The sequence below is a fragment of the Diadema antillarum genome, unplaced genomic scaffold (assembly GCF_040938485.1).
Source record: "Diadema antillarum isolate AM-2024a unplaced genomic scaffold, OU_Dant_1.0 seq00001638_RagTag, whole genome shotgun sequence".
Classification (NCBI taxonomy): domain Eukaryota; kingdom Metazoa; phylum Echinodermata; class Echinoidea; order Diadematoida; family Diadematidae; genus Diadema; species Diadema antillarum.
The window spans coordinates 424,261-543,260 of NW_027272344.1; the positions used below are offsets into that span (position 1 = coordinate 424,261).

Sequence of the window (119,000 nt, forward strand, 5' to 3'; positions counted from 1 at the left end):
GGACTGATCTTGACTTGGTTATAAAGTCATTGCAGTCTCCCCTCCCCGAGGTCAGCTGTCGGTCATTTATAATCATGATCAAACATAATTGAGATGAGGCAAAATACTTCACGAGATGAGTGACGCACCGGCAAAAAACAGACTGCAAATTCCAATCGTAACGGTTGGTAACGTTAACGTTAGATCTTGATCTCTTGTGCCCAGCCACACCGCAGCCCCAGCACAGCAGCTTCTCTCACAGCATCATCCTAGCTAAACACACAGCTAGCATAGGCAGTGGGTTCTCTGTTTGGGCGTTACGTTTGCATAATTGGGCTTTTCAGAGAGGGACTGTCATCATAACGATTTCACATGCCGTACAGAGAGCGCAAATTTTGGGCGATTTGAACGTCATTCCTCACTTGATTATCTATGCGGTGCGTGGCGGTTCTTTTGTAAATTTGGGCTGCACGGGAAGACGATGATTTGGGGAGAACTCGCCACGAAAGAAACTCCACATAAAACACACCGCAGGAGAGGCGCTAGGCGTCGAGTGTTATTTTGGTGAGTTTATACACGATCATGTGAGTAGATTATTCTACTGTGTCGATGTCACGACTAGCACGGAAATGGGACCTTTCATTTTATATTCTAATAGTGATTGACAGTAAGGTAAGATCATGAGATGAGGGTAATCACGGAGCTAAATTTGCAGCCTACATAGTAGAACCCCTAGAGCAAAGAAAGAATTTTATGTTCTTTTTGGACTCTGCTAGCGCAGCAGATCCAGAGTCAAAGTAACGCTACGTGTAGGCCTAGAGAGTCATTCTCAAGTCCAAGGTTCTAAACAGTCCTCGAAGACCAGTTGCAGTGAACAGTGTAAAACCAAGGACATAGCTCCTTCCTTGGTAAAACCAAGGCAGACTCCTGGCCAGTACAGCTAGGTTCTAACATTAATTGCCTAACAGTTGTTATAGGGCCTGCAAGAAATCTTCAGTCTCACAGCCAATAACGTGCTTGCATTTCTAAAACGCAATCTTCGCATAAAATCTTCTGATGTTAAAGCCACAGCTTACAAAACATTGGTTCGACCAATTGTTGAGTATGCTTCCACAGTTTGGGACCCATCTACCAAGAACCTAATCCACCAAGTGGAAATGGTCCAGAGAAGAGCTGCGCGATTCACTTTAAATCGCTACCATAACACCTCGAGTGTCACCAAAATGCTACAAGAACTTAATTGGACCACTCTGGAACAGCGCAGAGAAAATGACAGGCTAATTATGATGTACAAAATACACAATAATCTCACTCCTCTTTCAGCACAGGACTATATCATCAAACAGGCTACTCAGTTAACGAGAGCCTCGCAACCACACTCCTATCAGGTACCATATTCGAGAACTGAATCGCATCGCCATTCATTCTTCCCAAGAACTGTAAGGAACTGGAATTCCCTGTCGTCAGAAATTGTTTCAGCGCCATCTGTGGGATCATTTCGAAACCGTCTAACGGTTGATCACAGTGGCTAGTATTTTCGTCAAATTTTCTATGTGCTTGTAAATATCTGTAAATAAATTGTATTATAATGTAAATAGCACCAGTCTGCAAGAATCTTCAGTCTATTGACGGAGGCAGACTTAATCAGAAGAAGAAGAAGAAGTCTATTGAAGGAGGCAGACTTAATCAGAAGAAGAAGGGCCTACTACTTGTATTTATGGTAGCCCTACTTGTAGATTTGTATGGCTGTTGAAGAGTTGAATGAGAGAGAGAGAGAGGGAAGATGGTGTTGTGTTGTATCTAGTAATACAGCAGGTCAGGTCAAAAAGTGTGTCAGTCGGATTTGTGTGCATATTCAAGCCTAATGTTTGACAGAAAGATCCGTCTGTCAGAGGAGTCTTTAATTTTTTTGACGTTATCGCTCTCCTCTGTATAAGGAGGGGATCCGTGAAGCCAGACATAGTCTCCGCGGAACATTTCCCTGGCCCCGACGACCAGATACAGACCGATCTTTCGGTCAAATTCAAGCCAAGGTACCAGTAACTAGCAATAACAGCATGCTGAGTCTGTGGAATATGAGGCTAAATTCCGTGACCATAGTTACCGCATGCATGCTAGCCCTTTCTAAAAAACATGTGCGTTATCGGTGTTATAGAATGGGTAATTTTCTTGCCAAAGATCCATTTTTCTTTCATGATACCCGATGGCAAACTTACTGGCTGCATTTCATTTTGGCTTGCCATAGACGAGAGCTCGAAAATCATGCATCCAGTATTTACTGGATGCATGGAAAAAAGTACTGGATGCATGATTTTTTTATAGCCAATGGGCATCTCGTACTGTGTGCGCGAACGCTTGCTTAGTGCACAAACCTTTGCTGCAAGTGCACATATACTCTTTCTACTAGTACAAAATGTGTAACTTACAAGTGTACGATAACATACTTACCACTGTGACTTAGCGTACGGCCAGTAAAAAAATCAACACATAGCTCTCGACCAATGAGATAGCAGGATTCTAGCTACCCATTCTATAAAATCTAGTGATCTGTATTTTTAGAGAATAAGCCGTCGGACAATTTACACGTACCCTGCAGACTGAGTGAAACTTCAGACTTTATAGCTAACTTAGATCTATACTTGTACATGTATGCCAAAGGTATACTCATTCTAAACTAAGCTAGAATTGTAAAATTAACAATTTATGAAGGCACGTCTTCTTTGTTTGTTTGGCAGTTTTCATTGGTGCCATTCTACAGAATACAGTTCACCCAGTGGAGACTGAACTTCCATTACATCAAATAAAAGATGGGGAACTGCTTGAAATCTTGTTTTGGGCAGGTGAACACAAAGTAAGTGTACACTCTCCTTGAGTCTTGTTGGTTGCCTTCTTACCCAGGCCCAGCTATTCCAGTTCCAGTTCCATGTCGTATTAGAGTGATCTATTTAAAGTTCTATCTTATCCTGATGTACTGATTGTGCGCATGTAAAGTAAATTGTCTAGAATAATTCCAAGAAAATGTAAAGAAAATTCAATATATTTTTACATTTCTACAATGCATTTTGTAGCATGTAATTCATAAATAGCACTTGACTTTCCTCTTTCAACATACGGGGGACGATTTGATTACCCTTTGATATGCCTGGAACGTGTTGAGGGAAAGTGTACTTTACATTTTTTTAAATACAATTTTTAATTCTTTGCATTTTCTTTGTATTGTCGGATTTACGTCAAATTACAAACTGTAGCAGTCTTCTCATCCAGTATGGCTGTACCAAAATTGTAAAAATACAAAGGTACATGTAATTTTTGAATGAAATTTCCTCAAACTTTCATTGATATGTTCTACTATTGCATGCTTTTACTCAACCCATATTTATCTTTGGATTTCATTCCCCATTGAAAGCTCACAAAACATGTAGAATATTACAAAGTAACAGTACATGTACATATCCGACTTCATACTAGTGTAAAGTATTAGCTCTTTAGATTGGTCAATGAAATTCTGCAACTGATGCTTGATTGTTAGATTACAAGTACAATTGTATTGATTTCACCTACTATCATAGGGATCATTACATAATTGAATTTATGGATTTATGTTGTAGTTTGTATTTTGTGACCCTCGGTAAAGGCATTAGCACAACAGAATTTATGTAAGCCATGGACTACCTGTCATTAATTCCATGCAAGGATTCTTGCTTGCAAAGCCCTTTTCCTTGATAGTGTCTTTCACATGATTGGGTTATAGAATGTACTTGACCTTCTGAAAAAAAAAATCCCACTCTACCATATAGGGCTACATTGTCCATTGTTCACTTGAAATTAATCTTTCAGGAGGAATAAATACTTCACGGGGAGATACAACAATTGCAACGTCGACATCGAGTTTGAGAATCTCATCGATGATGTGAGTATCGAAGATAAGCAGCTGCTGCTGTTATGTTGCTTCAAGAAGGAAATTTGTCATTGTGATGGCACAATGCACTCCCGTTATAACAAAGACAGATATAACAAAAGTCTGTTTCCAACAAAATAAAGATTCAGGCCGCAACATTATCGGCTCTGTGTTTTGTTATTCTTTATCAATTTGCTTATAATGAAATTTCTATATATAACGAAAGAAAACTGCCGGTCCCGAGGACTTTTTGTCACGGGAGCCCACTGTACATACAATTGTGTTAGACTCAGATTTCCAGTGCATTGTAAAGTGAACATCTTTTTTACTATTTTCCTCCACAAATTAACAATATACTGGTACATCAAATTCTCTACATGGTAAATTTACAGTATCTATAAATGTACTGGAGTAACTAAATTGCTGACATTATTGAGAACCCCATAATGAACAGCATAAATGCAAAATTTATTGATGCCAATATCTGTTGAAGAAGAAAACTCTGTTTTAGATTCTCTGATCATTCATCCATTGAGCTTTGAGTTGTTCATCTATTATTTTGGTTCTAAAGTTGTGAAATGTTATGATTCTGTAATGTTTCTTGGAACCCTCCAGGATGAAGTCGACAGGAGTCACCAAGTGCTGACTGAAGAGGAGAGGAATCATCTTCTAAACAGACGCTATGCCGACCTCGTGCAGGAGCAACAGAGAATAGATGCTAAATTGGACAGAGATGTAAGAAGAATTGCAACTCCCTCCCCCCCCCCCCCCCCCCCACACACACACACAGATGTCTTCCTTCATTCATGCAAGAATTCTCTTGCATTTTTTTTTTTGCTTGTATACATTGTGTAAAGCAAAATTTCATTTTCACAGTATGCTGAGTAATAATGCACGTAAACTCTGTCAGTGTTTCAGTTATAAGCTTTAAAGTTTAATCATTGACATCTACATTTGTAATAATATGTGGTCTCTTGACAAAATCACAACTCTGCTGACACAAATCAGGCTCTTCATTTTTTGATGTTTCATGGTTCTAAATAATTAGCTCCTTTGTGTACCTTGTTTTCAATTTATTTGAAGCTGTGTGAAAAATACTAAGTCTTTTTGTGTTTTCATCTCTGTTCCTTTACTTGAATACAGTACTGTTAACTATTTCATGTACCTTGCAGTGCTATTACAAGAGCAACTGTCCAGTGAATTGAATTCATTTCTGTCTGCATAATCTGCTGTAAGTGCTTGAGAGTTGCAAGCATGCCATTCAAGATAGGTCATGCTTCTAGTAGCAAACTCTCAATCCTATTTGTTTGAATGAGTAATGATGACTGCAGCATTTCTCTCAAAACTCATGCTATGTTGTTTGATGCAGTGTATCCAGGTTCTCTCTCTCTATGTCTCTTTAAAGCTGACAGTTTGACATGTTTTATGATTTTGCAGTTAGCGGTAGAGGAAGAAAATGCACGGCTGGAAGAAGAGGCATATAACGCAGCACGGCGGGAATCGGCACGGGCGGCCAAACAAGCGAGGGCGCTAGAGCGGCAAAAGCAGGCTGGCAAGCCACAGAGCAATGGGACAGCAAAGTCATGGCTGGGGTCAGATGCAGGCGACTGGGAGATGTAAATATGTTTTGTTTTGTTTGGCATGAGGATATAGGGATTTAAACTGCCTGTACTATCCAGGTATATGCAGCCTTGCTTTTGTAGTCTGGTGTACTGTAAGCTTGTGATAAGCAAAAATCTGAACATGCATGCACAGTAAGCTTGGCAGATCGAATCTGCTTGGGTCAGTTTTGACCAGTAGGTGTCCAATCATAGACTTTACCTGAGAGCTCAGCTGGTGAATGAAAAATGAACTGTTGGGAGCAGCCCCTCTTGAAATCACTTAAATACTTGTAGAAGCAATCTTTTGTGTGTTGGTGTGTCTGTCTTGAGTGTGGAGATGTGAAAGTATGTTGTTGTTTTTTTTTTTTAATGGACGATGACATCACAAGAAGCTCTCAGGTACTAAAGGTTCAAATTTCTCAACCAGGGCTTTGCAGTAACGTGTGACATTATCACACCCATTTTTCAATGGACATGCTCAGAAAGACTTGAATGCCCGATTTGAAAATATTTATATTTCATGGCAAACATCGCCATCGATCATTTGTTTGTTTGTCTTTTTTTTTTGTATGTTTGTTTTCTGTGGCTATTTTTCTGTCAGAGTTAGTTTGTCGAGACATATCACTTGACATGGCTGTCCCTCTTCCTTGTATTTATGCAGTGCCACTGAGGATGATTTTGAGACATTTCTTGAGAGCGTGAAGGCCAAATCAGAAACAGTCAGAGCCAGCGGTAAGTGTCTTAGCAATCTTGTGCCACACTGGAGTGGCACGTTGATGATAGCACAAGTGTTAGCTCTTTCAGGAGAGGCTACATGAAAAAAAAAGAAACAAAGTTGCAAATATTCTAAGGGAAAATTAGGAAATATTGTGCAACAGATGAATCAGAGTTTGAGCAAAATCAGATGTGTGTTTAATGAAGACATCAGTGAGTTATCTAGTATGGCATCCTGCTGCAATTATAACAGTTGTCACTTTGTCAAGTGATCTCACTCATATAAAACTAAAAGTGTGAACATCATCACTTTCACATGAAAGCTTTTTCCATGATTTTGTTGGCGTTGCTGTTAAAGGGGGATTTTACCTTGAAAATTAGTGAATAGATACAGAAAACTTAGAGGAACAAGATGATGAAAGTTTGAGCAAAGTGCAATCAAAACTGAGAAAGTTTGATGTGTCAAAGTTATGATCAGTAAAACAAAAAATTAGCAATTCTATGGTGTCATGCACAAGCTCAACTCCCATTTTTTTTTCTATTTCCACTTCATACTATGAGACACGAAATGTTCTTTTTTCCTGTCTCATAAAGTTCCAATTCTACGTGCACCCATAGTACAATCATTGTTAATGTTAATATTGTATTTTAATTTTCATATTACCCTCTGTCAACATATTTTTATTATTTTATTGCTGTTGATATAAAGGGTTTGATTCACTTATTGGCTTGGATCATGCATTTTGTTTGAAAGTTTACCCAACAGATTGCATGTATTGCAATGAAAGTAGGTTTACAAGGTAATTCATGGGTAAAGTACTAACTGGCAATCATTGTGATTTCCATCATGTGTATGCCCATTACTAACAATCCTCAAAAGATCAATATGCACGAGTGCACTATTCATTCCATATTATACTGCATTCATCCTACAAATGATATGTTTTGGATAGGTATATGAAAAATGTTGATAGTTTAGTAGGTCATGGCACTTGTTTGACATTCTGTAAGACATTTATCTTTTGTATGCTTGTAAATGCTAATTGTTAATAATGATTTTGAAGAAGCAATAGATTAATTCCTCTGTCGGGTATAGGAGGCTTTGCAAGATTGTGTGTACCAGTTTGTGTTTGTTGGTCTGTCTATGTTTGTGTCTGCATTTGTGTGTGTTTATGAACAATTACTCATTGTTACTGCGATGTAACAATAGAACTACTCGAGGTAAAGTGATAAAGTTTAGAATAGGAAGCCAAAAACATATTGGATCGCTGTCAAATGCAGAAATTTCAAATTTTCAGGCAATTTTCAGAATCAGTTTAGGCCAACTTGGCACAGGGATCAATATACTAAGGTGAAATGTTGGTATTAATGTTTAAAATTATCTTTAAAAAATCAATTTGACAAAAATTTATCACATTTTGTGAAATTGTTCACCTACAGCACCAAGTGAAATTCAATCACATAATATTTAGTTAGATCTTAGAAGATCAAGCATGAAGGGCCAATTCAAATATATGCAGTAATGTTAATACTTACGGTTATTAAGCACATAGTAACAGAACCATTCCTTATTGGCATTGTAAGCAATATGAAAATCAGGTATAACATTAAACAGGAAACATTTGTGACTCATCATTTGGTATAGAGGCACATAATCGACATTGCTATGTCAAATGTTGTTCTTCTCAGTTCGCAAATATGTTATGATGCACCACTTAAACTTAGGTACCCATCATGGTCAGAAAAAGATTGTACAGTGCACTCCCGTTATAACGAATACGGTTATAACGAAATTCCGGTTACAACGAAGTAAAAATTCAGGCCGCAACATCATCCACTCTATGTATTTTTATTGTTTATTTGTTCGGTTAGATAACGAAATTTGGATATAAAGAAAGAAAACTGCCGGTCCCGAGGACTTCGTTATAATGGGAGTCCACTGTAGTGGGGAATCAATCATTAGGAGACCACGTCTCTGCTAGTTTCAGACTTACTGATCATTGTATGGAGTATCCTATCCACATTGCTGAAAGAGAATATTTATAGACTGGTTATTTATAGATCAATCGTTTGCTAATGTTTGAGGAAAAAAGACATTAATATGTCCATAGAGCGAACAAATTACTTTTTACTACCAATAGAACACAAGGAAGTTATGTCTCGATTACAGTATGAGAGAGGTTGAGTGTAGTTTGCTATTGTGTTGATGTTATGATTGTTTATCAGTGTTGAAAGATTTTATTTGTTTCTGTTGCAGAAGACTGAGTTAAATCTTAGCTGAATATGTTTGAAAGAGCAGGTAAAGAGCATACCCTTTCCGTAGTAGACTACATCTGTGAAAAGAATCCTGTACTTCCGTAGTCAATAGTTAAAGGCATGCCTTTAGTGCTGTACCAGTAATCGTGTGTAGAGCTGTTTTCGTACACTTCAAAGCAAAGACTCTTGTATGTCAACACGCAGTACCCAAAGACAAGTGTGCACAGAAGTCAAGACCACTAAAGGGCTGTTCATGCATGGCTAACTTAAGTAATATACCAAACTGTATTAGTGTCTTTATTTCCAGATTTGAAACCAAGAGAAACACGGTTCAACACCTAGCGTACTCTTCCCAGTGTTGTAAAGTTTAAATCTGATCAGCTTGACTGCACATACTGTAAATCTAAAAGGCAGAACAAAAGCAAACTAGAAGCATGATACAGTTTCTGAGGTTACATAAGGCCAGTAGCTAAAGTATAAAGATGCACAGGTCAGTTCAAGCTGTGTATTGGAAACACAAGTGTGTAGTTTAGGGGAAAAGAAAGATACATGGATATTACGTTTGAATTCCTGGCTGGTTGAGAGAGAAATTTGTTAAGCCATGAATCAGCGTTAGATGACAGTTAACTTAAGAAATAAATGCTTTCAAAATGGTTAGATGATGCTCAACAGTTTTTGCTGAATGTTTTATGCGGAGGTGTTCAATGACACTATTCTCATATTGTTCCATCTATGTGTGGGCTGCACCTCTACAGAAGTGCAGAGAAAATATACCACACCTTCCTTCCGTTATCATGCGCCAACATTTGGGTTAGAGGAAGAAAAACTCCTCACAGTTAAGCATGATTGGTAATTTTGGACAAAGATGTTCCTTTTATCCTTTTATTGAGCAGTTTGTTTGACCAGTGAGGAATCTAGGTACCAGGAACTTACAGCCTTGTGCGTGTAATACTCGTATTGAATTGGTGTTCATGACACCTTCAACTTCTTTGCACAGCAGACACTGTACACAGTCACACACAACTTTCTGGTATGATGTACACTAAGTGTGAATTTATCTTCCCAGGAATTTGAGTAAATCTGCTGAGTTTACATTCTCTTATTTACGTATCTCACATCTATGTTTATACTTAAGTTATAGGGGTAAATTTACTTTATTCCAAGTGTTGCCGATCGTATGCACTATCCCCATTTATTTTGCACTATATTGTCTCATATATGTCACATCCACTTTCACCCATCCTCGTCATTACAACTTTATTTTTCAGTGTTTCATTACAGTATTAAGTATGATTTGCATTGTTTTTCCCTATGTAATGTTCAACTCCCTCGTGATTGCTGTGTTTTCTTTTGCTTTTTTGTTTTTACTCTGATTTTTGCATGCAGTGGCATCTATGTTAAACAACACCTCCACCTCTAACCCTGTTGTTACCAGCCAGCCAGCTGGTCATGAGCCCAAACACACTGGCCCTGTTTCCCCCAATGCACGACAAGCCCAAACCAGCAATACAACGACTTCCCCACAAGTCCACCAGTCCCAAGACACAACATCTCACGTAGTAAATACAAGCACAGTTGCCATGGCAACGAGTGCCTCGACCCTGTCTGCAGTCCAAACCACAGTGACAGCAGCTGGCCCAAGTGTCACACATGTTAGCCAATTACAGATGTCCACTCAAGTTAAGCACAACTCACAAGAGATACATGTAGGAAGAGGTGGAGGGACGCTACAGGAAGGAGAATTCCAAGGTGTGGGGCAGGTTGGAGAGGGGCGAGTTGACCCAGACGAAGTGTCCAGTAAACCTGATGTGTTGAGTGAAACCAGTAAAGTAACCTCTCCTGGCACGGGAGACATTGCAAACAACAAGAAAGACGAAGGTACCATTACCGGACGACGCTTTATGAAAATCAAACATGCAGACAAAAGCAAAATAAATGTAACAAAATATGATCAATTATCAAAATAATCCGGCCTTTTTTTTTCCTGATATGACTGAAAAAATATGCAGTCATTTTTAGAATGACAGTTGTTTTATATGTGGCGGAAATGACAACTACAAATATCATGACATTGTATAATGCAGAAGGGTTTGTTTTTATTTAAAGTGATAACAGCCCAAGAAGCTTTAATTCTAGCATGATATTGCAGTTAATTTGTTCATTAAAGTACATCAAAATATTGAACATTGCAGCTTAACTCTCTATGAGTGACATTACAGCTCATGTTCAGAAACAATTTTGACATACTTCATCTAATGGCAAACCCCAGTGATAGAATGAGTGGACCCACCAAGTTGAAGTAATAGTGACAAAGTTGTGATGTAATGGTAATATTTTTGTCTGTGTCTCTTTGTTTGTCTGTGAAATTTGCTCTTTGTATCGGGATTCAATTTCACTTTTTGTGCTGATTTTAATTGAGATGGCATCTGAAAAGTATCTGCAGCATTTTGTGCTTCTTGTATTTGTTTGAACTGTGCAGTTTGGTTTCTGTCACCAATTCCAAATTTCGTAATGAATGTTATTAGTTATCCTGCTAATAACAACACCAGCTGTGAGAGTATAAAGTGTTTTTGTGAGATCTCTGTTATAAGAGGAAATGAATGTCGACAGGTGCAGGGAGAGCCATTAAATCACAAAGAGTGTTTTGATAAGGTGAAGTGTTGATGTTGTACACATGTAGTGAAATCATATCAAAACACTGCCAGCAAGATGTAATGAAAGTAATATTGGGCAGTATTCCAACAAGATTGATTTCTTGTTTTGTATGACTTATACAGGCATGTCCTACTACATCCAGCCACACCAAAGGTCGACCAACGAGCATACCGGCAACGATGACTCCGACGTGGAGTGGGAGGCAGACTTTGTGTCGGCAGACTCAACCCCCGAACCCATCACAGTGCCAGCCTCTTCCTCGACCTCATCCTCATCCACGACATCCAAAGTCCGTAACACCCCCAGCTCTTCCAACTCAACGGGTGTGGCAGCGCGCCCGCGGCCAACGAGAACGGGCCCCCCAACCCTCTCCAGCTCAAACGGCCCTTCCCTGGCCAACGGTAGGATCCCTCACTCTCGGGAAGAGGAGGTTGTTACTAGTTCTTCCGCACAACCAGCCGCATCAACGTTGTCCAGTGCCACCAGCTCGTCAGGCCCAACCGTGAAGCCGAAAAAGAGCCTGGACATTGACATCGAAAAATTTCTGGAGGAGCTTGAGCTTGACACATGATGTATAGTAAGGTGTGGCCAAAGAATTAGACATTGAAAATGAATAGCCACCCAGAAATGTGTGCCTAGAAGGGTACAAGGCTTAGGCTTACAACATGATATCCAGATGTTCCAGAGGCGCTTCAGCCACCAGATACCGGTATTATAAATGCTACCCCGATTTTTATTAGAAATCTCACAAGTCAGGGCGAATTGGTAGTAGATAAACCAATCCAGCACAATTATTGTTCCTCAAGTCTTTTTTTTTTTATTTTTACTTTTTGCCAGGTGAGTAGCACTCACTCACCCTTTGCACAACTCGGCACCAATTGGACTCTTCAGTGAGCATTATTAAAGTGAAGACCATGCGTTAGCTGTCAACGGCTCACGGTTCTTTCATGATGTCCTCGTAGTGTGGGTGCTGGAAATTTAGCCTCCATGTATACATGCAGCTCTTCCCTCCCAAGCCAAACTGGACCTCAAGGATGTTGACGTGTCTCTCCTGAGGTTAAGATGAACGTGTTGATGTTGGGTGGCACTAGCGTGAAGCTTGCAGGGATGTGAACAGCGAACAATGTGCAATATCTACAGAAGTGGTGATGAGTCACAACTTGCAGCATTCTGCAATGGAAACAATAGCCAAGAGAATTCTTATTGTGCCATGGCACAAACCTTTATCTACTCTTGTATGTTGGAGTTTTAGGCCAGTGAAAGGTCATTCATTGGGGTCATAGACCTTTATTTTCTTCTTTCTGTTTCATGTGCAATGCATTATCAAGTCATTCATGTACTGATAATGCATTAAATACAGTCTATATTGGTTGAAACTCAAAAGAGTTTTACTCTGGAGCAATTTATATCATCATAGTGGTAAACCACAGTTTGGTTGATGAGGATTAAACTTTGCCAAAAAGTACACATTCCCTCGACTTGTTGCTGCTATGTGTTAAGGGTAATATTATTCTCCCAGCCTTCTGAAAGAGGCAATTCAGTGCTCTTTTATCATGCGTGAAAAGTGAAAAAATGTTTAATTCTCTGTATTTCTTTATATCATTCTATACATACAACATCGCAAGCCATGGTAGTCTTTTCATTCAGCAATGGCGGCACAGAAAGTTTAAAAATTCATAACTTTTGAACAGATTGTTCAATTTTCCTTAAACTTTCACTGACATGTTCTACTGAAATTACTGCATTCTCTCAATCACATGTACAGTATATTAAGGTAAATATGTCTTTTAATGTAAACAGTGGATTGCAAAATTATGTAGAGCAGGGACAAGAAGTTATAATGCATTAAAACAAAAACAATCTAGACACCAATACATTCGAGTACTGGTATCAATCCAGTCATGGGTTGTTGTTTGTTTGTTTGGCCATTTGTATTGCCTCAGAGTTAAAAATAGTCACAACTTTAAGCCTAATGTATTCCTTTGTTTTTATACCCTTGTCAGTACTACATGTATATTTTGGTCTTGCAAATTAATGTTTAATTAGGTTATGAACCTTTCAGCATTCCAAATTATGAAAACAATGTCATAGGCCTGAAATGGCGCATTTCTTTCATCTTGATTTGCCTACAACATTGTGTGTTTATCCAGGTCTACATCATTTCTTAACATTTCTGATATTACTGTCACAAAAAAAGAAGAAATACGTGCATTTTGTTTATTAAAACCATGTAAATAGGTTTGTCACATCAAAGCAAAGTGCATATATGTATGATTGTTCTAATGTGGTGTACATGTTTAACTTTTGTGCAGACTTTCATCCAAAAGCTGGCCATGCATTGAATAGTCCATTTTGGTAATGCATTGTATGGCTTGAGATATTTTCAGTGAATTGAAAGTTCTGTAGTAGCATATAATCAACTGTTCCATCAATGTACAAAGCCCACCTGATATTCTAGTTCCCTAACTACTCTCAAACAATTCAACTAGGAAAGTAAGGTTTTGTACTTGATGGTTGTTGTTGTTGGTTGTTGTTGTTTTGTTTTGTTTTGGTTTTTTGTTAAGTATGGGACTTTTCTGACAGTGGGCATCCATCATGACTTTACATTGGAAAGAAAAAAGCACTGTAATCACAAAACTGCATTCTAACTTTAACATTTTAGATTGAAGAGATAGGTATAATGTTGCTCTTCAGATGAATGTCATGCTGTCGTTAGCTGAAAAATCCAAGTGTGCTAACCATGTGGACAGATGTCTCATTTCTTCAGTTTCCTACTGCAGAATTGCTTCTTTTTAGAGCTCTAAAGCTTCATTGTGTTTGTTTTATGTTGTTTTTTTTATAATTTCTATTAAAAATAGATTTTTATGGTTGTTTGTGAGAAAGCAGAGCATGGTGTTTGGTAAATCAAGCAGCATTTTATAGTAAGATCGATCGTAAGTCTCCTGGAGCTATACAATCCACTCATTACAGTTCCGAGTATCATTATCTCTATAGACCAATCCAGCCTGGCAGCAAAATCTGCCATTAACTGCAGTGTCCCATGCGAGTATGTGTATAGCAAGTGCATGATATATGGCGACCAGCTCGCGCCCGCTGCAATATATATCATGCATTCAGCATATGCATGCCTAACTGGAACACTGCAGCTAATGGGGGTGTTATGCCAGTCAGACTAGTGTATATGATCATTATATAAATGCATGTACCGTAATTTATATAAATACATGTAATTACGTTTGAACTCAGGTAGGCTTCTTTCTCTCTCAAAAAAAGTCCAAACCTTACTGCAGCTTTATTGTTTCATTTGCAAAGTGCTTAAAGGTGTGTAGAGCTCTGTATACTACACATGGACCAATTTCACAAGTTGTCACAGTAGAATTTAGGTCACTTTTTTAGATGAATATACATGGTTATTCATAAACATGGCTATTTACAAAGCAAATGGGAGTAATGTATGATATGATAACACTGTAGTGGTATTCATGGATAAGATGACACTTGAACAAAAAGCTATATTTTTTAGGGGAGAGGGAGGGCAATTTATTTAAGGGTTATTAGTTTTATGAAGTGTATTGGATAAATTCTACAGATGTAGATGAACCTGCAAGCCCATGAGAATGGTTCTTTCTTTGAAATCTGTTATCACCCTAACCCTGGCTTCAGCTTCATGTCCTTTCAGCATTACAATGTAACTGTCTTTTGTAGTCCATTTCTCTGTTACAGGCTGTATACTTTTCTGTCAGTTGTGTTTACATGTACAGTATATTCAAAATTCAAAGAGCTGTCAGCCCTTTAGTATTGTATGTTTAACATATTTATACATTCTCTCCATTTTTCTTAAGATCTATTTAAATGGTTCATTTAGAAGGTGATATTGTTTATAGTGCAAATAATGATCACAATGTGACTGTAAATAATAAGATATCAAATTGACATTTGTAGATACAATGATTTATTCACAAGATTCTTACGCACTGGACAGAGTTTCCCTCTGCTGCAGTTTGGCAGCATAACATAATATATGAATATACAAAGTAGCAAGCAGCACATTTGTGTATTTGAAGGTATATAGCAATTATCTTGGGGATGAAAATGCCAAGAGCTGGAATGCATGAAGTCAATACTTATCATGAGTATACAGTATAAGGGAGTTTACAGTTGTGATTTGCTCATGTGCAAAATCAAGGTCAAAGGGCAATGTTTGGATATTAGCCATTGAGGTAAAAAAACAAAAATGAATCCTCAGGCAAATGCGGACCAGAAATGTGACGTTATGATGTGTTTCACACTTGTTAAAACATACAGGTGAATGTGATTCATCAGCAACGTTCAACGAAAGCTGTTCATGCATTTGATTTACATTGATTACAAAGATGGCATGCTTCAGTGCACAATGCTTCATCACAAAGACCTTTCCATGTCATTTGAAAGTCTGTGGTTTAGGGGTGAAATGAGACATGCACTAAACGTGAACTCCTTTAAGTTGATGGACAGCAAGTGTTACATGTGTACTGTACATTGCAATATTTGTAGAAATAATTTTCTACCCTCGATTCTGTGATCCTCATGGACTTTGGAATAAACTATTTTCTTTCCAGCTAATGTATGCCGACTCTGAAATTAAGCTTGTGCTGTTGCCACCGCCCAACACATGTATGATGTATGTTTTGGTTGAGACGTATACATGTAGTACTCTTGTAGTCACTGCATATCCTCAACATTCACCGTACACAACATGAATCAATCAGTTTACATAAAAGTACGGAGATCCAATTTTCCACTAGGGCATACAGAGATTACTGTCCAGTTCAATGTCCATGTGTTTGTTTTGTTTTTAGACACAATTTCCATTTCCTTAGCATTTACACAGCATATTATTGATGATGTGTGTTGGTTGCAAGTTAATGGATATAACTCATATTAAAAGATTTATCCTAGTTTCACCATATTATTAATTTGTGAGTCCCAGTCAATTCGCAATAACTTTTATCATATGTACTACCCAGACATACCTAAATTGATCTTAAATGATGTTCCAATAACACACCATTGACTAATTCAATAGATTGTTTTCATCTTCCCACCATAAACAAGAAGCTCTGCAGGCCAACATTAACTAAATAAAAAATATGGAAACCACACTGCATTTAAATAGCAAAATTTCAAAAATAATGAAATTCCTAATCAGCACACTACTATACCTGCAAACATATTAATTTAGCAAATACGGGAACATTCGTATTCATGATGAGGTAATTACCTGCTTGAAACTTACTGATGTGAACTACATAGCAATGACATACAGCACTGTTCCTGTTCTTTGGTGTTGGTGATGTGTTTTACGTTGAATCCATAGTTGGCCATCAAGACACGATACAAATATAGTGGTCCAGTGTATCTCTATAAAACAGGGGCTGTACTTCTGTCTGTTCTCATGCATTTAATAGGCAAGCTGAACACGAGACATACTCAATAATCACTGACCCACAGCCCATGACAAACCCACATTAGCATATAGCCTTCAATATACACAAAAAAAATAATTATTTGCTATTTACAATAATGTATTTCACCATGATCGCTCTATTTCTATGCAAGAAAGTGCAAATGGGATATTTATGTTGTCATGATTGCGAATGGAAGAAGCACAACCAACAAAAGGGGAGCATGCATAGGAATATGATAGCCCGTACAACAGGCAATTCACGCACAGGAAGTAGCATACATGTTCAGATACAATGTACTAGTAATGCAGTAAAAAATATACATGAATTGCTAACAGCATTATTACAGTGTTCAAAGAAGACACTTATTTCAAATGAATGCTTTTTCTATGGTGTCATTTGAACCCAACTGTTCAAGGTGCTAAACTATGTGCTATACATTGTATTTTCATGTGTACTCGTGAGGGCATCATAATTGCATATATAACATGAGCAATGAGAGAAGACAGAATTTTTTAAAAGAAAACTCATATCAATGAGCAGTCAACAATTCTCCATCAGAGAAGGAAGGGTTTCTGCAGATGCCATCAAATAGTTTTGAGCATGTTGTGCACACAAGCTGTTTCCACATGACGGTGTCCAAAGCAAGTGCATTATGAAGACAGCATTGATGGGGGTACTGCTGAATTTGTCCAACTCCTGGGAAGCTGATGTCTCATTTTTTTCTTTCTTCTTCTTTCTTTGATGATGACATTCTTCATGGTCGAATTTCCCATTTACCCTACAAGGAGTACAGTCTTTGTCTGTGTATCTGGATGTGGAGTGATCACGCTAATGTTCCTATCGTCCTGAAGTTTGTGCTGTTGATTGACCTGGAAAGAGAAAATGCATCACAAACATGAAACATGGTAGTTGTTGGCAGAACTTTGTTGAGAATTTTTTTTTTAATAAGCGGAGCTGCAAACAAGTATCACATTAAAGAAAATGAGAGGGAGAGTGACCAAATGATAAGATACCTATTGATTGCAAGTGTTGATAAAATCATCAAACATGAATTGTGTCCATTGACATCATACAGGCAGCTGTGCTAGTCGTATATCTGTGAAATCATTGTTCAGCAATCCTTGTCTGTTTTGTGCATCTTGACAATGTTACTTTATCAAGACAAATTATTTCATTGCACATTGTTTAACTCAGAATTTCCCTGTTACAGTGTCAAAAAATCCCCAACACATGACTTTGTCTTTTGATCATACCCAGAGATTCTTTGTAAAACAATACACTGGCATTGAAAATTGCCATTAATTTTATTATTTCTGTGTCATTTCAATCCAATTTCAATTGGTTTCTTGTTTTTCTTTGTTGATTCCATTTGAAATACAAACAAACTATAAAAGTTCATCCGTAATAATCTTTTTTAACTTTTTACTTTCACACACATACGCATGCACACACACACACACACACACACACACACATAAATAATGGCTCCTGTTACAAGATGTAATAGCGCCCCCTATTGTTGTGTTGTAATCTTGTAGGCATAAAAGAAGTTGCCAGAGACGACAGCTTTGTCCTGGAAGGAATTCAGAATGGCAGAACAAGAGTTTACAATCATCTATCGAAGATTCTACATACCGAACGTGGGTGAAAGTGAAAGCCAACAGCTCCTTCATAAATATATGCATAGCATCATATTTCTGTAAAAGCTGTTATTATCATGTACAGATATTTTCGCAAATGAGGATATCATGGACATTTTTGCAAGATGATGTTTTTGCTAATGGACACCAATGCTAACATAAGTGCACTATGGATTACCCTAGCGCATGGCGACATTTTCGCGTGTTGTTAAATTAGCGGGTCCAACAGTGATCCATGAAATTCCCAAAAATAACAGCTTAACAGTTCCATATGTATAAAAATGCTTTCGATTTATTTGGTACTTTTGTGACATTGTGTAAGATATCATTGGTGCTGTACTTTACCTGATAACGTTTTGATTGATGATGGAGGATGTTGGTGCTGACTTTGGTCCAGGGGACGGTGTGAAGATCTTGCCGCTGCTGTTGGTTGGGGGAGGACCCTTCTTTGCCTTGGGTCGGTAAGGGTCATTGGAGTGTGATGGGTAGGGGTCAAAGGTTCCAGCCTTCATTCCAGCGATCTACATGGACGAAAAAAATTGAACTAATTTCTCACAAACTATTTCCATTTTATCCCACAAACTTTACCAAATCTTCTAAATTACTGAAGAGTACACATTCTTGTCATGTATAACACAGATTGCAGTCCGCATTTGCAAGCTCACCTAACAATAACACAGTAGAACGATCTCTTTTAATGGCAACTTCAAAACAGTCAGGGGAATGTATCAGGGCAAATCTTCCTACAGTCAACCTTGCTTAAGTCAACCTCGCATGTTAAAGTCAAATACACTGTAATTGCCTAAGTCAAAGGTCTTTTTCAAGTCTATTGTTTCAATCCCTCATAAGTCGAATTTTCTCAACGTCAAAGCTATCTACAGGCCAAATAGATTCGACTGCGGCAAGGTTGACTGTAAATTCATTCTTTAAGAGCATGTGATCCTGAGTAATGACATTGAAGTTCAAGCACCATAGATCTGTTCCGATCAAATCATCGAAAATATCTATTTGCAGCAAAGTGTCACAAACTAGCCAATCATACTCAATATCCTGACTGTTTCCATGGCGACTTACTTCCTTGGCTGGATGGCTGGGCCTGAAGGGTTTCACATCCTTTTTGGTGCTGATCTTTGCCTTGAGTGGGGGCAGCGGTCTGTCGCTGGCGTAGGGGTTCTGGTCAAAGTACGACTTGGGATGCATATTGAGGCGAAAAGCACCACCTTTCAGTGCTGCCTTGTGCTGCTCGAGGTGTTTCTGAGGAACAGGCAGGACAAGGTTTTGATGATTTCGTTCTTGACCTCAAAAACGGATGTTACATATTCGTTTGGGGTGCCTCCAACATATTAACATGATACAGATAAAGAAAAAAAATTACAGAAGTCTTCTAGGAAGCTTCCAATACGACAAAATACTTTAATAAGTCGAACATTTTAAATGCTGCGAGTGTTTTGAGTTAATGTTCATCACACACACATATTGCAAATCAAAGTTGGCTTTTACAGGAACTTTTTCTTCTGTCACTCTGTCTTGCTGTTTACAGGAGTTTACAATAAATTGTTTACATGCATACATACACACATGCGGCAGTGTAACAATTTTAAAACTCTTCGCTGGTAATATGCAAGAAGAATATATTGCGAGTAGTCGATATGCGCATCCACAGGGTAAAAACAGAGTACCAAAATGCAACAATAAAGATGATTTTATGAATGATACTTACTCTTCTCAACTCCTTGCCCTTGTCATATGGGTTTGAAGAATACTGATAACCTTTTCCAATCGTCAATGCGGGATAGCTGAAATAGCAAAACAAATTATTGATTTGTGTGATGCAGGTTTCTATGTGTTCTTTTTTTTTATTAAACAAACATCACTGTGAAAACAAAAAAACAATCCTTGTTGTTTCCTCTTGTGAATATAAAATCCTACAGTTTGACAGCTTCATTCCTTGCTAGGCCTGTTTTAACTTCATCCTTATACAATAAGTGGTGATTGGTGAATCTCCATTGTAAATGGATCTACTTCTTCATAAAATACACGTTGCATAAATGGCTGGCACTCCAATATAAATACATATACCATGCACATAGTTACACCACAGCACAAATTCATTTCTTCGATCAAAATTTTGTTCTGATATTACAGGAAATGATCCCTTTTGAGAAAACTGACCGTATTAAACTGTAAAGAAGAACAAAACAAATTATATCGACCATTCCTCATGCACTTGTCCAATACGAACAAGTAATTATGTTGAAGTTCCGGGGTACTTAGAATTTTGATTTATAAAGAGAGAAGGAAATGAGGGAGGAAAATGGAAAAGGAGGATAGATCATTCATTATGTCAAGAACAAATTTAAGTAAACGACAGAAACGCACCCAAAACCTGTGCCCTTCTTTCCGGGATTGGTGATGACATTTCTTCCAGGTGCCTTATGGCTCTTGGCTCCTTTGCCCACGGGACTGAAGGCAGGAATGGCCCCCGAGAGTGTGCCATAGTGGTTGCCCAGTCCGCTCCTGTAAACAGCAATTTACATCAAATACAGTGAGTGCATGAAAGGAGCATGATGTTATGAGTAGATGAGACAAATGTTACCAATGTCTGAAAAACTGATGCTGTGAAGTACATGAACAACTTGTCAGTCTGATGCATGCAGAGGAGTCCGCAATCTCATGAAAATTGACCACCAAAAACGGCACTTTGAGTGTATCACCACAGTTTGAAGTTCATTCGCATGAGTTTTCCCCTACCTTAACTAGAACTATCACTCATTGTGATTAATATACTCCCACCCACAACTGAGGAAATTAGCTCAACCATGATTTTTTTTTTACTTTTTAATGAAAAAAAAAACTAATGCAATGCACTGTCCAACAGTAAATAAATGTATTGCTCACTGTTAGTCAAATGTCCCACATCTCAAGTCAAGTGCTCAAAAACTGAGTGAGCAAGATAAATAAACTGAAGATTTCTATGGTTTTTATTAAAAATTGTATAACCATGGCGCAACACAATGTTGGATATTAAGAAAAAAATGAAGTTTTGCACAACTATATATCATAGCCATCACATGTGCCAAATTTCAAGCCAAATGCTAACAGGATGAGGGGCTTAGTTGAATTCACAATATTAGTGTATCGTTTTCATTCAAAATATACTGTTACCGTGGCAACACATTTTCAACACTGACAAAAGAGTTTTTGCACATCTAGGTAATGTACAGGTAACATGTGCCAAATATGAAGCCAAAATGCTCTAAACATAGAGAGTTAGGATCTAATCGAAATGTTTGTATGATTTTCATTCAAAATGCACTGTTACCATGGCAACACATTGTTCAACAATGATGGAATACAAAGTTTGCATATCTCTGTACTACAATGGTTGCATGTGCCAAATTTCAAGCCAAATGCTCAAAGACTGAGGGAGTTACCTGAATCCAAAATATTTTATATTGATTTTCATTCAAACTATGCTGTTACCATGGCAACACAATGATCAACAATGACGAAAGGTTAAGTTTGCACATCTACATAACATAGTGGTCAGGTGTGCCAAATTTCAGGCTAAATGCTCAAAGACTGAGGGAGTTGGCGGAATCCACATGCTTTTTGGTGAAAAATGTTGTTACCATGGCAACGCATTGTTCAACAATAATGACAGATTAAGTTTGAACATCTATATGCTATAGTGGTCACCTGTGCCAAATTTTAAGCCAAATGCTTAAAGACTGAGGGAGTTAACTGAATCCAAAATATTTTTGCATGATTTTCATTCAAAATATACTGTTACCATGGCAACACATTGATCAACAATGACCAAAGACAATGTATGCTCATCTACGTACTCTAGTGGTCACATATGCCAAATTTCAAGCTTAATGCTCAAAGACTGAGGTAGTTACCTGAATTCACAATATTTTTGTATGCATTTTAGTGAAAAGCTGCTGTTACCATGGCAACCCATTGTTCACCACTGACAAAAGATTAAGTTTGCACATCTATATACTATAGTGGTTGCATGTGCCAAATTTCAAGCTAAATGCTCAAAGAGTGAGGGATTTATCTGAATCCACAATATTTTTTTTATGATTTTCATTCAAAATATGCCGTTACCATGGCAACGCATTGATCACCACTGACGAAAGATTACCTTTGCACATCTACGTACCGCAGTGGTAATGTGTGCCAAATTCTAGCTAAACGCTTAAAGACTAAAGAAAGTTAGCTGAATCCACAATATTTTTGTATGTTTTTTGGTTAAAAAAAAGCTGTTACCATGGCAACGCATTGTTCATCACTGACGAAAGATTAAGTTTGCACATCTTTATACTATAGTGGTCATGTGTGCCAAATTTCAAGTCAAATGCTCTAAGACTGAGGGAGTTAACTGAATCCACAATATTTTCGTATGACTTTCATTCAAACTATGCTGTTACCATGGCAACACATAGATAAAAAATGACGAAAGAGTAAGTATGCACATCTACATACAATAGTGGTCACATGTGCCAATTTTTAAGCCAAATGCTTGAAAACTGAAGGAGTTAGGCTAATCCACACATTTTTGTATGATTGGTAAAAAAATTCTGTTGCCATGGCAACAGATTCATCACCACACACATATGTGTTTTGCACAAATATACATTACATTGATCGTATATCCCAAATTCAAACTGAATTGCTACAAACCTAAGAGATTAGAGCAATCCACAACATTTTGTAAGATTTATATGAAAATCTTCCGTTGCCATGGCAACGCATTATGAAATACTCACGAAAAAGGTCTCTTGCACATCTGCCTGTGATAGCGGTCACACATGCCAAATTTGAAGTTGATTGCTCAAAAATTGAGAAAGTTGTTCGATCCACAAGTTTTTATGAAAATATGATGTTGCCATGGCAACGCATTGTGCGATACTAATGAAAAAGGTGTCTTGCACATCTACCTTTGATAGCAGTCACACATGCCAAATTTGGGGTCAATTGCTCAAAAAATGAGAGAGGAGTTCGATCCACAACATTTTGCTAGATTTTTAAAAAATTTGCCGTTGCCATGGCAACTCATTATGCAATACTAACGAAAAAGGTGTCTTGCACATCTCCCTTTGATAGCAGTCACACATGCTAAATTTGGGGATAATTGCTCAAAAAATGAGAGAGTAGTTCGATCCACAAGTTTTTACGAAAATATGCCGTTTCCATGGCAACGCATTATGCGATACTAACGAAAAAGGTGTCTTGCACATCTACCTTTGATAGCGGTCACACATGCCAAATTTGGGGTCAATTGCTCAAAAAATGAGAGAGGAGTTCGACCCACAAGATTTTGCAACGGACCGACCGCCCGACCGCCCGACCGCCCGCCCGACCGACCGACCGACCGACCGACCGACCGACCGACCGACCGACCGGCCACCCGACCTCAGGATGATTCCTATATACCCCCCCTACACACTATGTGTGGGTGGGGGTATAATAAATGCTGAAATAGGGTTTACCACGCCAGCACTTTCATTCAACTATCACAACACATGTTTTTGTCATAATGCATCAGTCATGTATCAATCAAATATCACCACACATGAAAGGAGATCAATAAATACTATGAAGGGAAAAATAAAAAATGCTACATTTGAAGTCCATACTAGCTTTTACATTCTTGCAGCAACTTGTATGATTGAGCAATGACATAACCATTAATAGGTGGGACTAAAGAAGCTTACGGTTTCTTATCGCCGCTGCTAGGGAGGAAGGCCTTTCCGATATTCTTGTTGCTCTCTTTCAGCCGGTCCTGCCTTCTCCTCTTCACAGCGTCACTGTAGGCTTCCGACTCAAAGACTCTGTTAAACTTCTCATCGAAATAGCCCGCCTGGAGTGCCGACCTGGTCTTGCTACCTCCTGGTAACATTTGCTTTGCTTTGTGTGCCGCTTCGTTGAAGGGCTCTGTTGGTAATGATTACAGGGATAAACAAAAGATCAATTCAATGATCAACCAAGTGCAATATAAACATAATCTAACTCTACCAAAATTACAAAATACAACTACACACGTAACTATAATACAACTCTGAACCAGAAATACAATACATGCACAGAAGTCATTGTGAAGTCAGCAAGAGTAAAAGATTGAGTCATACATTTATATGAATGGAAGGTTATCATATCAAAATAAAAGTTTTAATAAACAATTTTGCAGCAAATTATCATGATGTATGGTGAAATCGTGTTTTAACAATCATCCCAGATTTAAAGTTTGCAATGATGCACAACAGGGATGAAAATTAAAACAACAAATTGTCCATACATTCTTTAGTTGTTGTTTTTTAAGGGAAATAAAATACTTAATTACATGTACACCATTTACATGCACAGAGAACTGTAATTTGAAATTCATGAATATTAATATCCAAAGGCAAATCAGAAATCTAATAAAAAGCAAAAATCAACTCTGCCTTCATAATGTACTGAGATACTTTATACTTAAATTATAAATTATTCTTACTTGATCCAGGTGGGACGTATCTGTCGCCAATCGACACATATCCCATCTCTTGGAAGAGACCGATTCTCTCCATGTCTGTTTTTCCTCCGCCAGCCATGATGTCGTCTTGCTTAACCCTTTCCTGGCTACTTTGTCCTGGTGAAATTATTTACTATCAATGGTGAATTCTCGACTTGTGTGACCAGAACTGCTGCTGTGGATCTGTCTCGATATTGCTCCTCTTTAAAAAAAAAAAAGAAGGCCTCTATCTGTGGACAGAAAATCAGATCCTTTATCACATGAAACTTATACTGGTACTCTCTATACACAATGCACATGATCATTTATTGTACATGCAGGCCAATTGCATTTACAGGTGAAAACGTAGTTCTGGTTTGCCTGCACAACAGTCAAATTTCGCTACAAAATGTACACGTATGAGAAATGCACGAAATAACGCTGTAATAACACAAAGAAAAGTAAAATATGAACCAAAAAGGTTTGCACCTCAAAACTTTCCTGATCTGGGTCAGGCTAACTCGGACTCAGGGACAACTTGGCCTCACTTTGATGGCAGGGCCGAGTTGCCCCTCTGGATTTACAGTGTTGTACTATGAGAGTGCTTCACGTTCTGGCCGGTTGCAGTTACGGGCTGAGTTGATACAAAGCGTGCATAAAAGAACCTCTTTGACGTGCATACAAAATGAACGAAATTGTGCAAGACGGGTTTCTCAAACTCTTACCAGAACTACCTTTCACTTAATATCCCAACAAAAGTTGAAGTAAAGAAGATTCTTATAAGTATATGGCTCATGGCGTAGCTCCTATCAAAGGCTAAACATCAGATATTACATGTATCATCAATGATGTAGATCTTACGCATTAGGCCTAATTGGATTTTGTTAAGGTGAAGGTAGAAATAGCCAGAATGTTTACTAAACCCACACAGGGATCATGGCATTAAACTCACATAGACCTACTCAAACTGTATGTAGAAATCATGTTTACTTGTACAACATGTTGTACACCACTCGTAGTAGAAATTCTACTAAAAGTACTAGTAGTATAGTGAGGTGCCCGCACCTCGTCAGGGGCCCGAATACCGTCACCCCACTTAAAATAGTTTTGAGCGCACTAAACAAAAATGTATGCCCGGGACTGTGTTCTGTACGCTTGAAACTTGGCAGGGCTACCACAATCAAGCAAATTGTGGTGAAAACCGAACAGTTTTTCGCGAAAATCTGAAATTTTCATAGGGCTATAGGAATACGTGTTAAAGTCACCCGCACGCATCTTTTACGTGTATGTCTATGGGAACATCACTGTCACCCGCACACGTCTTTTACGTGCTAAGCCTATGGGAGAGCGAGTGACGAGTTGTGGACCCCTTCCTTAGCGCGCAACTTTTTCGCATCGTTCGCGTTCGACGACGATAGCTGCAAATTTTCAATATTGATCAGTGAACTTGTGATTCCATTGGAATTTTCAGCATTTTCCCTGTATGTGAGTTGGATTTCAAAAAATTTCAGTGACGAAATGTGATTCAAATATGGGCAAACATTAACTAGGACGAGGTGCGGGTCACCCAAGTATACTACAGTAGTATAAACACAACACACCGAGCCCAGCATGCTATAGACAATCTAGGGTTCTACAGAGTATAGTGATATATGCATCTTTACAGAATATGAAAGTAGAAACTATCTGCTCTGCCGCCTCTGCTATGCCTTGGTTGGTTAATACTGCTATGATTATAGCAGTACCGGTACCACTACTCATTTATTTCAGTAGACTCGTTTATCTACTCGTTTATTTCATTAGGTATCACATATTTTATTTTATAGCAGTACTCGTTCATTTCATGGGAATAACACTAACGGTTAAGTGTTTTAATAGGGGTAATGCCGACTTGGATACCAAATCCCACTGCCACCAGCCAGAGCTGCTACTATGTGCTAGCGCTAGCAGCAGCGCAGATGCAGAGCAGAGTGCCGTTACTTATTTTTTAGGCGTGTTGACTGTGTGTGAGGCCCACTACCACTTCCGAACACTTTTGGGAATTAAAGTTTTCTGCTTGGTAAATTTCACATGCACGAGCAGACACGAGACCAGAAAGATTACATATTTCGTAGGGGCTAATAGAAGTGTAGTACATATTACTGGAAACAGAAAAATCAGAACTTACCAAATCAGTCGTTTATTCTAAATTTCGTCTTCCGATATCACGTTTTTTGATGTTGGAAACGGAAACGCTCTTCCCACACTCCGTATCGCAGGCCATAGAGGTACGTTCACTGTTATCCGTTCGGCGCACACACACACACAAGTGTTGTGACGTGTAAATCACAAAGGAATCATACACACACGCTACACAGGTGCATAAACAGAGCAAAGGTGATTCCCGCAACTACACACAATAGCGAAGTTGCTAAGCTACGCGAAGCTGGTCGGTGGTACAAATGGCCAGTGTCTGTCAGAGAGGGCGTTTTATCACTCTCTACGAACCAGTCACCACTATACAGTTACTGTATCACAATAATATTGTAGGTATCAAGCATACTGACTCCAATGAACCCTTTGCTTGCAATCATCATGTAAAAAAGCACAATTTTCTGATGATTTATGTTTGCTCTAAGGTATCGGGAACTGAGTCAAGATATGGAATGTTGTATAACTATAGTTTCATGCTCGCTCATGCTTTCATTTCGTTCCGTTTGTTTGACAACGAAAGTGAATTCTTTCAGAAATATGACAAGCTGCTGCATTTGGTATTCAATAGGCCTATGAATATAAATAATTTTGATACCCTGGATTGACAGACAGTGGCATAAATGGGGTAAAGGGTGCATGATATCTGCAGTGGTGGATGGGGCCCGGGGGTAAACCGGGCGCGCGCTGCCCCCCTTTTTTTAAAAGTTTTTTTTTTTTTTTTTTTTTTTTTTTTTTTTTTTTTTTACAAATGAAATACAAAGAAAAAACGAGGGGGCGCGACCCCTTTAATTTTGTAAAGCCCCCACCCCTTTACGGAATTCCTGATATGCCCCTGTATCTGTGCTCTCTATAGGCAGGGCTCGACACTAACGGTGGCCCATGGCCCGGGGCCACCAAAAATGAAAGTTGGGCCACCAAATTTTAAAAAATGGCAAATTTGGTGGCCCGCCTATAGGGCCACCAAAATATTTTGAAAAGTATGTCAATAAATTCGTAACTTTTTGCGCCGGAAATTAGCAGTTAAATTTCTTTAAAGGATGGATGGAAAGGACTGAATGAGTACCTGAGAGTGAGTGTTGCGAGTTTGTTGAGGTTTATTTATGAGAAGATATGTCCAACTTCCCAAAAACTATGATAAAATTTAAGTATTTGACTCATTAAAAAAACAGGCCTTTTAATGTGTTTTATTGTTTGTTTGTTTCGGGCCACCAAAATTTGAAATTAATGATTTTGGTGGCAAAATTTGAAATTAATTATTTTGGTGGCCCCATCGGGCCACCAAACAAAAAAGTTAGTGTGGAGCCCTGCTATAGGCCTAGTTGAGCAGGCAAGATTTACCTGCATGAATAAGCCAGTTTGGTTTTTCACTTTGCACATGAGCGAAGAAAGGTCCTTGTTGGTTTTTAAATTCACTGGGATAAGCATTTGTGATGTTGATTATTCATGTAATCCGTATAGCCTGCCCTTAACGCTGCCTGCCAGCACACTGCCACCTGACAGCAAAGTGGGTATTTGGCAATAATAATCAGTAGTATACCCTGTATATGAAATGATGCTTTCCCTAGGTGTTGATTGGCGGATCATTTTGGTTATGTAGGGTCTACGGTATACGCAAGTTTATTCTTTCATTGAACAGGATTGATGACTCCCATAAACTATTGAAACTTATGCATCATGTGCCCCTAACCGACTGAGAAAAAGAAAGGTTATTCATACCAATGTTCCCATGAGCTAACTCCGAACTGACTTATTATTTCCTATCCAATACGTTTTGTGCTGCAGTTATCGACATAATTATAAAATATGAGTGATTTTATGTTCTGGCATCAACTTCCAATTACACACAGATATAGAATAAGGTAATTTGGCGCTCTGACCACCAGGCAGGATAATTTTGGAGCCGCTTTTCGTGCAAAAACGGTTTATAGTCACGTCGCTTAACACCACATTTTGAGATCACCGTTAAACGGCGAATTAAAAGCACCAAATTTGGGGAAATGATTCCTCAGGACCTGCTCACGTGATATTAGAAAGGAAAACTGAATGTAAGTAGGAAATTGTTCTTCTAAATGTTTTCCATTTCGTCCGCATTATAAGCTGCAATGGGTAATTTATTATTTTCTTTTTGCGCAAAAAGAAGACTTTGGGCGATAAAATCAAAGGAAAGGAAAAGTGGTGGGAAAAAATGCTCTTGACAAACGTATATGTTCGCGGTGTGTTGTTGGGTGGTTTTTTTTTGGGGGGGGGAGGGGGTGGGTGGGAAAAGATATTTTTACTTAATATGGGGAGGGCAATCGACTACCCCAATCTCCGCAAAATCTTAACAACTCAGGCCCGTAACCAGCATTTTTTTTTTTTTTAATGGGGGGTTGGGGTTCAGAATTAGAAACAGTGGACCACTTCCGGGTTTAATCAACCAACAACCAACAACATCAACAACAAACAACAACAAAAAACAACAACAACACAAACAAACAAACAAACAAACAAAAACAGCGCGCAATTAGCTGATTCTTAATGTGGACGGGATTTGCGCTTCATGTAATATCTGTATGGCTGCATGCGTTTGTTTCGATCACAAAAGATAGCGCCTGCCTTAATGCCGTTTTACAGACTAATGGATAACATCACAAAAGTTTTCCGATGGTAACTTAATACTTGTATATCGCGAGTACATGTATTTTGTCAAAAGAGCATGATACTTTATTTGGGGGTTTTGCTCTCGTCCCATATCTAGAGGGAGATGTATAGTTCCTCCAATTACTCTTAATTCTTAGAATTCAAAACCCCTCTGTTTATTGAATTACATGATGGACCAAAATTCGTCCTCTAGTTGTTGTTGTTTCAGCTATTTCAGCTATTTCAGAACGTTTGCCTTTTAGACATGCCATAGTACAATACTTGGTGAATGACGTCACTATTTATAACGGTATTTTCCAAATAGGCATATTAGTACATAAGTACACTATCATTTTTGTGAAAACGCGGCTAAAATCACGGGAAAAAAGAAATGACATCGCGCGCTAATTGTGACATCACAAAGCAATTTCACAACGCGTGCTACCGTAGGCCTAGCCTTTAAACAAGGCGACTCGCTCTGCGTGCCCCCGTATAGCGCGTTTACCCCACAAACCTGTTGGCCGGCGAGTGGAGCGAGCCGCCTTTATCCACTCGTTCGGGGATGCGTACTTTTGTCGTTGTTGTTGCTTTATTCTTTGACAAATTTGCGTACAAATTTGACGCAGAAAATACACACGGCACCAAGGCAAGCCTCGTTAATATTAAGTAGAATAAGTATAGTTACTTAATATTAACGAGGCTTTAATATTAACGAGGCTTGCCTTGGTGCCGTGTGTATTTTCTGCGTCAAATTTGTACGCAAATTTGTCAAAGAATATAAAGCAACAACAACGACAAAAATACACATCCCTGAACGAGTGGATAAAGGCGGCTCGCTCCACTCGCCGGCCAACAGGTTTGTGGGGTAAACGCGCTATACGGGGGCACGCAGAGCGAGTCGCCTTGTTTAAAGGCTACCGTAGGCCTCGCATGTGTGAAAATGTAACAATGCAGTTGTGACGTCACAACGCAATTTTGATATCGCGCGCTACTTCAAAGCAATATACCCCGTGATTTTAACCAGTATTTTTTCCCAGAATATTTTAGATATTTAGCCCTTCCTGGGTATGCTAGAAATACTAATATGGGGGGGGGGGGGGGGGAGACACTGAAAATTGCCCAGTGGCTTTGAATATAGAGGTTTGTGAAAATCAGAATTATATCCAGTGAAATTATGGCATTATGATCAAAAATGCATTGTCACGTGTTTGATCATTTGATTTTCAAAATACCATGGCACTTCATCATAATTATGATAATTTTCTCTCAAGACATTTCGCGGATTGTACAAATCCATTAATGGTTTCATGTGTGAGGTGGGAAATTTGCAGGCACTGTGTAAACGGTACAGTTTGCCTGAAGTATTTGACAGAGTGGATGATATTTTCTTTAACACGTCTAGGCAATTAACATTCATTCATATTGCTCTCCGTACACGTTATGTGCACAATGTAGGACCTACGCTTCTTCAATCATTACGTGAAAAATTGATCTAATGGTACACTACAAGCAAGTGATACCATAAAGAAAATATAACAATCCCAGAATTTTTTATTTTTCATGAAAAGTGCACATTCCATCGAGTTGTTACTGATGTATACTAAAGGTTATTTTATTCCCACTGTTTCTGAAAGAGATAAATCTTAGTGGGGTTTCTTTATGCTTGTCATCGAAATTGAAATATTCTGAAATATTTTTATGTCCTTTATACTGTTGTCCATAATAAAGTCATATTCAAGAGTGGAAAGTACCTCGTTTTCTCATACAGCGACGACAGCACGGAAAACAAAAAGAAAAAAATCATAACTTTTTTTATTTGATTGTCCAATTTTCCTCAAATTTCTTCAAACTCTCACTAATGTATTCTACAGTTTGCTTTCATTCGACCCATATTCATCTTAGGGTTTTGGTTTCATTTAAAAAAGAAAAGTAGGCCCTATCGAATTACTAGATTCATGTGAATTTCAAAATAGGCCTATGCATGCTTGATGCCACATTCAGAAGTGGCATTCTCCTGAAAATCACAATCAGTTCTAATTCAATAAAGTCTCAATGGTGACCACTTGATGTCCATTACACTAAGAGCACAACGAAGAGATTTCATCCTCTTTATACTAGTATCTTATAGCAGACCATGTCCTCTTCGACAAAATATTTTCAGATAAATCTCGAGCACTGATACTGTGGTAGGCCCTAAGTACGCCGGCGAAACGTTTTCAAAAGTTGGGGGAGGGGTGGGGGTGGGGGGGGGGGGTGAGGAGCCCCACTTCAGCTCCAAACATAACCTTACCGCGCTCACATTTCAAGGTTTCTATCTAGGCCTACTACTGGTATAATGTATTATTTTTCTAGTGTCACTAACGCACTTTCGGGTTAAAAAAAACACACACAAAAAAAAAGTGGGGTGCGGGCTAAGTGGCGACACCTTGTGTATTCCTGTATATGGTGCAAAAAAAAAAAAAAAAAATGGGTGGAGGGGGAGCCCATGTACTGTATTCACAACCAAGAATATCACCGACTATTAATTTTACTATAATCATAGACCCCTACAACACATTCCCCCCCCCCCAAAAAAAAAAAAAAAAATCATAAAAAATCACAAAAAAAAAATCACAAAAAAAAAATCACAAAAAGCACCCCTGTCAGTCAAAAAACCAAAGAGGTACAAAACCCGCCGCCGCGGCGCGCACACACACAAAACAACTTCGCGACAGAAGCTCCGCCCATCACTCAGCTGGTCCATTATTATGTCAACATGTCAATCACATGCTACGCAGCCAACTGAACGTGCTGCTCGAGTGTATGTAACCATTCGTTGTTATCCGCCTGCTCAGCTCTAGGCGCGAGATGGCCACTCATCCCCAATCGCCCCCGATCACGTATACGTACCATAGTATTACGACACTGTCCTCGTCTATTATCTTCCGTAATGAGATGTTCTTGTCTATCGATCTGAGCTGAAGGTAAATTATTGTAGTGTGTCGAAGGGACGTTAAACTTCAACTGGTGCGGCATGCATGCAGTGATGTAAAGCCCAATTCTCTGCTCGAGTCTCAAGATCACGTTCAATTTCAAGATCCTGCAGTCTGACCCGGCTCCTTCTGTTTTCTGTAGTGAGCGAGCTGCTCTCTGCTTCCACTCGCAGGCTGCTCTTTGCTTCCAGCCACTGACTTACCACGTCGTCTACGACTCACTCCGCTCCGTTTACAATTCACTGCAGTAGTAGGGGTGGTGAATATATTACTGGTAACTATTTTATCAGCTGTTATGTGTTTTTTTTTTTGTCTCCTATTGTGTGACGTTTTCGTCTCGTAGATCTAGATATTTACAATCTAACATTAACAAGATGTATTGGCTATTGGCAGTATTACTATTTCCAAGAGCAACAAGACTGTGGAACAGCTTGCCAGGCGCAGCTCAATGACAATGCTGTTCACCTCACCAACCCAACAGAATTCAGAGAGGCTGCACTCCAACATATCATCATAATGCAGCCTTTTTCTGGTTCCAGTGACCAGTGTCCTGTAAGGAGCCAACCTTATTTTTACTTGCACGGGTTCAACCACTTTTATTGTACATATGTGGGTTACGATTATGGCACCTCTGCACCCTTGTTTACACACAGCAAGGATTGTTCATCCCGGTATAGCTTCAACAGAGCTGCAGTTTTGGGATTATTTCAACAAGTAACAAGTAACAAGTAACAAGTAATTAGTTTTACTAGATCTATTGCTATTGTTTATAGGCCTAGGTCGAATAGCGTACAATATGTTGCGTTGGCATGCATCCTGACCTTTTCTAATCGTCTCATTCATTATGTCAATGATCACGAGTTTCTTGTCTAACAATGGTTAGATCTCATGTTAGGTAGTCTTTAACAGTTGGTCTAACTTTTTTTTTCAAGATCATGTGCATGTGTTTGCCTCTGTCTGTCTGTCTACACGCACAGACAGACTGAGTTTCAGAGGCAAACGTTTAATATGAGCACACACACACTCTAGAAATCTAAGGAGGGTAGTTAGGGTGTCTAACAGTAGTAACACTACAGTTAGTCTTAGACGTGGACTAACTCTTTCTATTGTATTAAGCAACTTCTTTAACTCAAGCTGCCATAGAATAGAGGTCTAGAATCTAATTTATCCAATGAACTAGGAGTGGTCTAATCATCTTGATTTTTACTGGATGTAGCTCTCACTATATATAGACCGAAAAATCCGTCTGTCCGCCGTAGGAGTCTTTTATCATTTTTTTTTCTTTTTACTTTTATGCTCTCCTTGGGATTCTGTGAAGCCAAATGCAGTCTCCGCAGAACATATCGCAGATAACAATTAAGATACAGACTGATCTTTCAGTCAAGCTCTCACTTAACATTTTTTATGATGGCGTTTCAGGGTCAGAAGTGTTTGTGCCTCGAAAGTTTCTAGTTTCTAGACTTCAGATTGATGATAACAAGGTGAATTAGAGATTTTTGCTGAATATAAAGTCATGAAAATCAGAAAATAAAAGAGAATGGTGCTACATAAGATTTTTGAACTACTGGCAAGGGTTGAGGAAGCAGATTTCATTTTGTTTCAAAATCATTTGTCTGTACATGAATTTAACTTTCCCGAAAAAAAACAAAGTCCAAAACTTCAAAGAAAATGATCGTTTGTAATTGTATTTAAGTCAAGGCCATTCAGTTAACACAATCATTTGAATAAACCGCACGTGTTCAATGAATCACAGGCTTATAGAATTCATTGGAATAATATTACACCAGACTGGGTTTCTTGATCAGGTGTTGGTGTTGCATTAGGGTTTCTTCACATGAGAGCACTATCAAAATAGAAAAATGTGATCATACTTGACCTCTGCATGTTGTGCATGGTTGTGTGAGATCATCTCATATATTTGTATGTTGTGTATGACAAGTCAGTGATCCAACCACGAGGGAAATGTTCATGATGGTGAGATATTAGGGAGTTTTAGATTTTTGCGACGGGGACGTTCAGAGGAAAACACATGTTCTGAGCATGCGCAAAAACGTGTGTCAACTCGATCTATTTATAGCTTGCGTCGTCCGAGTTTTTCACTACGCGTTCTGGGCTATTTTTACATCAACATACATTGTACATGTAGAGAGCTACTTCATGCACCCATCATATGGGGGCGCCATTTTATTTTTTATACCTTGCATCCCAGCGTAATCTAAAGCTACTTTTCAACATGACGCATGGAAAAGGAGAACGTCCAGCTCAAGCGTCGTCTCAAATGTCAGCGCAGCAAATCTAAAGCTCCCTAATAGATACTGCTGATGTCTACTGAGGAATACCAAACTAAACATATCATCAGTCCACCTTCAAGCATCCTGACATGGATACTGGTGCATGGGTGTACAATTTTACCAGCAAGTTGACAAGGATGATCTATTTCTACACCCTAGCCTTTACTGGGTTGTTTTATTTTAATGCTGTAATATAGCCAAACAGTTAAAGGTCCAAGAAACAATAAAAAACATGAGGAAGAAAGTGAATATAGGTCTACGACTGGTGTAAAGGTCTAATAGACAGAGATGACATTTAATTGTGTGTGTGTGTGTGTGTGTGTGTGTGTGTGTGTGTGTGTATTTGTGTGATCAGGAGTGACATAACTGAGATTGCTGTGAAATTATGAAAATCAAGAAAGGATTTTTTTTTTAAGTATCAGTTAATGAAAACAGCCAAAACATATTTTACCATCAAAGCTGTTTATGTTACTCCAGTAGTATTATAGTAATGCATTTCCCTGACTTTGTAGAGTTTGTGTCATTTTTGCCCTTTGATGTCAAAAATTTTGAAGCTAGCATATGTTCAGCCTGTCCACATCGATTTTGCTCATGGATTTAAGATTAAGATTTGTAATATGTAATCATAACTTTTTAAACAGCATTTCTCTAGAGATTCCCCCAAACTTCACTGTTGTGTATTGGTTCTTATTTTTCTGTGGCCACTGAAAAGGCACTTGTATGGTTATGTGTATTATAGCATACAGCAAATAAAACCACATGACCAACAGCTGTAGTGTCCTGAAAAACTAGACAATGAGATGATTGCCTTTGGGCACAAGTTGCTACTGTCAGTGGCTTTGAACCAGGGACCCCACATTTGAGAGTCATTGGTCCTGTCCACTCGGCCACAATGTTTCCTCATATACATTGTACTGTACTGCAATGTTGTACAAGACTTGTCTGCATAGAATGATATACCAGTTTAGATGCTAAATCACCCTTTAAATTCTGTAAGGCACGCATGTAATATACCAACCACATTATGTCCTTGTCAGCATGAGACTTTGGTTTATTGAAAAAAACAACAGCATAAGACTGAGTTATAAGATGCAGATTGAGATGTTTGCCTGATAAGTGCGTTCATGTATATCACATGTTGGTGCCTATATCTGCACCAGTCCGAATAATCCCTTGACGGCTTGAGTGCAAAGGTCAGATAATGTACACAGACACAGGAAACAGCAAACCCTATTGAGATGCGAAACGTAGTGCAAAGGAACTTGGTATGTCTGTCTATTAGTCTATGGCCACAGACACAATGTCATCATTGTGTCCCTTCCACAAATCATTGAGAAGATGACGATGTAGTGATGATAGTGATAATTATTTATTTTAGCAAATTTGTTGATGAAGTCTCTAAAGCAGAAAATACACAAACAAAATGAAATCTAAAGAGTACAGTAAATGAGAAGATCAGAGCACATGTTAAAAAGATCCATAAAATGATAGAAATGCAAAATAAGTAATATTCATTCTCATTGTTAGGTATGTCTGAGGTCAAAGGTTACACTTGAATTGATCAAAGAGAGGGGCATTGTTTCCAGCCAGGGGAGTTAATTTTAAATAATGAAAATATCGAGGAGTTATTATTATTGTGGAGCTGTCTTATTGGATGATACATGTTGTAAATAATAAGCTGCTTCAAATCTATAGCAGTAATACTAAGGGAACCTAATTGGTGTTGACATTTTGCGTGTGATTGCCCAAAGTTACACAAGCCTGTATCTGACAGGTAAGCAGTGTAGATAACATGACATTTGAGAAATGCATTACGTACCAGGGTAGTGCATATAAGTACAGTGTAGGCCTAATCATGTTCCAGCTGGAGCTTAACACCACAGAATGCATAAGAAATTATGAAGAACTTCATGATAATTATACTTCATCCATGTTGGTATTAAAGGTTAGCATAGCCGTGTGTGATAATTTTGTGGTATATGCATCCTATTTCCCATTCCTTGAGTGCGTGACTAGATCAAGGAAAGGAAAGAAAAAAAAATAAAAGTACCTATCCATGTCAGGGACATAGTACAAGGTCACATTTTCACTGATTGATTCTAGTTTCACTTTGGATATTTACTGAAAGTATTTTTTTCAGTCAGAAAGGTCTACATTGGTACAATGGTACAATTTTTTGTAAGTGGTGGAATTTCATATACCCTAGTTTGGGCTAGTATCCCTTAGTTGGAGATGACTGAGTCAGGGCTGTCACAGATGGCTGAGTGTGATAATTTACTTTGTGTTCTCTCACAGCTAAAAATACCTGCATGCTATGCTATTCTCCTTCACCTTGTAGATACGGTACACGTGCATTGTACCAGCAGCTCTATCCACTTCGACGGTGCACTATCCTAGTCTTGCATCAAGACTCTGTTTATGCCGGTTACATCATCCAGGCCCACTCTGTAGAAATCTGCAACCATGGAGACCTGTGACAAGAAAAGGACAATTGAGATGCGGAAGGAGTATATTGGGTAAGCATGCAAGACTACTGTATTTCCTTATGACTTGACACACTCATAATTAAAACCGAAATTCATTTTGGCAACTGCGATTTGTTGTATAGTTGAACACAGACATTCATATTTATGATTTGAAATACAAAGAGCAAACACACAGGAATTATATCGAAAATGTGGTTGAAATGGAGAATCAGTTCAGAGAAGTGTTGGGTTAAACATTTACAGGGTACATCAGAATGTTTTCTTGTTTATTCATGGGGAAAAACTCCATTATTGCTCCTGTGTGATGAGAGTAAAATGTATTGAAAGTCCGACTTTCTGCAAACTATAGATATGGAATATGAATAATGGATCATCATTTGCCTGTAGTACATGTATTATTTATTGCAACAAATCAGAACGTATGGACAGACAGATTGTATTAGCTTGCAATCATGCAATTTATGATGTGGAATATCATATCTGCTGTAATGGAATTGTGAGATTTTGACTACTGGTAGTAGCAAAAGTTCTGTCCCAGAGTCAAACTTGCATTCTTCCTCATTGTGTGTGTGTGTTTTGTTTTGTTTTTTTCCATTGCTGCAGATCGCCGTGCAAGCTGTGGTTCAAGGAGAACCCACTGAAAATTGTCAGGGCAAAGGGGCAATACATGTACGACGAAACAGGGCAGAGGTATCTTGATTGCATCAACAATGTTGCACATGGTAAGATTCGTTGATATCATTTTGTAATCTTTACTTCTGTATTGACCACATTCTGAGATGCCAGACACTCCTATCTATGGGGTGTACGGGATGAAAAATACTTATGGCTCAGAAGATCACACGTTCGCAGGTGGAATCATAAATGGCATGGCATGGCATGGCCATTGTGATTTTGTTTTTTAACAAACAAGATCCATCAAGTAGAAAGTAAATTAAACCCTCAAACGTTACAAAAAAACTCACCAGCAAAGAGTTGTTCAAGATTAGATGTGTATTAGAAAATAGTCCTTCAAGATGATGTTTTATCTCATCAGAATTTGATGTTCCCAACCAAGTGAAAGAAGAAGTAATGGAGAGATCGAACATTGGTGTACTAATGTTGCTTTTGTGAACTAGTGTGGCTGTGCAGGTATTAGTCCGTTGAAGTACCCACATCATATTGTAGCAAGTGATGTGAAGGGATCATATTATCCTACATACATTCTCTTAACGAGCCTTTCAAAATATCAGTGCTACTGTAAAAGTGGACATTTTCGCTCGCTGTGCACAACCAGAAACCAGCGCGAAAATAAAGACATGTAAATATTCTTCATTCCACAGAATTAAAAACTTGTGAGACTTATCTTACTTGTGCAATAATAATTGCTTTTACATTACTACTGACTGTTTAGTGATTTCTCACAATTGCTTGTTGAGTTGAAATGGACAAAAATAATGTCAGTTGGATAAAAAACATAGCCCTTCAAAAGAAAAAAGAAAAAAGAGGGAACAACTTTTGTATTAAGGTTTTAACTATAGTGTAATGTAGATTAGTCTTGTTACCAGTATTAAAGTTTTAACTACAGAGTGTAATGTAGATTAGTCTTGTTACCGGTACTCAAATTATTGAAATTAAATTCATAATTTTCATATCCTCCTGGAAAAAAAAAAGTGTTTGTACCTTGATGACCCTGTAAAGTATTGTCTATAATTCCTGTAAATAGGTTTTATCATCATTGTTTTTATTTTGCAAGTTGTTTACAAGTTTGTTTTTTTGTGAATTCTTTTGCTTTTGTGCTCTGTTCCATTGGCCTGGACTGTGTAGGAGTCTGCCATATTGTTCCAAACAGATTTTTCCCCTTTACTTTCAACTCAAAATATTATAGCATCACAACCAGCGGAGCTCAAATATTAGTGTTGTGTGTGCACAAAAAAAAAAATGGGCGTTTCAGTGTAAAAGGCCGGCCTAAGGTTGGTCAGTCCATTGTCACTTTTTAGCCATGACTTTTTATAGTACAGTTTGATGATGAATTACTGTGGGTGGTGTCTTTTCCTACAATTAGCCTATTTTGAATACTGTGTTTGGCATTGTTTTTCAGATGTTTTTGTTTGTTTTGTTTTGTTTTGTTGTTGTTGGTTTGTTGTTGTTTTTTGTGCGTATTCTTTGCCTAGCAGAAGTGACCTTGGTACACTGTCCGGTGTTCCTGTGCTGACTTAAGCCATTGGTTGGTCAGCAGTGGAGCCTGATAGCGTTAACTGTAAAAAACCAAGGGTACACAACTGTATTACTGGTGGTGTCAGTTAGTACCAGTCTCTCATATAATCCATACCAATCAGCTACCAGTGCAGAAGTTATCAGCAGTAATGCCCAAAATGGCTGATAAAAGAGTAGATATGATCATCTTCCATTGGAGGTTTAGGAAATTTCACACCAATTTGGGTTGGTTTTCAATGGTCACCTCTGTTTATGTATTAAACCAATTAGGCGGTGATCTACCCTTTCCTGGTGTTTTAGCACCATTCTTACAACCAATTAGAAAAAGAACCATTTACATCTGAGGAAATTCTCTTCCTTAATCACAATCACCTCCTGAATGATTATTGAGTTATCTTTAGTACAGGCTGCGTACGTTGGGAATGTTTAATTTTTTTGTTAATTTGCCAATGCCTTAGAATGTCTTTAGATCTACGCTAGGTCAGATAAGTTGGATTATCAACTTGGTGTTTGTTTCCATGAAGCCATGTTATAAACTCTGCAGTGCAGTGTATGTCAGCAGCCACCACAGCCATTGTAGCTAGCATACTGAGCAGTGGATGTTTTCGCTGGTTGCAATGCTGGTGTGGGCCTTGCAATCACATATTAAAGCAAATCTAGTGAGGAGCATCCACAGTCATTGTACTACAATGTAACCTCACACTCTATCCCTCTACATTGATTAAAAGTTCATCATGTTTTGTGAACTGGTCTACATAATGCAGAATGATGTACACTGTGTGCTGGAGAACCTTTGTTCATGGTTACTTTTGGTTAATGTTTGTGCTTGTTTCTTACATAAATGTACACTAAAAATTCTTGGTGGTGGGCATGCTTTAAAACACTTCAAACATTAGGACCCCGTTTACAGTGCGAGGCTCGGCGGCGGCTCGGCCCAGCCCTGCTTCAGTGTAAACGCGCAAAAGGCCAAATGCAGGGCCAAAATTGGCCTCGCATTTGGCCTCGCTCTGGAGGTGGTCGTCTTAGCCGCAGCCGAGCCGTGGCTGAGCTCGACCTTTTCTCAGTGTAAACGCAAACTGGGCCAAATGCGCGGCCAATTTTAGTCTGGCTTCCAAACCCTCTGCCCTTACTATTTCGCTATTCAGGATATTAACCCCCTCAACGTCGAAAGCTACTATAGTTTAAGGTGGTTTTGTCCTGCAAAGGATTTTTCCTTCGGCAAAGGCCTTTGCCCGAACGGCGACTTCGTCGCCACGGAAACCAGTTGGCAAAGGGTCTGAAAACCAGACTACACCAAATTGTTTTTGTTTACAAGCAGAGCGCCACTACAACAAAATATTGAAAGGTTTGAATTAAAAGCGCGGCCGAGCCCGGCAGTGTAAACGGACAAAATTGCGGGGCTCGGCCTCGCAATTGAGGCTGGGCTCAGCCGGGGCTCGGCCGCGGCTCGGCCCAGCCCCGCACTGTAAACGGGGTCATTGACACTCAAACAGTGGCGGATGGGGAGGGGGGGTGCACCAGGTGCACCCCCCCCTTTACTTTTGTTAAAACAAAAGAAAATAAATTAGGGGCTGCATACAACCCCCCCCTTTTTTTTTTACAGAATTCCTGGATCTGCCCCTGCTTGAATGTGTTGTTTATGTAAATATTTCATTCTGAAAGTTGTTGGTTTGCTTTATCATTTTATGGTATAGGTCTTGTGCTGGGTGATTCAAGTTTTCCATTTTTTCCCGACTAATCGCTGGCCTCTAATACTATGTGTGATTGTAATCAGGGGGCGTCCAACAATGACGCAGCCTCCCTTATTAACCTGTGTTGACCGCAAGGAAACATGGCATTGCCCTTTTGTTAGGAAATGTCAGAGTACCTTGATGCTTCCCATTATAGAATCACAGTCAATGGTTGTGCTGAGCATGGCAAAACATCATGTTCTCCGCAGCTCATTTGTCCACGTCTGACCGTATGCTACAGCAAACAATGTGGTAGCATACTAAAGTCCTTTCAGTTCTTAAAGACACTATTTACTATTGGGGACTGGACAGTGATTAAAAACACATTCAAGTTATCACATTTGATGCATGTGCAAATGTAGTTCAGAACTTTGTATAAATATCCTCTGGTATTGACATTTCTCAATAAAGCCACAAATTTAAGGAGATATCACTAATTTCCTCAATAAACTATAACTGTAGATGGTTTATTGTAGTTCTAAATGATTGTAATAAAACTATTTTTCTTATTTTGTGTTCAACAGTTAGCATTGATTATACTGATTAACATTTTTACATTGATTGTTTCTATCCCTAACTCATGTTTTAGGACTACATGTATTTTGAAGCACAAAAAGTGGGGTTTTGTTTTGTTGTTGTTGTTTTAATAAGAAAGAAAGAAGAGAGAGAAAGATGGGGGAAAATGGGGTTTTGTTTTATCTGCAAATGGTAGATAGTGGCTTTAAAGGAAAGCAGTTACATTGTACATTGTACCTACCTCTTTATCTTGAATCATATCATTATCAGGTTGTTATCAGGCTGGCTAATGTGTAGGAAAAACAACCCAATATGGGGAAGAGCTGTATGGTGTTCTTTATGTTATCAGAGACAATTTCAAAAACATTTTCCACTTCAAATTTCATAGTTGATTTTTTGTTTATATAAGAGTATATTTGCAAGAATTTAGTTCTTTCATTTGAAAAAAAAAAACCCACAAACAATTGCAAAAGTATACACCAATTGCATTGAATAGATTTAAGAAATACCCTGTCAGTTTGCTCAGTGAGTATGATTTTCTTTGTAGCATTTTGATATAATATGTCCTCTGTCCCAACTTATGTGATGGTTATACTATAATATGATTTTTTTTTTTTTTTTTTTGGGGGGTATAACTTAAAGTAAAAAAAAAGAAAGAAAAGAAATAATGATAATATACATATATATACATATATATATATACTCCAATTTCTCTGCCCAACCTGCTTTGGACAAGTTTCTTCAAACTACTGTGACTGTACTGTGTTCCATTGATAATTTTCTTTGAATTTGTTGGATTTTTTTTTTCTTTTAAATGTTCGCAGAGGATAAGTTTTGCATCAACTAAAATCCAAATAACATCTGACGCATTGACAATAAGAAGTAAAGAATGCATGACAAAATCAAATTTTCCGTAGTCGCAAACCTCTAGACCCCTTATCTGAATGGGTTTGTAATATTGACAGTATTACACAAGAAGAGATAAGCATGGTGTTAGACTTGGCTAATTTGCATTGAATAGCTAGTGGTTCGGAAGGAAGACAGTACTTTATAGTAGGATTCAAATTAGTGTAGAGATTAATTACATAATGGCAGAAACCCCAAGAATATCTTTGGATTGGTATGAAGACCAAATCAGTATGAAGACCAAAGGTGGTCTGCCACAACAGGATGCAGGCCATTGTAACAGGAATTCAAAAGATGATACAAGTGCCTTGGTGCTTGTGGATGCTGTGCATGCCCTTAAGATGCGTAGGTTGAGACGAGACGAAACAAGACAACCGTCTTGATATGATCAAAGGAAAAAAAATAATCTCTGGTTGAACACAAAGACCTACATTTCTTTTTATACATTGCACTTCCATGTCGCATGAGAATATCTGCCCAGCGAAATTTGTGTGAGGCCTCCAGCAGTGAAACAAAGCAGCAAAATCATGGAAGTTTACACATGATAATACTGCAATAAAGAAAGTTTCAGCCATATGAATGTAGTGTGAAGTATAGTTGGGGGCTTACCTGGATATATAGCCTTTCTAGTCACTTTTATACATGAAAAGAAATTTTCTTCATCTCCTAACTTAAAAATGTACCAGATGGTAATGAATTTGACACTACTGCCTTTCTTCTGAAACAGATGCCATTGTTTTCAAGCAATATATATCTATGTAGTAAAAGTTAATGAAAAAGATGCAGCAAAATTGGACTGTGCCATTACCATAAACAAATAAAAAAAGCAACAACCAAGGATTTATGAGGATATTTCTGCAAACAGTGCCACAGTTGTACATCTACAAATTCTATTTTTAGGTCCATAGGGATTGTCTAGTCTAACTACGTGCTGACATTCATGGCTTTCTAGATGTGTTCAATGTCCCTTGTCATTACTGAGCCCTTGGTAAAACTTAAACAGATTTTCCTTAATTAGGCTCTTCTTGTAGCTCTCTCCTTGATTTAAAAAATCCTCGCTTTCACCCACAAATAGCTCTGTCTATTACTCTTTGGTGTTTGCAAGATTCAAAACTGTAATATTGTACTCTCTATTAAAGCTGAGAAATTTCATAACTATTCATCAAGGCAGCTGCACACACAGTGAGACAGTGAAATTACAAATGACTGTACTGTACAGTATGTCAAAGAAAAAAATTACAATCCACTTTTCGCACTGATGACACCCAATATGATTAAACTGTCTAAATACGACTTCAGGGTCTTAAGATATAACATCTGAACTATATTTTGCAGAAAACCCCATTCAATTGGGTTTAGCGGTCACAGAGAAATGTGGATTGTTGTAAAGCATGTCATGCGTCTGATTCTTCCAAGTTTAGCACTTGGATGCTCTTGGAAAGGCAAATTAATGTGTGAACACAATGGACAGAACTTGGAGGGAAGAGATTTCTGACATCCTCTACAAAATTCCTCATTTCCCTTTGACCCCTGAAGCAAATTGAATGGGGTTTTCTGTAAGATGTGGGCAATGAGTTATAGTTTTATACCTTGAAATTGTATTTGGATTGATTGACTACTTTTGAAATTATCATTGCAGAAGATACTGTTGTTTTGTTTTGTTTTTTTGACATACAATGTACGGTACAATGTAAATCAGTGATTCAGGGGATGAATATTATTTTTGAGCATTGATATCTAAAGGAGTAGCTCATTAGATCTGTGAATGGGGCCGTTTTTAGCATGGAGGGGCGGGGGTTGTTTGTAGATGATAATGAAAATGCTCAAATTCCCAAACAGTTGCTCTCTGAAACAATGTAGCTAGACAGATGAAATCTTGCTCAAGGAATTAAATATTAATCACGTTTGGGGTTGTGCCATCAAGCTTTCAAACGTGTCATTTCTTTTTTGTTTTGTTTTTTTAACCAATATTGTGAAACCGCTGTCTCCTACTGTCAAGATTCCCATACAACAGACCTATGGGATGATAATGCAATACGGCAGTGGCATACCAGTTACCATAGCAACATTTCTAGTTTCTTCTGAGTGCTTTGTAGAGACCATGAGTGAAATGAGTGATTTAATCAGAAATAAGAGAATAACCTGCTATGGCATTGTTCCCTTTGTTCAAAGTAAATCATACACATTGTAATGTATACTGGTAAACTCTGTTTGATGTCCTAAAGCTGTTGGGAATGAAGACACATGAGATCAGTTTTGATCAGTGCGTATTGATCAAATATATCACAAATATTCCAAGAGACCAGCAGTTCCTTGATGAATTCATTCACGGGCTCTGCTCAACTCTTGTCTCCTTTTCCCATATCCAGTTGGCCATAGCCATCCCCGTGTCGTCCAAGCCGCAGCTGAACAGATGGCCGTCCTCAACACCAACTCAAGGTTCCTCCATGACAACATGGTGATGTATGCCAAGCGGATCACCGAAACACTTCCAGAGAAGCTCAGCGTCTGCTTTTTTGTCAATTCAGGGTAGGGTTCGCTTCCGTTGATGCTGCACGAAATGCCACATTTCATTTTTTTATGAGTCAGTATTGCATGCACCCTTTCACCCTTTAGTTGAATCTGTTTCTCTAAAGCTTTAAACGGGATGGCCAGTAACTGATCAGTGGGAATCAGTGGGAATGCTGGGGGATGATTGTTCCAATACTTGTGGGATTCATTTAAGAGTACATTATATATCTATTGTTGTGTGAAAATTATTTGCTTCAGAATGGTCTCATATTCAAGTAATGTGCAGTTTAGTGTTTCCAGGTTAGCATGCGTGTACAGTGACGGGACATTAAGTTCTCTTAAATGCATGTTGTTCTCTATCCTGTTTTTTAAGCACTTGACAATCAGCTCATGCCATTTATTTCAATTCTACTGAACAAATTGGTGGATGTGGCCCGTCACCTAGCCTTTTCCAAAGACCCTCTCACTAAACAAATTTGTGCTAGAGAAGTGAGAGCAGAGAGTTGTCATGTGAGATAGAGTCAAGTCACCACCAAGAGGCAAGCCCTAACAAGAAGGCCCGTATAGAGTCTAGCCAAGTCTCTATTAAACATACTGTTGGAATAACCAGTTTTTGCTTCAAGCTCTGTGGGCAAAAATCATAACTAGTCACCAGGGCCCCGTTTTATCAAAAGATAAAATCGATTTTATATTTCCTTACCACACTGGCTGCCATAGACTTACAGTTGAAATCAACTAATATAATCAATTTTAACTCTTCATAAAACAGGGCCCAGAACAGATTGCATATAAGCTTGTGCATATCTACAGTGATGCTATTCGCACTTGATTTTACATGGCCACATGACATGATTTCACTGAAATGTAAAAAAGTGTCAAAAGTAACAGCATATATTTACCTTTTACCCAACCTTAGAGACTCAGGTGCAAGTATTGTTGTGCAATGTTTATGGGTAATTTATGCATGATATGAATTTATTATATTTGGCATTATGAAGCTATGCCAGTGCTCTGCAGTGACTTGCAAAATTTTTGCAAATGTATGCAGTGGTTTCAGATCAGAAAACTGATATTTTTAGTACCGGTATATGTTTGGATATAAACTCCAAATTTTATTGTCCGAGAATGGAAATTCTTTTTGCCCAATTGATCGTGGGCCCGGCAGCCACTGAGCAGCACCAGATCGACGTTGCTCTAACTTTTTCAACTGTTGAACGGCAAACAAGGTAGCAGCAACTCCCATCTTTTAACGTCTTTTGGTATGACGCGGCCGGGGTTTGAACCCATGACCTCCCGATTGTGAGGGCGGCCGCTCTACTCATCGAGCCAACACTATATCTACATGGATTGTTGGGTTTAAAGGGATGGTACAGTCTTGGTGGAGATGAGAATTGGGCTTTTAACTTTTTGCGAGATACCAAGAAAACACTTATGATATAGTACAGAACATACCATTTTAAGAGGAATTCAAAGTTTATTTGATGAAAATCGGGTTTGGAATGACTGAAACATCAAAAAACAAAGTAAAACAAAGTGATCGTAGTAAAGTGTGGGTCCCACGCTTTATTAGAATCGCTCTTTTTTTGGATATCTCAGCCATTTCAAAACCAATTTTCATTAAATAAACATTGAATTCCTCATAGAATTACATGCTCTTTCAATTTCATAAGAGGTTTCTCATTATCTCACCAAAAAATGTCAGAAACCTGAAATTAGGTCTCAACCAAAATTAATGATCCCTTTAAGACAATGGAAGGAGGCACAGGAATGACACATTCACAGGGTATTTCACCTCGAGTAGTACCATATTAACTGAATAAGTTGGAGCTGGCCCAAATTGATTTTGTTGTCATGTTCTGGTTTCAATAATTGCAAATTATATACTGGCTTCTGCACAGACATTGTACAGACTCTGCTCTGTAAGTGTGTGTAATTACTACATACACAGTTTACTTTGTTTTCATCTGTCACAGTTTCTGCAAGATATGATAAATGTAAGGCATCTACAGTATGTTATGGTTAGTTGATCATTAATGGAAGCTGTCTGTTGGTGCAGTACCTGTGGTATACTAGACTTTACATTATTTTACATAGTCATAAGTGCCTTCAGTGTGCATATTGAATCTTGTATCTTTCCTGCACATCACCAATACAATTTGCCTTCCAAGGTAATGCAGGACTTGCAAAACCAAATCTTCAAACAACAGGCATCTTGTAGAAAGCCCGTATTGCTCTTTCCCCTCAAAGTGCCAAAGTTGAACTCACATCTTTATTGCCACTGGGCTGGTATAATTACATGTACACAGTTAAAGGCACTCAGTCGTGGCGAGTGGTTTGTGCGGCACGGAGACGAACGCAACACGCTGCCTCCCCCATTCTATATCAAATGTAGTGACCCCGAATAAGAATAGCGCTGGCTCAATGGGTCAGCGAACAAAACGCGTAGGCTACAAGAGCGCTCTCTGTGCTAATCTCCTAACCCAAAATGGCTGTCCGAGCGAGCCACGTGAGCTTCCGAATGGACGCACACACTCAGTGCGCATGCGCATGAAGAGAGGCCAAAAGAGCCATGCGTCTTCTGGCCTCTCTCCTCCAATCACCGCAGCTCGCGGGTGACAATATTTGTGTATGATGCATACACACACATGCACACACACACACGTGTCTCAGTGGCAGCATTGATGTCCCGCACGTTTATGGATATAGCACCGAGTCTGGCATTGCGCAATTGCATGCACAAACTTCGGTCGTTCGGAGTTTACGTACTATTAGGGATGGCGATCGGCTGCCTTTAAAGGCTGCCAGTCCACTGGAGTTGATTATGTAATAATTGGTTGCATAACATTTAGGCCTACCATTGGCTCTGAGTTTTACCTACTCATTTATTTTAGCACCAAGCATATTATTATGAAGTCTTTCAGAATCAGAGCTTGTTGCAAATGTAAACAAAACAGAAGGAAAGAAAAGCACTGTCTTGTCTGTGTGGATGTCTGTGTGGCTGTCTAATCCACTATTAATCATTCTTGTTTGTTTTGTTTGCAGCAAGGTTCACTGTGTTTGTCTTGTGTGTGTCATCAATGCCCACTGCATTCTATGAAATATTAATCACAATATCATTCTATTTTGTTGTTCTTTTTTTTCAGTAGTGTGTGTGTGTGTGTGTGTGTGTGTGTGTGTGTGTGTGTGTGTGTGTGTGTGTGTGTGTTTGTGTGTGCTGGTAAGATACTATGCAGTGAACCTAATCACCTCATGTAACTGTCCTTTCTGTACTGTAACATTCCAATTTACTCTATCCAATTTACTCCATCTGACACAACCTTTCTGCAAGACCTTTTCTTCTTTGTATCCGAATCTCCTTTGGAAACAATCCAACTAGTCGCACTTAAGAGTTCCTTAGTGTGCTTAAAAGATAGCAGCGTATTTCGACATTGAGTGCTGAGTAGGTATATTTATAGAGAGAAGTAATGAGCTCTATCTATCAACCCAAAGGTTTACAAAGAAAGAGCTCAAAGAGTGGAATGTTATGCAGTAGCATCATTGGATATAATGAGATATGGAGAAAAGGGTGTGTCATTGTGTCAGTAAACACTTGAGACAAAAAGTTCACTCAGGTCTTCTGAAAATGAGATATATGATACTGCTGTTATTACCCAAACAGTGAAGATAAGCATTCAAAGTGCAGTGCGACACACTTCTTGTCTCCAAGAAGCTGTGTTTGAAGCGATGGAGGTCTGTGCAACAAAAGTTTGGGCCCTATGAAGTGACCTCCCATCTATTGTTTTGAGTCCTAAAGTCCTAATGCAAGTAATTTACCCAGAGCTGATTCCCCCCCCCCCCCCCCCATCAAGTATTGTCATGATTATGGGCTCCTTGACTCAGCATCATACTTTAAAATGTGTGCATACCGGTGGCTTGTTTGATTTGGGTTTTTCATGCCTGCGTCACAAAGTGTTGCCAGATGCACTGTTTTCAACTGCATCACAGATATTTCTTCTGCAATATGCTCCTGACCAAACATTTGCAATGCAGGCATTTGTGCCCTTGTTCTCTGTAAAGCACTTTGATCGCTTTACAAAACAGACAAAATAAGCCAGTTCGGAGTTAGCGCATGGGCACATTGGTACAAATGACCTTTTTTTTTTTTCTCAGTCGGTTAAGGGCACTTAACTCATTTTCAACGCAACATAATGCATTTATAAATAAGCTTTATGTAACAATCTATGAGATTCATCAATCCTGTTCAAACAAAGAATGAACTTGTGTAGACCAGATGACCAGAATGATTCATTGATTAACACTTGTGAAAGAATCCATGCCATTATTTTGCATTGAATGTATTAGCAATCTCTTTGTATTGACATTGCCAAATACCACTTTTGCTGTCAGGTGGATGTGCTGGCAAGTAGCATTTTTAAGAATTACACGAATAATCATTATGTCACAGATGCTTATCCTAGTGAATTTAAAAACCAACATGCCTGTTGGTATGAATGACCTTTTTTTCTGCTCATGCACAAGGTGGAACTCCAAACTGGCTTATTGGCAAGGTTAGACCGATTACACGAGCCTTTCCGAGATAATGTTTCAGACTTGAAGATACTGATTAAACTCTGTGTAACCATTCCAGCATTTCAATCTCTTGAGAAAATTTTAGATTGAACTAGTAATGAGATTTGTATGCATATCTTTGTGTATTATGTAGGTCAGAGGCGAATGATCTAGCGCTGCGGTTGGTGAGACGTCACACAGGGAGACACGACATTGCTATTCTCGATCAGTAAGTCCACTGCCGGCAAAGATTCTAATCTCTGATGATGTCATTTCAGCTGGAGATTTCTTGCAATCCAAGAGAGTTGTGGGAGCAGAGGCTTTGCTCTACAAGTGAATCATTGCTCCAGCTTTGGTGCCATGGGCTGTGTAGATCAGAACTTGCCCCATGAAGCTACAGATTGTCAAGCAATCTTATGATTCATGGGTGATGGGGATGGGTTTTTGGCACGCGATTTGCTCGTCCACACATTGTAGAAGCCCCTCAATGCATTTACATTTGTGGGGCTTCTTATATCATGAGACTCCCAGCAAGCACAAGTGCCATGCTAATGAAGCAACAAGTCTTTATGGTAACTGAACTGAATCTGTAGTATTTTGAATCTTTATTTTTTTTCTTTGTCTTCTTTTTCTTCTTCATAACAAGACCCACATATCAGGGTATATGTTTTGCAACACAGCTTGTGAGGTGATGTGAGAGTATTTATGTTTAACCTTTGCGTGGCACAAAAACCAGTAGACAGTGAGCAGGCAAGAATTATCGGTTCAACCTTATGCTGAAAGGAAAAATTCTCAGCTTTGGAGTAAGGTGATATAGCCAGTAAGATTTTATGAAATGAACCCACTGAAATAAAAGGTATGAATCCAACCATTGTGGTAATTAATATGACACAACCAGAATTGGATGGGTCTACAATTGCACACTGAGACACTATTTCTCCCATACAGGCAGAAAATAGATTTCAAACTTCAGCAGTCACTCTATTAAATAGGAGTTTAGCAAATCATCCACAGACTTCGTGTATGCATGTAGCATATGTCCTCCATGATTATTTCGTAGTATGAATGCCGCTGACTGTTTTGCTGACTTTTTGTGGGATTTTCATGCACATGTTTGTCTGGCATGTGGGTAGGAAATAGCAAAATACGTATCAAATCTCCAAAAACAAATAATAGCAACAACAACTAACATACATATACTGAAGATGAACTGTGCTGACCCAAAACACAGTATTTTTAGGCCTATGGAAAAATGAATCTTTGTGTCCTTTTGTGAGTATTCATGATATTGGTCATACAGGTACATTCTAGTTGTGAGGTACATACTTTACAATATATGGAACAGATGCCATCAAACCATTTTCAATGACACTTCAACTTTCATCCGATGTTGCATTGACTCATATGCAAGTCTGGTTTGGGTAAGTTGACGAATCTCTTTTCCAATGTCAAATGGTTGACTCATTCTTTACCACCCTGCAGCGCCTACCATGGCCATCTGACCAGCCTGATAGACATCAGTCCATACAAGTACAACAAGCCGACCATGGAGGGAAAGAAAGACTGGGTCCATGTGGTAAATACGTGGAACTTTGTATGGTCGTAGAGGATTACGGAGGGATAGATTCTAACAATCCACGAGAACTTCTGTCACAACTGTTAGTGTGTCAGACTCTTTGCTGAAGCTAGACTTGAAATCAGTTCAGTAAGTGGCAGGATATACTCTGGTACCCCATGTTTATGAGCATGGCACATCCAAACTGCGTAAAGTGAGATGAAATTTGAGACTGATAAAACAATTAGATGTGGTCAATGCCAGCTTTACTGAGGGCTTTGTGTAATGGATTACCTTTTGCAGTAATAGTTACCGTGGTAATTACCAAAAGCTTTTGAGCTCATTGGTAGTTGCTGTGGTGATTGCCATGGAAGGCAGTTCATTCCCTTTACTGGCAAGTTTTCATTTTTGCATGGGATCACTGCCTATGAAATTTAGATGACTTTAATAGTCTTTATAATATAGATGTGCGTGCCTGGTTTCTACGATCTATGGCAGAAATTTATCCTTCAATCTCGAAGAGGGTTTATGCATTAGATTTATTACAGATTAATTCATTCAAGTATTTGTGAAATGTTATGAAACAGGCTGGCACCAGTGATGTAACAGTATATTCGCGGTTTACACAGAATAAATTTACTCTGTGGATATGAAGCTGGAAATCGATCTAGTCGTATGTAGTGACCCAAGAAATTGAAAGCAAATTACTGGTACATTGCAAGGAACTGATCTCTCCATTAAAAAGGCCAGTGACACCCTATTATGCATGCATGGCATCCCCCTTGCCATGACACAGACCTGTGTTTTTGCAGTTGTATGGTAATCTCTATGGGGCAGTACTAGTAGACCATGTGGTCAGAAATGGAAATGAATTGTAACAGTTGCACGTACAATTTAAATGTTGTTCCTTTGTCATGTGTGTTTGTGATAGGCACCTGTACCCGATACATACAGGGGGAAGTATCGTGATGTGAGGAACGCAGGAAAGCAGTATGCAAATGAGGTCAAGAAGGTCATCCAGAGGGCAGAGGCCAAAGGTCGGCAGGTCAGTGGAACTATGAGTTTTGCCTTGTGTTGTCCAACATGCGGTATTTGTACGAAAGAGAAATGTTTCAAAGGAAATGATAATGAGTTCATTGTGGGCGTGTGTGCTTCTAATCATGACGTAGGTTATGTATTGATGCAGAATTCATTCTTCATTGGATTCGATGTTTGAGTTTGTCTGTCTGTTTGTCTGTCTGTTTGTCTGTCTGTTTGTCTGCTTGTCTGTCCTGTGCCTTTGTGACTGATGTCTAGGCAGCAAAAAATCCAATGACAAATCCAGACAAATATTGAGACAAACAGGTTATGAAGAAGAATTAAACAAATTCCTCCTCTAAACCCAGTCTGCACCGTGTTTTCTATAATTAGTCTTGTGACAAAAACAAAACTACAATGTAAACATTCCAGCTCTATCAATTGTGTTGCACATTCGCTATTACTGGCAGTGCGTGAAAGGAGGTGTAATAAACAAAGCAAACCAACAGCAGTCTGAGCAGGGGAAAAAAGGAAAAAAAAGAAAGAGAACAAAAGTGATAAAATCAATAAAGTAGCCACATGTTACAGCAGAGATAAGGCCTTGTATAGGATGAAGGTTCATGCATGGCTGTGCACAAAACCATAAGCAGAGCCAGATATGTGTGGGATCTGTTGGATTACCTCTGTGAGACCGTGACATACACTACATCCGTCAGCCCATGCCGCCAGTTTAGCAGCATTTGGCTGTACAGCTGTTCCATTTCTGTGTACATTGTGTATTCTTGTGTTTATTTTTTTCATTATCGTTATTAAAAGTCCCTTGATGAATGTGCACTGGCCTTCACTGTGCAAAGGTAAAGGCACTGCAGTTGAAATACAGAATTACACAGTGATGCATGCATGTCACACTGTACTGTATTAAAATCATAAAAGAAACAAGCCAACAGGTGTATGCTTGTAATGGAAATCAAATTTTCTACGTTTAAGAGATCACTGATATAAGAAAAGATAAATAGATGGATAGATAAATTAATGAATACATGAATAAATAAGTAAGTAAATAAATAAATAAATAATGCATAAGCCAGCAGACTTTGAGTCAAAGTTGATTTTGTTTGCATGTTGGAGATGCATTATTACAAGAGTTTTATTTTGTTTGTTCAGTTGGTTGTTTTCTTGTGAGATGTGGTGTTATTTTCCATTTTCCATTTCCATCAGTTATGCCTGCTTGAGGTAGACCGCACATACACTTCCGAAGGGTTTTCTCAAAACCAGTTTTGCATTCTAAAATGATTTTGCATGCCACAGGATTTTGATTCCCTATCGCAGGCTTTTGGAAGCAAAGCCAGCAAAATTATCCCATAACAGATTGTGGAAGGAGAGCTAGCAAAATACCACCTAAATGAAGGAATAGTGCCGAGGTGAAAAATGTCCACAATTTTAGGAGTTGCGTGGATAGGAATATCTCTTAAAACTTTCTCAAGCTGAATATACTAGAGAAGATGTATTTCCCGGCATGCTTTGCAGCAAAACAAATGTAATAATTTTTTTCCCCCGAATTGAGCTCGTAGAATATACCCCTCTCCTCGAAGAATCGGGAACACACTTGCAGTACAGATGACAACCTGGGAGGGGTGGGGGGGGGGGGGAGGTGGGTCACAGTGCAGAACATATCATGACCAACTGCAACAACTGCACACTAGTATAGTAAAGAGTCATCTGGGCCAGCAAGATTACACAACTGCCCATTTGGTGGGTGCGCCCATCTGCAATTTGCATGTTTGTCAACTCTTTCAGCCTAAACAATAAATGTCATTGTCAGGATGGGAATTATGTTTAAGAAAATGCAATCACGCAGCATTGTGTTTTGATATGCTGTTGTGAAAAATCTGCTGCTCCCCAAACTGCCAAGGCATGCAGCTATTTTAAGACACATGTACACACACACACACACACACACTCACTCACTCATGCATGCACTCATGTACGCATATTATATGTCACCTTTCTTTAGAACTGAACATGAACACATGTCCTATATGTGGTCACTCTGATCACTTCTTCAAACTTTCAAGTCCAAGAAGGGACTGAAAGCTTCTATGGCAGCACTGCATGTAACTGGAATATCCTACAGAAATTTCCTGCATTCACACTTTTGACTTGGAGGAATTTTTCATGCAACGAACAGTGGCCTTCTCATTATCATTAGCACGCAGTCATGTGACTGCACTGATTAACCCAAAGGCTTCGTATTCATTCACATCTGTGTGTTTTACTAGTACACTCTCTCCCTCTCTCCCACAAGCCCATTTTCCTAATCTGTGACAATGGTTTCCTGAATTGGCAAAATTATTCTTCCCCTTTTTTTACATCCAGGGTTTTATTTCTATTCCATCCTTTTGTTTTCATTTAGTTTTTTTTTTCCTTTGATCATATTAACATAGTCAGCCCCTTTCATATTTTAAAGCAGATTTCCTGCTATATAAAACCCTTCGAGCCTCCGCCTCAAACTGGTTGTAGACCGGTTCCAGGAGCATGCAACCTTGCATCTCCCACACAAGGAGACAACTACTTAACAACTTCCTCTGAATTTTGATTGAGAGTGTAACAATGACTTTATGCTATTATTAAAATTGCCATTGTCACCTCACGGTTCATGGCACAGGCAAGGCTGGAGTGGCAAGAACCAGTTGGTTGTTCCCCCCCCCCCCCCCCCCCCGAAGATTTTGTCCTGAATTTTGAGGAGTGTTAAAAAAAAGACAAATAAACCCAAAAAAAAAAAAAAAAAATGTTCTTGCCAAGAAGCATTGCCAAGTGTTGTGTTTGGGGAATGTCTGAAACTTTTGCAGCCATGCCATGTTCCTGTTTATTCTATTTTTTTTTTTTTGGGGGGGGGGGGGGGGTAGATGGAGTCATGTGCACACAGTTGGTGGAACGAGATTACCTCGGCAGAGGGTTCAATTGTTAATATGCTAACAGGAAAACTTACCCAGTAGGAGAGCATCCTGTAAAATGTAACTCCACACCATACCTGAGTTGGCTGTAGCAAAGAAAGTGAAATCCCTTGAACAGAAAACGGTAAAAGCTATGTCAGATTCGGCCGTAAAGTCAGAAACGTTAACTTTACCAGATTTTAAGTTTCATATGTTTTGACAAAGCAGTGATAGTAGCAGGAGACACAATTAAATTAAAGATGAGATGGGGTTTTTTTAAGACCTCACAAGACTCTCACATAAATGTTTTCCAAATTTGTCTGTGTAGTGATGACATGGGAAGACAGAGGCATGCCAGTCAGCTGTATGCCGCTGTCAAGTTGCTCTACAGAGTATCGTACACACCATACATACAGCCAGTCTAATTTTTCGCGTATCGGGACTTCTGACAATTTCATGAGTGGTTAAAATTGCGAGTGTGGAGTACAGTACTGAATGGAGAAATGTATGCATGCATGTCACATTCTTGTCGGGATCAGAGTTAATATTTTCGCATGTTTTTGAATTTGTGAGTAGCACCCAGCTTGCAAAATTCGCAAATATATAACTTTGCAAAATATTTGGCATATACTAATACAGTATTGCAAAGTTGTTTTCTTTGAAAATCTACCCTATTAAAGTCATTTGTTTTAGTGTTATTCAATAATTTGCCTCTCTCTATCCCTCCAATAGTGACTGATATGACCATCACTGCGGTCTGCTACATCATGCCCCGACAAACTTATGATATCTATAACACCTTACAAAAGGGTTCTATCTCTGTCGAAACTTGTGATATCTTTGCTGGGAAGACCTTACAGAGTGGCCTTATCTCACAAATAATCATGCATATCATTTGGGTTTTCATTGTTGTTTTGTCGGATTGGCAAATGAAAGGGAAGGTTATCGAGGCCTGAGTCATTCCCTTATCTCGTCAAGTGCTGGCATGATTTTATCGTAGAAACCATTGTCTTGTTGAATTGGCACCACTGAATATCACTCCATAGTGTATTGGAAAAAGATAACCTGACCTGGTTTATACATCATTCAAGCTGCACTTGTGTATTAAAAATGAGAAACAAATGAACACACAAGCTTGAGAATTTGAGAGAGAAACAGGAGCTTGAGTCTTCTGAATTGTGTTGCCAATTTGAGACTCAGCTGTACAATTGGCAATTATTTTAACCCTAACCAGACCGGGCTTTTTTGGGTGTTCTGTGGCCGGGGGAGGGGTTGACTCAAACCCCCCCCCCCCCCCCCCCCCCCGAGATCTCGGCCGTCGATCGCGCAGTCGCCATGAAATTTGGCACATGCATTACCTGTGGCGTAATCTACCAAGCTATACAAAAAGAAATGGAAATTTTCATTATAATAATTGATTATGCTAATATATGCATAAAATCATACATTTTGCTCTAAATCAGAAATTAAAGCTCCTAGAATCCTTTTTCTTGGTGAAAACATTCTTTGTAGCATTCCTAACAATGTACTTGAAAAAAAACTTTGGTATCAAAATCAATTTCTTATGTATTTTATTGTTTTATTAATTTCTTATGTATTTCTGTGTTTTTTCGACCTTTTGTTTTATCATTTTTTTTCTGCAAAATTTATGACAGAAACTTTATCAAGCATAATTATGCTAAAATTAATTAGTTTCAGCCTATAAAAGCGAAAATAATCATATCTTTATGAATAAGAAGAGAAAACTCAATTTGCATAGACTTTACACACAAAATCACGTTTTTGAGCCATTATCGGTCTGACAGGCTTGTATAAAATGTTATGCAGCGTCGTAACGGTATGGACAATTTTCGCGAAAATGGTGTCAAAAGATGCGCGAGACTTGAAAGTAAAAAGTCAGCGAACGGCGCGGTCAAAAAATTTCGCGCAGTGGAGTAGTCGCGAAAAATGTCGAGGGGGGGGGGGTTGATTCAACCCCCCCCCCCCCCCCCCCGGCCTTTTTAGGGTTAAGGGTGTGTACAGTTCTGGTCGAGGTGAGGATTTAGTTCTTAAGTAACATTTTGGGAGATATTCAGAAACCACTCTATGAGATATCAACGAGCATGCAATTCTAAGGGGTATCAAAAGTTTATTTGATGAAAATCGGTTTTGAAATGGCTGAGATATCCAAAAACAACGTGAAACAAAGAGATCCTAATAAAAGGTGTGGCCTGTAGTCTTTTATTATTATTACTTTTTTGGATATCTCAGCCATTTGAAACCCAATTTTCATCAAATAAACATTGAATCCTTCTTAAAATTACATGCCCTTTCATATTTCACAAGAAATTTCTCATTATCTCACTTAGGAATGTAAAAAAACATGAATCCCACCTCAACCAGTTCTGTACAACCCCTTTATAAAGAGGCTCTTGAAAATTTTGCAACTAGAACGTGCATTACATACAAACAAGAAAGATATCATACTGAAACATTTAACAGTAAAGTGAAATTAATTTCTGCAGACAAAGCACCAAACTACAGAAAACTGATGGTCTTTGGGACTAGATGGATTAAAGAGCCAGAACAGCAGTGTGACAGGTTAAATGCTGATGTGTATATTTTAGTTCTCTATACGTTTTCTTCCATTCATTCATTTAGGTGGCAGCCTTTATTTTGGAGTCCATGCAGAGCTGTGGAGGTCAGATCATCTACCCTCCTGGCTACATGAGGGAGGCCTTCAGGTAAACCTCCCACATTCCTTCTTTCTGTGCTTTCGTTTGTTTGTTTGTGTGTGTGTGCATGTGTTAAAAAAGTATGTAATGTAGCAGCACAAGACAGAAGAATACAACAACTTATTTTGTTATAGAAACCTTCCATACAATATCTCCAGAACAACCAAAAGTCATTTTATCCATAGGTTTTTTTTTTGGTGATTATGAAAGGAATTCATTTCTGTTTGTCAGAGTTTTAAAGGCGTTCCACATCACTCAGAGATGTTGCCATGGCAACTTGGTGACGTGTGGTGTTCAGAATGTCTAATTAGTCTTTAAATGATGTCGCCAGCGTAGTGAAGAGGGAATGTAGCCAGAAGCCATTTACTAGAGGCTTAGATACTCTCTATAAAAAAATTAAAAAAATGAAAATATGGCTCTCCAATTATGGGACTGCTTACCCAGAAGTTTTGTAACCAATGTTATATAATTAGCGCATGATATGTAACTGACTTCATGTCCTTGATTTCAGTAGCTGGTTGCAGAACTTCTCTGTGTTTATTTTATTCCGAGCAACAATTACGAATGAAGAGTCATCCTGTGTTTGCATTGTCTTTGATAAATACAGCAAATTCAAATACACAAGAAAGAAGTGTTTTTTTTTAAGGGTGTGTACAGTTCTGGTCGAGGTGAGGATTTAGCTCTTAAGCAACATTTTACGAGATATTCAGAAACCACTCTATGAGATGTCAAATAGCGTGCAATTCTAAGGGGTATCGAAAGTTTATTTTATGAAAATTGGTTTTGAAGTGGCCGAGATATCCTAAAAACAAGGTGAAACAAAGAGATCCTACTAAAGTTGTGGCCTGTAGTCTTTTATTATTATCACTTTTTTGGATATCTCAGCCATTTGATAACCAATTTTCATCAAATAAATGTTGAATCCTTCTTAAAATTACTTGCTCTTTCATATTTCATAAGAGGTTTCTCATTATCTCACTTAGGAATGTACATTGTAAAAAACATGAATCCCCACCTCCACCAGTACTGTACAGCCCCTTTAATGAATTGGAAATGAAACAAAAAAAAAAGTAGCTGATTACTGTAAAGCAAGATATTTTGACATCTTTTATTTTTGTGAATTGCAACTGGCATTCAATGCGTATAGTGTAGACAAACTTTTGTGTACAGTTTGATTTTGCAAATCTTCACAAAAAATAATGCACAACAACATTTCTGAGCCGTGTTCTATGAAGAGTTATAATTGATATTAGATAATTGATTTATATCTTTTGATAAAATGGTGCCCTGGTTTTACAGTAGTAAATTTTCTTCAGAATATGTGTTTTTGACAACAGTAGTGTCAGTCACAAGCACACACACACATGCAGACCACATTGAAGTGAAGATTTTAATGTCTCCCAAGGGTTTTTTTTTCCCCCCATGGCTAGTACACAAGTATCTGTTTTTATATGAGGAAATACTAGTACTCTGTTTTGTTATACACATAATTTGACTAATTTTGTATGTGTGTATGCCAATATGTATTAAGGGATGATATAGTTTAGGTTGAGATGGCGCTTCAGGTTTCCGATGTTTTTGTAAGACAACGAGAAACTTCTTATGAAATATCAAAGGGTATACAATTCTAAGAAGAATTGAAAGTTTATGTAAAATTTGTTTTGAAATGGCTGAGATATAAAAAACAAAACAAAGAAGTCATGATAAAAGGTGGGTCCCACCTTTTATAAGCACCACTTTGTTTTACTTTAGTTTTTTTCATATCTGAGCTGATCCGAAACCATTTTTCTTTTTTTGTCAAATGAACTCTGATGGTTCCTCTATGAATTGTGTGCTCTTTGATATTCATATAAGTGGTGTCTAATTATATTGCAAGAAGTTAAAATCTGAATCCCTACCTCTACCAAAACTACTTCGTCATCCATAAAACTGTTTGGAGCTCATTCTGAGCAGACACAAACATTGTTGAATTGAATGAGTTCCATGTAAAGTATGTCATAATTTAATGTATTTACATTGTAGATTCCACACAACAGCCAAGTCACAAACACCATTGCCTGTTAATCAAATAATTACACAACTGTTGGTTTACTCATTTGAGCAAGTGTGTTCGCATTTAGCATGCTGGGCTTCACATTCGAAATCAGGTATTTGCAGGTGAAATTGATCTCACAGCCTATTTCTCAAGAGGCAGCTATTATAAACCTGCTTTGATTGAGTCTGCACACACAAGCCTTTCTCATTATTGCACAAGCAAGAAAACAAAACAAAAAACATAACACCTGTAAAACCTGGGTGTGTGGGGTGAATATTGTGACCCACTTTCTGTGCAACTCTATGAACTAACCCTGGAGCCATTGTCTGTGCCAACGCTTAGAGTGAATCGAAAGGTCACAGCATTAATGCTTCCTTACTTTGACTTTATGGGTGCCACGCAGTGTAAACCACCTTTGTGCCACATTATTCTGAGACCGCGACGCACGAGCGCTTTTAGAAAACATCCTGTTTTTCAAAGCCATGTAACTTTATAAATTTTGAGACCAAACATGCAATGAGCAAAATTTAAGATAACGTTCCAATCTTTGCAGTGTTGTAAATCTTATGACAAAGCTATGATTGATTTTCTTGCAAATGGCTAGTTAGCTATTTTCTGGTGTGGGAGTTCCAAGACTATTGCCACACAACCCGTCAGAAAATAAGAATTTACAGTGCTGTACCAAAAAAAAAAAAAAAGACTGAAGCAAAACAAAAACCTATGGAATACTCCTATTAAATCACAAGGCGATTCTAGCTACATGCTTGAGGAATGGAATCGTGAATGAAAAGTTTGTCATTGTACTGTGGCATTTGCCGATACATCGATCAGTTTGGGTAAGTTTGCTGAGGTTGAGCAAAATATGTAAACTTGACACACCGTCCACTGAGTTGTGTGTGCAAATGTGGCAAAAAAAAGAAGAGTTAACGGACAGGTTAAGGGGGTGTAAAGAGGCAAACATTTGCAGTAAAGATAAAGCTGGAGCCCCCATTCTATAATGATTCACATATCTTTTCGTGCGTCAGTAGGAATAGTGTGCAAGCAGTAACTATGGAATTCAGCCTTATCCCACTCAACTTCACCTTGTGGTTTGAGCATTCCATACACAATTTCTACTGATGCACTCAGACCTGTGCATCGTGTGTATCGATATTGACATGTATACATGTGTACTCAAAATCAGTGAAGCTGAAATGCAGGGAAAATACTTTTACTGTGTTATACTCCAACTATGATACAGAGTTTTACGAACTTTCAATGATCAGTCTTTCATTGTCAAGCATTTTATGCAGAAGAGAGGTGGATCAGAGATCTGATGTTTGAATTCAGTGTATAATACAGTCAGGGCTAATAACCCATGTGTTTGTTACTCTCATCTCTTTGGAACTTTGCAGACATGTGAGAGAAGCAGGCGGCTTGGTGATCTGTGATGAGGTACAGGTTGGCTTTGGGCGAGTCGGATCACACTTCTGGGCATTCCAGACCCAAGGGGAAGGTGAGACTCTAGATTTAGTCACTAATTTTGGTTGCCTTCTCACCCCCATCCCCCACCCCCTATCTCCAGGCCCATGGCTTTGCTGTTGGATTTGTTATTGTGTGCTTTGTTCTCAAAGAAATTGATTGGGAGCATAGACTGAATGGTTGAATGATTGCACAGGATGTTGTTACATCACCAAAGTCCATTAAAAAAGACCCAGTGATGATGACTGAAATGAGTAGGCAGAGATATTTATGAGTCATATACAGCTGTAGATAGTTTTTATTCGGGATCCACCATAGAGACAGGAGTATCATCGTCTCCTGAATGATGCATTCCTGTCTCTGCTCATCCGTATCATGTACCGTCTCATAAAATTCTGCAAACTTTCAGTTCCACATTTCCAGAGATGCCATCCAGTACAATTTTATAGTATTTGATACGAGAAACAGAATGAATTATGATGATAAGATATTGCCTCTTGAAAGTATGACTTTTCATCTTTCAAATGAAAAAAACAAAAAGAAGCCAATATCAATCACAGAAAACTGCACAAAAAATGTGTCATCATATAGAAAGATGTACTACTAAATTCCTACAACCCCTACAAAAATGTTGAACAACGAGCCTGAATGGGCAGGAAATATGTGGATGCTTTATAATGTTCTCATCTACATGTACATTTGTATGTGTTGTATGCTAATGAAGTGGTAACATTTTACTTGCCCGTTCTTACCAGGGAAACATGTTTTTTGTTTTTTTTTCTGACATTTCCCTGGCCCAGGGACAAAGGGCTAGTGGTGGTGTCAAGATTTCAAGATTTGTTTTTATGTCAAGAAGTTGCCATCTCTGCCTTTCTTCCTTATCATATGGGTTGGCAAGGCATGTGGTAGGGGTTGGGCACACACGCTTTCTCCGGACATTGGGTATGGAAGAAAGTGGTTGCAGGAAAGTCGCCCGGAGATTAACTCTCACTACCAGGAAGTTGGTCTATGAGTAAGAGTCATGATCATTGAGATAAAGTAACAGGTGTCTACGGAAGTGGATTGTAATTGTTTCTACCCATTAGATTCGGATACAAAGTCTAGCCGAAGTAACTCTTATAGTTGATATCGTTGCTCTGATTGAAATTGGACGAAATGTGCAGTATGTTTGTCGCTGAATCGTTACACTGTGTACAAACAGACTGTAAAACAAGGAATGTTAGCATGCATTTTAATTTCGCGAATTTCGCGAGATCCAAGATTTACGAAATCAAATTGCATGTGAAAGTTCTTGTCTACGTTATATCCATGCATGGAATACCAGTTGCAATTTGCAAAAATTTGGTGCGGCAAAGGGCCGTCAGCTTTGATTCATGAAAATTTCATACCGTGAATGTATCTTGCTTTACAGTAAATGAATAAATGCTGAATGGCTCACCAAGGCTGCCAATGAATGGATACGGTTTCTGGCTGGTAAGTCCATTTTCATGTTTGACAAATGGAGAACCCATCTCTGTGATCCATATAATTATGCTTTACCAGCATAGATTCTCTTGTTGATTTCAGATATTGTCCCAGACATTGTCACCATGGGCAAGCCGATGGGTAACGGTCATCCCATCGCAGCAGTGGTCACTACCCGGGAGATAGCGGACAGTCTTGGAAGAGGATCCCACCAATACTTCAATACAGTGAGTTCAGCCTGTTTGTGAAGGAACATGCAAAATGTCTTCGAGATATCTCAGTAGATTCCAAAGCTGTGTGTATTCAATCTTGTTTGCCTCCAGCACAAAGTGTCACCCGAGGCATTTTTTTTTTTTGGGGGGGGGGATATTTTTTAAAAGAAAAAATACATTTTCACCACATCTGCTGGTAGATGCTTGACCCATACTGTGCTTTCTTCACCAATTGGGGCAGATATCTCAAGTTTAACAGTCAATGATTAGATATGTGACCCTGCATCACAAAACCAATAAATAGACATGAATTTTTAGTTAAGACCAGTTTCTGAAAGAGCAGACCTTAAGCCCTAAAACATATATAACTCAGTTCAAATGGACTTTCCTAACCTATCTAGATAAAGCATTCACTCTGGAAAAGTGTGTAGTGAGAATAGAGGCTCTGAAGTACAGGGTCTATTCAAGTGCTTAATCTTACCAAGCCATGTTGTGTGCAATGAATGGGGCAAAAGACAGGATGCAATAATAATAAAGGGATTATTAGATTTAGCTGAAACTGAGTGTGCTCTATAAACACATTCTATCCATTACTAAAACCAAGGAGTTATCAGATAACTCCTTGCTAACACCAACTTTCAAAGCAGTAGCCTCATCCTTACTTCCAAAAGTTATTAGAGTTGAAAATGAAAAGTGTGTAAAGGGTTTTTAAGAAATGAAAAGGGGCCTCTGAAACAAACCCATTTCACCATTCTGCAAAAAGAGTGTTTTTTGTCTAGGTCTTCAAGAATTGAATAGAACAAATTTTATACCACTGGCAAATTTGAGGGTCTATTGATCCTAAGAAACTCACACACAAAAAAAAGAGTTATGTCTGCCAACTATCTCAAGTTGTAATGGTAGAAAGTCATACATATCGTTAAGCTTATTTTTATGCCTCCGCCACAAAGTGGTGCCGGAGGCATTATGTTTTCGGGTTGTCCGTCCGTCCGTCCGTCCGTCCGTCCTTCCGTCCGTCCGTCCGTCCGTCCGTCCTTCCGTCCGTCCGTCCGTCCGTCCGTCCGTCCTTCCGTACGTCCGTCCGTCTTTCCGTCCGTCCGTAATAAATTTTGTGGACAAGGTAACTTTCAAAACCTGTTGAGGTATCCTAATGAAACTTGGCTTGTATGTGTATTAGGGGGTGAAGTTGTGCCTATCAACTTTTGGATGCACGTGCTCAAGGTCAAAGGTCAAAAGGTCAAGGTCAAATACATAAAATTTCACTATTTCGACCATATGTATGCAATGCCTGAAGATATTTTCTTGAAACTTAGTGTATACATGTATTACCCAATTAAGATTCTTTGGTGAAAGTTTGGGTCATGAGGTCAAAGGTCAAAGGTCAAAAGGTCGAGTAAAAGTATTAAAACTTTTTTCTCTGTAAATTGGAAAATTGTTCAAGGTATCTTCATGGAACATAGTATATACATGTACTGACTGGCAGTGATTATCTAGAGAATGTAGGGTTCATGGGGTCAAAGGTCAGGGGTCAAAGGTCAAGTGCAACACTTCAAAATTTTACCATTTTCCTCATGTTCATGCAATGCCAGCAGGATTTTTTTTTTTTACACTTGGTGTATGCATGTGTAACCTAATAGAAATTCTCTGGAGAGTTTTTTTTTTCTTTTCTTTTTTTGCCTCAAAGGTCAAATGGTCAAAAGGTCAAAGATCAAGTGAAGGTGCTGAACTAACTTTTTCCTCCATATCTCGGAAGTGGCTCAATTTATCGTGAAACTTACTGCATATTTATGCATGTTCTACCTGAAAGTGATTATCTTATGAATTTTAGGGTCAAAGGCCAGATGAACATGGTAACAATTTACTATTCAGTACAGAAATTGCACTTTTTCTCCATACCTGTACCATGAAAATTACTCAATGCATAAATGTATGAATGGGTCAAAGTCAAGTTAAAGTCCTTAAATCCCCAAATACATGCTCTCCTATTCATCCAATTAAACCAAGGTCAAGGAAGGTGAACATTCAACACATTTGTGACAAACTTGTCATTTCAATATTCTGCCAGTTTTGTGAAGATGTAATCACACATTGTCCACCTGTACTATCTAGACCTATTAGGAGAATCATGCATTATGACGGAGGCATACCAGTCGCCACCATAGCGACATTTCTAGTTCTGTCATAGTTTGTAAATGTACTGTAAAAGCTGTTGTTTTTGTGACGGTTTCATTTTCATGAATTACGCGAATCCCTGTTGAGCTGAGAAATTTAACAACGCGCAAAAATATCACCACCTGATGTTGACGGCATTAAATTTGCGGAGTGAATGGACATGCACTAGTGCATTTATGAAAGCCTCAGTGTCAAATCGTGAAACTACATGTACATATCACTTCTGCTTCTACTTCGGTACTCAACAGGATCTGTCACTCTGAATGTAGTGTCGAGGGGTCTGTGACCGCCTCATTCACAAAAATGTCCTGTTTGCGAACATAATGCCTTTTATAGCATTGTGAAGTGTCGTAGTCAGTCCAGTGTACTTGAATTAAAGTTTTCTGTTTGTTGTGATAATGTATTCACAGTATGGAGGCAACCCAGTGTCCTGTGCGATTGGTCTGGCCATCCTGGACGTGATACGTGACGAGAAACTCCAGGAACACGCCACAAGGATCGGCGACCTCCTCGTCAGGAGACTGCGTGAGCTTGGGGAGAGGTTTGACATCATCGGTGATGTCAGGTTAGTGTGCATATCATTCGTTGGTTAGTTTGTTTCCATTCTTAGCTGCCTTTCTCTGTGCAGCCAGACTATCGACTGCTGAGAGTTGGTCATGATTGGTTATGAATTTAACCTTTAACAGAGTTCGGTGTACTATGTATGCTTAATTGCCCCCCTTTGGACAGAACCACTCTTTTTTAATACTGGCTTCAATCATGTAAAGGTGTTTTCTTTGCGGTATCTATCTGTCATTCAGCTAGTATATGTGACCCTGCACCACAAAACCAGCAAAAAGTCACCAGACGTGGATTTTCAGTTCAGGACAGATTCTGAAAGATCATACTCTAAGCTTTAAAATGATGCATAACTCAATTCAAATGGACTCTCCCCACCCATCTGAATATTGAAAAGAAAAGACATACCGTGGGAAAGTATTAACGAGAAACAAGGTTTTTAAGTATTCAGGGTCTATTTAGGCGTTCAATCTTACCAAGCCATGCTAGCTGTGCAGTGAATGGAACAAAAGACAGGATGTGAAACCCTGCAGCATAAACAACGAAGGGATTATCAGATTAAGCTGAAATTGATCAAACTATGTAAACACATTCTATTCATGAATACTACCTACATGTACTTTCAAAGCAGTAGCATCATCCCTTCAAGTTTTATCAGAGTTGAAAGTGAAAAATGTGTAAAGGATTTTCAAGAAATGAAAAGGGGACTCTATAAAACACACCTAATCACACTATTCTTTTTTTTTTAAGTGTTGTAGAAAACCTGTTAAAAACACAATTTCTCATTTGTTTTATGATCCAAAACTTTACCATGATGCAGTTTTGCTCTTGCAGAAAATATGAAAAACTCAAGATTGACTAAGTTGACCCATCTCACTTTTCCTGAGCCCTGTGACCCTGCATCACAAAACAAACAAAAATTCGCCAGACATGAAATTGTAGTTAAAAGCATAATGTGAAAGAGCAGCCTTGAAGCCTTAAAATGAGGTATAACTCAAATTAAATGGACTCTCATAACCTATCTAAACATTGGAAAGAAAGCACACACTCAGGAAAAGTATGAACTGAGAAAAGAGGCTCTGAAGTACAGTGTCTATTCAAGTGCTTAATCTTGACCAAGCCGTGCTGGCTGTGCGATGAATGGGACAAGAAACAGGATGTTAACTACTGGAGTAACAACAATGAAGAGATTATCAGATTAAACTGAAATGGAGCATGCCGTATTAACACATTCTGTCCATAATTAATGCAAACTTTCAAAGCAGTAGCACCATCCTTTCAAAAGTTATTAGAGTTGAAAGTGAAGAGTGTGTACAAGGTTTTTAAGTAATGAAGAGGGGACTCTAAAGACACACTTAATGACACTATTCTACCTAAAAATCAAGATAAATTGCTAAAAAACACACTTTTCCTGCCCGTGTTATGATCCCAAATTTTAGCATAATGTAGAAGAAGACTTGTTCTTAAAGAAAATATGAAAATGTCAAGATTGGCTTGGTTGACCAATTTCACCTATTTTCAGTCCTCGCGCAAAATCAGTGTGTGCGACTTTTTGTTTGTTTTGTGATGCATGGTCACAAATCAGTGTTTGCGACTTTTTATTGGTTTTGTGATGCACGGTCACAAATCAGTGTTTGCGGCTTTTTATTTGTTTTGTGATGCACGGTCACATGTAATAATTTCCTATAACTAGTAAAGCATATGACATTTCATAGCACAAAACGTTGGTAGGACTACACCAAGATGAAGGTCAGTCAAAAGTCAAAATGTCAGGAGGCAAGCAGCATTCAAGAGGGATTTTGTGAGTGATCTTGAAATCAGTCAAACTTGTTCCAGCGACAAAAAGAGTTCTGTCAAGTATTAGTTTGGAATGATTTTTCTTAACTAGTTGTGGCAAGGATTGTGATCATATCATGAAACTGCAAATTTGCTTTGATATCAACAGTAAGTGATATGTAACAGAACTTTATCTATCTGTAAATCAAAATAAGACTTCACTCTTTCATTGTTATATAGTTAAATATCATTTCTTCTTGTGATATCTTGAATACACTTGTTCTTGTTTCAATATTTGGTTTTTGGGTTTTTTTTTCCTTGACTACTGGGAAGCAAGATGTTGATGAATGCATGGCAAAATGGTTCCTTGAAGCATTTCGTAGGGGGAAAAAAAAAATGTGTGTCACACAAAAGTGACATTATGACAGCACTGATGATAAGCTTTCTGGCAGCTTTACCAGCCTTGGTACGAGTACTCTGGAGGCGAATGATCTGTGTCAAACCATGTGCCAAAGTGTACACAAGTACATATGGCTTGAGAGATGAAAACCATCAAATCTGATCAAATCTGATCATATGGAGGGTTTTCCTTTTTTTTTATTTTTTATTTTTTGTTAGCTGTTTCTCTCTGAATGATACAGATGGAGCATAAAATCTTATTCATGAAGAGAAACAGCAAACAAAAGAAAAGCTTTATTACTACACTTTTCTCTGCAAAACAAATTCTCATCATTCTTATCAGGCAAATCTAATCAGTCGAATATAGAATTATCTATGGCTAGTGTTTGTACCTTGGTGTGCACATTCTGTGATGAACTCTGTCTTTTTTTTTTTCTGTCTTTGTCTCATAACAAAGGGGATGGGGTCTATTCATTGGAATCGAGCTGGTCCAGAACCGCAACACCAAGATGCCAGCCACAGCAGAGGCAACATACACAATCACGAGGTATGGTTCCCCTTTAGTATGGAAACTCTTTTCGAAGGTCGGTGATCTCATGTCTGGCAATCAGAATCTGGTGTGATGTGGAAGGTCTGTGTGTATAGACCTGGGCTGCATTTAAACACTAGAGGCTAAAAAGAAAAAAAAAATAGAAGAAGAAGAAAAAAACAAGAGATGCATTGTTATAATGATCTTCAAGCATTTGTTTGTTTGTTTGATGTATGTTCATTTCCATGTGAGAAGATTGCCGGATAGCCCATGTTCAGCTACACTAAGCTGGTCTTCCACATGGTCCAGATGGATGTGAGGTGGGACCACTTCACCGTGTTAAACACCCTGCTCTTTGTGATGAATGAATGAAGCAGGATCTTTTACATGCATGAGTTGTGACTCTGTCACACGCGGGACCTCCATTTTATGTCCTTTCCGAGGGACAGAGTGTTTTGCCTCTTGCTAGAGGGGACGGTATGATTACACATAACATTGCTCAGTCCAGAGCCCCATTTCACGCATTTGCATGACTGAAGAATGCCATTGGCATGTTTAGACCTTACAGGCCTCCAGTTCAAGATCTGTTGTGATATTTGAGCACTCTGGCCGATTGTAACAGCATTTCCCTCTTTCTTGCATACATGTATGTTTGCTTTTGTGTGTTCATTCATGTCAAGCTGAACCCGTCTCATGAAGTTTGGATAAATTGTAGTATTAGTAGCACAGTCTCCAATATCAGTCAGATGGTCAAATCATTACACACTGTAAAAGATCAGATAGTTGATTTAGAAATGCAGGGGAAATTCATATAACAATTCACACAGAGTTAATGCCTGATGGTTCTTAGTTGACCTCATATGAATTTAACCTATTAGTCTTGCAAGCTCTTTCTGTTTTTTATTTTTCAGTTTTTCAGGTAAAATGAAATGCTGCTCATCAGAGTAAAGAGACTTCTTTTTTAACAAATATTTGAGTGAAAATACAGTCATATAAAAGCAAATACCATTGGCCTTTCCATTGACCAGAGAGTCATCACCTTCCTTCCTATCACAGATTACGGGACATGAATATCCTTTTCAGCTCAGAAGGTCCATTCGAGAACATCCTCAAGTTCAAACCCCCGATGGTCTTCAACGAGGATGACGTCGCGGAGCTCATCAACAGCCTGGCCATCATCTTCGCCGAGCTCAAGAAGCGCGGACCGTTGGCCCTCCCGAATGGCCACCACCTCAACACCCCTGTGTGGCAGGCCAGGATGTTGGGGCTGGATGACGCTGCTGGGGAGGATGCTGAGGCTGTCGCCAAAGAGGTCTCCTCCTCCCCCGCCCCGAGCTCGAGCTTCAAGAGAAAGATCACTAGTCTGCCGTCCTCGCCGCACACGTCATCGGGTTGGGGGTCCAGCGGGGACGTCAGTGAAGGCAGCGCCGGGTCACCGGAGACTGGCAGGACGCCCGTCATCCTGAGTGAAGAGGAGGCGGAAGATGACGCGTTATCTCACAAGGCCAAGAAGATGAAAATGACGATACAGGAAGAACAGGAAGAAGAGATGATGGACCCAGTGGATATGATGGATTAACAGCATCAGCTTCCGCCCATTCGCAGGTCGATGGCATTCAGAAAAAAAAAAAACAAACAAACAAACACATCTGCCACAAAGACACAGAGTTCCTGATCAAAAGTTAATCTGCCAAGACTCTTGCTAAAGCTTGGCATAGCGAGTGCCCAGTAGTCACAGGCTTTTAATGAATGGCATTTGTCATGAGGAATAGAAGAGTACCCATTTTCTGTCGTGAGCCAAGTTTCATCCCAGGAATGATCTTGGCAAGTGCAATACTTTTGTATTGACATGCTCCACTTCCAATATCCCAATATCACTACCTTCTGTCACACGCGCTTGATCTAAATAGACAAGTGCAAAAGAGTTTGATGTTGCGAGAAGCTTACCAAGGTAAACAGTGTAGGGACTTCTCAAGCGGGAGCAAATACGGTGTGGGGCGTGATGTGTGTAGAAGGTACATGAAGAGAGGAATTGAGTCTACTTTCAGAGAAGTTGCATCAGTTTGATCTGTGATGAGGCAGCATTCTGTGAATAAGATAAGCTTCATCAACTACTTTGTATGTCATCATGTTATACTTCATGTGTGAGAGTTTATAAAGATATATACAATCTACATCCACTCAACAGTTTGCTGTTAATATCATATGTTTTATTGTAAATCTCCATTCATATCATTGGCACTATAGGAAGAGTAGTAGGCTGCAGTGGAGGTCTTAATCTTTATATTCCATGATGACCATTAAATGCTTCCTGATTGGTACCTTTTCCATGTCTGGTAGTCTAGTACTTTGTTGCTCAAGGGCGAAATTAGCCAGCGTTGATTGCAAGAAAGTATGGACATACACTTATGTAAACTTGTGTGTACCTCGTGAAAAAAGATTGACATCGCGACTGTTGTTAAGACAGAGTTTGTACAGCTGCCAGGCAGAGCATATTTAGAATATTGCCATGTTGGTGATACCATCATTTGAAAATGAGAAAACATTATACAGATGCAGTGTTTAATTGCACGTGTGTTTAATAGGCATAAGACGCTATGTCGTACAGCTTTATATGAATCATACATGTATTTTTGAAATCACTTTAAAATGTGCAAAGTGCGTGGAGGTCGGATAGACATTGTATTTTTGAAAAACAATGGGATGTTTTGTTGTTGGAGCTCGTTGTCAGGACAACCAGTGTGATTGTGATGATCATACTCATTATTTTTTTTTTTTTTTGCATTTGTGTGTGACGATCATACTTATTTTGTGTGTGTGTGTGTGTGTGTGTTAGCATATGTGTATGACTTTATGCACTCAGTATCAGCAACTGATATTATCTGTTCTATGAACACTGTGTTGGTATGTTGAACTTTGCACCTGTGTAAATATGATCAATCTTGTCATATGCCCTCTTTTTTTCTTTTCTTTTTTTATATGTGAGATGTGTGAATTCAATTGAATACCTGAATGTAAGGAAAACCCAAGTCCATTCGAGAAAATCGTGAGAAAATAAAGAGCAAACAAACAAATAAACATCCTTATGTTTATACTTTTTTTCAGTTATGAGAATGTTATGTATACAAAGTGAAATGTAAACCTGTATTTCGAGTAATTATCTATATTAGTATTACTTCGCAAGGGGTTGCCAAAGATAATGATTGAATTCGGACCTGGGTCGTTCTTATATTCAAGTATTTCATAACTGACAATCGGTTACTGCATCAGAAGTTTTGCAGTTACAGATGAAACATATCTGTAATGATTTTTTTCTCGATGTAAGAGCACCTGCACCTTACTAGACATACGCTAGTCTCACTTCATAAAATGCAAGACGTTAAAACAGGATATTTACAGTACAGTTGAACCTCTCTTATCCGGCCTCCCTTTATCCGGATCTCTCTATTATACGGACGCAATCTCGCCGTGATTTTTTTAAAAAATAATTACGGGAGGAACGGGGGATTCCCAACTCCTTGAGAACTTGAACTCCTACACAAACACACGTGAATTACATACGTGTATTACTTCCAACATGATTAACATACATTACATCAAATTTCCTTCCAAATTGCTTACCTTCAGACATTTCAACACCCCCAAACATCCCCAAATGTAACAATGAAAAGGTTGCAGTATACATATTATTACATGTGGTACTACAATGGGCTACATCAGTACATGTGTATGTATATGTACATGTATAAAGCATTGAGTCTCCTGTATCCGGCCAAATCCCTTATCCGGATGAGCCCCGGTCCCGACTTGTCCGGATACAAGAGGTTCAACTGTATTTGCGTTACATTCAATTTTCTCTCACTTACTACCAAAGGCGAATGTGTGTACTCTTTAATGTTCAATTCATAAGAGTCAACACACCCAACACAATCCACAGGCCTTACTTACATGTATGATATCAACTGCCATCTCTTCCTATTGAGTGTGAATATTTTCATAGTTTATACAGCAAGAGTGAAGAAAACTAGTTATGTTACAATTCATCACTCCGTTCGTCAGCATGTAGTGTACTACGTATAAAACCAAAGCAAAGTGTAATATGGTGTGTTTGAATTGGAAATAAGGCAGCTGCTATTCAGAACTGAGGAGTACTGTCTTGCCAAGAAAAATCTGAGGTCGGTGTGCCAGTAGGATATGGACAAGTGTCATTGCCGTATGCAATATATCAAAAGAAACAGTGTAGCATATTAGCACTGGTATACCAAACCGTATATATTTGTTTGTAGTATTTGTAGTATTATATGCCTTGTGAGATGAAGGGATGACCTGAAAATATTTTCCGTTGTGATGCAGTGTATGCTGATGCTAGATAGTCGGTGACATTTCACCCATCAGATCTTTGGGTGGAGCTTACTGTAGAAATGATCCTCGTGTAATCATTAAATTGGCAACTCTTGCATTTTACTGCATATCCTGCATTTGGGACAGATTAGATGGAACTGGCTAAATTCATTGATTCTGCACCAAAAAAAAAAAGCCAATTTGAGATAATAATTAATCTTTTTTTAATGTTAAAAAATTTGTTGCCAGTTTAAGGATTTATTTTGACTCTAGCAATGAAGAGTTCCTGTAATAATTCATCAACCAAAGTAAACATGTATGGCAAAAATCTGGCTCAATAATAGGAAAGTAAATATTCTGCCTCATGCAATATTAGCTATGAATAAAAAAAAAAGTGACAAATTGGGATGAAACATTAAACACAGAATTGTCTTTCTGGGACTCGATCATAGCCTAAAACACTTGAAGATGTGTTCAATTTTCTTTAACCTAATGTCAGTTTTGTTTAAAGTACCTGGTACATAATGCCTAGTATGCCTTCATGATCCACACACATGTAGATACATTATAACAGATATATTTACTGTGTATGTTTTGTTGAATATGGCAAAGTGTTTTATGTTATTTTTGTAGTTTTCTGTAGTTTTCATTGTAACCCCTTTAAAAGATATGTTAAAGAGAAGGCAATAGGGTCAGTCATGCAAAAAAAAAAAAGAAAAGAAAAGAAGAGTAGTCCATGTTGTATGGTATACTGTTATCCTTAAGGGCAGATAGAGAGACAGTTAATGGTATATCTACGTTTGCAGCAAAGTCAGCTTTTCAGTGTGTGGATGGAAGAACATGCTCTGAGAAGATAAGAGTCAGTGCGTGAGGGAAAAACAACTAGCACAAAAGCTTTAACCCTTGCTGTGCCATGAACCTTGGACAGTGTGTAGATTGCTATAGGGTTTTCTGTGCCACTCAGCACTCAAAGCAGCACACAAAAGGCTAACAAGGTCATGATCACGCAGTACCAGCCGCTGTGCAATTAGTAACACTCTGATTCCAGCAGACAAAAGAGCGAATGGGCTGTTTATCAGGACAAACTGGGCAGATACATTTCATCCTGTCCATGTCTTGTCAGTGCCAGCAAGGACGTACAAAAGTCTATTAAAATGGTAAATTGGAAAAATGTGAGAATCGTTGGGGCAATGAAATCGATGTTATACCACAAAATGTCAGTGAGTGGAGTCTTATCTGGCATATAGCTGTCACTCTGATTGTGTGACGAGTGGGTGGCTTTCTAGCTGTGATGCGTTGGTCGTGCTCCATTTGCCACAAAGATGCCCCTTTTCAGAATCACAAGTGGACTATGACTTGGAATCACACACGCGTGCAGTGGATATAGCAAAGTGTGGCCTCCAATTCCATGCTGATGGCAATGTATCTAATTGTCCTTCGGTACCCCTGTGCTTTGCATGATGGGCATTATCAGTCTTGGTACAAATTTACCTCCGGCGTATTTTTATACTTGTATTATAATGTTTCATTCCAATGGTGTTGAAGATCAGGACAGGAACAAATTCTGTGATGACTCCCATGGAGTTATGATGTTCTTATCATGGGAATGATATTGATATTGGTTTCATAGACCAGCATGCCAACTTCAATGGATTATATAAATATATATACCGGTATATAAAGATTTGTTTAGAAAAAAAAAAACACAACAACAAACAAACATGACAGTGTTGGAAAGAGAGTCAAAATACAAGTTGTAGTCTAATTTACATTCTTGTGTTCGAGGAATGATGAGATTTGAATATGAATGCTCTCATTTTTTGTTTGTGTGGTTTTTTGTCATTCTGATGTCATGCTGAAATAGCAAATTTGCCTTGCTAGTCAGAATGACACTGAATTTATCATTTGAGAGATGACGAGAATAATAACAACACTTACGTCTACCAAGTAGACAGTTCCATTATCAAGACAGTTCGGGTTTCAAAGAATTGCAATAAGAAGTATTGCTCTCGGTTCTACAACAAAATGTGGCTTCTTTTTACAGTCCGGAGTAGTTATCTATGGCCATTGTGTCCTAATCTGCTACGAGGTTGCTTGTAAACAAAACCATATTTATGAAAAGAACTTTTTAAAAGATGATGTACAATATTTTTACTGAATTGTGACAAGCAATCACTATGCAATAATCGGAAAAAAGACTGGGGAATTGCCAAGTTCCATAAAATTTAGGGTTGTATCAACTAAAAAAAAAAATATAAAGAACTTTGTCAGAAGTTAAAGTGTTTGTGTGCTTTAGCTAGAAATTTTTGTGATCATAGTTTATGTGCAGCTGTTATTTTAGGGCAGACAAACACACACACCCAAAAAAAATGTTATTAGTGCTGTCCCATGTCTTATACTTTTCTGCAAACTCTATTCTGGCATGGTCTCATAGATACAAGACTCATCCACTCACAATTTTATTAAATGTTCGATTACTTTCTGCCCTTTTTATCCAGATCTAGATGTATGGTTAGCCGTAGTCCATTTGTTCTCATTGAATGAGGAGAGACTATGAATATTTTCCTTGTGTTAAAATGTTACAAACTTGACAATGGGTCTTCTAGGCATTTTTATTGGAAATTGATGAATAATTATAAATTCATATTCGTATGTTAAAATGCTCTCCCAACCCCCCCCCCCCCATATAAAAAACCCCCACAACTACAACAACCAAACACATGCATACACACAAAGAAGATTTGTCTCCCATTCAATAAGAACAGGATATGTGAGCTTCACATTACTATGTACGACAGCAGTAGTGACGCCTGTTGCACTCACGAGGATACAGAGAAGTGTAAATGGCCAGAGAAGGTGTTTCCAGTTTTTTCATGGTTGTGCAATGATCAGGTCACTGCAGTTGTCATGGCAACAACATGCATCTCGGGTTTGCTTGGGGTAACGGATTGAAAGTGTGCTTGGCCCGCACTCTGATTTAAAGCTAAAGAAAGTGCAATGTCTGGGGACACGGATTCTAAGATGATTGTAACTTATTCTATCAATTTGTTCAACACTGTAGAGTAAGAAATAACAAGTTTTATGCTTTCCTTTTTGTTGTGTTGCACATCTTGTTAAGCCGTGTTTGTTAATATTAAAGCACACATGCACCATTTGTGGTTGTGGCTTTGCCGTTGTAGTGTCACATAAACAGCCAAGTGCCCTCCCTGCAGCTTGTGAATGTGAAGACTCAGTAAAGCGATGTCAGTCCAGTTTTCACCACACCCATGCGATAGACCTTCCAATAAAAGCACAGCAGGGCCTACAAAGTGAGTAGAAACATCAGCAGCAGCAGCAGTTTGTGTGTCTTTTTTCATCTTCTTTTAAATTCGGAAAGTTGTGTGAGGGAGTGACGTCGTTTTTGATGCTGTTTGTGATGCTGTTTTTGGTACCCTGGGATACCAAATAAAAATCCGCCATTTTGTTGAATTATTCTTTTCATTTTTTTTAAACACTGTAACCGGGTTAGAAACAAAAGGTGAAAGTAATTTCTAGTGCTTTATGGAAGAAAATTTTGTTGCAATAATTAGATTAGAAGTGCAGCAGCGTCAGAACATCAGCGCTGATTGCACACACTACATCAGTGATGTTTAAAAGTATTACACGCACTTTGCATTACCTGTCCATGGAAGGATGTAAAAATAAGTACTCATATGACAAAGTTAGTGGATTAAAATGATCTTATTCTGAATTACCACTCATAAATGTAATAACATGTTTTGAAAGAGGTATTATAATGTAATTGCGTTCAAAAACTTCACAACAGGTAGGGGTGGATTGGCATTGGGGTCATTATTGCCAACTGCTAAATTTTGACCTCGGTGATGGCAGTGTGTAAATACAGGCCCACATATTATGAACACGAGATGGCGCCACACAACGCCATACCCGGGGATATGACGGTACCCCGGGGTACTGCGTGTTGCACCATAGATAGCAGAAACTTCTGTACACTGTGTAGCAAATGTAAGGACTGCCATCTTCTAATCATGAGGCACGAGTGACACATTACGTGGGAACAAAGAGACGCAAGACTGGTTCCATTTTTGACCTCAAGGGATCCCTGCCCAAGATCTAATGGGCTCGGTTCCGTGACATTTGCTCCTGCAACAGCTCATGATGATGATGATGATGAAACAGCATTTATTTAGCACCATTTATCTATAGAAACATTCGAAGGTGCCCGGCTCCCACAACTGTTCACGCGAAATATCTGCATGCTACGCCAAACATAAGTTCTATCCATAAACATAACCCTAACCCTAATCCTCATCCTCACATCAAACTAAACCTAAACCCCTATCACAACCCTAACCCCAAGTCGTTGGAGAAAATACGACGAGAGCAACTGTCGCAGGAGTAAATGTCGTGTCACCTATGTGCTAATCCACACTTAATGTTGCATGCCTGGGCCAGGTACCCAGATACAATGCACTCCCGTTATAACGAAATGCTCAAGACCAGCAATTAATTTCTTTCGTTATTAAATAACCAAACAAATACAATATACAGTATAACGAAAACAAGGAAACCATCCATATGTCATATTCTGTTTGTTGAGTACTCATCATACACTGGAAAGCTATGTGAAATGGGATGGTACCTTTGTAATTTCGTTTGAATATTACATTGTACATTTAAAAGAGAGCATAAAGTTGTTTGTATTGTCACACATTGTATAGAAAATGATGGTTTAGGATTCGGTTACAGTTCGCTATTCCAAAGGTTCATTTCTTACTAAAGTTCGTTACTCTGAACGTTTGTTCATTTGAAGCTTCGCTCTTCCGAAGATTCGTTATTCCGAAAGTGCATAATTTATATTGTTCGTTTTCCAAAGGTTCATGGATCGAAAAATGAAAAAAGGTTCGTCATTCCGAAGGTTTGTGTTATGTATTCCCTAAAGTGAATATTAAAGTGACTTAAGTACAGAGACGAAAGAAACAAGTCTTCACTCGAGAGGGTTACAATTCCGAAGCATATATTTTCGCACGGCGCATGCGCAGCTTACATTCGCATCAACATGTATATGTTCACACTCATAGTTAATCCAAATACATACCATCTCTCCCCCCTTAGCTTGAAAATAAATTTTCATTTTTATATTGCCTATAATTTATCAAACTTAATCCAATTTTCCAAAAAATACTTAACCACCAAAAATTGTATTTATTCCTCAAATAAGCTCAATTTCTTCATTTTGTTTTTGCTTTGTTTTAAGCCAAAATAATTAAATGTATCATTAAAACATTGCGCATGACATTCATATGTCCCTGTTTTGAATTTGAACTTCAATCTGATTCCATGAACATTTGTATGTAATTCTAATTTTTTTTTAAATCAAACTCTGAAATGGATTTAATTTTCGCACAGCGCATGCGAAGACTTGTTTCTTTCGCCTCTGTACTTAAGTCACTTTAATATTCACTTTAAGGAATACATAACAACAAAACTGGCGACGAGGATAAATTAAAGGGTTCTTTCATCGTTTTTTCGTCATTACTGGATTGAAACATGGCGACATTCAGTTCGATTGGAGAATTTAAGGAGGAGGATGGATCATGGTCCCAGTACATCGAGCGCATGGAGCACTACTTCATCGCGAACGGAATCACTGATGCTGGGAAACGCCAGGCCATCCTTCTTAGTGTTTGTGGAGCACCGATCTACAAGCTGGTGTCCAGCTTATGTGCCCCACAGAAACCTGGAGAACTGACTTATTCCGCATTAGTAGCACTAATTGCCACTCATTGTGAGCCGAAGCCCTCGGTAATTGTGCAGCGGTTCAAGTTCAACAGCAGATCTCAACAGAAGGGAGAATCACTCTCATCATACCTCGCAGAACTACGTCGCCTCGCAGACAACTGTGAGTATGGCAACATGTTGCATGAGATGCTAAGAGATAAAATGGTATGCGGAATAAATGACGAACGCATACAGAGGAGGTTGCTCGCAGAACCAGAACTTCCATTCGAAAGAAACAAGTCTTCACTCGAGAGGGTTACAATTCCGAAGCATATATTTTCGCACAGCGCATGCGCAGCTTACAATCGCGTCAACATGTATATGTTCACACTCATAGTTAATCCAAATACATAACAGTTTGTATATCCAAAAAAAAAAATGATAAAGGTTCACTATTCCGAAGGTTCGTTGTTTTGAAGGTTTTTAATCCGAAAATGAAATAAGGTTCGTTATTCCGAAGAAGGCTTCTTAATCAAAAAAATTGAGAAAGGTTAGTTATTTCGATTATTATAAGGTTTGCAATTCCTAAGTTTTGTAAGTGGACTCCCCTTTTTCACTTTTGGATTAATGATCCGATTGGAATTCCTATCATTTTTGGATTAACGAACCGTCATAATTAGAACCATATTTCATTGTCGGATTAACGAACCTTACTAATAACGAACCTTTGGAATAACGCCAAAATGTTTGTAATAACAAACCCTATTTCATTTCCGAACTAACAGCCATTTAGGTGTATCAGAATCTGTGTGTTTTGTAATTAAGAACCTTCGGAACAATAAAACGAAGCTTATGTAATTTCAGATTATTGAATTACAATAACTGCGCGACACACGGAGCGAACACACAGTGATGTGAAGCATTTGCCCATGCAGACGCTATAAATGCTCCGCAACGTATTTTAATTTCTTGGAGGAATCAGGACATTTATTACTGGAACACATGGCATGCAAAAATATTTCTGTGGTTTTATTTCCGCACTAGCTTCTGGTTGCGCGAAATGTGCGAAAATTTCTGTTTTTACAGTATTCTGTTCTATGCAGTGCAAATGCATGTTGACTTGTATTTATCATCACTTAAATGGCCAAAAGAATATCTAAATATATGCCATACATTTTACAATGATATTTCTATCAATTTTGTTCACATTCCTTAGATACGCCCATCAAAAATCTTCCGAACTACGATTCTGCCAGTGGCATTATCTGTCAATCACTACTACTGTACTAACATGATTAACATACGTAGGACATTGGAACGCACCTTTCCCTATAGACTGAGCATAACTTACATGTTTCTACATTACTTTTATTTTGTATTAACAAAAGACAATGCAGGAAAATATGCAAGCATTAAAGAAAAAAAAATATTCGAAAAGAAAAAAGAAAAAATGTTTTGGTATGTGAAACTCACAGCTATTCAATCATAATGGAGGATATTTTTTTTGTTGGTGATTCTGTATGTCAATGATTTTCTTATCCCACATCCTACCTGACTTGCACAAATGAAACATTTGTTGGTCATTGTGTGACATAATGAAGGGTTTGCTGCTCTCTTCTTCACTGAAATGCCATCATGGAGTTTAAGAGGAAGGATAGCTGTAGGATGCTTAGTTGTGATATGTGATTTTAGAGATGCAAGCTTAAAAAAAAAATGCAAGTATATGGATTGATTATGAAATGATATGCCAACTGACAAAACATTGACATTTTCCAAAGAAACACCTACCCCAGTGGATAAACTCAGACCACAACACTTAATGAAAACACCGTCACTCGTATAGTTAAGTGCGCCATTTGATTTATTTTTTGTGATGTATTGTTATCACATCTTCACAAACATTTTGATTATAATACTCAGTGCTAAATTCTAAGGAAGATGTGAACTTAAATGGTCTCACATTTCCCTGCTAAAAATCTAGAAACGAAGTCGAAGGTGGTAACAGACGAATAATGGACTGGCAAAGGTCCGTTCTCACCAAAGCCACGGAGAGAGTGCACATGTGTATTTTCCACTAAAATTTTTACCACCTTCCAAGCGCGAGAGGCATCTGGCTTTGGATATTTTTTACATCTACATTTGTATCTAAAAGCTGGATATGCAGGCACACTGTGTCAGTCATTAGCTATGTGCCCTTGCAGGCCAATATTCTGGTGCAACATTATACACCATAGTGAGGTTTATTTTTTAATACTGGGTAATATGTCTGTGTTACTACAATGTATGTGCTCCAGAAAATGAGGTATGTTCTGAAAATTTAACAGAGTGTGTCCTGCATTGCACACACTCGTGAGTTGTGCCGCCCCGTGCCACGCTCTTAGTTCATGACATGTAATACCAAATGAACATTTCAACTGCTGTTCACAGCTTCACACAAGCATTTTCATACATTTGTTTCACAGAAACGGTTCGGCAGCATTTTTATTTCTCCACGTTGGATCGCAAGAGCAAGAAAGGCACACTATTGCCAGGGAACTCACTTATATTCTACTGCTACGGCATGAAATCTGACTTTATCTCTACTGAACTGAAGAATACATATGATACACAAAGAGCGCTAGATATTTTTCTACTATAGCCTACACACGTCTTGCCGATTATACTTCTATCAAAGCATATGATAAATAAATAGAATAGTACCGACAAATTGATGGTTTTGCCTTTCAAAAAGAAGTGTATTGATGGTTTTGCCTTTCAAAAAGAGGAGTTATAAAGACCTGGGGGTGTTTCATAAAGCTGTTCGTAAATTTACGAATGACTTACGAACGACTGGTGATCAGTTCTTGTGCTGAATTATTGAAATTCTGATAAGTATAGCACATCAGAACTGATCACCAGTCGCTCATAAGTTGTTTGTAACTTTACGAACCACTTTATGGAACAGGGTCCAGGTCTTTAATCCGTTAAAGATGGACTGATTTTGCTACAACATGCACTTCCCATAGACACCTGCTCAAGTATATTCAGGACTCGTCCTCAATGGGTTAATATAAAGGTGGCCTGTGCTTAACTATAGACTAACTCTTAGAGCAAATCAAACTGCAAAACTGCCCATTTGGACTCTGGTCAACATCTTCAACTGTAATCTTCATGAAAGTCACACACTCACATCAGTACAGGATACATAGTTTTCCACTCAACAACACTGAATTTTCTTACACTTTGAATGCCTACAAACAAAATTACAGTGCACATTGAATCTATACAAGTCAGGCCTCACTTTGTTCACAGGAAAGCACAGTCTGTATGTGTCAGACTAAGTACAATGTATGTCCTTAACATCTTGGACAGAGTATATTACTGTTGGAGGTGTTGAACTTGGTTGGTTCTGTTCCTGCAGCATGGCAAACACAATTATGCTATCTTAATGCCCACAATCACACATCATACAAAAATTGTGTCGACAGTTTTTAGTACCCTTCTTTCAACCACACTCAAGAAATGTAAATTTGGTCTGCCATAATCATCACTCTAACTCATAGAATCTGTGCACATGTTGTCATGAACTACAACGACAAATCGCATCTCCAAGACTCCCATTTCAAGAAGGGGTTTGCAGCCAGCACAGGTTATAACTGTAACGATAGCAGTTACCGGAGTTTACAAGTTAAATACTCATGCCTAATCGTTCAAATAAATGATTCTTGCATAATTGTAACTTATTGGTCATTACCCAGCTGCCACTACAATAGCCATTTCTCCCACTGAATGCAATCCTCATAAATGAGAAGAGTCCTCAATATGAATTGTCTAAATATGAATCGGGATCATTTACAGACGTGTCCCCCTCAAGAGTTTGTCTTACACCAGACTGAAAGTTCTGCCAGATTCTGACAAAACTCACAGTAGTGACAAACGACTCTTTACACTTTATGCACCACCCGTATTCCTCATTCACTGAAATCCTGCTACACATGCACTGATCATACAACTAGTTGCTTGTTTGAACAAGATATCTGGCTGATTAAAAAAAAAGAACAAAAACCAAAACAAAACAAAAACACACATCTGGACAATTGCATTCTGAATTAAGGAGGGATAATTGTCATTTAAATGATAGCTAATACCTCATTCTGCTTTGCCTATCTTGGTAACTGAACCAAATGACTAAAAAAGCTCTGAGAGCCATAGTTTTTCTGGTTCAAATCACTGTCAATATAATATTTCAAAAATTACTAAAATCACTCTTTTTTTTTTACATGAAATCAAAATATGAGTTACATAAGACATTCTCACATAAGGTTTGTTCCTCTGCATTTCCTCTAATTGAGCTTGTCAAAACAGTGAAGTATGATACGCACAATAAGCCATGCAGAGCAACCTTTTTATGAAACAGATTGTCCATAGCAAAATGAAGCATTGGTAAACAAGAAGAGTCAAAGATTTTAAATCATTCTAATAAACAGCAGGTAACACTGAGGTAAATGTCAAGAAACAAATAATAAATAACTGTGTAGAAGATTTTGGCACAATCGATACGACACACACATACACACACACACACACACAGATATGTTTTCATGGAAACTAGCTAGAGACACAATGGTCATACATGTACCAACACCTTTTATCTCCCGGGCAAAAATAGCGCGCATGATTCTAAAATATTTTACAAGCCGACATGATTACTCTAGGTACCGACACTGCGAGCACTGCCAAGAAATGGCAAAGGGGGAACGTTGAAGGTCCAGTTTACCTTTGGGAGCAGTGATTTAAAAAATGTTCAAGATATCACCTTTGATGCATATGTGTAGGTCTGTTGTATCACAAAACCATGTACCATAAAAATTTTTGCAATAAAGCCTAGAATATAAGGAGATATCAGTATTTTTCTCAATAAACCGTAACTGTAGACGGTTTAGTCTGGAAACATTTTTATCATAACTATTGTTTACATTTTGTGCATTTATTTTTTATTTATTAATTTTTTATTTACTTTTGTGCATTAACAATACTTTATATTTTAGAACTATTTTAAAGCACTAATGCTGCATTTTTGTTTCATCTGCAAATAGTTAATTATGCCTTTAATAATCAATCTAGTCTCTGATCGTTTCGGTGAAAGCTAAGCCTCAATTAAATCTCTCATCAGTTGTTTTTTGGTGAGTTTTTCTTTTTGTTGGGTGTGGTGGCGATGCAAATGTCTGAAACACACGAAGTAAATGCTTACGTACCGAAGGCCACGACAGAATAGTTTACCGCTTCTCCCAAATCTCTTCGCCCATCTCCTGACCCACAGTTAGCTGAACAAATTCTTCAACCATTATAATCAGTTGCTGGGTTGTTGTTTCTCCCTCTCTTTTTCTTTTCTTTCTGCAGGTAATTTGCTCATGCTTTCAAGTCCAACAAAAATGCAAGCACATGAATACATGTCTTTTTATTCTCTTAACATTTCAACATTGATATGTTATGTCACAATGGCCTCTGAAGGAATAAGGAAAATGCCTTGAAGCAAGGCAATGGACAGCAACTCTATTATGACTTCATAAATAGTATATACAACTATGCATCAACGATGCACAGAAATGAGTAAAAATAACTATGTATCACTTGATAACATGTATCAAAACTTTACAAACAAATTAATGGTATATATCCCTTTGGCATTCATCATACTCGACATTGTTTTTGGTTTAATTTGTTTGTATGTGTATGCTTGTGTGTGTGTGTGTGTGTGTGTGTGCTTGTATATGTTTTTACAGGGTTGCTTTAATAACAAAGACACGAAAAAGCAATTATTACAAGGCCAGTTAGAATATTCATGTATTCTAGCATACACATCACTTCCCTTTCAAAAGTTACCCATGTCCAGGGGTACAAATGCTACCTTCTGCAATACAAATGGTCTTCAATGTTACTTGCTTCTCAAAACATAAAAGATACTCTTCCCCAACTTCTCCCCATCTTCCCCTCCCCCCCCCCCCATAACTGACTCCTAGCAAAAGACAGAACATCATTTGATGACCCGTGACTTGTGTTAAACAAAAACAAATGCATCTTCCACTTTCAATTTCTCTCCTCTCTGAGGCAGAAGCCTTTGTGATTCATTTGCTGTCGAGCTAAATACTAGTAGCAGCTTGAATGGTAACCCCAGAGAAACATGCCTATCACAGTATTTTCATTATGTGGGCACTATGTAATGACTACATGAAGGATTATATGTGAGATTTGGCTGAAGGTGTTGGGATTCTACCCTCGGAAATCAAGGAAAACACATCAGTCCCGTTCACACACACCCAAAATTCATGTTTTCTAAAAATAATTTTTTGCACCGCGATGCAAACACCAAAAACTCCTGTGTGTGAATGTGCTGTTAATCAAAGACCTTATCTCACAGGAAGATTCTCTCCTGGCAATTTGAAATACAATTTGACTCATGCTACCCTGGTATTTCCATCCCTTGGGGTAATTGGTACAGGATGTGAGAGGGGGCAAAAAACAAAAACAAAAAAGACCCAGACAACCTTATGATCATATAATATGTCAAACTGACCAAACACATGGTGTTCATATGCTAAAATCCTTCTCTATTGCTAAATATGAATTATGATATACAGCTACTTGCATGAAAACTACGCTTTGGTCGTAATCCTCAAGTATTAAAGATGAGATGCTCAGTTTCTCGAATGTACAGCTTGAAACGTTCATCTGATGAGATACAGTCAAGTATTCTTTGGTAAATATTAGTGTTTTAGTGCAGTAGGGTATCAAGAAGTGGAATGTTTCCCTTTCTTCTCGCCAACTTTTAATCATCCCGACTCTCCGTTTGCTACAAGTCTTGACCGACAATCACTCAACGCGAGTATATTGACATCCATAGCACAGGCGATGTAGCCGTTCTTTTAGTGCATTTGCTGACAAGAAGGTCTTAACCTTACGCCAAACTCATTAGCATCATGAAGTGTAAGGCATACTCCCCACAGGATTCCCTCACAGTAATCTGAAAGGGCAATCCACCTGCAACTCTACAATCTCTGAGCACATGGTACGTCATGCCAATCTCCTGTCGCTCTAATCCCAGTCCCATAACTACTTCCTTATGTTCCTATATAAGAAGCGGTGCAGAAATTGTGCCACCATCTTGCGTCACCAGACAAGTTTATGCCTCATATTGCCCTGATGACATGCAGCGATATTAAAAGATGCCTTGCATTTTGCAGAAGAAACAGGATATTCCAGGTAGCATATTAGTATTAACCATGCTCTCCATTAATTAAGAAATTTCAGTCAAATATACTACTTCAATTGCAATCACAGTCTTCCTTGGCAAGCTAGCTGAACATCTGTTGGTGGTGGAGCTCACTTGAAGCAAGTGTGAGCTCATAGTTTAAAAACAAAACAGAACAAAAAAAGCAAAAAACTGACATATTGTGATAGAAAAGTAGATTTTTCCTTTCATTCTTAATCATTACACAAAAAACAAAAATCTTATTCATTACAATACTAATATAACAATGAAACAAAAATTACAAAGATTACGTGGCAGACTGGGTCATACTTATCAAAGATAAAGGCTCAGGGTCTGCAGGCTTTTTTTTTTCTTTTTCAAAGGCAAATGCACCAGATGCAAGATGACGTATCAGCCACATTGTGCCAAGTTTCTTTGACATCCAACTCTCTTAACAGACAAAAAGGTGATTGGTGACGGGACAACGACACTGCGGCTAGCATCAACTGCCCGAAGATTTCTTCTGCTGGTTGCGCTTGGCTGCATCCATGGTGTTCCTCATCAGCATCGCTACGGTCATCGGGCCGACGCCGCCTGGCACAGGTGTGATGTAGCTAGCCTTCTTTGACACTTCTGAAGAGGCAGAAGAAGAGAAATTTTGGGAAGGAAAGGATATATGAATTATAGAAAAGTAATATGCAAAGCAGGCACCTTGTAGTCTTCTTGGACCTACACTGTACATATGATGCATGACTTCTAACTGATCAACTATAGAAAGGTTTTTTTGAGAAAGAAATTAACAGCACGCTTCCCCTGCCCTCATTTTATTGACTCATTCTTGAACAGTGCAAGAGAAGATGCAAAAATGTTGGGCAAATATCATTAATTCATATGTAGTGACCACAAACTGAGTATCCTTTACAATTCCATGAATTCGCATGTTCCATTAAATCAGATACCTTCAGTTGGATAGAGTATCAAGAGCATGCAAACTGTACAAAGACATTCTTGTAATGAATACTTTTTACGACAAAGATATAGACTAGATCTTGATTTATAATAGATGATAAAAAAAGATCAGGGGTAACGATTAGAATGAAACAAATGCCCAACGAATATAAAATTACTAGAAATTACTAAACTGCAAAGTCATTTTATACTGGACAGCTACAAAGATACAAATTTTTGCATGAACACAAAGAACAAACATTTAAGTTTTGATAAGGCCTGACTGAGAAGGAAAGAGAAAAAAAACATCATAGAAATACCATCAAAGTCAACATCTCCGACTAGCTTGGGCTTTCCAGTCTTTTCATCAGTCACCCTGTTGATTCCGACGTCGACGACCGCCACTCCGTCTTTCACCATGTCGCCCTTGATCAGGCCCGGTATGCCCACGGCCACAACAATGATGTCAGCAGCCTTGGTGAAGCGCAGTAGTTCATCCGGAGGGGTGTAACGATGGCATAGCGTTACCGTGGCGTCCATACCCATCCTGGAAGCTTGGGGGTGGGGGTTGGAAGATGTGCAGCATTCAAGGCAAATCATAGTTTTCATACACCTAAAGAAACTTGATTTTAGGTTGTAAATGGACACATATGTATATGAGAAGTGAAATAACGCTATGATACGACAATTTCAGTTACCCAATGACAAAAATGCAAAATATCAGGCAAAAAGCTACGCCAACAGCAATACGAGAACATCTTCGATCATGGTTGCCTTGCAGTTTTTCATAATCAATTATGGCTCATCAGTAAAAATGACCTTAGCAGTATCCATCAATCTTCCATGCAAGAGTGAATTGTCTCATGCAGCTCATTGAGAATTACAATTGCTTGGGCATGATCAATCATCAGGAAACATTCTACCTACCCCCTACTGAATGGGGAGGGTTCTTTGGGAATAAAAAATGAGTACTATACCATCAAAATCATTTTAGACATTTGCTCTCAAAATTCTTCAAAACGACTCATTATCCCGGCAAATTGCTTCAGTCAGACAAGTTTCTTGGTAGATCCCATCAATATATTGTACGCAAATTCCAACTGGTGGAAGATGAACTTTGAGTCCTGAGAACTATACACATGCTTTACATGTATGTCACACACTCACAGCAAATGAATCGAATGTTTGTTTGGCTGACAGACCATTACACAGGTACTATTTACGCCGTCACAGATGATGGCCCAACTAAACACTCTGAACATGTTGAGCAAAAATAACAAAGAACGAGAACAACAATCAGATCATAACAGACAAGATTAATGGCTTCTCATGTGACATGCACTGTTGCCTGCACATGGAGTTATAACTAGTTTTTGACTTGACAAAGATATACTCGGAAGCTCAGTTTCTTTCTCTAGGAAGGAGAGATAGGGTCTGCAATAAAAACTTTTCCTCTTGTCACCTGAGCATTCCATCTGAATATTCAACAAAACTACTGCTGTACATGAGCAATGAAAGCTATTCCTGTGTATTGTACTGGTTTTTACTGACATGCCAGTTATAAAGACAGATATCAGACGCATTTACATCTTAGGGCCTAGTTCTTACTGCCGTTTAGGAAGATTTGCATATGAATCATGCACAAAATTTGTTTATATTTGCTAAACATCTGCAATATTCATGAAACATGCTTGTATGAGTCAGCTGACATCCGCACACATCCACAATTATCCGCAGAGGCACGTTTTTCCGTTGCCAGGATTTTTGAGCTTCACAAAACATCGGTTGCACGTGTTTAGCGAATACAAATCAATTTTGCGCGCAATTCATATGCAAATCTTTAACGCCATTTGGTAACGGGCCCTTACAAACAGTTATAACCATGCTGGAAAGACTTACAGTGATCTCCATCTGAATTGAGTAAAGTTGCAATCGGCATGCCGACATTTTTCGACCTTCCACAGACAACTGCATTTTTACCAAACGTCTCAATCCCTGGAAGATACAAACAAACAAAAACATCTAAAACAAATGTTGCTACTGATTTTGGAACACTGCACAATAGTGATTCTGTTATGAACACAAATCAGGGAAATATCTAAGGCACCTCTGACTTGGGAATATTATCAATCACTCTCTTTCTTTGAACACATTTTGGATCAATGGATCAAATCTATGGTCACTGGCAACACTAAGAATGGCAAAACGGTTTCATAGCAAATGCTGTTTAACTACTGCCTGCAAGAACCCGGTATGCTTTGTGTTGCTTTGTGTTAAACTTTATTTGTATAAGGAATACATGTAATTGTACTTCAGACAATGGCTTCATATTCTGCAGCACTAGATATTCAAATGAAACCATTTTCACACATCACTACCCTGCATATTCACTCTTTATTCCACTTTTCAGGATCATCAGATGACACTTGAGACATAATCAACAAAGCATCTCATTCAAAATTTATGCTTTTTCTTTCCTTTCAAAGAAAACCCTAAAAAAGATTTAAAAGACCAACTTATTTCTGTTTTACAACACTTTTTGCCATCGTTTGAAAGCCTGCTCTCAAGACTAAGACGTAACAAGCTTGTACCTTAAATCCTGAACTTGGCCACTGAGGAGCATTCATTTCTAGTGAAAGTTGAAGACAAGACCCTAAATCCACAGCATTTCACTTGTGACACACCCCTCTTTGTGACAGAGAGCAGAGCCAGCGAGTCATACCTGATCTCTTCAGCAGCTCCCAGATACCGTAGGGCGTGGCTGGGATGATGGAGGGCAGGTCCAGGCACAGTCTCCCGACGTTGACCATGTTGAAGCCGTCCACGTCCTTCTCGGGGGCCACCGAGTCGCACACGGTCCTCTCGTCCATGTGGGCGGGGACAGGCAGCTGCACCAGGATGCCATCCACGCCGGGGTCTTCGTTGAGATCGTTGACGATGCTGAGGAGCTCATCCTGGGAAATGGTGTCAGGTTTACGAATGGTGTTCGATGTGATGCCTGACACACAGAAGAGAAAGCAGCAAGGAATGTAGATACACAAGGACATCAATAGACAGGAGAAAAGATCTCAATTAACTTTTTGTAGTGTGAAAGATTTGAATTAAAGGGACTGTACAGTACTGGTTGAGGTGAGGATTCAGGTTTATAACATTGTTTGGTGAGATACATGTAATGAGAAACCTCTTATGAAATATGAAAGAGAATCAAGAAGGATTCAACATTTATTTGATAAAAATTGGTCTTGAAATAGCTGAGATATATCCGAAAATGTAATCCTAATAAAATTGACAGGCCATGAATTTTGTTAGGATCTCTTTGTTTTAGACATCTCAGTCATTTATAAACCGATTTTTCATCAAATAAACTTTTGACTCCCCCATAGAATTGTACGCTCTTTAAAATTTCATGAATAGTTTCTAAATATCTCTCAAAATGCTGCAAGCTGAATCCTCACCTTAACCAGTATTGTACAGTCCCTTTGACTCATCAAACACCATCATTATCATGACATCTGAAAGACACATGAATAATGACTGACAATATGATCAAATCTGATTAGCAATGGAATTAAAAAATGAGAAAAGATTTGCAACATCTTATATGAGAGTAAAGTTCTGTCAAAATGCATTCATAGATTTATACTTAAAAACAACAGAAAGACCCAAGAAATCATCATGTTCTCATATCATAGAAGATGAATGAAGACTTTGAAGGCTGTTCTTCAAACATGTACATATTCTGTGTGCATTTTGCAATTTAATTTTTCACCAAATATTCAACGATGATAAATTTCAGTCTGGCAATATAACACATGGCTCTCAAACTGAGCTGTTATACATTTTCTTTAATAGAATTATGGACTATTACCGAATATTTAGGGTAAATAACAGGACATTTCCTCTGAAGAGGTTCATCATACGGTGAGTTGGCTCAGTCGTTAGCATGTCTGACTCAGACCCAAGCGACCCGGGTTCGAACCTGAGTCTGGACTGAGTAATGTTGTGTGTAATCATACCGTCCCCTCCAGCAAGAGGCAAAACACTCTGTCCCTCGGATAGGACATAAAATGGAGGTCCCGTGTGTGAGAAACTCACAACTCATGCATGTTAAAAATCCCGCTTCATTCATTCATAGCAAAGAGCAGGGTGTATAACCTGGTGAAGTGGTCCCGCCTCACATCCAACTGGACCCCACGAAAGACCAGCTTAGCATAGCTGAATATGGGCTATCCAACCATCTTCTCAGATGGAAAATGAACAAACAAACAAACAAATAAACAGATATTCTATTGCTGAATGATAATCAATTACATTGCCATACCTGAATACAAGCCTTTAACTTCACTTGTTATCTAATCACTTCTTGAAACATGACATATAAGCATGGTACCATATGTGTCATCAACTAGTTCTACATGTAGAGAAGTACCGGTAGTTATTTGTCCTCTCAGCACTTCCAGACAGGAAAAAAAAAAACTATCTGTACACACTGTGCTTTCTTCAGACGGTAACTCTTTGAAATTGCAATGGTAAACAAAACAGCAGATAACAGCCTATAGACCATACATCCTGCAGACAGATGGTGAAAAATTTCCGCAGCTCTTTGGACTCTAAACTTGATATACCAGCCCCATCCGCTCCCCCCCCCCCCCCATCCACTCCAAGGTTTGTTGAATTGCTTGTCAGTGTCAATATTTATAAACGAACTGTTCCCAATTGGGAAGGGCACACCACAGAAATCTGCTGATTCAGCTAAAACATTTTCAGCAATCTGTTTAACAGAATGCAAACATTTTGATACACAACTATAAATTGACTTCTAATACTAGTATATTAAAGAAAGTAGAGTGCTTCACATTGTTCTAGATACTTGGGGTGCATTCATTTTTATCAAAAGGTATGGTTTGATTACAGGGGAATACCCGGCATTCTATTTTCAGTTTCACATGGATGACATGTGGTCCCAGATTGTCAGACCAGAAATTGATCTATTTGATCGTATACGAAAAATATAGAGCACAATACTGATCTCCAACTAGAAGAGTTTCGTAGATATTCTCAGCAATTTGCTGGAAAAAGAAAATCCAGTTTTAAACACTGACATTGTTCAATTGTACAGTTTTAGTAATGATAAAAGGAGGAAAAAATAGATGTGATTTACTGCATAGACGCACTACTACTTGTGCCCACTAAGCAATAACTCTACATTACCGGAAGTGCAGGAGCACTGAAGGCATGACCCCACTTGACCTCCGCATGTTGCATGTGTGCGTAAAAAATCACCTCATTCATTTGCACATTGCCAGTCGCCAGCCTACAGACCTGATTGTTAGTGACAAAATATTTTGCATTCATGAGCTGTAGGGAGAATTTTATTCAAGCAGGCCTGTGCTCATCATGGTTTTCTTTAACCCATTGGGGACATGCTGATTTTGTTACAGCACACATTTCCCATAGATCCCAGCCCGAGTATACTTGGGACTCGTCCTCAACAGGTTAATATGTAACCCGTTGGGTAGCAACTGAAGACCAATTCAATCAGGTGAAACCTTCCAACCACAAAATCTCCCAAAAGAACCGGTCTTTATAAAGATGACATTTAAACCAACTTACGTATTTATACTATTTTAGTGTCTACCTGCATTTTTTCACTTGATTTTAACACAAGAACCATAAAATAGGGAAGTAGACAACAAATATATTGTACAAAGCATGAGGAAGTATAAGAAATTAATCTGGGAGATCATACATAACCTTAGACTCCCACACATTTCTTGTACACAAAACCAGGATTAAAGGACAAGTCAACCTTCATGTACATAAAGATTGGGAGACTGCAGCAGTAGTAGAACACATCAGTGGAAGTTTGAGGAAAATTGGATCATCTGTTCAAAAGTTATGAATTCTTGAAGTTTCACTGCCACTATTGCTGGATGAGAAAATGACTACAGTTTGTGATGTCACATGCATAGAACGATATAAGGAAAATATAAAGAAAATTCAACATATTTTCACTTTTCTCGCATAAGAATAAAGCACTTGACTTGCTTCTTTCAGAAGGCAGGGGGAATAATACATGTATTACCCTTAAAGGACAAGTTCACCTTCATAAACATAAGGATTGAGAAAATGCAACAATATTAGTAGAACACATCAGTGAAAGTTTGAGGAAAATTGGACAATCGATGCAAAAGTTATGAATTTTTAAAATTTTTGTGTTGGAACCGCTGGATGAGGAGACTACTACAGCTTGTGAGTCATATGCGTACAACAGGATAAAGAAAATGTAAAGAAAATTCAACATATTTTCACTTTTTTCGCATAATAAAAGAGCACTTGACTTGTCTCTTTCTAAAAGCAGGGGGAATAATATTACCCCTAACATATGTCGGTAACGAGTCAAGGGAATATGTACTTCTTTCAAAAGATGGAATTTTGTGAAATTCTCTTTATATTTTCCTTATATTGTTGTACGCATGTGACATCTAAGTTATTCATACACTGCAGTACAAGCAGTTGTAGTCTTCTCATCCAGCGGTTACTACACAAAAACTTCAAAAATTCATAACTTTTGAACGGGTTGTCCGATTTTCCTCAAACTTTCAATGACGTGTTCTCCTAATATTGCTACATTCTCTCAATCCTTATGTTTATGAGGGTGAACTTGTCCTTTAACTATATGTCAGAAGAGAGTTGAGCGAATGTGTATTTTTTTTTTGTAATGAAATTTTGTGGAGTTCTCTTTATATTTTCCTTCTATCCTTCTAAGCATGTGACATCATATACTGTAGTAGTCTTCTCATCCTGCAGTGACTGTGATGAAACTTCAAAAATTCATAACTTTTAAATGGATTGTCTGATTTTCCTCAGACTTTCACTGATGTGTTCTACTAATATTGCTGCATTCTTCAATTCTTACAGGTGCATAGTCCCGGTATTGTAGAGGGCGCTGTTGATGATACTGCCGATCACCGTTAGCATTGATACGATGATTACCGAAGTTGAGCTGTCATCAAGAGTAAAGTGCGTAGGTGTTGCTAAGTAACATTGCCTTCGTTGTCTTCTCTGCGCATCGCGCAGTCTGTAGTAATGCCAGGGTGCGTGCATATGTGCTTCTTATTATGACATCACAAAAGAAGTTTGCTAAAGCTGTCATCCCCCTCAGCCGAATCATGAGCCGAACTGTGATCGGACCACTGACTACGATGAATCAGACTTCTTCGGACTCGGGGAAGTGGGCCACAGCGTAAGCACTAGAGGAGTCAATAGCGTAGGTCTCTATAGGAAACTTGCGCCGTGCGCCTGCGTACGCATTTGACTATTAACACCGGGACCATGCACCTTTTAGTATAGTAGACTTGTCCTTTAAAAAATTACAATGCAGCTCACACAGCAACAAACTGGGTGTTTACTTGTTGTCACCAGGGGATGTACTCAATTTCACCAGACAACTGCCAGCACATCTGAAGATATCTGGAAAATTTTATTGCGGCTATGAGATGCACATGTGCATGCTCGTGAGACTAACAACCAAACTGAAGTCCCCATAGCCCAAGCCCGAACATGCAATGACTGCGTTTTAACAACTTTCTCATGTTTGAAACGTGATTCAAACCTTCTATCAAAACATGTTTGCAAACGTCTTTCCCATCACAGTTGTTGCATGTATGACCTCTGTCATGAGTCAATCAGGTCTTGTCACCAAGCAGCTACACTGGCACATTGCACAGTTTGATCAGAGGAGCGGAGACAGTGAAGTTGCCAGTGGGTTGGCATGAGCAAGTCTAAGCTACAGACACATTTCGAAATGAGTTTGCATTTAACAACTCTACCTGGCTCAAACCAAATTTTGTTCATATTCACATTTTAACGGACCAGAAACAAATTCCACAGCATACTTAAAGGGACACAGTCCTCACGAAATTTAAAAAAATATGTTGTTGTTGGTACCTCCAATGAACTACTTTCACCAAAAACAAACTTTAAAATCACCAAATAAGCTCGTACATTTTGGTTGAAAAAGTGTGACTCTGCATGGTGAATATGCTAATGAGCAAGTCTTGGCGGAGAGTCATACGTCGTCGATGCACAACTCTTCCCAGCCGTGTTCTGCTCGTTATCCGTACGCTCCCTAGTTTACCCGGATGCATGAAGACGTCGGTGGCTACTCCGACTCGTATTTGACATTGTTTCTACGTTGTGTGTGTGTGTGTGTGTGTGTGTGTGTGTGTTTGTGTGTGTGTGTATGTATTGTGTATTATATTCGCACGTGTGGACGGTACAACTAGATGATAGATCTACGGTAGATACGCGTACGCACCCCGTACGCGGTTTGCCCTTCGCACTTTTCCAGTCTCAAGCGCAGCTGCAGCCCTACCTGTCGCCGCTCATGCATGTTCTATATATAGTATCGTACGTACAGAGTGTACATATTTGTAGATAGAAACGATTCTACACAGGCCTGCTAGTACACTACAGGGGCGACCGCATTCAGCGTCGTCTGGTCAGGCTATCTTACATCAGTAGTTTTGCTCGAATCGTGCAGAAAATTTCCCAGGAAAATCCTTTTTTCCGTCCCAGACCAACAAAAGTATCGTGAAAGGTGAGCTGTGTGGCTGGGAAATATCGGTACAACGATGCCGAACATAAGAAACTTAGGGCCTACAAAATCTCGAAATCGTGTTGTGACCTACCTGTGCGTGGACAATTTGTGAAGCGATGTTTTTACGTGGACCGGCAGGCTGTGGCCCTCGGTTATAAACCGAGAAAACTCCTGAAACCAGATGCAATCCTGACCATTTGCTCACATGAGTTATAAAACAGAAATACCTCGAGCATCGACTTCGAAGAGAACCGAGGGAAAAAAGCGTAGAGAGGTAAGGAAAGTGGCTAGCTATGTTTAATTTACCGTGGGCCTGCAGCCGGGGTTGGACTGCGCATGCAGTACAGTGCCACTGAGCTAGCTGCTGCCAGTGCCGACTGGACATGCACGGCAAAGTGGAGCGAAATCATATCCCTACGACCCCCTGTGTTTACCCTTCCCGGCTCACGTCATATTTTTTTTTTTTCGAGGAAAGGCGATTATCTGACTACTTACAGAAATATTGAGATACAAACAATATTTTCTTTGAAGAATTCGACTCTCTCATGCACAGGTTATCTTCGGTTTGAATGCCAAAATCGACTGGACGGAGTCGATCGAGTGTACTGTGTATGTATACATTGGTATGGTAAGGATTTGCGCGCGAGAGTGGTTTCTACGCTAAGAAGTATGCAACACGGACGGAAGCTAGAAAACGACCGTGCCTATTTGATGTCAAGTTCATGGTATATTTGGTTTAAAAATACATATAAATTTATGTTTACAATATTAATTTTTCGTAAATTATATATATCTACGCTTGAAATATTTTGTTTGAAATTATAAAACCACAAACTTTCACATTATATGATGAAATTGCAACTAATCATTTGAACACTTAAATTGGTTTTAGAGGCACGGCTGTCAACTTGGTGAGTAGGGCATGCACTACGTAGCATCTTTTTGCCGGCTCTTTCACGATCGCTTGCAGGAATTATTTTTCAAAAATCGCGTACGGAGACAATTTTTGATGTCCAAGCGTATAAATTGGTGAAAGTTTATATTTTTTACTCTTCTTAATTATCAGTACAGTGAAAATCTCAGGACTGCTTCCCTTTAATTGTACACCTCTATATTACAGGGGGTATCTCACCGGGCTTGAAACTAGTCCCCGACTAGTCGCGACTCCAGATTTTGTTACAAGTAGCTGCAGAGATGTCTCCGCGACGTCTTTGAGACGTCTCCTGAAAATTACAGTCTCCGAGGAGTCACAAGAAATTTAAACATGTTCGATTTTTCTTTCGTGAAGTCTCCGCGACGTCTCCAAGACGTCTCCATCAGTTGCGGGGACGTCGCGGAGACTAACCCCCTATTCAGACGCATGCCATTTTATACCAAAACTCGATAACGAAATGACGTATACAGAATCATCGTATAGCCGACAGACTGTTCAGACACTAATTTCGACCGTTCTGGGAAACGTCTCATAGATATGCAGTTTCCCACTGCGCATGCTGTTATAGTCATGAGTGACAGCTGTGGGGTCGCCTTTCGTGTGCGCTCACATTAAGCCCCGCCCAGCTATACCGTTCTATGGTCGCCATACGTTCAGACGCACACGGAATGCTGTTTCGTTATCAAGTTCTAATTCGAAATGATGCTCTGACCGTCGTTTCGCTATATGTTGTTTTGTTATACGTCGTTTTGTTAGTCAGCGTTCAGACATATAAATTCATCGTATACTATACCGTTTTAGTATAAATTTTTTGCATCTGAATGCCTTGTAATTATATCCGCGACTCCTGAGACGTCTCCACGATGTCTCAGAGACGTCTCAGAGATGTCGCCGAGACCTGCTGGAGACCAGACAAACTGGCGACTCTATTTGACGCTGTTTGACCTACTTTAGAAACCACATGACCCATCTGCGTGCTGACATCCTGCCTAGATAAAGTCAGGTGATCCTGCAACGGCTCCATCATATTTGAAATTTTTTGACATTTGCCATAACTCATCTCAGAGATGTCTCCGCAACCACTGCGACTGAAAAGTTGGAGACGTCGCAGAGACGTCTCCGTTGGTGAGATACGGCCTTAAACTACAAGAAAATGAACATCCTACCACCCCCCCATCATGTTCACATGCCTTCACATACAGTATGTCCCCCCAAAAAAATTGCAATCAGATATGACAATATGATTTAACTGTCAAAATGCTACTGCAGGGTCTTAAAATATAACATCTTCGCTCTATTTTGCAGAAAACCCCATTCCATTTGGTTGAGTGGTCACAGAGAAATGTGGATTGTTGTAAAGCATGTCATGAGTCTGATTCTTCAAAGTTTAGCACTTGAATGCTCTTGGAACTGCACATTCATGTGTAAACACAATAGACAGAACTTGGGGGGAAGAGATTCCTGACATGTTCTACAAAATTCCTCATTTCTCTTTGACCACTGCAGTAAATCTTTTGGGGTTTTCTGTCTGATGTGGGCAATGAGTTATAGTTTCATACCCTGGTTTGTATTTGGATTGACTCACTATTTTTAAAGTTATCATTGCGGAGGGTCCCAATGTATTATTTTCTTTTTTTGAGGGGGTATACAGTATATTGGAGTACTCCTTCACACTATGACACAAACACAGCAAGAAACTGTTCTAGGGTCATCTCTCCTAACCTTTGGCCAGCCTACTCAGAACTGTTTTTTCAAAGTTTTCCAAGCCAGGGGAGGTGTGGCAAGGGGAAAAAAATACAAAAGGTGAATGGAAAATTCCACTGCAGCTGATGTGATACTGATAAAGAACATGACCAAAGTACACCCCTTCGTCCACCACTTCCTGATTTGCAAATGAAAGATGTACGGATTTCCTCAACAGTTTTGGCACTGACAATTTCAGCTGATGACTGTCTACTATTTTTTCCCCCACAAGCTCTTGCTCTTTTGAAGGGAAAGATCACACTTACCACTACACATCAACATTTATTATGTACATTCAGAAGGCAGATATTATCAGAATTCACACAAGAAAAGAGGTGTTCCACTAGCAAAACAGAACACCCTCTTTGCCAGGTACTGAAAGAAGCAAAGTTCCCTACTACCACAATATGACATTAATCTAAATACCCATAACAGCGTGGTCCACAACTTAAAATTTGAGCATGTTGCTAGCCCAGAATCTGTCCAGAATATTGCAGAAATGTGCACATCACGAGCATACATTGTAGATCTCTCTGTGCTGCTTACATTCAATGTTCTCTCTCATGTTTTGCACACAAAGTACAAGGAAGTTTGACGTCTCGTATGTTTTGCACATGTTTTTCACATGTTTGAATATACCGGTATAGTATATTTTATTTTGAGCTTGTTGCAAATTCTTGAGGATGTTGCACAACATGCTGCTGGTTCTTGAGGATGTTGCACAAGAGTTGAGGATGCTGCAGCGAAATGCTGAAACCCCTTGCTGACCACGCATAAATGTGTATATGTGACAGTGCACCTCAAAACAAACAAAAAGTCGCCAGACATGAACTTTTAGTTAAGACCATATTCTGAAAGAGCAGACTTTAAGCTTTAAAATGATGTATAACTCAAATCAAATGGACTCTCCTAACCTATCTAAAGATTGGAAAGAAAGCACAACCTCAGAAAAAGTGTGAACTGAGAAAAGAGGCTCTGAAGTACAGTGTCTATTCAAGCGCTTAATCTTTACCAAACCGTGCTGGCTGTGCGATGAATGGGACAAAAAACAGGAAGTAAACCACTGGAGTAACAACAATGAAGGGATTATCAGATTAAACTGAAATTAAGCATGCCTCATTAACACATTCTGTCCATAATTGATGCCAACTTTCAAAGCAGTAGCACTATCCTTTCAAAAGTCATTAGAGTTGAAAGTGAAGAGTGTGGACAAAGTTTTTCAGAAATGAAAAAGGGATTCTGAAGACACACCTAATCACACTATTCTATCAAAAATGTTCGAGATAAACTGCTAAAAAACACACTTTCCTGCCCGTTTTATGACACCAAATTTTAGCATAATGTAAACGACGACCTGCTCTTTTAGAAAATATGAAAAAGTCAAGTTCGGCTAGGTTGACCCATTTCACTTGTTTTCAGTCCTCACGCAAAATCAGTGTGTGCGACTTTATGTTCGTTTTGAGGTGCACGGTCACATATGTAAATGCAATGCATACATGGTTGAATACTGTATACAAACACATAATTTCATGGTATCAAATTAATGACATCCCATGTCAATAAATAGAATGAATAGCTTGGTATCTTCCTCCCTCTCTGACTATTAAAAGCAGACATGATGTCTAGAGTGACTGCACTTTTGGTCCAAAAAAGAAGGAGAAACAAGTATGATATCAAACAACAACTACACTACAATCAAATACAGTGAAAGGCTGTTGGGGCTTGAAAGGGTATTTCCTCTTCAGAGAAATTAAATCTGTAACAAAGGATGGTGAGGAACTGGGTTACTACAGCTATGTTTAGTCTGAATGTCACCAAAGTTTCATGGGGGGGGGGGAGGGAGGGAGGAAAGAGTATATGTACATGTATGTTAGTGTCCCTGAATTGCAAATAACCCTATAGGATTTTTTAATCTATTTTTTTCTTTTTGAAGAATGACCCCTATTTACAAAACCTATTGCATGTTTTTTAATCATTTAAAATTATCAGCGACTTGGGAACATATTCAGATACTGGAACACATAAATATGATTTACTGTACGATGAAGATACAAATTATGCACTTCCAGTATTCTTGCATGAAGCTCATGTCACATTCTGATGATAGAGTGCACTCTTTCATTTACAATCTGAAACATTTTTTTTCTATATTTCTTTTTCAATATATAGGTCTATATTTTTTTTCTAACTTTTCTCAACATTTCATATGGTTCGTAGGAAGTTCAGATTGGTCGATTCATTCACACAAACACAACTTGATAATCAGGTGATCATTAAAGAGATTTGAAAAACTGGATGCTATTAGTATTTATATTTCGATCAGATCCCCTGCCATATTTTGCTGTGCACACAGTGTATCTCATAGTACCTCCTTATACACATCCTCATATGATTTTGAAAGAGACATTCTGTAACAATCACGTCTGGAAAGCACAATTATAAATCTGACATTCCAGATGTGAACAACAGGGATTCAGACAGCCGGGTTTCTGTGACACATACCGTATAAAGCTTAACACTACCAGTATGCGCATACCAAGATTTGGTCTGGAGCACTACTCACAACAGGTAGTCTAAACAAGATCTCTCTGATCAACAGCTCTTCACTTGTATGCTTCTTTATGACAATGATGCATTCAAATTCAGTGCACTGTGTGATTTTCTACTTTTCCAAACAAGATTCGAATGGTTTACCAATTGAACAGTACCTGAACAGCGTGGCCAGGTTCTATGCATTAAAGGGAAGTTCCATGCAGAGACTGGCAGGCACCTCATTCAAAACATCCACTCTTCTGATTGGTTGAAAGTGCATGATGCATGTAAAGTGATACTGCCTGCTCCAACAGGCATGAAATATCAAGTGCTGTTGACAATACATGTGTGATCCTCTCACATAAAATATGCTGCACAAATATAACAGCAGCTCTTGTTTACAAGTCATTTTATGGCTTGCTCTTTCAACACTGGTCAGAATATAGGTAGAAGTATTGACTGTGTGAGGGTGTTCAGGGTGTGATCACAAACAATTTAGGCGGGACCATAGGAGATCTCAAAACCATACATCTAATCTGCAGTGAGAGTATTGTATCTCTGGTTGTGGCAAAAATGTCCTGCCTTGTAGGAAAGATACTAGTAAAGCCGACTTCCCATCACTGCGGATGTTGCCGACAGCCGGATTAAATAAGTACCAATAGGCAAGCATTACATCTTGAATATCTGGTGTTAGATGTAAGGTGCCCCTGTGCAATACATTAATGCATAAAATTATTTATCATATTACTTACAATGTACTTATTGCCATGTCTTCACATCCTAGCTTTTTATACATAGGAAGGTTACTTACTACAGATGCTCTATTTTATCAAGATACATGTGAATAATTCAAATCTAACACTATGAAATTGAAATTTGGCTAATTTCTAAGGAAATTTTTACGGAAATTAGCCAAGTTACCTATAAATGTCAACTGTTTGTCACTATTAGTTTTATGTGGCCTTTTAAAGGGACGGTATAATTTTGGTTGAGACCTGGCTTTGGGTTTCTGACTTTTTGATGAGATAATGAGAAACCTCTTATGAAATATGAAAGAGCATGTAATTCCAAGAGGAGTTCAATATTTATTTGATGAAAATTGGTTTGAAATGGCCGAGATACACTGTATCCAAAACAAGCAATGCTTATAAAAGGCACCGGTAGGACCCACGTTTTATTACAAGTGTAGGATCCCTTTGTTTTACTTTGTTTTTGAATATCTCAGCCATTTCAAAACCGATTTTCATCAAATAAACTTTGAATTCTCTAAGAATGGAATGCTCGGTAACATTTCATGTGGTTTCTCAGTATCTTGCAAAAAGTTAAAAGCTCAATCCTCATCTCCACCAATACTATACCATCCCTTTAAATGGCCGACACTTGAAAGCAATATCCTGTAGACAGACAGAAAATACTCTGTACTTATTCTGATGAAAAAAGCTAAGCTTGCTGGGTTCAGAGAGAGGCTCATATTTACGACTGTGTAGGCATACATGTGTACACGTACATGATAAGCAACCTTTTAACTCAAAATCAAGCATGACAGAGGAAGACTGTTTGACATCAAAGTAGGTAAATATTTACCTCTGTAAGAGTGTCAGTAGCTTCTAAAGGGCTTTTTTACACTTGCAAATTTTTGCTTAGTCCCATACCAACAGTGGGGCTAAGGGAAAGGCCTTAGTCCCACCGTTGGTACTGGACTTTCCTTAGCCCACTGTCTGTTTACACTTGTTTTTGCCAAAGTGGGCTAGCCCCACCGATAATCCCGTACTATCTGGCCCTGCAAAAAAGCAGGCTTAGCACCGCAATTCCGCAATTGCAGTGCCAAGCAAGTGAGTGTAAACAGAACGAAGAAATACTCCGGGGCTAAGCGACGGAGACGAAGTCCGACCCCCACTGACCAATCAGAAACGAGGTAATCACGTGCTGCCGGTGTGTGCGTGTACTTGTACAGTGCATCGCGTAATCATGAATATTCATGTGGTTTGGAAAGTACGGGACTAAGAAATACAAGTGTAAAAAGGTAAGTTTTCTCTTTAGCCCAGGACAAGAGCTTAGTTCGGGATTTATTGGCGAGTGTAAAAAGCTGAAAAAATTGGTACAGGATTCACGATAGTCCTGGGTCAGAGAAAGTACCAGGGTTAAGAAACACAAGTGTAAAAAGGGCTTAAATGACACATCTGGAAATAGTGGAGTGCAGCAGAAAGGAATGGGGAAACTGGCACAAATCAATAAAGTCTAGCTGGTGTTTAAAGACAGTTCCTGGTTCCACTTTGCGCAAGAGCAGTAAAAGGTCATTTGTACAAAGTGGCACATTGGTTTTTTAATTAACTGAGATAAGCATTTATGATGTCACGACTATCCATGTAGTTCACATCAATAGTGCTTGCCAGCACATCCCTTTGTGTGTAAAGTGAAGTATCAAAAAAAAAAAGAAAAAAAAAGACATTGATGCACCCTGGCAAAAAAAAAAAATATGTTGATTATGTGAGGTAATTCTCTTTTGAAATGGAACAAACTGCACAAACAAATTTTTGATCACATTTTTGGAAACTTCATACTCTTTTGGTAGCCTTTGTTATTCTCATGTTTCAATTCCAATGTAAACTAAAATTGAGGATGATTGCCCTTGGTAAGATGAGGTAAGATGGGGGGGGATTTGATATTTAATGCCATGAATATCAGTTGAGAGGAAACTTGTTAACCACATGCTTTTAATAGTAACATGGCCAGGAAATAATCTCTGTGTTGCTAGAACTCACTGTCATTGTTATGATTCATGATTGTTTTCATTGTGACGTTTTAACCCCGTTCTGAACTTATCCCATTAATGACATCCCTAGTAAACTGACTGCAAGAAGCACTTAACCATTGACAGATACCATGTATTCTACAGTGCGTATAAAAAAAAACGCAACATGATTTGATTTCAAATTTGTGAAGATTGTGTTAACTTTACACGAAAATGAGTAGCATCATCTTAAAACCACATCTTCTCTTTCCAGTGATATCTTATTTATTCTTACACGGTCATGGATGGCTGAGTAATCATTCTTTTTGGACAATGGGTCAAATTGGACTTGGGACCAAGTTTAGGTACTGCAAGAATCAATGCACCTTATTAGAAATTAACTAAACAAATGGAATAATGAAATTAATCTTAATGAAATTAATGATCGCAATTAATGAAATTGATGAAATTAATGATCGCAACTTACCATTGTCTTCTTTCGGATACTAGTATCTCTTTTTAACATTACATTCCATGCCCCTCAACATGGCCACCATTCCTTTCCACACAGAGATTGGCTCTTTTCTCCATCTCATGCACAGCCCTGCGAATCATTGGGGCTTGGTGGCGTAGAGCTTCAAACCCCTTCAAACTCATCAGTGATTATTTGTCTCAAAGTTGCAATGTTAGGTGGAGGGGTAATGAACACTTTGCTCTTGAGATAACCCCCCCACCCCCAAAAAAAAAAAAAAAAAAAAAATTACAAGTCAGATGCGGAGATCGTGGTGGCCACTCCACATCATGATACAAGGCAATCACCCAATTTCCAAATACCTCAGCCAATATGTTTCTTAACTGCAACTAGTCGATGGGCTGGTGCGCCATCTTGTGCCCACCATAGGCATCTGAACACACCCCTTTGTTGCACAGAAAAATTTTCCATTAATTCAGGAAACACATTTCAGTTAAAATTTGTAAGTATCCATTTCCGTTCATATTGTTTTCAAAGAAGAAGGGCCCTAGGAGCAAACCGTTTCCACAAAATCCAGCCCAGACATTCAGCTTTTCTCTACGAAAATCCACGTCATAGTTAAATGCAGAAACTGAAACTTGGTCCCAAGTCCAATTTGACCCATTGTCCAAAAAGAATGATTACTCAGCCCATCCATGACCGTGTAAGAATAAATAAGATATCATTGGAAAGAGGAGGTATGTGGCTTTAAGATGTTGCGACTCACTTTGGTGTAAACTTAACACAATCTTCACAAATTCGAAATTAAATCTTGTTGCGTTTTTTTTTTTTAATACGCACTGTATATCAACTGAACTGGATGGCCAGTAAATGAAAAATGTTTACAAATGCAGAAAATGCTATTTGACACTAAATAATAATAGCAATTTCCTCGATCTGAAAGAGGAATCCAATCAACTAATTTTGTACCAATAAATGTTACACACATTCTCATTCAACACCAAGGAATTCTCAGTAGTTTTGAAAAGGAAGGAAGAACAGCGTTGTTTCATACCTGCTCTGGCTGCTGCTTTTGTCTTATTCTTGACATAGACAGAACTGGCTGGGTCTTCTCCAACCAGCACCACACTGAGGCTTGGCGGGCGGTTCCCCTCCGCTACCCACTGGTCATTCTCTGCTTTTATCTCGCGGAGGACATCGTCTGCTATCCTCTTGCCATCAATGAGCTGGGCAAGCTGCCTGTATTGTCGACAAAAGTATCACAACAAGCAACTCCTTATGAAGCGGGCACACATTCCATGACATCAAGCTACTTGCCTGACATTTTCGCGTGTTGTTAAATTCTGTGATTACCAGGGTCTAGAAATTAGGATTAATAAAATGTGAAATAAGCTCAATGACTTTACTTCATGACCCCCAAATTGAATTATTTCTTTCTTTCTTTTTTGTTAACACACCCTGCAAGTTTGGTGAAAATCTGATAATCTGTGGAGTTATTAGGAGATTTAGTGATATTTCATGTCCCGTGTGACCCCAAATTTTCTTTCTTACTTCATTATCAACACCCTGCAATTTGGTAAAAATTTGTTAATTAATTTGCGAGTTATCTTGTACACAAACAGACAGACAGAAAAACAGACACACAGCAAAGTAGACAGAGAGACAGGCAAACATACAGAATTAGAAACATAACCTCCACCGACCATATAGTAGGTTTCACCTACTGGTGGATTGTGGATGTAAATAATGCCACGATCCGGCAGTCGAGCAAAACAGCCGCAATTGTGCAATGGTTCTTGGTCATTTAATGTACCCTGGCGATGCCATGATTCTACACAGTGGCTTGTTAACTTCAGCAGGGTGTGTATGTACACCACGCGAATGTGCGAACGCCGATGATATACAACATAAAGTGATTGACGAGCCAGTCTCAGTAATACAGTATCTTGGAGTGCATCAGGCAATATTTATGGCTCTAAATTCATTTTAGAATGCTCAAATTGAACTATAATGACAGCATCGAGATGCTGAAATGTGTAAGAATAGCATTATATAATTTGAATGATTAAAAAGGAACATTTTGGCCATGGGGTCATGACTCAACACTGCCTTCAGTCCCTAAACCCCTACATTACCTTTGATTTTACGTGCTAAGTAACAAAATGTAAATTGGACTGTAATGACAGCATCGAGACGCTCAAACATGTATTAAAGAATAGTATTAATACATGTAATTATCACGTTGAGCTATTGACTCAATTGTGTGATCAAAAAGTAACATTTTTAGGGGTTATAACTAAACTACCTTCACTCAGCACCTGCAACCCCTAGATTGCCCTTGATTTTAACACATTCCATATGTAGAGCTGCTAGCCTACAACAAATGTAAAATACATTTTGTGGGCATTTAGATCTAATATTGTTTGTTGGTAGAAAATCACTAGACAGAAAAATCTGTCTGTCTGGAAAAGTCTGTCATCAGTTTATACTTTTACGGGTCTTTCCTCGGTGTATAGGAGGGGATTCCGAGAAGCCAGACATAGTCTCCACTGTTTTGAAACTAAACGTAAGCATCCAATTCTCACTGATCCACAAAGTAGGCCTGTGCATAATTTGTGTAATATAAATGGCCCGTAAATTCATGATACACAACCTTTTTCCCCATTAGCATCTGGTACACCTACAACACTATACAAGACTTGAGCCATGTGCTTGGATTTTACTGGTCGCATGGCCATGCATTCTGACTTTAGCGGACGCATGGCTCAGTGTGGACTAGACCTCTTTAAAAATCAATGCATGAGTGGCAGATTGCAGAGATTCTAAGGCCCAATTTATAAATGCTTTTGGCCAGTAATAATTGCACCATATCGCCGCGCCTGACGCTACAGGCCCAGCTATGTTCCTAAAATCAATGTGATCAATGTGATCAAGTTACTTAAAATACCGGTACGTGAGAATGAGAAGATAAGACTTCGTCTTGCATCCTAGACCTAATGATTACTCTTGCTACTGATTGTCATCAGACCATGACTGTTCCATATGTTGACCTAAAGATCGGTCTGTATCTGGTCGTGAGGGCAGGGATATGTTCCGCAGAGTCTGTCTCTGTGTTTAGTCTGGCTTCATGGAATCCCCTCCTAATACTGAGGAGAGCGATAACGTCAAACACCCGTCAAACTAAAAAAAAAAAAAAAAGAAATAAGACTCCGCTGGACAGACGGATCTTTCTGTCTATTAACGACTAACGTTAATACTAATAGTTCTACACTTCTAGAAATCTCTAGTCCATATGTTGCAGTTTAATTAATAATACCTTCTCACAATCTCGGGTGATCACAGAACGAAGTAAGGTTAGACTACAGAGTTTAGACAGAAAAATTCGTCTGTCCAGAGGATTTTTTTGGGGTTTTCAAAAACTAATTTTTTGACATTTTACGGCGCCAGTGTAATTGTAGATAGTTCTCGGCCTAGTCTAGCTCTCAAAGCTCTCCTCGGATTCCAGACGCTGTCTCCGCGGCGCGGCCGCGCGGAACGTACCTCCGACCTCCGCGATCGAGCTCCAACGACCAGATACAGACCGATTTTTCGGTCAAGGTAGGTCAGAACTTCGATGTGGTCCACGCGAACTGCTCCAACAATGCTGCTGACGAGTCGATTTTCCAATCGCCAGGGAAGCAGCCGCCGTCATGCACGCAAGCGCGAGTAGGCCTACATCAGGTGAAATCTTTAACGTTACTGGTATTGATCCAATTGACCAATTCGGTCCATTGCATTGGTCTTGACCGACAGGATCTATAAGAACGGAGTGCAATCAGAGGTCAAAAGGAAAATTACCGGCCAGCCAGCCGGCTACGTACGCCAGGACCGATGCCGGTCCAACGAGCCTATGATTTACGCAATGCAACTACTGAAAAAAATATAAGGAAAATGTAAATACCTGTGACAAGTTACTGAGAAGTGTCTAATGCACTGAGAGCTATGCAGGCAGAACCTGGTTAGGGATGAAGGAAACATAATTGGCTGGTTTAATTGTCAAATGGGTCCGAGGATTCTTAGCTGATCACCACTCACCAGTACGGTCGGTACACGCTTGGTAAGCCGCGCGCGTATTATGTGTATTGTACCGCCGTAAAGATTGCACTCAGCTCAGCAGACTAGCAGATAGACACACATGCATCGCGCCGTCGATCCCGCGCACAAATTGAACTGTACCGCGTGTCCGCACGTGCGCCAGCAGCAGCAGAGCGGCCGCGGCCGTAGTTGTCAGTCTGCTCCATAGAAATATATACATCTCTATGGTCTGCTCCAAACATTTTTCTCCAGTGTCCAAGTTGCAAGAGACTGACAACATGTCAGGGCTGACAAATCTGGTAGGATCCACCACACTCGTTATAAGCTCTTTGGTCTGCTGCTTGTTGTCGAAACTCTAAGGCGCATCGTGGGCGAGAAAAAGAAACAAAGGAAACAGTTGTACTGATAAATTTGCGTAAAACGATAGTTTTAATTTTGACTCCTTCTAAGATGCCTCTTCTTCTTCTTCTTCTTCTTCTCCTCCTTTGGACCTTCTTCAGGGCCGGTGGAGCGTTTTCAAAAGTGTGGGGGCCCACTTCCGGGTTTCATGAGCTAACAAAAAGAAAGGTCCTTCCACTTCCGGGTTTTTTTCACCTGACAAGCAAAAAAACAAGGAAAAAAAAGGTCTTCAGTGGAAAAACACCAGTTACCACGCTCACACTTCAAAATCTCTATTAGTGCCACTTATACTTCCTGGTTTAAAAAAAAAGTGTGGGGGCCCAAAGTGATGACACCTTATGTATTCCTTTGTATGGTGCAAAAAAAAAGGGGGTGTGGGGGCCCCAGCCCCCACGGCCCCCACGGTTCCACCGGCCATGTTCTTCTTTTCTTTCTTTTCTTAATTCTTCTTTTCTTCCTTTTCTTTATATTTCTTCTTTTCTTCTTTTTCTTCCTCTTCTTTTCTTCTTCTTCCTCTTCTTATTTCTTCTTCTTTTTCTTTCTTCATGTTGTAAACACTCGACAATATTAATGGAAATGATAATAAGGACAATACGTTAGTGATGATGTGCCTAATGAATATGTTATGTCACAAATGTACACACTAGTAGTTATGTACATACATGTATATGTATGATGTACTGTATATGCATGGCTGTTTTAATGGGTATGTACACAGGTTGACCAGATTAATGGAGAACATTCTATGTGGTATAGATATAGTATATACAGGCTGACCAGCTTACATCAGTGGAGAATTTTCTAGGTGGTATACAATGTAGCTATACAGTACATGCATGTAACAGGAAATACATTATAGCTCACTCAATCTAGAATGATTTCACCAATTCCAGAATGTTCTAGGAAGTGCTTACACGTTTGGCTGGGTGAGGCACTGTCCCTGTAGCCCAATGTGATTGGTAGTTAATTTTGGCGATGATGTTATGCAGTGAGTCATCCAGGATTCCTGGAACTTGGACTTGCCAGTATGTTCAGGTGTGTGGCCCCAGGTTGGAGAGAGTTACAGAATGTGCTAGAAGGGGGTGGATGGATAGTATATAAGCCAGAGAAATTCTGCAGTAGGCAGAGTACCCAACACCTCTGCTCTGAGAGTTACGTCACTTCTGGCTCTGAAGCGACTTGTTAATATAGTCAGTCCTGTGTTACCTGCTGACCTGTTATGTTCGTGGAGATAAGGTCTGGGAGACATTTTGCCTGCAGATAATTAATTTGCCTACATTGGAGATAGACTCCATTTTTGTGTCAATGGACATTGCTACGGAAAAGATGTGACGGGCTGGATTCCTAGCTGAACATTATTGAGCGAATCATCATTCACCGCATCGACTGGACGTGGTCGTCATAACGTTGGATTTTGCACATTTTGCTGTGAACATTATACCGTGGACCTATAATGTGGACATATACCCTGGATTTATACCGTGGAGTATTATAACCTTCGCCTCTGGATTTACGTCGGAGGTGTCATTCATCGGTGCATCGCGGATCATTCATCTGTGCACCGAACATCGTATGATCTGGACGCTACCAGGGAATTATAAGGACCTCATGATTTAAGAGTTAGCTGCAATACGTGTAAGTGATTCCACTACTGTTTTATAATAATTGTTTCTATTGATCATTATTGTACTGATGTGAAACCGATTACCAGTCTGTACCCACAATATCACTGTTAATAAACCGCCTGAACATTAGTTGATGGTTTCTTTTGTGCGATCATTCTCAGTGTGATTTTGGTCGTAACAGTTGTAACAGTAATGATGATAACAATGGAAATAAAATGTACTTGTATTAACACTGAATATAGGCCCAATGATCAAAACATCATGATGAATAAAACGGTGAAAAATAATAATCATGGTCATGAGGTAGTGCTCTATTTGGTAGGCTCGTCAGGTTTAGCAGCTTATCGCCTTTTCTCCTTTCCTGGATGAAGAAATTAAGGACAAAGTAATAATAATCAATATTGTTATACTGGATGGTATTGAAAAATCATACTAGTAGTTCCTCCAGATTTGGTTTCTTCATTCTTTTGCTTTAATTCTTCTTCCTCAGACCCTGATGGATGGCTAACATTTAAATGTGTGAGTATGAGTGTATGTGTGTGTTGTGTGTGTGTGTCTGTGTGTGTGTGTGTGTGTGGGTGTGTGTGTGTGTGTGTGTGTGCCACGGTGTTGTGTGTGTGTTGTGTGTGTGTGTCTGTCTGTCTGTCTGTCTCTCTCTGTGTGTGTGTGGGTGTGTGTGCGTTTAATCGTTGTAGGTTCTGCTTGAATCCATTATCGACACAACAAAAATGGTGAATTGTGAGTGAAAGAATGTTGATCATGTAACATTCATCTCAACCCACTCAATTGCTGATAGTTGATTTTTAGTCTCTTTGAAACAAAAAAAAATGACAAGATGCTATTATGACTTCGATATTGGGTTAATAATAGAATCTTTAGTCGATGTCATTCTCTCTTCTCATATGCATTTGCAACAATTTTAAATGTGTAATGTGAGCGTTTTCCGTTAGTCCTAGCTCTTTGCCTATTTTTTTTTTTATCAACGCCATCTTGAACACGGAATTGAATTATTTTTCTATACAGTGCACGTGGTATTCAAGCTTCGCATGTTTTTTCTTTTATTAGTTCTCGGAGTATTACATCTTATTCTTTATCTTTATATTGTCCTATTCATGCATCCTTGCACTCCCAAGTTGATGTAATGCCGTTTATTTTGCTTCGACACATGATTTGGTATTTCCAATTAAAAACCATGTGCATAATCATCGTGCATGCAAGAGTTAAGTAGAAGTTGTTTCTAGTATTTTATAGATGTTTGTTGTTGTGGTGCATGTGTCTTTTTCTTCTTCTTCTTCTTCTTCTTTTTTTTTGGGGGGTGATGTTTCTTTTTTTCAGTCCGTGCATGTTCATAATTGTGTTCACATGTTGCGTTCTTGACCGACAGAGGGCGTGATTCTCCACTGGGTCTCAAACCTATAATAGTCAGACGAAGAGATTTTTCTTCTCATCACTATGACTCGTTATAAGCTCCTAGAATCTCATACACGTGGTCTCAACAATGATAATTAGATGAGTTCAGCGAGTGTCTCAACCTCTTTGGTTTCGCAATGCAGGGATCTGTTAATCCATTCACCCGCGATAGAAATGACAACGGTTTGACAAGTCCTCACTTTGTCGTACCAAGGAGGTATCATACCTCCTTGGTCGTACCAGGATGGTGGTAGCTACACCTTCCCACTCTCTCTTCTGTTGTCGTACTCAGCGAGAGTTCTACCCAAATCATTATGGGGGGGGGGGGGTATATCTAAGAATGCAAGTCTATAAACGGGAAGTTAAAGCTGTTACACCAGTTAAAGGGATTATTTGCTTGTGTGTTTGAATGTTTGTTTTTCGTTTGAGTTATTAACTACGTACTGCGTATTCAATATAGGCCTATATGACTGAAATCGAAAACCGGACAGTGAACATTGATAAACAATACGGAGCCTGCACTTCGTGGAGACTATATAGGAATTTGGTTTGTAGGACTAAATTTCACTGGAGGGGAGATGGAGACATAAGCATTTCTTAAAGTCAAAACTGAGTCTTTTAGTCAAACTGAGTTTATTCATCAGAATTTAGAAAGAAAAGATGCTAACTTAATCTGCAAATTATACAATATACAGCTCCGTACAAGAATGAAGGTATGAGGGGAACATACTGTTATATATACTGATATAATTATATTTATGAACATTCGTTCAAACTCTTTTACTCCTAATACTATTGTCTTGCTTAATATCTTATCAGTTACTTTGGTTGGGAATTATGGGTTGACAGATGCATGGTCGGTGGAACCTTTCTGTTAAAACGAAACAATAACCAGGAATGTAAGAAAATTGACAACTGCATAACTACATAACTTCATGATAAATACTTCTTTTACTATGATGCTATTATGTTCATTCAAATTATTTAACTTTTTATAGGCTCATTCTGCAAGAACTGCACCACTGTTGTTTTATAAAGATGAACCATATGGAATATTATCTGCGTATTTTTGTTTCACCTGATAACATGGAAGGTGTTTTGGAAAACAATTTTCATAACACGTTGCGGACGAAGAACGTTCCAAGTGACATCTTTGTTATGGTTATCATGACACGTGTCTTATCCCCTTCCGCTGCGTAGAAAGGACGTTTCTAGATAAAGAATAACAACAACATAAATATAAAGAGACGAGTTAGTCAATTCTGTATAACGGTTTTTCTTTATTGACTGCAGCTGTCATCTTCGTCGAGGATTTGTTGTGCCCCTTTTCTGCGGCACCTGTCGCCTGGTTCAGCTGATAGACTTTGCGATATACTGCCATCATCGGCAAAGTGACGATAATGACGAGCATTTTGCCGAGCGGGTAAAAATCATTCAAAGTATACTCATGCAGAATTTTTGCTTATTATATTTGTTATATCAAATGGATGGATAAATGGATGGATTTATGGATGAATTGATTGATTAGTTGGTTGAATAATTATTTGATTGATTATTTGATTGGTTGATTGATTGACTGACTGATTGATTCATTGATTGATTCATTGATTGATGGATGGACTGATTGATTGATTCATTGATTGATTGATTAATGATTGATCGATTGATTCATTGATTGATTGATTAATGATTGATTGATGATTGATTGATTGATTGATTGATTGATTGATTGATTGATTGATTGATTGATTGATTGATTGTGTGATTGTGTGATAATATTGTTTGTCTTATTTATTTTTTTTAATCTCATTCCATTATAACTATACACAATCCTAAGAATGTCTGCTTATGATACTTGCTATTTCCTGGAACTCTTTAATCTGAATTGAAGCCGACAAATCATCGGCAGGCTGAATGGTACAATGTGAATCCCTATCTTTGTTAAAGGGACTGTACAGTACTGGTTGAGGTGGGAATTCATGTTTTGAACATTCCTAAGTGAGATAATGAGAAACCTCTTATGAAATATGAAAGAGCATGTAATTTTAAGAAGGATTCAACGGTTTTTTTTTTTTTTTTTGTTATTGATGAAAATTGGTTTTCAAATGGCTGAGATATCCAAAAAAGTGATGATAATAAAAGCCGAAAGGCCATGTCTTTTATTAGGATATCCTTGTTTCACCTTGTTTGGGGATATCTCAGCCATTTCAGAACCGATTTTCATCACTGATAAACTTTTGATACCCCTTAGAATTGCATGCTCTTTGATATCTCATAGAGTGATTTCTGATCTCGCAAAACGTTAAAAGCTAAATCCTCACCTCAACCAGAACTGTATACACACCCTTTAAGTTGTTATTTCAGTATTTCGTTTTCAAGTTATTCAAATTCATCTGATTATTGTCAACACAGCATTAAATGAAAGTGCAAAACTTTACAGCACTTGAAGTTTGCATAATTCTTCTTTTTTAGAGGGACCAATCAGTAATACTCTTGTTTCTGCTGAAAAAAAGGAGACAAACTGAAAATAGAAGTCGCCTTGTTTATAATCTATACGATGAACAAATCCATGACGATTCACAAAATGTTGATAAACTTAGCCTTATAGGCCTAGATTGAATTTTTCTTTTTCTTTTCTGTTGGGGGGGGGGGGGGAATAAAAATCAAACCAGCCCTGCATATAGACAAACACCGTGACACATGAAAAGATTCTTCATATAATTCTTCTTCACTCTAAAAAAAAAATCCTGACCCGGAACCGGGTCCGCTGGGGTCACACCCCGTTCCGGGTCAAATATGACTTGGAATTCGGTCATTAAGACCCGGAATGGGGTCACCCTGACCCAATTCATGTCTCTGAATGGGGTTATATCTGACCCCATTTCTTGTCATTTCTGACCCGGAACGGGGTGTGACCCCAACGGACCCTTTCCGGGTCAGTTCTGACGCGGATGTTTTAAGAGTGTTCATTGCTCTGAGCATTGAGTGAAAATTGAAAAATTATCGTCAAAGCAGTGACAAATCATGACTTATGAATTATCCTTTTCAAATAGATTATTTGATGTTGTTGTTGTTGTAATCGTTATTGTTGTTACAGCTGCTGTTGTTGAAAATTGTAATGATGGGAATAGTGTTATTATGGTCTAGTCAACTTTGGGATGTCTCTTCATTGCACTGTAATTGACACTTAAACATTAATTTTATACCAGTGATTATACTCCTGTTATTTAATAAAATGATTTTATGATATTTATAGCATGCAGTATGGGTCGAGACCAAAGATGTTTGAATAAAATACAGAACAAAAATACTGCCATTTCTGTCACCTCGGAATAAATCATTAAAAGAAAAAACTGTCAGCGATGATTGTGTATACTCGTTTCCTCAGCGGAAAAATTACTCTCACACTCAGACAGTGTAACAAGATGAGGCAATATTGCAAAGTATGTGTATTCAGACGCGATTTGATGTCTATATTGATTGACCGATTTTCTTTTTATTTGCTTTCCTTCAGTTCATGTGAAAGTACAATAATGTGTGAGAGGAAAGACAATTTTTTGGGAAAGCAACATTTTCTTCTATAGGGGAAGATGGACTATTGCACAATACTGGAAGCCAGAAAATAATTTTGCCAAAGGACATCACAATGTTTCTTTTTCACAAACACTGGTTACTCGGGGCTTACAGCTGCTTACAGCCAAACAAGCTAGCTTTCATGTAGGTCCCGTCATACTTCTCTTTGTTCAACCCCATTTCGATGTTGACCAGTTGTCATTACAATTACTGTGTTATCACCATGTATATTGTTTGTTTTCTGCACATCGTTTACAAGGTAAAAGAACTTGCATTATTATTTCTGTTGTAATATTCATAACAATGAGAAGTATGAAAATAATTATATGAATTGAAAAAAATGAAATATCAAATCACAATTAACGAATAAAAGACTATATTATAATCATCATCATCATCATCATCACCACCATCATGACAATAATAATGATGATGATAATCAGCAATGATGTATAATAATAATAATAATAAGATTTATCATACAACGTTTCAGATTAAAGTGAGGAATGTTATAAACGGAAACCATAACAACAGGTGTGGTGTCTTGTATCGCTTTACGTTATTAGCTGCCACTGTTGTGCAAGACAGCATCATGGTTTACAACGCCACATTGAAGTTATTCTGATGTCGAGGAAAGGGTAGTGAATTGTGAAAGATCTGTGTTGCAGTATTAAAACATGTCCTTAATTAGTGTGGCCGTGATTGAAAAAAAAAAAAAAACTCTGCCTGCATGTCTATCTTCTGAAAAGAGGGGTTTATAATACTTTTGTGGCTAATCATTGTACGTTGCGAAGCGTTTTGTGGAACTGGTAAAGCCGAATGCAGATTTGATTATCAGGCATATAGATAAATGGGTTATCGAACTGATTAGAAGCTCTTTGATCAGACTACCAGGCAAGTCTTTCAAAACTGTTAAGCAGAGACACAACAATGAAACATAGAATGTATACCAAAAATTTTTCATTAAATTCCATCGACAGGCACGTATAGCCAAAGATAGTTTTGCTCGTCCTTAAGTTTCTCTTTCACGCAGTATGTCTATAGAATGTCATATTGATGAATTCTGCTCAATGCGAACGTCATCGTTGGGAGATGGATAGCGATCCCAAGTTCATTAAATTTATATTGATACGGCAAATATCCCTCATGGATGAGAGTCAATCTCCACAGAAAGCGACAGACGTCGCCTTGACAACGATTGCGTCCATCGTTAATGTCAAATAATTTTTTCCCTCTCCATGGAGTATTGTGAGAGCGCCATCAATATTGTGAACCTTGCCTCATGACATGTCAAAATAACATTCGGGCTTTTGTGATACGATAATTATTTCCATCGGTCGGTCTGTTAGATCAGATGCTGACGTTCCAACCGGACATAAATATTTTTCCCCTCATAATTTTCTCTGATTTCTCCAGATTTTCACAGATGCACATTTTTGTTTACATGCAGCTTATTGACAGACACGATTTTCTCTTTACAGTATAATCACTCCTTTAGAACCGACACATTTAATGACATATGAATTTACAATATTTTCTGAAGTGAATTATAATCACACATCCTATCATACTTCAAGTTTGCTTACTATTGTATTTTTGCAAGCTTTATAATGCAATGGTAACATGTAATTATACGTTATATGTATGGTATCTGGTAATTTGCTGTGTTTTTTTTTTTTTCAAAGTGAGTTTTAGAAAACATACAGTTCCATATTACCAACACCAAAAGTGTTTGAGCCTTTGAGAGATGGTGTACAATGGAGTGCTGTTGGCAAACGGATATTGCGTTAGTATTGTTCCACGCAGCAAACGTATAATAGTCCTCTTTGGATATGTTGTTTAGCAAATAAGTACGCGCATGGTAAATGTATAAATAGCTTTTATATGAATATTATTCATGATTATGTTCTATATGAATGTAGTATATGACTTTGACCTCCTCGCACGAAGCAGAGAATTCCGTTTCCGCAAGGCATTCATTGATAATTTCTTGAACTGCATGCACTTTATGAGGAATATTGATAATTTTATGCTTTCAAAAAATCATCTACGCAACAGAAAGCATTTTATTGAGGATTGTGCCGCCATTTGAGGTATTGTTTACCTTTGGGAGCAGTGATTTTTAAAAAAAAATGTTCGAGATGTCACATTTTTGATAAATAATGTGAAGGTCAGTTGTCTCACAAAACTTCATCCATATAAAATTTTCGCAATAAAGCTTAAAATATGAGGAGATATCTCTATTTTTCTCAATAATACAATGACTGTAGACGGTTTTAGTCTAAAAAAAACAACAATTTTATTATAGGTATTGTTCACATTTTGTATTTTTCACAATACTTTACATTGACTATACTGATTCAATTTTTTACATTGGTTGTTTCTATCCTTGACTCTCATTTTAGAACTATTTTGAAAAACTATAAAAACTAGGTTTTTGTTTCATCTGCAAATGGTAAATAATGCCTTTAAGACCATCAGGTGCATGGAGCAATAGGGAAGGCTCACTCTTGACTCATTAATTTTTCTTTTGTCATTTTCTTTAACCCTTGTTCAGACGTGAATATTTCAATTTCACACTGAATTTATAAATTCTGAAATAGCTGTGCAAGTAATGATTTTGTGTTAAAATATTACTTTATTTCACATAGCAGACAGCAACTATACACAGAGTATACACTGAAGACAACTTCACTCGCCCACTCTCGTGACGGTGACCTCATTTTCTTCCGCTCTCTTCATTATTTATTAGCTTGCAGTTTTCTGGCTGATGGTCAAAACAATAGGAGCCCTGATTTTTTTGAAAAAATTCTATTCATTATGCTTCGGACATCGCTCCGAAAGTTTTTACCTCCCTGACGTATTGTTTACTCCATGCACCTGTAATGACCATTGTGTTTGCGTTGCATTGTCTGAATGTATATTGATTTGTGTAAAAATGCGCGTCATACATTTCGCTCCTACATAACCGTGATTCTGTTTGGTATATATCTGAGGTGTTCTCCTTGAGTCCTACCAGATCCACAGGTATGGGTGAATCTCGATATGGTATCCGAGATATTCGTGTGCCTTTGATATTTGTAAAACACTTTTGAGTCACTAACTTGTGAAGAACTATATCAACGCAATGCCAGAATCCGGTATCTATTTTGTCGTATACTGGATGACAATGACTTTCTACGCCACGATTTGCAACTCGTAATGAGTGAAGTTAAAATGAATCAGTTTTAAACAAGGTGAATTATAATATTGAGTGATTATTTTGATATTTAGGAAATGAACTTAATTACGACGTGAAAGATCCTGCCAACCTGTAAAGTCCTTTGCATTTGCAAGGAATTACGAGATAAGTTTCACTTTCGCCAATCAACGCCCTTTCCCAACGACTGTATTGGAGATGCTATCTCCCCATCAGCATCAGTTCGAGATCTCGGGGTTGTCGTAGACCACAAGCTCAAACAGAGGCATATAAACAACACATGCCGCTCAGCCGCGTTCGGCATATGCAAAATTGGGAAACTTTATAGACGCTTCTTGGATCAAGCCAATACGGAACGTCTTGTCCATGCCTTTGTCACCACGCACCTCGACTATCATAATTCTCTGTATGTTAACCTTCCCTATGCCCATATTGCCCCCCCCCCCCCTGCAAAAAAAATCCAGAACACAGCAGCTCGTCTCGTCTCTCGCACCAAGAAATCCGACCACATCACCCCCATCCTTCGCTCCCTTCACTGGCTCCCCATGGTTCAAAGAATACAATTCAAAACACTCACCCTTACCTACAAAGCCAAGCACGGTTTAGCCCCGGGATACATCTCTGAACTATTACTTCCCAAGAATTCATCCCGTGTCCTGCGATCATCTCGCTCAATCCATCTCCAACTTAGCCCTGGACCCATACCACGTACCCGCTATGGCAGTCGTGCTTTCGCCGTCGCTGCGCCCCAACTATGGAACAAGCTCCCCCTGCACATCAGGGGGGCATTTCATGAAGCATTTTGGTCGGATATTTTTCTGACAAACTGTTACAAGCTATTGAAATCCTTTCATCTGATTGACTGAGAGCCCAATTTGTCCGACAACTTTTGTGTGTGTGTCTATTAAGTATGCAAATTCTAGTATTTGATTGTTGCTAAAGTATATTATGTATTGTAAATTATTGTAGAGTTTTGTAGTTAT

At 38.6% G+C, this 119,000-nt stretch overlaps 4 protein-coding genes across 4 annotated transcripts; 2 read left to right on the top strand and 2 right to left on the bottom strand.

The window, feature by feature from the left end:
* Positions 1-554: 554 nt before the first annotated feature.
* LOC139711291 (uncharacterized) lies at positions 555-11,900 on the top strand. Its single transcript, XM_071623196.1, has 8 exons — positions 555-651; positions 2,715-2,830; positions 3,817-3,889; positions 4,493-4,612; positions 5,315-5,493; positions 6,140-6,210; positions 9,835-10,326; positions 11,226-11,900. Exons 2-8 carry the CDS (start codon positions 2,787-2,789, stop codon positions 11,672-11,674), a joined length of 1,428 nt encoding a protein of 475 aa, XP_071479297.1. The 5' UTR covers positions 555-651; positions 2,715-2,786; the 3' UTR covers positions 11,675-11,900.
* A 4,790-nt stretch (positions 11,901-16,690) lies between these two features.
* Positions 16,691-26,900, bottom strand: LOC139711292 (cilia-and flagella-associated protein 96-like). The gene is made up of 8 exons (XM_071623197.1): positions 26,860-26,900; positions 24,696-24,943; positions 23,917-24,136; positions 20,570-20,707; positions 19,911-19,986; positions 19,265-19,444; positions 18,536-18,711; positions 16,691-17,419 (listed from the first exon to the last, which is right to left on the bottom strand). The coding sequence occupies exons 2-8, from the start codon at positions 24,790-24,792 to the stop codon at positions 17,374-17,376; spliced, it is 933 nt and encodes a 310-aa protein (XP_071479298.1). The 5' UTR covers positions 24,793-24,943; positions 26,860-26,900; the 3' UTR covers positions 16,691-17,373.
* Positions 26,901-32,422: 5,522 nt separating this feature from the next.
* On the top strand, positions 32,423-70,841 carry LOC139711298 (5-phosphohydroxy-L-lysine phospho-lyase-like). Its single transcript, XM_071623203.1, has 13 exons — positions 32,423-32,750; positions 37,106-37,283; positions 37,857-37,975; positions 44,971-45,130; positions 49,815-49,889; positions 51,143-51,236; positions 52,147-52,260; positions 57,806-57,888; positions 61,309-61,409; positions 62,942-63,066; positions 65,634-65,788; positions 68,414-68,503; positions 69,542-70,841. The coding sequence occupies exons 2-13, from the start codon at positions 37,231-37,233 to the stop codon at positions 70,062-70,064; spliced, it is 1,692 nt and encodes a 563-aa protein (XP_071479304.1). The 5' UTR covers positions 32,423-32,750; positions 37,106-37,230; the 3' UTR covers positions 70,065-70,841.
* Positions 70,842-84,964: 14,123 nt separating this feature from the next.
* Positions 84,965-107,810, bottom strand: LOC139711303 (bifunctional methylenetetrahydrofolate dehydrogenase/cyclohydrolase, mitochondrial-like). The gene is made up of 6 exons (XM_071623207.1): positions 107,678-107,810; positions 104,792-104,976; positions 89,446-89,721; positions 88,623-88,718; positions 87,044-87,277; positions 84,965-86,408 (listed from the first exon to the last, which is right to left on the bottom strand). The coding sequence occupies exons 1-6, from the start codon at positions 107,752-107,754 to the stop codon at positions 86,278-86,280; spliced, it is 999 nt and encodes a 332-aa protein (XP_071479308.1). The 5' UTR covers positions 107,755-107,810; the 3' UTR covers positions 84,965-86,277.
* Positions 107,811-119,000: the final 11,190 nt, after the last annotated feature.

What these genes read in the sequence shown, in the direction of transcription:
- LOC139711291 (XM_071623196.1), top strand. Translation starts at nt 2,787, where the DNA reads ATGGGGAACTGCTTGAAATCTTGTTTTGGGCAGGTGAACACAAA. An exon ending in TTGAGAATCTCATCGATGAT is followed by an intron (nt 3,890 to 4,492) that starts GTGAGTATCGAA and finishes GGAACCCTCCAG; the next exon opens with GATGAAGTCGACAGGAGTCA. An exon ending in AAACAACAAGAAAGACGAAG is followed by an intron (nt 10,327 to 11,225) that starts GTACCATTACCG and finishes TGACTTATACAG; the next exon opens with GCATGTCCTACTACATCCAG.
- LOC139711292 (XM_071623197.1), bottom strand. Translation starts at nt 24,792, where the DNA reads ATGGCTGGCGGAGGAAAAACAGACATGGAGAGAATCGGTCTCTTCCAA. An exon ending in ATACGTCCCACCTGGATCAA is followed by an intron (nt 24,137 to 24,695) that starts GTAAGAATAATT and finishes CATTACCAACAG; the next exon opens with AGCCCTTCAACGAAGCGGCA. An exon ending in CCAGCCATCCAGCCAAGGAA is followed by an intron (nt 18,712 to 19,264) that starts GTAAGTCGCCAT and finishes TCGTCCATGTAG; the next exon opens with ATCGCTGGAATGAAGGCTGG.
- LOC139711298 (XM_071623203.1), top strand. Translation starts at nt 37,231, where the DNA reads ATGGAGACCTGTGACAAGAAAAGGACAATTGAGATGCGGAAGGAGTAT. An exon ending in GACATTGCTATTCTCGATCA is followed by an intron (nt 49,890 to 51,142) that starts GTAAGTCCACTG and finishes ACCACCCTGCAG; the next exon opens with CGCCTACCATGGCCATCTGA. An exon ending in AGAAAGACTGGGTCCATGTG is followed by an intron (nt 51,237 to 52,146) that starts GTAAATACGTGG and finishes TGTTTGTGATAG; the next exon opens with GCACCTGTACCCGATACATA.
- LOC139711303 (XM_071623207.1), bottom strand. Translation starts at nt 107,754, where the DNA reads ATGTTTCCTTCATCCCTAACCAGGTTCTGCCTGCATAGCTCTCAGTGC. An exon ending in GGAGCTGCTGAAGAGATCAG is followed by an intron (nt 88,719 to 89,445) that starts GTATGACTCGCT and finishes TGTATCTTCCAG; the next exon opens with GGATTGAGACGTTTGGTAAA. An exon ending in CGGAGATGTTGACTTTGATG is followed by an intron (nt 86,409 to 87,043) that starts GTATTTCTATGA and finishes CTGCCTCTTCAG; the next exon opens with AAGTGTCAAAGAAGGCTAGC.